The sequence below is a fragment of the Salminus brasiliensis genome, chromosome 1, assembly GCF_030463535.1.
Source record: "Salminus brasiliensis chromosome 1, fSalBra1.hap2, whole genome shotgun sequence".
Lineage (NCBI taxonomy): Eukaryota > Metazoa > Chordata > Actinopteri > Characiformes > Bryconidae > Salminus > Salminus brasiliensis.
The window spans coordinates 32,852,319-32,967,235 of NC_132878.1; the positions used below are offsets into that span (position 1 = coordinate 32,852,319).

At 40.3% G+C, this 114,917-nt stretch overlaps 2 protein-coding genes across 2 annotated transcripts; both read left to right on the plus strand.

Moving 5' to 3' along the window:
• Nucleotides 1-23,055: 23,055 nt before the first annotated feature.
• Nucleotides 23,056-88,938, plus strand: LOC140554718 (tyrosine-protein phosphatase non-receptor type 14-like). Its single transcript, XM_072678015.1, has 20 exons — nucleotides 23,056-23,114; nucleotides 41,378-41,729; nucleotides 50,728-50,897; nucleotides 59,922-60,019; nucleotides 62,250-62,317; nucleotides 64,660-64,730; nucleotides 65,165-65,252; nucleotides 65,511-65,599; nucleotides 67,795-67,882; nucleotides 68,670-68,752; nucleotides 68,889-68,940; nucleotides 71,012-71,081; nucleotides 73,427-74,781; nucleotides 76,256-76,513; nucleotides 78,133-78,276; nucleotides 80,575-80,793; nucleotides 81,685-81,813; nucleotides 82,673-82,907; nucleotides 83,133-83,296; nucleotides 83,976-88,938. The coding sequence occupies exons 2-20, from the start codon at nucleotides 41,556-41,558 to the stop codon at nucleotides 84,102-84,104; spliced, it is 3,684 nt and encodes a 1,227-aa protein (XP_072534116.1). The 5' UTR covers nucleotides 23,056-23,114; nucleotides 41,378-41,555; the 3' UTR covers nucleotides 84,105-88,938.
• A 17,455-nt stretch (nucleotides 88,939-106,393) lies between these two features.
• Nucleotides 106,394-109,968, plus strand: LOC140570993 (E3 ubiquitin/ISG15 ligase TRIM25-like). Its single transcript, XM_072692691.1, has 6 exons — nucleotides 106,394-106,984; nucleotides 107,217-107,312; nucleotides 107,474-107,707; nucleotides 108,569-108,716; nucleotides 109,169-109,228; nucleotides 109,421-109,968. The coding sequence occupies exons 1-6, from the start codon at nucleotides 106,394-106,396 to the stop codon at nucleotides 109,966-109,968; spliced, it is 1,677 nt and encodes a 558-aa protein (XP_072548792.1).
• The last annotated feature ends 4,949 nt before the right edge of the window (nucleotides 109,969-114,917 follow it).

A 114,917-nucleotide genomic window follows, 5' to 3' on the forward strand; every position in this document is an offset into this window, starting at 1 on the left:
TCTTTTCAGAACTTTGTCATTTGTTATACTGTATTGAGCTGAATTGACAACACACTGATGCTAAATGTCCGTGACTGGAGGACAAGCCCAGTACGCAAATATATGGTGGCAAGAGCCAATGGGAAATATATGGCTTTTATTACTGAAATTCTATTGTACAAGCAAACTATACAGGTCAGTGTGTATTATTAACAACCAACAGCAGTGCAGTTTCTGGTTTTGAGTATGCAGTTTTTAAACTGGCATGGGCCAATCTTTGCCAATGATAATAGACTAAACTGTACTATTATCGATTACTCTACTATTCAACCTAAAGATTCCATTTAAATGTTCACTAACTCAGAATAGCTACAGAATGTGTGAAAATATCAGTTGTTGAACATCAGACTATATATATTGAGTTTAAGCAGCTTTTGGGTCAGCTTTTGGGTAACCACATTTCATTCTCCTGATTTGTGAGTTTCCATCACATAGAAGGAAATCTTTGCAGGAACAAGCAAAACAATGTCAGATCAACAGATGTCACCCTGAAATTGTGCCAACAAGAAGCCAACAAGAATTTTAATTGGTTGATTAAGCTTTTGCACATATCTATACAATTACGGTGTCAAAACCTCATACTATACACTTTACTTTTGCTTGCACAACAAAAAACCTTGTTACCAAATTTCCTCAAGTGTTTTCTAGTTTACTCAACTTTTGCATATTCTTACTTATACTGTCTGACATTGTTTTGTCAACACTAACAGAAATGTTTAGTTGGGCCTACATCAGAACATTTGTTGTAAAATGAAATACAACTAACACTGAACAAAGCCCTGAGTTTTACTGACATTTTCTTTGTTTGCCAAACAAAACCTGATGTATTAGGATTTTTTCACTACCTGGATTTGTGTGTCAATCATCAGCCTCACATTTGTAATTGGTGGATTTGTATGTGTGTCTATGGGTTCTTGTGAAATTGACCAATAGAAACGTATCTGCCTCATGCTGTTTCTGTACTATTTTAATTTATACAAGTCACTGCTTTCCTAAAGTAAATGCTCTGCTAAATCCATTTCGAGCTCTTAAACAATTCCACATGAGAAAAAGTATGTCTAACTGTATTACTTAGAATTAAAAAAAATATGACTTCAATGATTCAGGTTTAGGTATCTCTTCACAGTGCTCTAGGTCACATAGGCCACATTATAGAGAGAGCTGAGAGTGTTCTAAATATTGTGACATAAAACATGTGGCTTTCAAGGTGAATTTGAGAAGATATGAAAAAACTGAGACATGCTCTTAGACATCAGATGGGTAACATAATACATTGAGGTAATCAAACAAGAATTTCAGCATTGTGCCACTTTCACTATAAGCCCAAGACAGCTTGTTTAATAGCCACAAATTACTGACAGAGACAAGACAGCATTAACATTGGCTTACATTATAGAACACTTCACAAAACAGAAATACATCCATAGAAGTATAGTCCAGAGAAAAGACTACACACTGATGGTGAGTAAAGGGGGCATGGGGACACACCTAGCATGCAAACATATGATGCCAACAGCCAATAGGAAAAGTTCAGGCACTGCATGTTAGAGCACTGTTCAAAGCGTGTGCTGAGAAGCCCTGTAGCGCTCATCCATGTGCAAAAGCTTAACCAACCAGCACATTGTGTAACACAACCTTGCTTATTCAGGTAGCACAGAGGATCTTGTTGGCACAGGGTGAGATCTGTAGACCTGACAGTAGACCTGGAATGGTTTTGCTTCTTCCAGCAAAGTAATTCAGATTTCCTTTTCTCTGGTATTTCCCCACATTACTCAGCTGTTCTGAGTTGTAGATGAACATTTGAGATCATTTTGTACATTCAAATGAGATCTTTAAGCTAAATCTTTAAGCAACATATAAGAATTACGTTTTGTCTGTTGCCATTGGCAACTGGATAGTGATTATTGCTGAATAATTCATTGTACTTATTTGGGTAATTGCAAGTAGTTACTAAATGAATAGTAGATAATGAGTATTTCATTTCCGAAGTTGAAACAACTGTGAGCGGATGGGAAAAATGTCTGGCAGTGTGCCCACACTGTAAACCCTCAAATAATTAGAGGTAATGTGTTTACATAAATTAATTACTTAATTTTAATGAATTAATTAATTTTCCAAATTCTTTTTTTTTTTTTTTAGTAATTGGTAATACTGTATTAAATTGAATGAATTCATGTGTTAAAGTTTAATGGACAACGCATTGGTACTTATTGTGTCCCTGTAACTTATTACAAGATATTTATACTTATACATTCAAAAATAGAAACTGCACTGCATTCCTTAACAAGTTCAATGTAAGCAGTTCTTACCTGTAGATAAGTATATTTTATTAAGTAGCATGACTGACTTTAATGATTATAAGGTTTACAGTGTGGGCACAGTGCCAGGTAATTTCCCACATACTGACATTGGCCAATGAGCTTTTAGGAACATTCAAACAGTCGATTCCAATTAGGAAGCTAAGTTGGCAGATGAATTTTGAATGAACTCATTAGATATTGTTCATCAAACATTATCTTGAATATATGAAAGGAATGGCAATATAGGTTCAAGAAACTTGTGATGTATTGTTACTCAGACTTGTCACTCAAACTTAGGCACACGGACAAACACCACACCATTGGCTCCTGGCATCACCGATTTGTGTACTGGGTGTGTCCCCACCGCCCTTCACTCACCATCATCATCATCAGTGTGTGGTAGAACTGTGTGAATGGACGAATGCTACTCCCACAAGCAGTTTCTGAAATATGTTTATGTTCTAGGTGTGTCTTACTCCACTTTACTCACCATCAGTGTGTAGTTGTTCTCCTCAGGCTACCTTCTCTTGGGTGTATGTTCAAATTTCTATGTAGAGGATAGAGAGCTGTCCTTTGTTTTAAAGACCTTGAATGTTACCATTTTCTGGGTGATTGTGTTGGGTGTAACACTTTTGTGTTATTGCTGATTGTACTGTCAATGTTTCTGTTACATTTTCAAAGTTAATCAATAGGGGAAGAAGGAACTCCTTCTTCACTCACATGTTTTTTTTTTCTAGGTTATTTGAGTATTTGATTATTATAGAATATTATATTGACACAGCCTATTTTTAGCTGAGTAAACAATTTAAGTTGGCTGAATAAGGTATGTTTAGTTAGGAAAACTCAGAGCTTAGTTCAAGACAAGTTTTACTTCTTATCAAAACAAATGTTCTCATGTCAGCTCAACTAAATGTTTCTGTTAGTATTGAGAAAACAATACCAACCTGAAAACTAATAATTTGCATGATAGGTAAACAAGCATTTTTTCTTGTGCAAGCAATTGTATTTTGACAGTGTAGTATTTACTGAATAATTTGCAATATTTACTGAACACTTTTTTTTCTTAGTCCATATCTGCTGCACCTAAAGCATGTAGTTGATTACCATATACAAAAAGAATCTCAAATGTTTTCTGTACTGTTAGAAGAAAACTTGAAAACTACTTTATGACAGGTGCCAAAATGAACCTTACAGACCAAATACTGGAGTAGTCATTACAGGTTCCAGGATTTTGTGTACTGTAATCTGAGTCACCTTACTTTTGGTGTGTCTAAAAAGAACACCTTATGTTTAGGTTTGTTTAAGTCAAGTGTTTATACACTTATGCATATACAAATAAGGGGTGGTAAACTGATGGCATTCAGATGAGTGAATAGGAAATGCACCAGTGTGGAGTAAATGAGAGGAGCTGATGAAGTGAAAGGAGAGTCAGAAGAGCGGGTGAATGAATGAGTGCAGTGGAAAATGAGTCATCTGTGGAAAGGGAAAGGGGGAGAGAAGGAGAAAAAAAGAAACTCTCGTCTTGCGTCAGAAGGCGAGCAACACATTCATAAAACATTCATCCAGCCAGACCCTCACACCTCACTTTTCACCCTGACACGGTCAGAGGCAGCCGCGGGGGTATGAACAGAGGAGAAGCCTGCTTGTGTATCTGCAGCATGTACAAATTCAGTATCTGGGGTAGATAAATAAGCATAGAAGACCTCGTGTTCACAAAAGGACCTTACCAGTCTTATGAGACTTGAAAATTCTGTGGCTTTTTACTGGTAGGGGGTTGGTTAAGATGATTCTAAGGGCATGTGACTGACAGGGGCCCTGAAAAATGTATTAACTGAGTATATGGGCAGAATAGCTACAGACCCAAAACTATGTAAAGGATGTTGTTATAATAAAGTTACTCTCTAATTCAAATGTATAAAAAAAACCCAAATTATATGAATTGAATACTATAAAGAGCTGAATTCTTGCTCTGATTGGTTCTGCTGGTGTTCTGTTTTTATCCTCTGATTGGTGATGCTGTGCTTCACTATGTTAGGGTGGATTTTGAAGTCTGCAACAAAAGTTTTAAAGTTATGTAAGTGTTCTGTGTGCGTCAATGGTGCAACGCACCTCCTTAAGGGGTTCAGCAAGTCAAGAAAATGCTCTACTCATCCGTTTTCATCATCCACTTCTTCCTGGCCAGGGTTGCAGTGTGTCCGGAATTTCTGAGCACAAGGCAGGAATTCTCCCTGGACAGGATGACAGTCCATTACATTAAAATACTCCACTGGACTCCAAAACATTAACATAGTAGTTAACGTAGTAGTTAATGAGAACAGTCTGAAAAAAAAACCGGAAAAACTGAAAGTGAAGTGCCGTCCTGCTTGAGGTGCATTTTGGGAATTGTAGTTCCCTTAGGAAAAAATAAAGCATTTCCTATGGCAGGCCATACCTATAGCCTGCATCCCAATTTAAAAGAAGTGCAAAATCAATACCAAGAGCTGCATGATCAAAATTGTGGTTCTCATTGCATATGACTGGTGGTCCACCTGAGGACGCCCACCTGTCATATGCTGTCAAAGCATATTGTAATGAATATTCCCCAAATCATTATTGCTTTTAGTGATTTGTAGCCGGCTGACTGGCGAGGAGCTCTCGGGAGAATCCCACAGTAAGGACTGAAATTTGAAGTGCTTCATCAGTTCGTTTCCCAGCATGTGAGAAGTCTGTCTGCTTTGTTTTCTATCTTTGATGGTGAAGATGAAAATAGCTTCAAATCCTTAACCAACTAAATGATGAAAGAAGCCAGTTTGCGGTTGCTCTAAGTCAATTTGGTATTTTCCAGTGTTTTTAGAGTTTCCTTGCGTGGTTTGGTCCAAATTAGCATGCAAGCACCAATGTGTTTCCTCAGAAACAATGTGTCTAAAGCTGAAAGCCCTGCTTTGTGATTTTCATATTCTATTAACTGTACTCATTTTTACCTCCTGCTCATGTTTATTACTGCAGTTATTATTTGGGATTGAATATTGAGGATGAAGCTTTAGCTGTGTGTGTAAAACTACATGTGCCTGTGGGTGTTTATGTTTCAGAGATCAGAAACTGATTAGATGGAGGTTTCGGTCACTCAAGCTATTGTGGTGGTACCTTTTCGATGTCTGTGTTTTTCTATTACATACAGTGCATTGCAATATTTGTGAGTGTGTTTACATATGTGCTTGAATATGTGCATTCATTGAATTGCTGAAGCTGTTGTAGCTGTCAACAAGTGCTCATTCACATTCGAGTACTGCTTGATGAATTCTGGCCCCGCTGAGACACGTGCCACTCGCCTGAAAAGCTGGAAAGAGTATTACAGCAGAACGCCACCTTTGCATTCATTTTTCTATCTCCAGGATGAGTTTTTTTTTTTACATGGCCGAGAACAACCTAGACTCTTAAAAATTGCAAAGAAGGGTTAATGGTTCATTGGAAACCATTTATCCAAAAAAACTGTCAATGGATTTATTCTGAACGTGAATCTGAATTAGTATAGCTGTTATCGCCTCCCTTTTTGGGGCCAGAAATTAAGAAGTTCACCTGCAGGGGTTGGCAGGGAGACGTTTTTGCTACTACTCTGCCACTGAGAGATGTTTCAGTGGCGATTGGTGGCACCCAGCACATCACCCTGCAGCACCGGTGGAGGTGCAACAGTAATGGAATGTAATGGAACAGCAGGTCAACACCTACCTGTGCAATCAATGTGCTTGTTGAGTGACATTCACAGTACAAACATGACACTGTGGTTTCATCTTTCACCATCGAGCAAAGAGCATCCCTAATACTGCCGTCATGACTGCATTTCTAAGAAGCTGCTGGTTTCACACAGCTGGATGTTCATGCCGGTGCAGTGTATCGATTTAGACACCGCTGAGCCTTCACAGTGAATTTATTGGACCAGACTTTTTAATCTGCATTTGTTGTGTTTGTTTACAAAGATGCATCAGGCCTCATTTACCAACAGTTCTTAAGAAAAAATGTCTTCTTAAAACTTGAACTTTTTTCCTCATTCAACAACATTTTCTTATTTCGGTTGGTTTCCGAGAACAATGGGATCCACCATTATAAGAGCAGAGCTGTAAACAATTATGCGGTTTAAAAACACACCAGGAATCTTTAGCAGGGTGTGAACATACCATATCTGGTATCCACATTTAAAGTGCTGCAGTACATTTCAAGTGGTGATACCAATGTCTTGTTGCTATCTAATGTATAAAAAATATCAAACTCATTTCTATTCACTGCAAATAGCAAAATCTGGGGCTGTCAGCCACTCATTGACATTGTGATGAGCCGAATTGATGTTGCCAGTGTAGATATCCTGAATGCATTGCGATGCCATGCCATGCTACGTATGAATGCTCACTTGCTGTTAGTTCACAGTGATGGACATGGCAGCAGCAAGTGTAACAATAATTTGCCCTATTGGACAAATCGCTGTTATGTCACAAGAACAATACATTTAATAGGTATTTGATTGCATAAAAACAGAACACTTTATGTTATTGAGAGTAAATAATGCAAGGCTGGGATAGTGTGTACTGCTAAATATTCACTGTTTAACAAAATAGATAATGTAAATGTTGCTATTGTTTACATTAGCAAAACTTTCACTTCCTTACTGAGTTCAGTACATCACAGAAAAATCTAAAAACCTTACCCATACTGTACTGGGGTACATTTGGCGCTACAGTCATGTAATGTATTTGGATACAACACTATTGTGGCCAGTATTTTGTGGTAGTCTCTGTCCACAAATCTAAACAAGTGCACAGACATGGCTTGCATTTACTGTCTAGTGTTCCTTTACTAGCGCCTCCTGCTGGGTCCGGCAGGGAACAGCCTAAAAACACACTGGATTAGTGTTATCATTAGTGTTTAATCAATATTTAGGTGTTTTTGACGGTGCATTGTATCTTTTCCCACCAGACCTCAGAAAAAATAAATACTGATATGTATTGTGTCAACAAATTATATTCCTGTCATTCCTTCCCAGCTCCTGCCCGTCATTCAATATTCAAACACACGTACAAAACACACGATGAATCACACAGCCCTCAAAGCTGTTCCGATGGCATCAGTATTCTCTGCGTGCAGCAGCGTGTTATGTGGCCGAGACACAGTGTGTGACAGAACATCACAGCTCAGTACAGCTTCTGTCACACTTCAACTGACACAGGAACAAACCACGGAAATGGCCCACCCACCTTCTCCCTCATACACTCTGTCCCTCTGAAGAAAGAGCTCATCCTTCACATTACGCTAATAGACAGAAAGCACTCTGCTCTGCTCTACTCTACTCTGCTCAGAGGAGTCTGAATTCAGCCCTACAGCCTTTAGCATACTGAGAGAGTTTGGACGTTTAGTCTGTTTGTCTTTCAGTAACCTCCAAGTTACTAGTTAGGAGTTTAACACAATGTAATGTTCCTGTATCTGTATTTGGATTTGAACTGGCCAAGGTCAAAACTCAGTGTTTATGTTTTTACATATTGTCACTATATTTTAGTTTTCAAAAAAAGAGGACAATGTGGACATGGGCGCCTTTTGTGGATAGCATGTTGTGACTGTTGGGCTTCAAGTAGGGCTAAGTTGTATGACTGTGGCAGTGTGTGTGTATGTGTATGAAGTTAGGAGGAAACTAATTATCTCTAAAAGCATGGACTATACACATTACCCTTAAAACTAATACTAAAAAAACATATGTATGTAGACATTTCTATGTGAGATCATGTTGAATTGACCAATATCGGCAGTAAGAAGGTGGGATTTTCACAGATGTTTAAAGCTGGAAAAATGCCCACACAGGTATGTGTGGTGACTGTAGAAGCAAATGCTAATGTGAAAACAACAAAAAAAATTCCAGATATGTTAAACAATTTAAAAACCCAGCCAGATACATTTTTCACATCCTCCAAACAAAATCTCAATATATATGTACCTCAAGCAATTCAGAACACTTGGATGCCACAGCTATATTCATTCTGCTTTTATGGAGCTTCTACAAAAGGGATTAACGTCTACAAAAGTGGAAACTTCTGCAGTAACTGTAAGAATTTTACATTCTACTGTGGTTGTGTTTAGGGTTAGGTCAAGTTGAGGTTAAGTTGTGTGTCTGGTTTGTGTCAGTAATTTATGCATGTGTACTATAGTGGATCTGTATTTAATAAACATTGTATGAATCCTGCAATGGTCTTTTAGTAATGTATGTTTAAATAGTAAACATTAAACTCTTAGGTTGTACCGAGATATGTTATTATTTTGGAGCTCAGTGAGGCAGTGTTGATATCAATGCTACTACCCTGAACCGCTGACAGCCTACTACTTTACTGAAATGTCCATTCCTAGATTCTGCCTGATCCACCATATCTCTGTGTTAATGAGAGAAGCTCAGTGATGCTTTCGCTACACTCTCGACCCCACTTCCTGCTGGGAAAGGTCAAAGCTCTCAGCGTCCTGCTCTTTATGGACAGTTCTGTAGTGATGTGGAGATGTTATCTTCATGAAGTGTATAAGCACATACCACTTAACAGTTATGTTTTTTTATGTCATCTTATTTGGAGGAAAATAAAGCTAATGAAGCTTCCAAATGTTTCTTAGAGGGATGCCTACACTGTAAAAAAAAAAAGAAAAAGAAAACATTTTCAAAGAATGAATAACTTTTTGAAAATTTTTTGTTGCTCCAGTTGGTTGAGCAAATAGTCCTGAAAGTCTGAGCAACAATAGATTAGTTTTCTTGAACTTCATTCAAAATTCATCTCTCAACTTGTCATTCTAAGCTGAGTCAAGTTATTTAGTTATTTAATACTGAAACTCTGCTGAGTTTCACAGCCCAGTTTACATGAGTTTTCTTAAGTTAAAACCTTAAGTTAATATTTGTTGATTACATATAGTTTATGTTGACTTGTACTGAACGGTGTACATTAGAAGAACTAACCAAATACTTGAATATTGAGCACATCAAGTATTTTTAAATATTAAACATTTGCTCTTATAACTTACCTAGCCATCAAGACTGCCAACACACTGTCTTGTAAACATGCCTAAGAGCATTTAACCCAGGGGAAACAACAACACAGTGACGGTGAGCATCAGTGACTGGAGAACACACCCAGTATGTACATCTGTGGTGCTTTCTATTAAAAACAGCACAGCTGACACGGTTACAGGAAGTGGTTCAGAAAGGCTTAAATCCAACATCAGTGCAGGTTCTGTTTTTCAATGTACACTTCATAAACTTACAGGGGGCAAGCCAATGGTAACAGACTAAACTCTACTAGTATATAATGACTGTTGAATGTATAAAATGACCACAGATGTTCACCTTACTCTGAAAAGCTGAGTAATGTGTTGGAATGTTACTCAGCTATTCTGAGTTCATTTGTGGTCATTTTGTATATTTAAATGAATTCTGAACAAACATATAATAATTGAGTTTAGTTTGTTGCTGTTATCACTTAGTTATTGTCACTGAGTTAGCTGTACTGTTAATAATACACACTGACCTATAGGATGTTTGTCCAATACAACCTCTGAATATAACATACATCTTTCCCATTGGCACCTCCCACCATCTATTTGCATACAGGGTGTGCCTTCCGGTCACTGACACTCACCGACAATGTGTTGTTGTTTCTACCAGGATACCTTCTCTAAGAAATACATGCTTGCTGGTCATAGTGGTTGAGTATTCATCTGCTGTTCTATGGTTTATTAGAAAATGCTTCTCTTTTTGTGAAAATTAGGTTATAATATGACCTGATTGTGTTGTTTGTTTATGGAAGATTGAGTTTGTGCTTCAAAAAATGTTGTAACAACAACAACAAGTTTTATGGTTAAGTAATTAGCACTGTCAAGTAACAACACTAAAATAAATATTTAGTGGACAAAGAAGTAAAACTAAACTAAACTTTTTTGAGTTTTAACGATGTTATCTTTGTTTAATAAGCAAATAAAATGTAGTCCATGAAACCTAATTTATTAGGATTTTTCATTCCCCTAATTAAACTCACCTTGTTTAACCAAGTTAAATGGTTTTCTCGACTAAAAACATTAAGTTGTGTCAATGTGCCAGCTACACTGCAAGCCTACTAGATTTCCCATCTTTGAATCCATCATTCCTGCAGGCTCAACTCTATTAGACATAGCTGTATAGTATTGTATACTATATAGATTTGGACTGTTGTTTATTTGTAAATTGCTGCATTTGGTGTTTTAAATATTTTAAGATTGTATGGTGAGCTGTGCTCATGAGGCCACTTTATGTGTTTTTGAGTGTAACTGTATAATATGTGTGCTAGTGTTCACTCTTCTGCAGGATTAACCCAACAAGTGAACAACTTTATTTACTCAACAGAATTTAAGATAAGTGAACTCACCTGGCCTTTGATTATATATCAGACTTTAAAAACAAATTATAAGAGCAGCATGAAGTAATGATTTCAGTATAGCCTTGTTTTACAAAATCAGCACAGAGTTACAGACAAAAAACTAAAACTGGCTCTACAGCCTACATTAAAACCGGCCAGACAACCAAATATTGGACAAAAAACATAAACATGCCTAAGTGAAGGTAGCCTGGGGGAAAATAACATGGTGATGGTGAGTGTCAGCAACAGGAGGACAGGTCCAGTGTGCAAATAGATGGTGTCAGAAGCCAATGGGAAAGATGTAAGATTTACTCAGAGGTTGTATTACACAAGCAAACCCTACAGGTCAGTGTGTATTATTAACAGCACAGCTGACTCATTAATAGGAATATGTTCAGAAATGATTCAATTCAACATCAGTGCAGTTTCTGTTTTTCAGTGTACAGTTTTTAAACTTGCATGGGCCGATCACTATCCCGTTGTCAGTGGTAACAGACTAAACTCAATAATTATAAGTTATCAAATTAAAGTCAAATGAAAGATTCCAGAAAAAAATACAAAATGATTACAAATGTTCAGCTATCTCAGAATAGCAGGGTGATGTGCTGGAATATCCAGTTTTATATACAACAGATAGCATTTTGGGGGGATTTTATTGGGGATTCTATGCAGGCTGAGTCCTGTAGTGTTCACCCTTGCACTGCTACTGCTCCTACTCTCAGTGTGTTGGATAGATAGTTAAAGTTAAAGGATCAATGCAACTCTTAAGTTCTTTGTTTGAGACTAGTTGTACTTCTGATTGTAAGAAAGGTTATCATGTTAGCTCAACTAATGTTGACAAACAATCTCAGTCAGTTTAACTAATAGTTTACAAAAGTTGAGTAGACAAAACATTTGAGGAAGTTTTTTGTTTTGTATAATCAAAATGTTTTGATAATGCATACAATCTTAAAAAGTGTTCAGTGATTCTAGACAGTGGTTGTATATAAAACAATGACAGCTCAGGAACCTGGTTAAAGAATTGTTCACACAGGTGAAAAACCTTCTGTAGATAGTTCTATATAGCACCAAAAGCCAGCAAAGAAAATTGTTTGCACTAAAAACACTCAACACTCAACAAGAATTGTTTAGTTAAACTAACATGAGAACATTTGTTCTCAGCCCAAATGACTTGAATTAAAAACTATTTCCCTAATAAACATTGACAGAAACAATACAAGCATGAACACTGCAACAATCAGCGAGCACAACAAAATTCACTTGGACAGAAAATGTAAACTTGTCCCTATAATCATCAACTCCCATGCCAGACGAGCATCCATTAAACAGTATGGCGTTCCTTATAATCTAATGTAGTCCAAAAGGAATGATTACACAGTGGCGGTGAGTGAAGAAGGGGTGGGGACACGCCCATTATGCAAACAGATAATGGCAGGAGCCCATGGGGAAATAAATACATATATATCTATAAATATATAGAGTTAGGTCAACATTGGTGGTCATTTTGTACATTTTTTATGAAATATTTAAGTTGAATTAACAAATAAACGTAGATTTCTAGAGTAGCGACTGGATAGTGATTGGCCCATGGAAGTTTAAAAACTGTACACTGAAAAACAGAACTAGGTGTGTCCTTCATTTACTGACACTTACCATCATTGTTTTCTTTCTCCTGGGCTACTTTCTCTCAGATATACATTTCTGCCTGCTGTAATGGTTGACTGCTTGGCTGCTCTGTTGTAGCTTGTAAAAGTTATGTTAGGTGTACGTCTGCGCTGCTTTTGTGTTGTCTCAAGATCATACTGTCTGTTAAGCCAATTCATGTTAACCTACTAAAGAATGAAGCTGAATTCTCAAAAAAAAAATGCTTTTGCAACAAAAAGAAAATTTCTTGTTTTCTCAATACTAATAGAAACATTTGGTTGAGTTTTTCTGACATTTCTTTTGTTGTTTAACAAACTAACTAAACATAGTTCATATAAACTGATGTGTAAGGATGTTTTCTTTGCCCTTACTAAACTTTGCTTGTCCAACTAAAAGCATTAATTTAATTAATACAAAGTAGCCATGAAATGCTTTATATCCATCAAACAATCCAGCCAATTTGGTCAAACAATATATTTAGCATTGTACCATCTTACCACAGTCAGCAAAAGCACAACCACAGAAAATTGCAATAGATTCTTATAGCTTTCAGCACTAAGGACAGCAACCATCCTCCATGTCTAAGGAAAACATTCAACCAAGAGAAGATAGGCTAGGTGGAATGACTACACACTGACGGTGAGTGAAGGAGGAATGGGGACACACCCAATATGTACATAGATGATAGCAGGATGGCAGATGAGGACACAACCTTTCTTGTTCAGGTTGAAAGACAGTTACAAAAATCAGATACATTAGCAATATATATATATATATATATATATATATATATATATATATATATATATATATATATACAATGTAAATAGAAATCCAACTCTCTGAAGAACAATAATAATTACAGATAATTTCACATGGGGAAACAGAAAAGTATTGCTCATTGTAATGTTAAATTGTTAGCGTGTCTGTGTGAATGTAGTCCTCTGGAAGCTGATTGCTGATTGTAGAGTCTGAAGGCAGCAGGATACGGCTCCTTCACGCACTTGGGGCAAAGCAGCCTGTCTCTAAAGAAGCTGCCCAGTGTAGCCAGAGCCTTATGCATGGGGTCAGAGCTATTCTCCAGCATGGATGCCAGCTTGGCTATCATCCTCCTATCTCCCACCACCTGCGCTGGGTCTAAGAGGCTTCCCAGGACAGAGCTGGCTCTCTTTATAAGTTTGTTCAGTCTTGTTGGCACAGTATCGGGGTGAAATCTGTGGGCCTGACATATTTTGGCTTGTTCCTGCAAAGTAATTCAGGTTTCCTTTTCTTAGTGACTCAAAATCAAACCTCCAAATCAGGAAGATGTGGTTGCTGTTTCTACAGTGCAATAAACCCACAATTTTTTATATATATAAAATAATAATAACAACTGCATTCAGTTTCAGTGATTTGCTCAATGTGATTGTTCAGCCTAGATGATTCACATTTGTTAGGATAAATGATCTATCTATCTTTAGTGTGAAGCGGCCTGCATCATCCACATCAAAGACGTCAAACGAAGGGACTTTGTGCATCATCAACCTCACAATAAGGCTGAATCTCAAATGGCTCACTGTTCCCTAGTGCATTTTGAGTCATGAGACTGCAGATTCTACAACCAAATGGTGAGGTATATGTCCACTATGTATCTGTGCACACACTCCTAACCAGAACACCTCACAAATGCTGCATGTGGCAGGATCAAACATCCCTTTTCTTGCACCCATGTAGAGAGAAAGTGACTTGACCCCACCTTTAGTGGAGTGGGCTGTGGGATCAGTGTGGAATTCTCTCAATTTGGACCAATGAAGCCAGGAGAACATAATCAGATACAGGGCTTTTATTGACAAAATAGCAACTTCATGAACACTACACATCACACATACAATAACTGTTCTCTAGTATAACATCAAGAGACTCAAACTAGATCTTGAAAAACAGGGCAAAACCTCACTACCCTACTGCATCAATGTACATGGAGAGAAATCTGCTAAACACTGATAGAACAACTCTGTGGTGGGGCAAGAGGAAACTCCAGCACCCAGAAAACAGGTTACTGGCACTTATTAACTATAACTCTAAGTCCAAATAATTTCAAGCAATCCACCATTATTTCAAGTATACATGACCACCCAAGAGAAGGTAGAACTGGAACACAACACATGGACAGTGAGTGTCAGTGTTTGACAGGTTGTTAGTTTTGCAGTAGAGCTTTTGGTGTTAGCTCTTAATTGAAGGTGTTTGTAATAAAAGTGTTTCTTTGAAAAAAGAAATATTTGTTGTTTAATTGGTTGTGTGTGACCATAGTTCAGGAAAAAATGTATATGAGTGGTCTACTCGTCAAACAAAGCTAGGAGGACAATGGAGCAACTACTACTTCTAGTTGAAGAAGTGAGGTGGTGCTTTGATGGCAATGTGCAGACAGGCCTGGATTATTGGTAGTGGTATGGAGAGACAATGCTGGTTCATTGGTAGGGGTGCGGGGCTGGGCAGACAGGCCTGGATTATTGGTAGTGGTATGGAGAGACAATGCTGGTTCATTGGTAGGGGTGCGGGGCTGGGCAAACAGGCCTGGATTATTGGTAGTGGTATAGGGAGTTACTCGCTATAACACTAAGCCCAAGCAATCCACCATCACCAAGTATACCTGACCACCCAAGAGTACGTGGCACTGGAAAGATGACAACACATGGACGGTGAGTGTCAGTGACTGGAGGAAAACATATATTTTAAATTGTAGCAGCAGCATTGTCAGAGCATAAGACCTGACCTTGTACAAAGCAATCAAAGGCCCAATATCCAAATGGTTGGTGTCAGGAGCCAATGGGAAATGACAGAACGGAAAGTGCAATGTTTTTGTGCTGCCTGTGCTAATGTTCACTTTTATTCTACCACAGAATTCTTCTATCAGTGTTTGGTAGGTTGTTAGGTATGGCAGGTATGGGGAGACAATGCTGGTTCATTGGTAGGGGTGTGGAGATGGGCAGACAGGCCTGGATTATTGGTAGAGGTATGGGGAGACAATGCTGGTTCATTGGTAGGGGTATGGAGTTGGGCAGACAGGCCTGGATTATTGGTAGTGGTATGGGGAGACAATGCTGGTTCATTGGTAGGGGTGTGGAGATGGGCAGACAGGCCTGGATTATTGGTAGTGGTATGGGGAGACAATGCTGGTTCATTGGTAGGGGTGTGGAGATGGGCAGATAGGCCTGGATTATTGGTAGTGGTATGGGGAGACAATGCTGGTTCATTGGTAGGGGTGTGGAGTTGGGCAGACAGGGCTGGTTCATTGGTAGTGGTAGTGGTTCATTGGTAGTGGTTCATTGGTAGTGGTAAGAGACAGTTCATTGGTAGGGGTGTTAGGTTGGGTAGACGGGGCTGGAAAGCCTGCAGCTGTATCTGCTGTGCCTGGCATCATGATCAGTCAACTCCCATGAACGTCTTAATAAAGGTTTTTCTGCCTTAATGAATGTCAGACAAAAGAGGAGTAAATTGTACAGTCAAAATTCCCTTTTAGGATATTCAGTAACCAGTAAATGCAGTGTTTTACTGTGGACTAAAATAACAGGTTAATTTCCACCAACAAACTACAAACTACATTACACTGTTGGGGCAGTGGTGGTTCAGCGGTTAGAGCGCCGGGCTATCAATAACAGGGTTGTGGGTTCGATTCCCGGGCTCGGCAAGCTGCCACTGTTGGGCCCTTGAGCAAGGCCCTTTACCCTCTCTGCTCCCTGGGTACTGGAGTTGGCTGCCCACCTGTGTGTGTGTGTGTGTGTGTGTGTGTGTGTGTGTGTGTGTGTGTGTGTGTGTGTGTGTGTGTGTGTGCTCACTGCCCCTAACACATGTGTGTGTTCACTACCAGATGGGTTAAATGCAGAGGACACATTTCGCTGTACAGTGACAAATACATGCACCTTTACCTTACACTTATCTTTCTTTGTGAAACAATGTGTGATATACTTTCTTTTTTGTTCTAATATTTGAGGGCCGCTGTCAGCAACAGGCCACTCACCATCTCCCCTTCCATACAGCACCCCTGGTGGTAGCTTCTGTTTATTATGCAGTTGGCTGGCTGACCATAACTCCTTCAGAAGGAGCTGTTGCTGATGCAGAGTCTGGAGTGAGGGGGATGAGGGGTCTTTAAAATGCAAGAGAAATGTCAATTGTGGCTTGAGAGAGTGAGATTAGGGCCAATTTGTCTTGGCTTGTCCATGCTTGACTTTTGTGTCGCATCGTTTTATGAATCTAGGCAAAACTAGAGCACCATATCATAGAAAAGTGAATTTTCCTTTCTTGTGAGTCTGTTTGTTACATATTTTTCTTTTTCTTAAAATATGGTACTGCCATTAAACCCAGCCATTCAAAACTACAATGCTTTAGCAATGCACTAGCAATGTTCCCGACACTAGAAGGGTAAAGACTCAGATACATGCGAAGCTAGCCACCGCCTTTAAAAAAAAAAAAAAAAAGGCCAGATAGCAGACATGCTCAGAGGAAAGCGCTGGGTCTCTAGCTCCACCACACCAGCTAACATACGCCTGTGTCATCTACCCACTTCGAGAGAGCACGGCCAACTGGGGTCTCTCGAACTCCAGCCTCTGTTGGCAAAGTGGCATGGCTCAAGACTTGAGAACTTGGGCCATAGCGGTAGGCCATTAGACCGCTGAGCTGCACTGAGCCCTGCAGTATGTAATGGTCATTCCGTTTAAAATTAACTGTAGGAAAGATGTGGGAATACAGTTGCACTACGTGTTGTTCCTGGCTGTCAGAAGGCAAACAGATTGCTACAGTTTCCTAAAGGATCCATGTGTTTGAAGGAAGCAGCTGATTTTTTTTTTTTTTCACAAAGTCTGTGAGAATTTCAGTCTGAACAGTTTGTTCCAAGCATTGAAGCCCTTCCTTTTAAAACAGAGCACACTGCAGTGCAGCCAGTCAGCACGAAGGTAATTCACAAGTATATTAGTCATGAGGTGCAGTATTTTAAACTGCGGTAACTAAAGACACTGAATCGTGGTCATGCAGATATGAACTAGACGATACCAGGCAATATAAGTGGACTTCACTGACCACTGGCCGTGAACTGCTCTTGCTGAGGTCAGGATGACTGTATGCTGAGCAGTGTTTTCTACATCGAAGCACTAATGTGTATTAGTGTGTGTGTTCCTGTCAGATGTTGTGCAAAGCAACAATCATTTATTAGATCAATTACGCTCACAGAACAGCGCACACATTCACACACACACACACACACACACACACACACACACACACACAAACACTAACTTCTCAGTGGCATCATGGGCAGTGGCAGATGGAACAAGCTAATTTGGTGTTCTTGCTATTTTTAGCTTTTAGTTGGTTGTTTTTAGAATGACGTGGCTGATCTCCCACCTGTACTGGTGTGGGCTTTGGAGTGTGCATTATCACCCCTGTTATAATCAAAATGGAGCACCTGGAACATCTGTCCTCTGCATGATCTCAGTGCCACTGATCTCAGTGCCTTGTAAACTTATCCTACTTATAGCCTACTGTATTATCCAGTGGAGACCAGAGGACAATGGGTTCTTTGTAGGTTTTCCCCTTTGAGTGTTGATTCTTCTCACTGGATCTAGATTTTTTTTTGTTTTAATTGCAGTTAGTATTTCTTCTTCACGCTTTCCAAGAAATTTGCCCTTGGAGTTTTGAGTCCTCTAGGTGACTAGAGCTCCGCATAGGGTTTTTTCTTCATGCTCTTATGAAGAATCTGAGAATTGAGAATCTTGGAATGTCTTACTGAATCTCTACTGAATCTTCTTTGAGTCTTGGCTAGAAGTTTCTTATTGGTGACTTTTCCTTTTTGGTTTTGGATCCTCTTACTGTTTCTTCCATCTACAAGGTTTCTGGAAATGTAAAGAAAAAATCCCTCCAGTTTTGTGAAATATTTTCGTCCACAGAGACAAGAGAGACATGAAAAAACAAAAACACCACAAAAAAGGACGAAAACACAGAGGTGTAGTGTACTATGCAAATGTTGAAATTCAGTGACAGAAAACAGTGATTTTTTTGTGTGTGGACGGCAGGCCAAAAAAGTACAAATATAATTTTAGATAATATTTTCTTCCTTTTTTTTAATGTACAGATACGTGTGGACGAGATTTTGGAGAGTTTTCCTTTTGAGTTTTTGGTTTATATACTCTAAAATCTATCAGTGCTACAAATGATTCTTTGAGCAGGGCCAAAGAAGACTCATTTTTGGCTTCATAACGAACCATATTTGATAAGAGATATGTGAATGTGGAGGTACCATTAACTCTTCTCATTAAACAAAGATTCTTTAAACCTTCAGAATATTCTTCACACTCACATATTTCCTGTACAAACATTGCTCATCTTCCAAAAGAGCTTCTTCTATGGCATCACTCAAAGACTTTGCAGTACTTTCATTTTTAAGAACATATCATTAAGAGGATTTCAATCCCTTAGAGGGTTCCTCAAATTGAGTCTTGATTCCATTCAGTTGTTCTTCCTCATGTTTTAGGCAGTCTTGGCTCTTCTCAATGCTCTATGGCACAACTGAACAATGGCAATGGCAGTATTTTTTTCTTGGCTTTGTCGCCTTTCGCAGTGCTCATTAGGAGCTACTCCGGGACATCAAAACTGCACTGCACAGATATGTTCTAATAAATCTGAACTGAGAAAAAGAAAGCCACAGTGCTCTCTTTCCAGAATTTGTGTCCTTTAATGGAGCCCTTTAATGGAATAATATGACATTCGAGTCATTCTGGTGTAGCAGAGAGCACTGAGTGGAGGGGAGATTGTAGATCCGCCTGTAGCTCATTATAGCAGCCTGAGGCAATGAAATAAATGAACTAAAGAGTGAAGATGACAAATCGGATGACGGAATAGTGCCGAGAGACTTGGACAGGGTCGAATGGATTTCATTAGAGAGAGAGTTAAAGGAAATCGGGAGCTGCCTTTGACATCTAAAAGATTTCACTTTGTACTTGATAGTTTCAATCAGACAGACATTTTTCTTCCTTTTGGCTCTCTGGAGTCTGCATTTGTCCACCCTTCAAGATTTGCATTTGCATTTCTTAATTACCTATAACATTTGGCCAGGCATTTAAAAGGCGTTGCACAGTCATCATATTACTCAGGATATCCAATGCTGCCACCAATTACAGCAGTTTGACCTTTTAACCTTTTGACGTTTTCAATTCCGTGCTGCACTATTACAGAGCTATGTGCTCAAATATGTGACCTAAGAGCAACACTTGGTATTTTAGTAGGTCTTGGTCTTGTTTCGTTTTTTGAGAAGAGGGACGTCTACAACGTCTATTTTTGTCTGTGTTCTGAACTAAATCCCTTACAGTCAAATTCAGCTATGAATTGCAGACTGGGCTTGAGAACTGGTGTCCAGAGGCCTCGGACCATCACCTCACACGTTTTCTTTTTGATACTGAAAGGCCTCTTAATTAAATACTGGGTTACGAAGCTGCTTCTGAGGTTTACCACTAGAGGGCAGAATTTAGCAAAAAATGAAGCAAGGCTGACCATGTCTTCTTGCATGGCAATGCAAATCACATCATTCCCACATTGCTGTTCCTGTCCAGATCAAATGTTATCCAAATAATCTCTGGCTTTAGACACTATAGGAGATTCCATAAAGATAGCCATATTGTTCTTGCATTTATTTATTTTTTCCCTGTAATCCATTTATACAGGTTGGGAGGGTTTACAGTTGCAATCCCCCTTTGCAAATTAGGGTTATTAGCAAATTTTACAATAAACCAATGAATCAAGACTCAACTAATATAGTAGATGCTTTCTCCAAATTTAACACGAAATGCCAGTTTTAATGACTGCAGCTTCACACTTATTCAACCCCTTCATGACAAGCGTCTTTAGCTCTTTTAGTTTAGTTCCTGAAGAATCGTAGCCCATTCCAAATTAGCAATGTCCTCCAGTTCACTAATGTTCTTGGGTTTGCTGCTGCAACCGCCCTCTTCAAATCCCACCAAAGATTTTCTATGGGGTTCAAGTCAAATGACTTTCACAGCTACTCCAGAATTTTCCAGGATGTCTTCTGAATCCAAGTCTTGGTGGACTTTGAGGTTGATTGGGATCATTGTCCTGTTAGAAGATCCAATGACGCCCCAGCTTCATCTTGCGCACAAAAGGCATGAGGTTTTCCTCCTGATTCTTAACTGAATCCATCTTGCTCTGCACACACTGCAGGTTTCCAGTGTCAGAGGAAGCAAAGCAGTGCTTCACTGTAGGCAGGGTGTTCTCATCAGCGTATGCTTCATTCTTCCTCCTCCAGCTGTACCACTGACCCATAGGCCAGAGATTTGTTTCATCGCTCCACAGAACAGAATCCCATAACTTATTTATCTGGCATGGAATCAGTTTTATGAAAGACACCATTCATATACGTGGGTTCATTTTTAAAACTTGTCCGTAAATATCGGAAAAATGGCCTTTACTGCGCAAACTGAGAACTCCACCCAAGCCATCTAACCTTGTTGCAGATCTTTCACAGCGTCAAGGGTTTTTGACCACCTGCCTCCTCAGGAATCTGGTGGCAGCTGGTGCTAGCTTCCTTGCTCTGCCATGTCCAGGCAGTGTAGCCAGTGCTGTTTTGCCACCTGATTTGCATGTGTGCTCTTATAAGTGATTGTGTTCAGGGGGCTGAATAATTGTGAGACTGCAGTGGTCATTAGAAGTATCATATAGCGTAGCATTCTGAGAAAGCACTAGCTTATTAGTTGTGTTTTTTATGTCATTTAAATTGTTCTTGTTTGATTGATTTGTAGGAAACCGCTGAAAGTTTGTAAATGCTGCTAATAAATCTAACCTGCAATGGGTTCTCTAACTCATAACAACATAGTGGAACCATTTAAATGATCAATATAAACAATATCAGACCATTTCCATTTCAAACAGCCATGTAGACATTGTAACTGAGTATGATACTCAGATGTTCTCATGGTTCTATACAGAGCCACTGCCTTTACTAAAGAACTCTTGAAGAAATTCCAGTGTACTCTAAGCTAAATGTATTAAGAACATGAGAAAATTTGACTCACAACAATATTTAAACTCTTTTTGTAGCTGGAACCATTTCTGTATATATAAATAAATAAATAAATAAATAAATAAAACCATCTACAAAAGATTTCCAACCAATCCGAAGAACCTTTTAACAAATCAAATGGTTTGTTAAGTGGTTCTTTGAGTGTTTACTAAGAAACATTCTGAGAACCTCTTTTTAAAAGAGTATGTTCAGTATTTCCAGTATTGTAAGAACAACAAGAATTGACAAATGTCAAACTGTAATTCTCTTCCTATGGTCATTTTTGTCATGTTTATCTTGAAATTTGTTTTGATCTCCACATTTGAAATATTCTATATATATTTTTACTAGAATATCAGTGTTGATGTTCTGCAGCCGGCTTCGAAACATCTGCAGCTCTACTTGCTATTCAGGAGAGCTCTAAAAAAAAAAAACTTGAAAAAAAAAAAAGGAAAACATTGTAAAACTGGAAAACTGTAGGGCAGTGTTAGCATGGCTGTACTTAAGCTTCTCCTGACAACTGACATGAACTACATTAACATGTACAATGTGTTCCAACAAGCCTCTGTTATTATGAAGGACCAGTTTTCATTACATCCTAGAAACCATTACAACCACTGATGCTTGCTGGGAGAAGTCCAGTTGTTCAGTTGTCATAAAAGATTTATGCAAAGGTGTCATGCAGCCTTATAACCGTGTCCCTCAAGTACTTTTATTATTATTATTATTATTATTATTATTATTATTATTAGTTTATTATTAGGGTATTTTGAAGCAGGGCTTGATTGTAGATTGTTAATCTAGATTTAACAGCAACCAATGGTTCTTGGACTCCACAGGGAACATATGGGTCTTTACGGAATCGTATTAAAATTGCTTCTGTAGAGCCACTGAAAAGACTTCAACTGAATGCACCCTACTTAAGTACAGTAGTGAGGGGTACTTGTACTTTGGTACTTGGTGCTTCTCTCTCTCTCTCTCTCTCTCTCTCTCTCTTTCTCGGTCTCTCTCTCTCTCTCTCTCTCTCTCTCTCTCTCTCTCTCTCTTTCTCTGTCTCTCTCTCTCGCTCTTTCTCTCTCTCTCTCTCTGTCTCTCTCTCTCTGCCCCCCCCCCCCCTCTCTCTCTCTCTCTCTCTCTGTCTCTCTCTCCTCCGTTTAGCCTCGCATTCCTGGAATTCCTCGTTCCTTATGTCAGGAGGGCAGGGCCATTAGAGCTGATCCTCAGCTCCTCTATGTCTACGAGAAGTGGGACTATCCTCATTCAGCCCAGGTCGGGGAGGGAAAACCTCGTAGAAACTCAGACAGACTGACCAGTACTAGTGTGTGTGTGTGTGTGTGTGTGTGTGTGCTTCCTAAGTTTGGAGAGTAGAACCCCAGTCTTTCTTCTTTGCCTCGTTCGTGGACAAACCCTGAATCTACCCGAGGAGGAGGAGGAGGATCCGTTGGGGTGCTTTTGCAGTTCTTTTGACTTTGGGAGCTAACGGAGACAAATCGCGTCCTGAGGTGTTTTCACAAAAAGGGGGAGGTTTTGGAGACTTTCCCCCACTCCTCCTCATGGCCACGACGACCGAGCTGTTTTTGAGGATTATCGGGCTGTTGTGAGAGTGTGTTCCGTTATAAGGACCCGCTTTGTTGGACTCGCATCGCCCCCCAGTCGCACAAAAGCAGAGCGCTAACTAAAATGGGCTTGTGAGTTAGCGAAGAAAACCCGGTAAGTCTCTCCGAAGCGGCCCGCTGCGTTCGGCCAGAGAGGAGGACAAACAGCCGCTGCGGGGAAGGCGAGAGTTAGTCTCTCTCTGCTTGGTTTCATTTCTTTCTCTCTGTTCTTTCACCTTCACGAGGACATTCCTGCTTAGGGGGTTGGAGGGGTAACACAACAGGGTCTGGGGCAAGTTGTGACCTGCACCCGCGGGCTGGTTTACATTTCAGTGAGATGCTAGATGTATAGCAAAACACATGACAACCTCTGGACACCGTTCAGTGTATTACAAGTGTGTCCCTTAACTGGACACAGTGGCCATTGCACTGAACTGAGGCATCATCCCTAAACTGGGTAGGGTGGCAATTGCAGTAGGGTTATTCCACCCCAGCTCACCTAGACACTGTCAGATCCCACCATGGATTCACTCAAGAAACCATGCAAAATTTCCATGAAGCAAAACGTCCACAGTAACTCAATTTCCAAGCAGGATTTTTATGAAACAGTTGAAGAAAATGTATTCCATATTCATTCATATATTAAATTTCCAAGATAGACTTTAATAAACACAAGTTGCTGGATTTAATCATATGTTACATTCCCAAGCTGGATTTCCATGAACACAGTTCAAGAAAAAATGAGAATTTATTCATATATGTCCAAGTTAGATTTGTAAAAACACAATTCACTGGATTTATACATATATTAAATTCCCAAGCCTGATTTCCATGAACACAATTCTAACAAATCTTTCAAAACTATTCAAACAACTTCAAAATTTCCAAGCTATATTTCCATAAAAACAGTTCAAGCAAAACCTCAGAATTTATTCAACTGCTGAATTCCCAAGCAGGATCTCCATGAAGACAGTGGAAGAAAACATCCACATTTATTTATATATTACATTTCCAGGCTGGATTTCCATGAACACAGTTCACTGGATTTATACATATATTGAATTCCCAAGCCAGATTTCCATGAACACAATTCTAACAAAACATTCAAATCTATTCAAACCAGTTCAAAATTCAAAGTTAATTTTATGTTTTATTCAAGTAGCTATGAAATCTCAACTCAAATTTCCATGAAATTTCCAACAAATTGAAAAAGTGCACAAGACAGACAATAAAGAAATACAAACTCCAGCAAGTACTTTGAATATGGCAAGTGAAAGTTTTTTCTAGATAAACAAACCAGTATTTTACAAAAGTCAGACTCATCTGCACGGCTCCTACATTCCTATATTGCCCTGCATCAGAATGGGTTCCATAAAAAACTCATGACACGACCGGACAGGGCCTGAGTGAGCTGCCGTGGGATGACCCAATAGTTATGCTCACACTTATTCTGGCATGGATGTTCAGGTTTTCTGAGTCACCGCACTACATTGACGCATTCCCACAGCACTGTGCTGGCAGATGCAGTTGGTAAGTTCCTGCATGTTCTGCCAAATGCATTTGGGCTTGTGTATGTTACAGCAAGGGCTCCCAGCTACTCTGACAAATACAGTGCATGAGTGCATCAGTTCACTACGCCAGTCCGCTGAATGGACATTATTGAAATGTGTGCACCACATTTACAGCTCAAGTTTATGGACTTTCGTGTGCATGACATGTGTCTTAATCAAGGGCTGATGCTGCTCGCTTTTGATTGGGGTCAGCTTAGTGTATATTTTTTAGATTTTCAGGATCCTGTTGTTGCAGATCCAGCAGCTTGCAGCCATGCTGTGAAATGTAGTGCGTTGTTGGTATGAGTTAATGCAACAGCTTAGAATCATTGCGCTAGATGCATTGAAGTTTAGAGGTAACCCATTAAATTTGACTCGGCCTTGCTATTCAGTAATTACATGGGCTACAGTGCAAACCAGCCTGGAATGAAACACACCTTACTATTATTACTCCCTCAGTGTGGATGGGTGGAGCTAACTGCTGGAAAATGCATTGGTTTTCATGACATTGCTAAAACTACGAATTTGAAAACAGGATGTTTCTTTTTTTATGATTCAGTTTCCATATATGGACTCTATGGGCTTGAGGAATGGACCACATTTTGAACATTTTACAGTGTAAACATACCACATCACACTTTTCCATGATATCTGTAAGACCCTTCACTGATATAAGTGAGGAGGCCTGGACCTTCTGGCAGCTTCTGGCCATGGAAAGGGTTAAAAGAATGGTTTGCTGAAAAATCACATGTACATTTGGCACAATTAACCCTTAACCTCAGTGGCTAAATTTTTTTTAGTTTAGCTCAGTAGCAAGACATTGGGTGACAGACATCCATTACATTTTCAAACATGTCTTAGCCGATCAACAGCTTTAGGGTTAAGGTGGGACCTTTTAGGTACTTTTCAGTTTAGCAGCAAACCATTCTTTTAATGTGGCTTAGAAGTATTGTGCTAAATGCATTGTTTTTTTTTGTAGCAGCAAAGAACTATTTTGGCACATGCGGTTGTTAGTACAGGAGTGAACGTGTTTTACCTCCCTAATAGGGTGCGCTCATAACTTTGCTCCGTGCCAAAACACTAAGAAAGACAAGGGAAGGATATCACATGGTGTTTCCAAGCTTAGGCCTGCAAGGCGTTCCACCTGGGATTGAAAGGTTTTGTGACAGAGTTGCACTAGTAGGGCTTTGTGTGGCATTCCGGGTCAAATGTTGTGCTTGTGTGTACGTTTGTTCATGCCATTTGCAGTTGAATAATTAGTGTTGGTATTATAGTGCTACATATTGCAATTGCAAAATGTCCTGTATGCTATTGCAAATGCATCTGTGAATCAGTGGTGTGACATAGGTAAAGGCTCTTATGTCTATTGAAATGACTGCACAAATAAATCTATTCCCAAAGATACACTCCACCTGTTTTAGTCAACGTGGAGAATTATTGCAAATAAAATAAGACTCTCTGGAGCAGATAAGGAATGAGCAGGTATCCCTATAATTTTGTCCATACAGTGTGTGCGTCTATGTGTATATATATATATATATATATATATATATATATATATATATATATATATATATATATATATATATATACATGCATACATAAATTTACATATATATATTATATTACATATAACATATACAGTATAATACATATATAATATTATACAAATAGGTACTAACATATATTATGAACACACACACGTACACACACACACACACACTGGCATGGGCTCATACTTTCCAGGGAGAAAGGCTGTCTGCTTGTGTGTTAAAGATAAGCTCCACAATGAAAGGATGTCCTGAATGACTTGTGATAGGACACTGTTACAACCCTGTCGCCTGTGCGTGCACAAACACTCACATACACTCACACCTACACACACACACACACAAACACAAACACACTCACACAGACACACAATGCTTTATGAAACCTGAAAATCTTTTGTCTTTCTGTTTCACCTGCTTTCTTTCTTTCTGGTGAGATGAGGGCATTGAGCATTTCTGTGTGTGTGTGTGTGTGTGTGTGTGTGTGTGTTTGTTTTAATGTGACTGTGAAGATTTGTGGCATTTCTAAATGTTAGCATTATCTCTCTCTCTCTCTCTCTCTCTCTCTCTCTCTCTCTCTCTCGTGTGAATACTACATGCTACGACTTGCATCTTGCATCACCGCCACAGCAGAGCTGGAAAACATAGCAAAGGCAAATAGAGCATAGTTATGAGGTTGTGGACACAAACACACATACATACACACACACACACACATCTGGATGGAGCTATGAACTCCGCGGCACACCACTCAAAATTATACACCACAGACCATATGACAGAAATACACACACAGTATAGATACACAAACACACATGCAGTGTAGAGGACCCTGTAAAACACCCATATTCACACAGAGGCAAATGTCTGTTGGAGAAAACAACTTAACACAAGTGGGAAGAACACAACGGGAGTGCAGCACAGGAAAATATCAAATGAGAAAGTAGAAATAGCGGCCCAAGCGGGAAACGGGGCAGTAGGTGCTGAAAAGGAGCAAAACTACAAAACTGGGAAATGTGAAAGGGCAGAAAACGTCAGACACCAAACAAACATGTCTTAAGTGACTGATTACATTTGAGGAGAATGTAATCAAATATGGTCAGCCAATCAGGACGTGTTTGGTGATTGAAGTGTGCTTCACTAGTTTTAAACTGGGGCTATGAGGCTAATGTAGGTAACTAGTAATCAAAGCTTAGGTACACCAATTAGCATTGTGCAAAGTGAAAACCTGCACACTGTACTGTACCAAAACAACTAGGACACCCCTAGATTTCAGAGTTCAGATACTGTCACCTCAAACGGTCATCCAGTATTTCAGTACCCATACACCCATACACATTCCTGTTGCCAAATGGTCCTCGACCTGGTCCGTTGGATTTTGTGGCAGTTCTGGTTCAGGTTGAATGTTGTTAAGGTTCTTGCCCCACCCCCAGTTCCCATTGACACAAAGCTCAATTTGCTGGAGGCAGTCACTGATGAGCCTCGGAGAGCTATGCTTACCTATGAACACCTTGTCTGCGTCACAATGCATATGGTTGCTATCATGCAAAAGCCTTAGACCTCTAAAATAACAGGAGAAGGGTAAAACTCTTAACCCATAACTGTCAATGGAAGTCAGTGGAATAATATGTTTACAGAGTGTGGACCACGCTTGACTAATGCAAGGAGGAGTACTCAAGAAATTTGGACTGGAGTTCTGGGGGGCTTCAAGCTGTTGGGACCCGAAGCCAGACCCCCCCTCTTTACTGTGTGACGCCACACATCTTTATTAGCATGTTCTAACTTGTGTTTTCCCTTCTGAAGCTAAGGGCAAAGCTAAAAACAGGCTTTCCACCTGTCAGTCACTGCTAAACTCCAAGTGCATGTGGCTGATTCACCTTTCAGTTATTCCTCAGCCCATCCGCAGTGCTGCCCCTGCAGTGACCCGGGGCACGCTGTTTACAGCACACTGGAATTCAGCCTGTAGAGAAGTCTCCGAGCGCAGGAGTGAAGTGCTGACAAGATCCACCTAATAATGATCCTCCTTTTGTTTGTGACATGCATATGCACAGTATGTGGACTTTGGGGGGTTAGAGATAATAGAGATAGTGTAAATAAGAGTGTGTGCGTGTGTGTGCCTGTTTGCTTTTATAGATTCTTTATACAGTGGACCAGACAGAGTATTTTATTTTATTTTATTATTTTTTTTTTTAATTGAAAGAGCAAATTAATTTTTTTGTTACTGGGGTGGAGATTCCGTGGTTATGTCTAGGATTAAGTCCAGACTATTGTAAATTAAAAAAATGGAGACAGTAATTACAGTGCTGTGCAGACATTTTAGGCACCTGAGCATAAGTTTAAATGTGTTTATCTGAGCAATAAGTGACTATTCTGCTTAAATCCCATTAGAACAGATGTAAATAAACATAAATGCAGTGAAAAGCATAAAACAGCGGCGAAAGCAGCGGATCGAAACACGCAAAAGGTACTAAGTCTCTTCATTATTCATGGTTGTGTTTTGGGCGTGACGTACAATAAACCAATCAGCATCACTCGCCATTCTCTTTAAAAGCCAAGGGCGGCCTGACTTTGGTGGATTGTGATGTTCAGTGGCGCATCGCAGGGTGTATGTGCGTTGGGCATGCACCTGTGTTTTCCGTTCCCAGACAGCAGTACGGCAGAAATTTACCTGAACACACCTCAGTTCAAGATATATATATATACACACACAGACACACATAGAAATATCAGAATATACTCAGTCCTATAAGAGTTTTAAGAGCATCTGCCTAATAGTGGGAATAACCACCCATGCTCGGATGACACTAGCCAGACATTGTGGCATAGACTGTAATAGGTGTCAGGAGTTGTTTATAGAGGTTAGCTGGTCCACAGCGCTAGAGTCGTTGTTCCACTCTGTCATTAGTGGCCTGTTTGGCACCACTGTTTCATGTAATTTAATTTTTTAGTTTATTTGAGGGACAGTTCTTATTAATCAACAGAGGAAGTCTTTACATTGCATGTCCTGCCATGTGACTATTGAGCATGCCCACTTTGTGATGATAATGCTGAAAGAAAATATTGTCAATATAGTTTTGCTGACTATATATTCTACTACCATATATATATATATATATATATATATATATATATGGTAGCAGAACATATATATGTATATATATATATATATATATGTCTGAAGGTATTTCTGTGAGTGTAAAGAGTGATCTGGAATGGAAAGTGTGTGTGTGAGCGCACTGGGGAGTAGGATTAAGGGGGGAAAAAAGAGACATGGGATCATCACATGCTTCTGTGTTTGTGTTCTCCCACACACTCCTCTACCTTTCCATCTGGAATGGACTGATAACACAGACAGAGTGAGAGAGAGAGAGAGTTTCACAAGAGATTTGTTTCCTTTATTTAATCAGGTGGTCACATTTTTTCCGAGGGAGAAGTGAGGACAAGACCAACAAGAGACAAAATTTAAAATCTATTCATTTGAGCGTTATCCTGAACCCAGAAGGAAGATCATTTGTAATTATGAATGTCCAGTAGATTGGGATCAGGACAGATTCAGACAATATAAAAAATATATATGAATAGATTTGAAGCCTGATCTGTGTCTATTCTGGTTTTGCCGCTACGCTGCTGCGTTAGAGGCTGCATAAACTGACTTTACTGCTAAATGCCCAGATAAATAAATAATTTTTACAAAGACAAAATAATTCTTTTGTCTTTGCCGCTGGACTTCATTAAATGACATTATTCACAGTCTGGAGCAGTGAAGCACATTTCCACAAAACAACAGTGGTTTAGCACTGGATATTTTCTACCTTATTTAAAGTAAATGGGTTTGGTTCTGTTGGTCTTTGAGAGGCAGAGTTACAAATGAATTTGTTTGGATATTTACGAAGGAAATGATGAATCAGGACATAAAGAAGAGGGACAGAGGTGCATCCCTGAAAGAAAACAGGAGTCGAGAGGACTATAAATGGAAAGTTGGTTGATGACAATGAACACTGTGACAAAGAGGTTCTATGTGGTATGTTTTTCCATCGTCTGTGGAAAAGTCCGGAAGAACATTTCACTAGAATGAGTTCTGTTCACTGTCAGTGTGCTTTGATCTCGCTCTCCCTTTCTGCAGCTCGGTCAGGTTATCCAGTGCCAAGCATTCTAGGAGTTCAGGTCATTCCAGAAGTTCTACATCATGGAACAGGGGTGATCTGACCATAAAGGAGAACCACCCTTACATGTTCTTGCTTAACACACTGAAACCAAGATCATTAACACAGTGACATTTTCTTCATATGCAACAGTTTCACATATTTGACTTCTATATATTTTCATTGGAGTGACTGGTCACCTTAGTGGTAAAGTGGTAGGAGAGGTGGAAATCTCAGGACTGGGTCTTCTTGACTGTGCCGTTGGTCAGGCAAGGTTTTAAACCCACAACATGCACACACCCAGCTATGTATCATCTGAATCTGAAGAGCTTCTTTTGTTTTTCTGATTCTTTAGGACTTTCTCCGTTTTTCTCCGTTGCTCTCACCCATTTCAGGATGTTCAGCACATTCCCAAAATGATGCACAGGTTTTCAAAAAACGTGGCATATTATCAGCAAAGTGAAACGCACACTCCAAAACCATGGAGGCATTTTAATAATGAAATATTCACATTCACACACAATTCCAGACAGATTATCAGGTGTAGGTGGATGCTCTCAAACTGCGTAAAATGTTTGGCTCTGATTTGGTCTGAGCTCATAGTAGACGCACTAATGCTCTAGCAGGGTCTTACTCCAGTATAGAATCTCCATGGGCCTCAGACAACTGTGTGTGTGGCTGCGTTCGAATTGCCAGGCTGAAGTGGCGGAATTGTTTGCTCTTTTTGATCTAGTTCACAGCCAAATAAGCTCTTTCCCCCACGTGCATTTAAGAGTGCGCTGTGAGTGCTCACTGATAGGTGATGAAACGCCGAGCGAGGAAACCTGGATGAACCAGTCTACTTAATGTGCCTGAAATCAGTCCAAAACACAGACTGTGCTGTGGTGCTTAGCTTGCTAGCTAACTTCTGTAAACCCAGGCACCCGGCTAACTCTTGGTAGCTCAGCAGTTAGTCAGCAGCAGCTGCACTGGGCTATCTGTAGCACTAGCTGAGCTAGTTAAGCAAAGGCTTAGACACTGTTGTTGTCACAAAGCAGCTTTACACAATCAGTAATTAGTAAAAGACAAGAAATCAACAACATAAAAAAGTCATAAAAATCGAAGGCCCTCAGTGAGCAAGCCAGTGGCGACAGTGGCAAGGAAAAACTCCCTCAGAGCTGGAGGAAGAAACCTTGGGAGGAACCAAGACTCACAAGGGGGACCCATCCTCCTCTGGTCAGAACTGTTTATAAATTATTGACACGTGGTTGGACTGGTAGGTGGCAGCTGGTCTGACGCTGGTAGAGGGGTCCCCCAGCGGGCAGTCTTCCAGCAGGTCGGGCTGGATGAGTGGGTGACCATTTACTCTGAGAAGGTAAAGAGTTAGTTCTGAATGGATTTATAGAGAGCAGAGAATGTTGAGCAGTATCAGAGTGTGTCTGACGACTCCGGCAAGTCAGACTATATAAAAGGCTCTTCCCCTCTGCTGAGGTTTTCTGAATTTTGGGAACTACTAAGAAGCCAGCACCCTGAGATCTAAGTGTTCATGATGGTTCATAATATGTAATAAGATCTTGCAGGTACTCAGGAGCGAGGCCATGTAGGGATTTGCATGTTAATCGAAGAATTTTGTATTCAATACTGAATTGAACTGGGAGCCAATGTAGTGCTGATAGAACTGGACCAGGATGAGAGGAAAACGTGTAGGTGCAGTGTGGAGACATTTTGCTGATCCTTGTATGTGTGTCTAAGTGTGTGTGTGTGTCGCTTTGTTTAGGGATGAGTCGCCCAGTTGTCTCCTGTCTGCATCTGAAGCCGGTTTGAGGCTGTCTTAGTTAAACTGGCTGCAGAAAATGTGTGTGATTAGATTAGATCTGAGTAAGCCAGTGTTCTGCTATCAGACAGACTGTATGTGTGTGTTTCTCAAATGATATGAGACGTCCTGCTCAGCATTTAGCCATTACATCTTTATCTGAAGCAAAATATCACAAGGTCTAGTTACAGTTCTTTAAGGCATCTAATTCAGTTTATCTCAAACAAACAGATTTTTTTTTTGCTTTAAAAGGAGTTTGGTGTGAGAACTGTTAAAGCTCCAAAATGAGCCATTTGGCAGTTGGTCCTCTAACAACGTGGCTGACCCCAATATCGGCCTCTTCCGCTCTAGATGTGCAAGATTACAGCGTCGTTTAGCGATGTTCAGAGGTGTCAAGTAACAAAGTACAAATTATTTGTTACCTTACTTAAGTAGTAGCTCCTTACATTTTACAAATAGCCTAGTTATTCCTATTTCATTTTAGTTTGTTTTCATTCCAGCTTGTCATCGTTCAACCACCCACCCCCCCCCCACCCCAAAATAATAATAATAATAAAAAAAAGAAACCTTTCCAGGTAAATCTCGCCATCCGGAAAGTATGACATAGCAGACGTATGTAGCCTAGTATGAAGATGTCCGTGGCAGAGACTCAAGAGAACTAATGTCCCAACTAAAAATGTCCCAACTAAGCCTCACAATTACATTAAAATAAAGCTTATTGATAACATGCCTCTGAAGTTTGACTTTTTGCACCATGACAATACTATAGGCAACTTCTCATCATATTTTCCTTCCATGAAACACATGTTAATGCTCAGTAATACATATAGATGCTCCTTTAATATATTTAATATTACTAAATGCATTCATTTTCATTGAGCAGATATGCAGCTGAAACAGGCAACCTAGTGCATCCCAACATTTTTCAACATTACCATTTTAATAGAACATTATCTGCATTATGGCTTTTAGAATTTTTTTTTTGTGGGAGGTGGGGTAGTGAACTATAGGCCTCTGTGGCGCTACATAGGCCTCTATGTTAAACGAATCAAGACATGTCCCATATAAGGTAGATCATCGTTGTTTATCTAGCTGAGCACAGGGAGCACTATTATAACAAAACTACTTTCTGTACACCATGTAGAAATCACACACACACACGTTTTTTGACAAATTCCTCTGGTCCTCTAATAGACAACAGAGGGAACTGCCATAATCAGAATCAGAATCTGAAATGCTTTATTAATCCCAGAAGGGAAATTGCAGAAAGAACTGCAACGAATAACTAAAGGGACAGGATTTGACACTCAGACTAGGGCCCACTGTCAAAAGTCTATTAAAACAAGAAGAAGAAGAAACCAATTTATGTTAGCCCACCTATGTAATTCTAGTGGTGTGTTAGCATTAAGCTCATCTCCAGAAGGCCTAGAGTGACGTTGTTTCGGACAAACCTGCTCTCACCCTCTGGAAATCGCAACACAATTGGTTAATTGTTCCTTACTGTGTTTTGAAGTGGTATGCCTTCAGTTCTACTATTGAAGCCCTGACCAATGGGAGAGTTTTACAGTTTAAAGCTTGTCTGTAATTGAGTTCATGTTTATAGACAGGTTATGAGGTCCTGGTTGATTGGCTACATTTGGGAATATCGTTTTAAAATTGGTCACTGCACCTTGTTTTGTCTTTCTAGTAATCATGTGTGCCAATCAAGTGGCCGGACAGGCGCTATAATGGCCACAGTGTGGAGGAGGCTCCTTGCCTCCACACACATGCAGACAGATGTGCTGATAAAGGCAGTACAAAGTGGGGAGAGGGACAACACATGACCACACACACACATGCATACATATTTTAACAAACACACAGTGTAGGAGTTCAGACATGAACAGCAGGTGTGACCTCAAGTGAGCCATTGAAGTGTGTGTGTGTGTGTGTGTGTGTGTGTGTGTGCGTGTATGTGTGTGGAAGGGCCTTTGTATCTGTGCCTTCTGTGCTGGTTCTAAAAAAAAATGAAGACAAAATGGCCTCTGTTCTGCAGATGTACTTACAAGACTCCGCATTACCCATCTGGAGGAACAGATTGAGTGTGTGTGTGTGTGTGTGTGTGTGTGGTTGGGTGGGTGGGCATCAGATGTATGTCTTTCTTCCTCTGTCAAAGTTCAGACTTTGACGTTATGGCCTGTAGCAAGTCATCAATAGTGCAGCTGCACATCAGCCCAAATGCTGCTTCTAGAGACTTTAGTCAGTCGTAATCAGAATTTAAAGGGGAATTTTATCCATTTTTCTACATTTTTGCATAATGCAGTGAATCTGAACAAAGTCATTTACAGTGAGTTTGGGGTGCAATGGTTCATCGTGAAGAAACACACAGACTTTACAGTTGTGGTGATAGGAAATAGCTGTCCATTAGTGTGATGCCTGATTCCAAAACCATAGAGCCATTTTATTAATTGTCCAAAAGCATCAGTAAGTCTTCTAAGTTTCATATGTAATGGGGATGATGATGATAATGATGATAATGGTAAAATATTGTCAAATATGAATCTATTTTTTTATCAGGAATTTTGAGTGAGTGAATGAGTTAAACCATGCAAAGAACCGTTCAAGCATGAGTTGTTCTGTATCAAATCACTTACCTTACCTATAAACCTTCCTGTTTTTCCTTTCTGCGTTTCTCCTGGATTTTTCTCCCTTTTCTCCCGCTGTCCTCCCACGAACATTTATTTTCCAGAAATCTTAGATGTTTTTAATCTCTTTTTTAAAATACATTGCTAATGCTGTTATTTATTCACGAAATCCCCTCCAGGAAAGCAGGGGGCAGTACACTGTTTCCTCTAGGATTTTTTTTCAGCAACATGAAAAGGTAGTAATTTAGAAATATGACATGAGATGAAGCACAATAACTAGCACAGAAACTAGACTGCAAAACAAGATTCACTATTCAACTATTTATTTTGATCCATTTATCAATATGGCATCTGCCACCCACCGTGAGCTGGACAGGGCCAGGACAGTAATGTTAGGCGAGATAACCTGGCCTTCGCATTTGTTTATATACCAAAAGTTTACATGGTCTTGATATGGCTTTAATTCAGTGCAGGACCGTTGACATTCTGGGGGTGCGTTTTGTGGCGTACTGAAGAATGCCAGCGGCCGAGTTTGTGCTTGGTACGATGGTATCGTATTTTTAGGTCCGCTCTGACGGGCTCTTTTTTGAAACTGTGAGACCTCTCTAACTGAACGTTAGCTAGTTTAATCGACCTCCCTCTCTTCCCTCCTCTCTCTGTGCTTTATTTCTCCTTTCCTCTTGTCAGGTGTGCAGCGATAGGACGACTGAATTGGGCGTCATCATGTATCTCTGCTTCCTGTTATGTATATGTAATAATAGGCAGCAGAATCACTGCAGTATGCAGAACTTTGGCTGTAAGATTGAACAAGAAATTGTTCAATCTTACAGCGTCCGGCAAAATTAGAAGAAATCCCATTTCCACCAGACCAGAGTAAATGCAGCTCTGTGCTGTCTGGCCAGCAGTACTGCTGTACAAATTACATTTACAGAGTGTTTAATGCAGGTTGCTCAAAAATATGCCTTGGGTCTATTTTTGATCTGTGATTCCGGTGGTTTATAGGCAGAAACAGTGTTGCACCGATACCGGGTGTATTAATGTCGGCAATAGAGAGCACATATACCATAAAGTTTACTGACGCCCTACATTTTTTCCTACATACTTCATGAACGTTTAAACTACCAGTAAAAGCCAGTCATAAATAGTACTTATTATTAAACAGACATTTAATGAAACTTTTACATTTACAGCAGTTTTTCTTTCCGTGTAGTGTTGAAGTTAAGTTTCAGCAGCTTGTTTAAAGGAAACACACTGAAGTTCAGTACCTTTATACATAGAGACGTTTATACATAGAGACTGTTTCTAAAATGCTCTGAAATGTGAATTTTACACCAGTTAAGAGCTGTTTGGTGAAGCTTAGCCAGATTATGCTTCCCTACTTGCACGTGTTTCTGCATTGTGGCAGTTTTTTTCTTAGCTCTGAACCTTTGGGATACGATATAACACAAGTGAAGTACAAGCTATCACTTTAAGTACCAGAGCTCATATATAGCTGTGTTTTACTGCACCGCTGTGAATCGCCACTGTGGTTTCTTAAAAAAAATAAAATAAAATAAAATATATATAAATATAAATATAACCTATATCAGGATTTATAGCTACCTATCCAGTATTTAAGTCAGAATTGATATCGGTATCGGTACTCTGTATCGATAGATACGTGAAAATCTGTATCGGTATTGGAAGGGAAAAAGTGGTATCGGTGCATCCCTAGGCAGAAACAATACAAAATGCACTATTTGCAGTATTATAGATGCAGCATTCTAGCTAAATGAACCATCTAAGTCAATAAACATCTCAATTAACATTCAACAAATTTGTCAAATTTATTTTCAATAAAACACACAGCTAACAAAATCAACATGTAATTTAAAAAGCTCGTCAGATCTAGTCTACATAGCAAAACACAGACAATAAAGACGTTTGTAGCTTTATGCAGCTTGTATTCCCATCACACATCACAGGGCAGGCCAGGGACGCCAGCAGATTTCCCCTATTGTCAAATCCCAATGTTGACAGGTATGCTGTTGACTTTGCTAAAGTACCCTTGAACATTCCTTTTTTTGTCAAGGGTGCAACTCTTAGCACTGGTCACTGGTCAGTCAGCATGCATTCTCTTTCCAGACTTGTCACTGCTGATTGGCTATGTTGTTGTGACACACAGTTATATTGGTATGGAAGACTTATAGCATGTGTCCACACTCAGACCTTATTTAGACGCGTCCATAATTTCCACATAAATCAATAATTTAGCGAGTGCTTTAAAAATCTAGGGTTATGCGTCAATGTCGTGTATGATATTTGTGTGGAAATGATGCCTGATGCAGTAAACATTTTTTTCAGTTATTTACTTTGTTTGTGTGTCTGCTTGTGTGTGTGTTTTTTTTCCTCTCTCTATTTCTCATTCTCTCTTTTCCTACACAATATATTTTCGGAGCCACAAAATTACAAACTCTGCAGTCGCTCTCTGTTTGCGCGTGCTCCAAATAGCTCGGCACTGGAGCGCAGCAGAAGTGCCGGGGCTGTGTTGAGGTGAGGTTGAGCTTGGTGGGGTGTTTTGGTGTGTGTGAGTGTGTGTGTGTGTTTTTTTTTGTCTGTGTGAAAGCGAGGGTGCAGTGCTGTTTCATTGTTTTGCTCGCGTCCGCTGACCACAAGCAAACGAGACCCAGTGAGGACAGCTAAACACAGCACTTACCGCGACTGAGCCTCAGCTAACCTCTTCACCCAACCCTATGTGTGTGTGTGTGCGTGTGTGAAGTGTTTGGAACATGTCGGTTTAGGAAGCAAAGGGCTTTATTGGCTCCAGTTAGGATTCGGTGTAGCTGAATATATATATATTAAAGAACCACAGTGGCGTTTCACAGCGGTGCATTAAAACACAGCTATATATGAGATCTGGAACTTAAAGTCATAGTTCGCCGAAAAGTCAAACATCAACACAGTTCGCACCCTTACCCCAGTTGTCAATCAGCCAGTCATGTTTGGTGTCTGACATTTCCTTCTTTAGTGTCGAGCTACAAGGATCATTTTCGGTAGTTAATTAGCATGTTGCTAACTGCATGCCTAAATGATCACACATTTGCTTCAAACCATGTGGAGTTGTTCAGGAATCTCTAACAGACTTATTGGTGTGGGTCTGACACTGAATGACTCTGTGACATCTATAGGCATGGGGAAAATGTATGGACAAAATCCGGACGTTAAGATGGACCAGCACAGTTTTGTACTAAAATACTGTACTTTTTCACATTTTTATAGAAAAACGGTCTGTGATGTAGTGGATGCATGTAGTAGCTGTTTTTTTCCTTAAATTTAAAGTGGAGTCTGTCATTTTGAGGTTGACTCGCTTGAGTTCTCCTATTTGCGCTCAGACCGTGTCCATATGAGACTCCTATATGGCCTCAGCTAGTTCATGAATAACTTTTTTGTGATGTGCATTGTTGCATGTTGAGTGTTGCATGCAGGACATGTTATTTGTAAAAATAGCAAATAGCATGGTCTTACATTAGCTTTATCTTTCTATACAAACTTGCAAAAGTGGATTATTTATTTTATTTATTTTTTGTCTTTTATGGACATGTTGTTATTAAGGCATTTTACAGCATTGTTTACAGTGTTGCAGTGTGGACATATCGCTGTGAAGGCATCTTACAACATCGTTTACAGAGTGTTGTAGTGAGGACATATCACTGTGAAGGCATTTTACAGCATCGTGTTGCAGTGAGGACATGTCGCTGTGAAGGCATTTTACAGCATTGTTTACAGAGTGTTGCAGTGTGGACATGTCACTGTGAAGGCATTTTACAGCATTGTTTACAGAGTGTTGCAGTGTGGACATGTCACTGTGAAGGCATTTTGCAGCATTGTTTACAGAGTGTTGCAGTGTGGACATGTCGCTGTAAAGACATTTTGCAGCATTGTTTACAGAGTGTTGCAGTGTGGACATGTCGCTGTGAAGGCATTTTACAGCATTGTTTACAGAGTGTTGCAGTGTGGACATGTCGCTGTGAAGGCATTTTACAGCATTGTTTACAGAGTGTTGCAGTGAGGACATGTCGCTGTGAAGGCATTTTACAGCATTGTTTACAGAGTGTTGCAGTGTGGACATGTCGCTGTGAAGGCATTTTACAGCATTGTTTACAGAGTGTTGCAGTGTGGACATGTCGCTGTGAAGGCATTTTACAGCATTGTTTACAGAGTGTTGCAGTGTGGACATGTCACTGTAAAGACATTTTGCAGCATTGTTTACAGAGTGTAGCAGTGAGGACATGTCGCTGTGAAGGCATTTTACAGCATTGTTTACAGAGTGTTGCAGTGTGGACATGTCGCTGTGAAGGCATTTTACAGCATCGTTTACAGAGTGTTGCAGTGAGGACATGTCGCTGTGAAGGCATTTTACAGCATCGTTTACAGTGTGTTGTAACATTTGTTTATTACTATTTTTAGTAGAAATAGTAAACGTCATTTTGCATGTTTATAATGGTCTGTATTTCACAACTGAGTGATTTTAATCAGTTCTGCTGTTACTATCTGTCTGGTTTTCCCTAAACTTTACACACACATACACAGAGGTGCCTGGGGCATTCTTGTGTCAGGTGTGCAGTGTTATGGCTGTAAATGGAGAGAGTGGAATTTGGGCCTGCATCCAGGCCGCCTATCTGCACCCCTCCAGCAGCACCCAGACAAGCGCCGACACATTCCTCTCTTCTTTTTCTCCTCCACTCCTCTTCCTTTCATTACCTCGCTCTTCTTCTGCCCTCATGCTTTCTCTGTCACTCTGTTTTCTCCTGTCCTCTGCAATTATCTCCCTTGGTCTTTATGTGTTGATCTCCTAAAGGCAATACTGATACAGTTTAACTTCACAGGATTTTCCACATCTTACAGTACAACACCAACAGTTGTTATTTAAGGTTGAATGAAAGGAGCTGTCAGCTTACATACTATAATATTACAGTTATTAATATAACAGTTTTTTACATTAAGGGTTCTTAAGCTTTTTGCCGCCACAAACAGAGTAACGGATCGGATCAGCAAAAAAGAAAAAAGGTTGATATATGAAAGCATTTTGTGTTTATGCTTCATTTGTATTAGTGGCTTTTATTTTGACAGTCTGTTTTGACAACATTTGTTTTTTTGCATTAGTGACTCATATTTTGATATTGTCTGTTTGTTCGTTTGCATTATAGACTTATTTTCACACAGTCTGTTTGTCTGCATTAGTGACTCTGTTGTCTGTTTGTTCCTTTTCAGTAGTGCCTTTTATTTTGACATGGTCTGTTTGTTCGTTTGTATTAGCAACTTTTATTTTGACACAGTCTGTTTGTATTAGTGCCTTTTATTTTGACACGGTCTGTTTGTTTGTTTGCATTAGTGACTTTTATTCTGACACGGTCTGTGATGTAGCAGTGTAAGTAGAAGAACTCTTGCTGTCCTACTTACCCAGAGCGTGTCCATATGAGACTCCCACGCCTCACACTAATAGAACTCTGCTCTATTGCTCTATGCACTGCAGATGTGTGGCTTCCAGTCTCTGTGTTTCTGTATGTGCAGCAGCATGCCAACAGTCTCTATACACCCAGTACTGGTACACAGCACATGTGTGTGGAATGTTTACATGATGTAGCTTCTGTGTGTGAGGTATTTTGCATGAAGAGAAAGACGAAAAGGAATGAAGAGAAATGCTGACAGAGAAACAGGAAGCTGAGGAGGGAGGAAGAGAGAGGAAGCATGCGAGAGAGAGAGAGAGAGAGAGAGAGAGAGAGAGAGAGAGAGAGAGAGAGAGAGAGAGACTGAGGGTTGGACTTTCTCCTTTAGAAACAGGATACGTTTGCTCCACTTCAAAGGAACCTTCTGCTTGTCTGTTTTATGTGGTGTCCATCAAAGACAGTGAAGTGTGTGTGTGAGAGGGAGAGAGAGCTAGAGTGGAGAGAGAAGAAGCGATGAGGAGGAGTGAAGGAAAAGAGAGAGCTAGAGTGGAGAGAAAAGAAGCGATGAGGAGGAGTGAAGGAAAAGAGAGAGATTGAGTGGCTGCTTTGACCATCTAGCAATGTCCTAGCAACAGTGTGAGATACTGTAGTAGCAATACCATAGCAATCATTTTTAATTGGAACTGTGTAGCAATATCTAACCAACTATTAGAGATATCATAATAACCACCTTGCAATACCCTAGCAACAATATGAAATACTATAGTAATCAACTAAAATGCCCTAGCAACAATGTGAAATACCATAGTAATCATCTAATAATACCCTAGCAACAATATGAAATACCATAGTAATGATCTAACAATACCCCAGAAACAATGTGAAATACTATGGTAATCAACTAGCAGTACACTAGCAACAATGTGAGCTACTATAGTAACCACCTAGCAACGCCCCAGTAATAACCAACCATTAAAAATATCATACTATATACATCTACATATACTATATACTATACTATATACATCTACATAGCAATACCCTAGCAACATGTGAGATACTCTTGTAACCACCTAGCCATCATCTACAGTACCACTGCAACCATCAAGCAGTACTCAGGCAACACTGAGAGATACTATAGTAATGACCTAGTAATAAAAACACCCCATTAAAGCACCTATTTCTGAGCAGTCATTGTGGGTGGATCAGTGCTACAAATGTTTAATAAATAAAAAAAATTCCCTTTTACATTTGCCTTTTTTAAAACCCCTCTTCTCTCCATGTTTCTTCACAGCTCACAGGACTGCTCCTCTTCCTCATCTCGGAATGGGACTGCTCCGTCCCAGGGTGCACTTCTTCAGTGGGGGGTGTGGCCTTCCCCGGGTGGGGCAGGTGGCCTAATCCCCCCCACCACCCCCCACCAGTCCCCTGACCTTTTGACCCCTGTGACTCCGGTCTGACCTTGTTCAGCCATGCCGTTCAGACTGAGGCTCCGGCGTACGAAGCGCTACAACGTCCTGAGTAAGAATTACTTTGTGACGCGGATCCGTCTGCTGGATAACAACGTGATCGAGTGCACGCTGTCTGTGGAGAGCACAGGCCAGGAGTGTCTGGAGGCGGTGGCCCAGCGTCTCGAACTGCGCGAGGTAACACACTAAATCCGTACGATCAGTGCAGTTCTAATCATCCGTATTCTCAATTATCTAATCAGTTATGCAATTATTAAAATTCTAATAATTCTCCACAAGAGTCTTTCTTTCCTATCCTAATCCTCAGTGAAGTCAGTAGTCTGATTTATTAAACAGCATGCCCTGATTGATGCCCCAGTCCGACCCAAAGGAGCCGATCCAGGTGTGTTTTAATGGATGGGGTATTGGCAACGTTAAGCTTGATCTTGTTCTGCTCCGTTTTTTCCTACATTTATTTCTGTGTGTTCTATGTGAGCTACTCCTCTATATGGTGATGATGTAAACAGGCATCATCCACAACCTACAGCACTGAGGCACTTTTCAGAGGTTATCAAAGAGGTCTAAATGTCTGCAGTCTGGAACTGTTTTATAGTGGAAAACATCTGCTGCACCAGAATTTCTACTGTGGTTCATCTGCTGTGAGCGGCTATTGTACTTAATTTCTGCTTTCTGCTGCTTACCACGTGTGGTGTGTGAAAAATACATTTCCCACCATGTGTTTCATTGCAGGTCATGACCAGTAAAAGTGAAACTAGAATGGGAATGTTATAGGATTTATGCGTGGCACCGTTAACAGGAGCAGCGTGGCGAAAAACAGAGAAGCTGCTACCCATTCATTTTATAGACAAAAGTATTGGGACACCTTTCCTTTCATTGTTTCTTCTGAAATCAAGGGTATTAGTTTATCCTGCTTTTGATGGAGTAACCGTCTCTTCTGTCCAGAAAAGGCTTTCTACTAGATTTTGGAGCACTGCTGTGAGGATTTGATTGCATTCAGTGCTGAAAGCTTTTGTCAAGTTTGAAGGTTGAATAATCACCTCATCCCAAAAGTATTACATGGAGCACCATCATTCCCAAGAACATAGTTCCACTGCTCCACAGCTCTCTTTTGCAGTCAAACTGGGATTTTGATTTACATTTCTATAAAAGCCTACTAAAAGTTTCTTCCACACAATAATTTGACCTCCACCAATCCTGTGAGCTGCCAATTCTTCTTACAATCAATTTTACAAACTTAGACTTGCACGTAAGTTTTACAAACGTAAACTTACGTTTGTATGATGTTCCTTTCCACCACAAAGTGATCAGATCATCCTGTTTTCACTTAACTTCTTACAGTAACAGAAATTGTGTAGACAATTCAAGTCATTATGCATTCATTGCTGTTAATAAGTTCTACAACACCACTAATACATTACAAAATGAGTACTACAATTAACTGCTATGTTGAACACATTTAAAATACAATTATTTCCAATATACAATTACGACTATTTGATTTCAATTTTAATCAATTACTTATTAGTTGAAAGATCACTGTAATTCAAAGACATACAGTAATCTGTGGTATCATCGTTGCACATTCAATAGCCTCTAGTGGTCATCAGCAGTCAGTAGTGTTACAATCAATAATCTTGTCAGTTATGATTAGGGATACACCGATATGGCTTTTTCAGTTCCGATACAGATACATTAACTTTGCATATTTGTTGATACGCGATACCAAACTCATACCGTTGTTAAGTTAATAAACTGTATACCCCACATATTTATTTCTCACTAAAATAATAAACAATTCTGCAGGACTTTGACACAGCATTCAAATTCAAAATAAAATCTATTAAAATAAATTAAATATATTAGCCAAAACAAAAACAAGTAGCTTCACTTTAATAAACACACAAACAATAATCAATCTTATTTTTGAATATTTAGTGTAAACAGTAATTCAAAATAAAATCTAGCAGCTGAACCTGAGAATAAATAAGTAACTTGGCCAAACATACAAGTATTAATCAAACATTGCAGACATGTAAACATTTAGTGCAGTGTCACACCAACCAATAAAAGTAATTGGATCGGTTCCATGGATCGGCCTAATTATTTGATACAGAATCCAGCTCATTTTGTTAATATCGGGACCGATACCCGATCCTAATATCAGATCGGTGCATCCCTAGTTATTATAATTCATGCAGATATTTTCTAATGCACAATCATTACTTTAACTATTTATACAATGTATACAGTATTATTTTGTAACTTTAAATGGTAATGTAACAGGATTGTGTAATGTAACAGTATACTAATGTACAATTACATAGAGTATAATCTAAAATAAACAGTTTAATAACATTATAAGGTAATGTAACAGGGTTGTGTAATGTAACAGTATAATTACATTTGCAAAGTCACTGTAATTATTGACATATATTTTCACCCTTGTGAAAATTATAGCAGCGGAAACAGCTGTTATTTAACAGTCATCCTTGATTAGGCATTATTGTCCAGTGGGTTTAGTAGAATACTTGACCTGCAGGCCGGTTTTCCCCACCAAAGCATGGTGTGATTTTGCACTGGGGGGTTTTGGGAGGCTGTGTTGTGTGAAGAGTCTCGCTGTGTGTTTTACGATTTAGCGATAGCGACTTTGATCATGACATGCCGCTCAGGGCTGGGTGAGCAGGGAAGATCAAGTTCAGGATTTCAGCACCATTGAACGTATGTGGACTGCTGGCCTTTGCGTGCGCGTGTGTGTATGGCTATTAGTGAACTCTGTTGTGCACAAATACTTTAAGGGATTTAGCTTTTCAAACTCTTTTCTTTGTTAAAATTTTAGGAATCAAACCTGTAGCCGCCTGTAGCGGCTGTTCACTGTGTCTGTGTTGTCTGCTAGTGTATTCTCGCCATGTTGAGAAATTTCTCGGCTGCCTGGCAGTCTGTTGCAACCACCTCCAAGACATCACGGGTCGCATGAACTCCTTGTGTCCCCCTCACAAACACATACACGCTCTTATACACAGTCAAGGAACAGCCAAACACTCATTTTAAGGGGCAGGTTCTTTGAGACAGGGTATGCGTAAATATGGATACACACTGATATTGGAATTATCAGCATTGGACCAGCTTTTTGACTGATATTACAGACTGATATTTAATGATGTAGTAGATCAGGGGCAATCCAAGCCATTTTGATAGATCGATTATCAGCTATTTTAAGCCTGATCCCTCTCCGATCCTTGCTTGTTTTTGCCCTCTGTTTACATTGCTGTCATAGAGGTGTCATAAAGTGACACATCCTGGAACGTTTACAGAATGTAACAAAACCCTTTAAAAATCCAGTGGCTCTTGCAGGGTCTCTGCTGCTTAAACCAGCCACCTGATGTGTTGCATGAGTTTAAAATACTTGAGACGAAAGCTGCAGCTACCTCTTCTTACAACAACATCTCAAACGCCTTCCTTTTCTGCACTTAATGCACTAGGTCATACATACATGCTAAATTATAGCTTCTACACCCAAATATGGCCTCAAATATCTATTGAAAATCCATTCAAACACAAATTATTGTTTTAAATATTTTAATTCTTTTTTTTATTTTAAGCTGTTGATGAGCTAGGTGTCCCCAAAATTTTTGGCACGTAATGTAAATAGCAGGCTGACAAAGCAATTCTTTGCAGTGCACAGCGTATGGATGACCATCGCTTAGCTCTATGTTTCCGCTTAAATGTGGCTCTTCTTAGCGCATTTGTTCCGGGCTGCATCTCTAAGCCTATCAGCCGCAGTGGGATGGGAAAGTAGCCAGAGGCTGATGGGAGGCTTTACCCACCTGGGACGTCCCGCAAGGGTCTATGTTCAGTTAAGTGCTAGAAAGAGGGAGAGAGAGAAAGAAAGAGAGAGAGAGGGGGCTTAGTGTATACCCCCCACCCCCCCACACACACACCCAACCACCACCACTGTAAACATGATGGCTTTAGCACGAGGCCTTTGGGAGAAGCTTTCTGGCAGCAGGGGATGGCTCACAGGAGCTACTGTACACACTGCTTTATGACTGCTGCGTTTGCCAGGAAGGGATTATTTTGCTAAGAGAAGTTGCAGCGCTGTGATCAGAAAGCCAGATGTGGACTTTTGCTGTCATTGTCTTTGAAACACAATGTGATGCTCACCACAGAGTAGCCATTGACTACCTCATGACTAGCATTTTGCAAATCGAGCCAGTTTATGAGGAGCCTGGTCACTTTTTTTACTGCTCCCATTATACCAAAATTGCGCCCATTACATCTGAGCAAACCCTTATTAAACGGTGTCTTTCATGCAGGGACTTTCTTACATTTTGGAAAGGATCTACTAGAATGAATTGTTGGTAATAATCTACTTACCAGCACATTTTTAGAATCTTACAATCAACAAGTAATGGGAAGCAGGAGGCTAACATTCTGGATACTAAACGCTGATCAGCTGTTTGAGGTCTAAACTAGATTTTACACAGACCTTAGTGGTTTATAAACAGATCTGGGCAATATGGCGATATTTTATTGTACCATGATAAATGTTGTTATCCTAAAGGCAAAATGCTTTTCTAAGCATATCAGAGAAGTTGTTGCTGCTTAATACACACTGATCATCTGCAGGTTTTCGCTACAGACAGTGTAATTAGACGGTGCGGGAGAGTATCTGAATAGTAGTTTATAAGAATCTGACTCCACTGATGTATTTAGTCTGTGATTACATGTATTGTGATAAATGTCTTTACATATAGTATTTTTACCATTTCGCCCAGCCCTACTTCTAAATTTATATATACATATCAGCCAGCCCTATCTATAGGTATTCAGTGTTATTCAGATCAAATATATTCAGCTACAAGGGATTTGTACAAAGAACTCTCAACTATACTGTACTAAACTCATTAAACAATAAATAATTGAATACATTCCCGGTTAAAAACCAGGCATATGTGATATATATATATATATATATATATCACAACCAGGCCTGTGATATAACTTTTATTATATGAAGCTTTGGCGGAGCTGTCTGTGGCTTTAAATCATTTAACACTAGAACCTAGAAAAAGGAATGTAATGAAGAAAATACAGAGTGATTGTGCAGCTTAAGCATTTACCTTGTGGCTGGCAAATAAAGTATTGCTAGGTGACTGCTATAGTTTAGTGGTTGTTAGAGTGTTGCTGACTGGTTGTTATGGTATGCCTGGTTGTTTTGCAAGGCGATTGCAATGCTAATATAGTCGGGTGTATGTTATGGTGTTGCGAGGCCCTTTTCATGGTATTTGACATTGTTGCTAGGTGGTTGGTCAAGCTTCTCAGATGGTTGCTAAAGTGTTCCGAGGTGGTTGCTTTGGTATCCCAATTTTGTGTGTGCTGTTGTGTTCTGTTGTGCAGCCATCAGCCTGTTTGTTGACTCTACCCTAAAACTCTGGCCGGACCTACGGAGCATTTGTGTGTGTTTCTGATTTTCAGTTTGTTTTTTTGTGTATGCTGGGTGTGCGTGTGTGTGTGTGTGTTTAATCACATCAATTAGATTTAACCCGAGGCAACACTGTAAATCTGGCTTGTGATGACATATGGCACAGGTGTTGCCTACAGGTAACACACACACACACACTCAATATAACACAACACATAAAGTTGTTGTAGCTAATCAAAACCAAGCAGGTTGGAAAATGCAGCAGAATTTGCCACCATGTTGACAGTGGGTGCCAAGAGCTAGCAGTCTTTCGCTCACACTCTCATGTATGATTTTAAAATTAATCACATGTTTAAAACATGGCATGTTTGGTAACCAAAAATATTTTGAACACAGAACGGCTTAATTCACACTAATGTGTATTCTTCAGTAAGGACAGGGACTTCTGTACAAACTGGTGGGGCTTTTCTCTGGTAATAGAAGTTTGTAATAACTGCCAGCAGGTCATAGGCTTTTTCCCTTTAAAGGGTTAAAGGGAAATTTCATTGATTAAACAGAAAAATGCATAATCTGTTAGTAGTAGTTTTATTTTTATTTTTTTTGATTGGTTGATATGATTGAATGAATTTATAGTTTATTCTGAAAGGGATATTTGTGTGTGTGTGTGTGTGTGTGTGTGTGCTCGGTTCAGCATTAACACAGAGCTAAGCGAGGGGCATCCATACGCTGTTCACTGCAACAGTGCAGCAGTGCCTACATTACATGCCAAATGTTCTGGGACACCTAGCTCATCAACAGCTTCAATTAAAATCATTGAACTGGAATAATGAAAAAATTTAATATTTCTCTTGATATTTTAATATTCTCTTTAATCAACTATTAAAAACAAATAGATTGCACTTCAGGTTTTGTGTTTTGTGTCATGGCAACCCTTTACCTGGAATGGAGGATCAATATTTTTAGACTTGGAATGTTTATAACAATTAATCTCTGGGATAACGTGTAGTTGGGGTAATCACTGGCAATTGTATTTGTGCATCAATGTAATGCAAGAACAAGCTGTACCGTTAGCTTAAGCTTTTCTCTCACTCCTACACGATCATTAAAGTCAACAGAAAAAACAAACAGCAGCTTTACCCTACCACAACAGTAGTGATGCAGACATGGCACGATGAAGACACATCACTTACAGTGCTGTTATGCTGCCATGTTGACAAAGAGTACACGTCTATCTACACGCAAAGCTCACAGAGCACCACATTGTCCTAAATACCTCCATTTCTAATGGTGGAGGCCAATTTTTAAGACACTATTGGGTGTATTATTGTGTTGTTTGGGACACAGCCCATGTTTTCAATGGGAGCGACCATTTTTGTGAAGCATCAACACTTGTTATGCAAAACATGTATTCCTATAATTGATGACATTGATTACCGCAGTGGTTTTATATGGGACCATGGAAACCAAACAAGCATTGGATTGCTTGGATAAAATGTTTAAAAATAAAAATGTTTCTACATAGCAACACAAAGAGGTCCCTTTTCAGTACTATATAGTACAATCTTATACCGTATTTGTAATAGCTGTTTATTTGATTTCACATCTTATTTAGGAATTTAAAACGCAAGTTTGACTCATTAAAGAGCAAATCATATTACTAAAAAGTAAGGGCAATATGCAAGTGCTTTTCATACAGGTTGACCTTCAGGCCACTAAAAATTGGCCCAAATATTTGACCATGGGCAAGTGTGAATGTAAAGAAATCGTAATGTAAATGGGCTTGTGATCTGAAAAAAATACAGTACATTTAACAATAAGGGCAGCCCAGCGAGGATGTGCAGGTGCTATAGCTCCTCTCGCCACAGATTTAAAGATCCTGTTTACAGCTGGTCACTTCATGCGTCTTGAGGATCAGGACTATATCTTGATAAGGCCAAGCCACATAAAAAAAGACCTAAACTCAGACTTAAACCATATACAAATCCCATCATTCAAACCACTTGAGGAGGGGCTGAGACCTATCTGTCTAAGTTGACAACCAAACCTCCTGGCACAACTGAAACACCAGTACAAATTGCTGCATAATGATGCATAATGTGCATATTCATCTTACACAGAATTCAGATTAAACTGGACCAGAGACACATTCGACTACCATGGTGAAAATGCATGTGGCTAAAATCTTATCAGGATACAATCCAGCGACAACATAATGTGACCAGGTGTAAATGGGGTCATGGCCTTTGCCAGAGTATCTGAATGAAATAGGAACCACTGTGTAGTTTTGAATGCTAAAGAACTGAAGTGTGGACCCTACAAACCCTCTTAGATTGACACATAGCGAAAGTTTTAACAGCAGCTGCCTATTGTTAGCACGTAGTATTCAGTTCCACCAACTAAACAGTGGAAATTGCAAGAGTAGATGGCTTTCTTATTAGTAATATCCATAAAGCTCAGATATGTCACGCCATGTTAGCGACGTCTTGGTCACGCCCACCCAACAAGAGCGAACATGTCTTGTTTGAGGCCGGTATGGGACATTGCACAACGTAGTTGTTCACCATGTGTATTTACAGGTGTCCTCCAGGAGTACATACAGCTGGTATAATCTCCACAGAAAAGCTTTGCCAATAGAATAAGAGTGGGGTGTGGATTAGCAGGTAGGTGTCCACAAACTTTACAGTGAAGTAGCTCCAGAGGATCAGAGCTGAGAAACTTGACTCTAGGATTCAAGCACAGCTTGGTCCAAATGCTGGGTCAGTTTTTTTATGCTGTGCTTCACCCAATGTTATCACATAAAGATAATGTAAAGTTAAGCACATTGTTCCTTCTGTTATTATGCTTTTATTACTGCTATTATGGGGCTATTATGTGTGTGTGTGTGTGTGTGTTCACTACCACATATGGGTCAAATGTGGAGGACACATTTCGCTGTACATAGTACAGTGACAAATACATGACCTTTACTTTTATTAAAGTACAGTTTCTGACCCATTGCAGTGTATGGCAGGTGGGTGTTTGAGGTGCTGGAGGAAAATTCATTCCTCAGTGCATAACCATCTGTACCTAAAGATACTTAACTGACCAACATGCTAAATACTACAGACTAGATATCTTAATAGTAACCAGGCACACCTCTAAAGCAGGAGCTACCTAAATTAGCTCTGCTCTTCAGGTGATGATTATATGTGTGATTGACAAAATTTATAAAAGTAAAACAACAAAAACAACAAATTCATATCCAAGATACAAGCTTAATGTTTCACTTAAATGAATGTTCATTCAGCTTTTTAATGACTAATTGCTATGGGTAATTGACACAATTCAAATTTATAGATATAAATAGATATAATTACAAAAGTATAATAAACTTTACACACATGTGAATATATTGCCTTTGTCTAGTTTTTGAGTTTGGTAATATGCACTTAAGCCAAATACCTGACACAGAGTGTGTAGTTAGTTCTTATGCTGACTGATGTGACCCATTTTTTAAAGTATGAGTTTATATAGAAACATAATTAAACACTGGTGTGATTGATTAAATATGAATGTAATGGATTAGTTCTGTAACTATTCAGCACTCCATACCTGTGGAATCTCAGCTTATTTCAGTCAGGAGGTACATCTCCAGTGTATTGAACCTCTCCTTCTCTCTCTTTCTTTCTCTCTCTCTCTCTCTCTCTCTCTCTCTCTCTCTCTCTCTCTCTCTCTCTCTCTCTCTCTCTCTCTCTCTCTCTCTCTCTCTCTCAGACGCATTTCTTCGGCCTGTGGTTCCACTCTAAAGCTCAGGTGCCGCGATGGGTGGAGCTAGAGAAGCCACTGAAGAAGCAGTTGGATAAGTTTGGGAATGAGCCACTGTTGTTCTTCGGGGTGATGTTCTACGTGCCCAATGTCTCCAGACTCGAGCAGGAGGTCACAAGGTGTGTGTTGAAGGGGAGTGTGACGGTGTTTGTGGGTGTACACTACTATTTAAAGAAACACGTTGTAACCTCATATGTTATGTTACTTTTTCACTTTCGTACATATTGTGAGAACAACAAGAAATTCAACTGTTTTTGAAATACTACTCATTATATACTATTCTATTCAAGTTTATTATTAAATGTATTATAATAAAAGTTATTATTCAATTGTTTGGATATTCAAATGATAATAGCTTTATTCTGTAGATTAATATTATTACTATAATTAAATATGATATACAGAATTTGATTACTACAAACATTTGTTTTGAATTTTCTTTTTATTAGAACACTGTTCTGGGTAATTATTTGAATTTTATTCTAGACAGACATTTATTATAATATTATTATAATATTATCAGAATTTCATTTTAAGATTAGTTTATTTTTTTAATTCTGGACATATATTAAGCTCATTACTATGGGATATTACTGGATAATATTTTATATCCAGTATTTATATTAATTTTTACATTACATTACATGCATTATATTAGCACATCTTTCTTGATATTATTTTGGAATAGAACCTCATACTTTATACTACTGCTGTTGTAACTTCATGTGTTTGTAAATCTAGTTTTTCGCCATTCGCTATTTTGTTAGTTTGACCGTTCATTGACAAACTACCTTTCAGCAGGAACTCAGAACTCAGAAATCAGCCCTGCTTTCAGAGGTGGAAAATGTCAAAAATGTTCCCAGTTTCTAACAAAAAAAAGAGGTTCCTTTGGTAATAGGAGGACTGTATAGGCTGTCAAAGGGGAGAGGATTGTGGGAATTGTAGGCAGTGTGTGTGAATGTGTGTATTGTAGTTTTTCGGCTGAACCACTGGCAGATTTAATTCTTTTCCTGACTTGTTCTGTATGTGAGAGCTGGGCAATTGGAAAATTTGAGTGTGTATGTTTTAGTGCTAAGTAGACCCAGTATTATTCAAGAAGAGAATTTCTAGCTAGTCCTAATGCTAACTCTGTCCGAGACTCATAGTTGTCCTGTTGCCAGTTCACAGAATCATGCTGAATGTACAATGTGTGTGTGTGTAAGAGTGCAATGTTTCCCCTGGCAGTGTGAGAAGTCAAATGCCGGTCAGGATTCCGTTTTGTAGTTTTTAAGTGTCTGCACTGCAGGCTTAACAGAAGTTGAGGCCCGACGGCTGTTTTATTGTTCAGTTTAGTGATATAGCCAAGATGGTGCAAAACCCAGCGACTGTGCTTGTTAAGCATGTTACCACGCATGGAACGCCTTTCCTCTTAGTCTCAGTATTTCAGACTCAGTCTCCCAGTCTGTCTCTCCGCTAATATCTCACCCAGTATTTCAGTCTCAGTCTCCTAGTCTCAGTCTCCCAGTCTCAGTCTCTCTGTCTCAGTCTCTCTGCTAATATCTCACCCAGTATTTCAGTCTCAGTCTCCCAGTCTCAGTCTCTCTGCTAATATCTCACCCAGTATTTCAGTCTCAGTCTCCCAGTCTCAGTCTCTCTCTGCTAATATCTCACCCAGTATTTCAGTCTCAGTCTCCCAGTCTCAGTCTCTCTGCTAATATCTCACAAGGTATTTCAGTCTCAGTCTCCCAGTCTCAGTCTCTTGCTAATATCTCACCCAGTATTTCAGTCTCAGTCTCCCAGTCTCAGTCTCTCTCTGCTAATATCTCACCTAATATGTCAGTCTCAGTCTCCCAGTCTCAGTCTCTGTGCTAATATCTCACCCAGTATTTCAGTCTCAGTCTCCCAGTCTCAGTCTCTCTCTGCTAATATCTCACCTAATATGTCTCAGTTTCCCAGTCTCAGTTTCCCAGTCTCAGTGTCTCTGTCAATATCTCACCCGGTATTTTAGTCTGTCTCTCTTCCAATATCTCACTCTATCTTCGCCTCAGTATTTCTGTCTCAGTATTTCAGTCTCAGTACTGTGTGTGTGTGTGTGTCTCAGTCTTTCTGTCAGCATCTTACTTAGTATTTCTGTCTCAGTCTGTCAGTCTTATTCTCTCAGTCTCAGTCTCCCAGTCTGATTCTCTTTGTCAACATCTCACCCAGTATGTTAGTCTCAGTATCTCACTTAGTATTTCTGTCTCAGTCTATCAGTCTTGGTCTCCCAGTCACCGTCTTTCTGTCAGCATCTCACTCAGTATTTCTGTCACTGTCCATCAGTCCTAGTTTCTCAGTCTCATTTTCTCAATCTTCCAGTCTCAGTATCTCACTTTCAGTATCTCTGCCTCAGTCTCAGTATTTCTGTTTCAGTATCTCTGCCTCAGTCTCAGTATTTCTGTCTCTGTGTCTCAGTCTCAGTATCTGTTTTGGTCTCTTAGTCTCAGTCTCCCAATCCCTCAGTCTCAGCCTTAGCCTCTCAGTCTCTGCTCATTCTCAATCTGTCTGTGTGAGTCTGTCAGTCTCAGTGTTTCAGTCTCTCAGTGTTAGCCTCTAGGGTCTTGTAACTGTTTCTAGGGTCTGCTAATATCTCACCCAGTATTTCAGTCTCAGTCTCCCAGTCTCAGTCTCTTGCTAATATCTCACCCAGTATTTCAGTCTCAGTTTCCCAGTCTCAGTCTCTCTCTGCTAATATCTCACCCAGTATTTCAGTCTCAGTCTCCTAGTCTCAGTCTCCCAGTCTCAGTCTCTCTGTCTCAGTCTCTCTGCTAATATCTCACCCAGTATTTCAGTCTCAGTCTCCCAGTCTCAGTCTCTCTGCTAATATCTCACCGGTATTTCAGTCTCAGTTTCCCAGTCTCAGTCTCTATCTGCTAATATCTCACCCAGTATTTCTGCTCTGCTCATTCTCAATCTGTCTGTGTGAGTCTGTCAGTCTCAGTGTTTCAGTCTCTCAGTGTTAGCCTCTAGGGTCTTGTAACTGTTTCTTTTAGAAAATGCACTTGCAAATGTGCATATTAGCAATGTATAACTCCAAATATCCAGATTTTATACTGTTGTTATTTGTAACTGTTGTTATTTTGTGTTGTTATACTGTAACGTTATTTGTATAAGGCATCTAACACTTGGACATTCTTGATTTTCACAGTAATAGAATATAGATAGTACAATACACCTCTTTTTAACTTGAAGAATAACCTTGAAAATGTTATCTTGTCCAAAACATTATAATATAATGAACTGATATGTTGCTGTGTGCAAGTGTGCCTGTGTGTGTGTGATTGGTATCCCAGACATCTCTGGGGGTCTGGTAGGCTGTAGGTCGTAGGGCAAGGGGCAGGGGCAGGGGGCTGCAGAAGAACAATGAAGAGTCTGTGTGTGTGTGTGTGTGTTTATATGTGTATGTGTGTGTGTGTGCATGCACATATGTGTGTGTCTGTGTCTATGCTTTCAGGGAATGGGGGGGGGTCTAGTGGGTGCAAAAGAGTGCCAGTCTGTGTGTGTGTGTGTGTGTGGGAAGGGAACACTGCTCTCTGTGTGTTTGGAAGTCTGGCTGCTCTCAGGAGTCACACAGGAATGTTGGCATGGCCCACTGGCGTAGGAGGACCCACATTCCACACACACACACTCACACACACACACACACACACACACACACACACACACACACACTTACACACACATACACAGTCTGTCGGCTGCTTTTTGAGAATAGATGTTTTTTGATGAAGGAGTGAGGAGGGGTCAACAGCACCAACACATTTCTAGCCCCCTGGTCTCTGTGTTCTTTTACCTTCCTGTTCAGTTTAGACATGAAAAGGGTTGTAGTTGCTCTCTGGCTGCTGGATCAATGTTTTGGCTGTAAATTGAATCGTATAGTAGCATCCAATTAGATTCTAATTGAATGGAGAACTATATACACATTGGTAATCATACTTAGTGTGTTGGGGGTTTGTGTTTGTTTTTATATATTTTATTGTAAAACCAGGATCAACAGAATGCTCCTAACTTTGTAAAGTGCTTTACATGGAAAGTTAGTCTTTCAGGTGGGGCATATTAGTACTGCATATCCAGTAACACATCCTACATTGAGCTGTGGAGCAGTGGAACTGTGTTTTCTCCATCCAGTCCTTTTGGGATGAGTTGGGGAGTATGGGATGAGGTGGGGGTGGTGATCAACATCCTGTAGAGTACAGTAGAGACAGTTCCAACAAAAGCAGGATAAACTCCTTTTTTATTCCCCTTGATTACAGAAAATACTGCATGAGCAGGTGTCCCAATACTTTTGTCCATATAGTATGTTATGTATACTTTTGTCCATATAGTATGTATTCACTTGAAAACAAACATATGTGTGTGTTTACATGGGTGTGTTTAAAATAGGAGCATCTAATATATGTTGTAAGATGTTTCCATAAAGGTTTAGTAGACTTCTTTCTCACACCCCTGCACACACACACACACACACATACACACTCTTTCTATTGGTTCCCATGGGAGTCAGTCTGGAGGTGCTGCTTTAGCCGTAGTGTTTAAGCAGTCACCCGTGTCAGAGTGGTAGTTAGCCCTCACAGCACAAAAGGTCAATGTTTCACACACAAACACACACACATACACACACACACACACACCTGTGGGTATGTGCGCAAGCACACTACTCTATACCAGTAGGAGTCATTGGGCAAACACTGCATTCTCATGCAGAATGGGAGCTGTACTAAAGGTAAAGGTGGACAAATACTTTTAAACAATTCAACATGGTCTTCAGCACAGAACTGTAGACACACAGCCAGAAAAACATCCTGTCGCTGTCATGATAAAACCTTGTATCTTTACAGATGTTACAGAAGTTAAAGACTTTCATTGGAAGTCTTGGAAATAAAAACAAATTCTATTGATCCATTCATCATCAAATGTTCACACTACGTCAAAAGAGTAGAAAACAGCACAAATGTACATACAAGGTTTTTACGTGACAGTGACGATCTAAAAACCAGTGGGTCGGGATCTGGGCCAATCCAGGTATATTTGAATGGGTCAGGTATCAGCTGTACAAATCCCAATCCAGTTCTGAGTATTTGTTTTAACCATGGTGTTCAGAGCACCATCTGATCCAGTGATTACTTCAAGGTGCCACTAATGGACATTATTGCCCAGCCGGCAGCAGTACAGACGTTCTCAGAGGGTTGATAGTCTGCTGTGTGGAGTTATTTTACAGTGGAACATGAAAACAGACGATAATATCTGACCCTTTATAAAACTCACTGAAATGCTCTGTTTTACCAGCGGGAGAACCGGAGAACCACTCGCCTTTCTCCCACACACACACACATACACACTAAACAGAAACTGATTCGACCGCAGTGTGTGTAAAAGAGCTGGGAGCTGATTGGTCAGGGAGGAGAGTCAGCCTGGATTATAAGATATTACACACATGATGAAACAGTTCGGATCGATATCAGCTGATACTCAGCATTAAGAGACTCGGATCGGGGGCAAAATAACCTGATTGAGACGTCCCTAGTATGTATATAGTTACTGCCCTGCCGCTGTGTATGTGTGTGTGTGTGTGTGTGTGTGTGTGTGGTTAATGTGTAGGAAAGTAATGGGTGTTTGAAGTGAGGCAGTGAGTGTATCTGATTAATGTGAAATACAATCCGTGGCCAGGGCTATTACTGCAGCTGTGAAAATCTCCTCAGGCTGTGTGTGTCTGTGTGTCTGTGTGTGTGTGTGTGTGGTACTGCAATAACAGTGACTGACTCATTCATTAAGCCAGGTCTGGTAAGTCAATTCTCATGTGGATGGGTTCAATGAGAAATGCTACAGTTCATACACTGGATGATTATTAAACATGTAGGAGCTGTTTAATAAGAGAGGGGTCAGAGCTGCCTGCACCGTCACTGACCTCAACACTAACAACTCAGCAGGGATTACTGTCAGCTTTCTGTTCATAGCTTGAATATGGACAGAATCTCTCTCTTCTCTCTCTTTCCCTTTCCTCTTGCACTCCTTCCCTCTCTCTCTTATTCCTATCTAGTCTATCTCCTCTCGCTCTTTATGCTGTCTCACTTTCCTTACTCTCTCTCTCTCTCATGCGTTTATCTGACTTTCTGTCTCTCTCTCTCTCTCGCTCTTTCTTTCTCTATCCTTTCCTGTGCCATTTCCTCTCTCTCCCTTTCATCTTTTCTTTTCTCTCTTTTTCTCTCTTTCCCCTGTCTCTCTCTCTCTCAGTTGTTTCATCTCTCTCTCTCAACTGTTTCATCTCTCTCTCGCCTGCATTTTTTCTTCTATCGCTTTCTTCCCTTTACTCTCTCTCTCTCTCTCTCTCTCTCTCTCTCTCTCTCTCTCTCTCTCTCTCACACACACACACACATACACACACACACACACATTTCCTCTTGCTTTCTTTTTTCTCTATCTTCTCTAGCTTTTTTATTCTTTACGCTCTCTTGCAGTCTTTCCTCTTGCTTTCTTTGCCCTCTCTCTCTCTCTCTCTCGCTCTCTCGCTCGCTCTCTCCCTCTCAGCCTCTTTTATTTCTATTTCCCTGACCTCTCTTCCTCTTCCCTCTCTCTCTTCCTTTCCTCTCTTTCTCTCTTTCTCACACTCTCTTTTTTCTAGATTCTTTCTTTGTTCTGTTTTGGAAAGTAAACTCCCTTTGGTATCTCTCTCTCTCTCTCTCTCTCTCTCTCTCTCTCTCTCTCTCTCTCACACACACACACATACACACACACACACACATTTCCTCTTGCTTTCTTTTTTCTCTATCTTCTCTAGCTTTTTTATTCTTTACGCTCTCTTGCAGTCTTTCCTCTTGCTTTCTTTGCCCTCTCTCTCTCTCTCTCTCTCTCTCGCTCTCTCGCTCGCTCTCTCCCTCTCAGCCTCTTTTATTTCTATTTCCCTGACCTCTCTTCCTCTTCCCTCTCTCTCTTCCTTTCCTCTCTTTCTCTCTTTCTCACACTCTCTTTTTTCTAGATTCTTTCTTTGTTCTGTTTTGGAAAGTAAACTCCCTTTGGTATCTCTCTCTCTCTCTCTCTCTCTCTCTCTCTCTCTCTCTCTCTCATTCTTTTTTGAGCTGTTGTTTAGTTGGAGGTTGTAATCTATCTCTGCACTGCATCGCTAACCTGTCATTACACGGTGAGAAGGCCATTCCATCGCCACGGCAACCCTTTAATTAGCGAGCCTGGGCCGCCGCCCCTCTGCTGGAGGCGGGGTCTGCGGTCCAGATGGGGCGGGGCATCCGGGCAGCAATGGAGTGGGTTTGTTTCAGAAGACTTACAGAAACGTTGAGAAAATGTTTACGGCACGCGCCGACCACCTAACACTACCAAACAAACAGGACACCTCAGCACTGTCTGCTGACCTCAGCTGACCACACACAACAACACTGGTGGGGAGGGGGGGGGGGGTGATGAGAGACAGGGAGAGGGTGTGTGAGAGAAGGAGAGAGAGAGTGACAGAGTGAACGTGTGGAAAGAGAGGTGCTTTCCAGACTGTATTTATGTTGTGGTCTGGAATAATCGCTGCCAAATTTGTGTGAGAATGTGTGTGTGTGTGTGTGTATGTGTTATAGAGAAAGAGAGAGAGTGTGTGTGTACAAGTTTGTACATAAGTAAAAGCACTAATTGTGGGGGTTAGTGTATCTTGTGTAATATGTGTACCTTTGCGCGTTTTGGTGTTACTCAAGATGCCGGAACATTGCTTTGAGGTAGATTTGATTGCATTCAGCCACGATGATCAGTTCTGTCACTCCAACTCATCCCAATGTATTAGTAAGCGCTCCATCACTCCAGAGAACCCAGTTCCACTGTTCCACACCCCAAAGATGGGGAGCTTTATACCCCTCTAGCTGATGCTTAGCACGGTTGGACACATGCGTACCTGCTCCAGCAATGGGTGCACCTAAAAGCAGCCTAGGGTGTCTGGAAACTTTTGGACGTATAGTAATAGAACTTGAATGCGTGTGTGTGTGTGTGCGGGTGTCAGAAAGTGACTTATATTGTTTAGCTGTGTGAAGACAGTGTGCACGTGTGTGTTTGGAAAAGGAACTTGTGTTTAGTTGTAAGAGCTGGAAACAATCACATGGTAACCATAGCAACAAAGTGGAAAATCCAGCAGCTGAAAGCAGTCAGCTGGAATACTGGAACGCGTTCTGGGAAGACAGAACTCTTTTACCTCCTCTCCTAGGTCTGAGCGTGCTGGGGTAACCTTTCCACAAACCTTTTAACTGTGTGTGATGTTTATAGTCATATAGTCCATGTTCCATGTTCATTAGAGGTGGGTTAGGTAGGGGTGGGGGTTCACACAGTGTATGGACCACCACACGGCCTATTTCAGTTGTTTTCAGTAGGACAGACACAATGTGCTTGCAGCATTGTGGTGTATGTGCCCTTGTTTCTAGTGGTTGGGGGGACAGGGGAGGGGGGTCCTGTCTGAAGGTGTCCTATGGTAGCTGGCACCAAGACATTACAGCTAATTATTGAAGTTGTGAATAGTATCAGTGAGCCTTGGTTGCCCATGACCCTGTCACTGGTTCTTCTTCCTCTGAGCACTTCTGATAGGTACTGACCACAGCAAACTAGGAAACCTGCCTGATCATCACAATTTGCCCCAATTTGCCCCTTGTCAAAGATGCCCAGATCCTTACGCCTGCCCATATCACTTACTGTGACAACAGTTCTTCTGAGAAGCTGAACTGTTCTTGTACACCGACAGACATTCTGACAGACTGACATCGCCATATGCAAGCTTTTCAACTTAGATCTTTTGCTCCCAGCTACCAATTACAAGGTGATATTACTGGTGTGTCACTGGAGTGTTCATGGAAAAGTCATGCTCACAGATACACTATATGGACTAAAATATTGGGACACTGTGTATTCTCAAATCAAGGCTATTAAAAAAGTGCTCATCCTGCTGTCTAGCTGTCTCTACTAGATTTTGGAGCATTGCTTTGAGGATTTGATTGCATTCAGCAACAGGGGTGTTAATGAGGTCAGGATGTCGGATGATCACCCCCCCTAGTGTTAGGGGTCCATGTAATAACACATAAAATTGTAAGCACTGGTGAAAACTGTGACTTCTGAGGTTTAAACATGTTCCTGCCTCTGTGTGTGTGTGTATGTTTTAGGTATCAGTACTACCTGCAGGTAAAGAAGGAGGTCCTTGATGGCCGTCTTCACTGCAGCATGGAGCAGGGCATTAGGCTTGCCGGCCTTGCTGTGCAGGGTGAGTATTTATGCGTGTGAATTTTTCAATGCACAAAGATTCAATTTAGGAACCGATTCAGTGCATGGGGATTCCTCAGATTTCACAGTTAATTTTTTTTTATATTTGCCTGAGAATTTTTGCTTTTGTACCCCTGTTAGTTGGGGCCCACTTTAAATTAAGTGTCACCGCAGCAATACATGTAATAACAGTGTAATGACTGGTATTCACTGTTACATATGGACAGTAGTAACGATTGTGTTTGACTCTTGGTATCACACAACTGTATTTGAGTATCTGGAACAGTGTATTCTCGTTTATGTGGTTATACATGTGTAATAAGATGAGGGTAATTGTATTCATGTATGAATGCATGATGTTCCTGTAACAGCTATTGAGATTGGCACACTGTAATTCCAAGAGTCAAAACTAAAGTTTGATGCATATGTGTAATTACACAACCTGTACTACTGCGATGCACCTGTAACAGTGAATACATCACCAGTAGTTCCAGCACTTTACATGCACTGATAATATGTAACTACACAGTTATTACAGACACTTCATATAAAGTGGGACCATTAGTTCTGATCCTCTTAAGTTACAAGAAGGAGTCTGATACATATTTGGGTAATGACCTCCGAGTAGTTGCTGTGCTGTACTGTAAGACTGCCAGATTTCCAATAATCTAATAATAATAATAATAATTAGGTGTATCACTTTTAACATCCCAAAATCAATACAGTTGAATTTGCCTGATCAAAACAAATCAGCACATGACACATTTTTAAACCCCTATATGCACACGTGTGTGTGTGTGTGTGTGTGTGTGCATGCTCCTGTATCTGTGCATGTGTGTGTTCTTGCTGTGTGCCGGTAGTCCTGCCTAATATGGCAGTGTATTTGGAGGAGACAGAGCAGAGCAGTTATCCACTTCAACCACTATCAGGGTCCTTACACACACACACACACACATATATATCTCCGCCACATTTGGCTTGGGCCAGCAACTCAGGGGAATGTAAACAATGTAAAAAGAGAGAGAGAGAGAGAGAGAGAGAGGAAGAGAGAGAGAGAGAGAGAGAGAGAGAGAGAGAGAGAGCCCAAATATGTTGCTTATGGTCAGCGGTCAGTGTGTCCTGCTGGACAGTGCTTATCTTATCTTGTTGCTCTCTTTGTAAGACATGCACTCAGGGAATCACCCTCACACACCTCATGGGACCAAATCTGAGTTCATCTGTTCACAGTGAGGTGTGAGGGAGTCACAAAGAAAACCGTAAAGATAGAAGACAGAGACCTAACGTAAAAGACAACAATAAAGAAACTATGAGAGCAATATAAAGAGAAAGATACAAGGAAGACAGATGTAATGAAAGAGAGTTTCTCTGAAGATTCGGATCAGATCACAGGTTTTAAATCATGGATCAGATCATTTTTCAGATCAGAAAACTACATGAGAGACAAAAAAACACAAAGAGAGAAATAAGGACAGACAAAGAGAGTGAAGTGGACAGAGACAAGGAGAGAGGTAAGGAGAGAAAGGCAGAGACAAAAAGAGAGAATCTTGAGAAAGACAAAGAGAGGATGACAGAAAGAGAGACAAAGACAGAGAAACAGACAAAGTCAAGGGGAGAGAGAGACATAGAAAACAAGACAAAAAAGCAAGAGACATAAAGACAGAGACATTAGAGAGAAAGACTAAGAGACAAAAAGAGTCATAGAGAAAAAGAATTTTGAGAAAGACGAGAGAGAAACAAAGAAAGATACACAGAGAGAGAGACATTAAGGAGGACATAGACATGAGAGAGACAAAGTAAGAGACAAAGAGAAATAAACATGAAAGAGACAAAGAAAAGGCAGCGAGACATTAAGAGAACAGATACGTGGGAAAGACAAAAAAAGAGAAAGAATGAAATTAACGTGAGAGACAAAGAAAGACAGAGACATAAAGAAAGAGACAACGACAGAGACATGAGAGAGAAAGACATAAAGAAGGACAGTGACATAAAGAGAGAGACAAAATATGAGCAGTTAAACAGATTTCAGTCTTATCTGTTTTCTCATGTGTAAGTATGTGTAAGTACGTGTGTGTGTGTGTGAGTGTGTTTCCTATATCCTTAACAGCACTACAAGGCAAGCAGTGACGCTGTTCTGGATATGCACAGAGTAAAATAGGCCACAGTTGGCTGAGCAGAGTAAATACGTTGTAATTGTGTTTGTTTACATGCCGCTCTCTCCTGTCTCTCTCCAGCGGACTTTGGAGATTTCACTCAGTATCTGTCTCAGGACTTCCTCAGGGAATATGTGCTGTTCCCCGTGGTAAGTCTCATGTTTGTGTGAGGGAGTGAGTGTGTTTGTGTGTGTGTATGTGTGAAGAAGCAGCCTCAGGGTCCGCATTCCTTTTGCTCTGTTATTTCAACATACCTGTGTGTCAGGTAAACACTTTTAGAAAAGAGGGGTTCATTCCACAGAAGGAGAGAGCAAGCAAGGGCGAGACAGATGTGGACAAAGAGAAAGAGAGAAAGCAGGTCTCTTTAAATATAGTCTGACACAAAAAAAGCATAGGCATGATTTATCACTGACCCCCAGACGCAGTCGAGCAGCCAAGACATGTCCGATATCTGAAGTTTGCTTCCCTAGTTTTTAACAGGAGATGCTAGGCTAACGTTGCTAAAAAACGCTGGACTGAGAGTGTCACCAATCTCATCTTCCGCTTTCATGCTGGGTCACTTATGTGTTTATAGACCATATGAACACAGGGGACACCTGCTCATCCATTGTTTCTGCTGCTTTTGTTGGAGTAGCTGTCTCTACTGTCCAGGGAAGGCCTTCTACTAGATTCTGGAGCATTGCTGTGAGAATTTGATTGCATTGAATGACAACAGCGTTGTCTCAATGCTGGGTTTACGTTTATCTGCTCCACAGAGTCCTATTACAAATCTGTGTCAGCAATGTGTGCGGCTTAAGGTAGCTGAATGCATTCATTAGAAGGGGTGTCCACAAACATTTGGACAAGTCATACCGTGTGACAGTCCAGAGTATGTTAGCTTGTTAGCCTAGCATCTCTGGTTCTAAACTAAAGGAGCACATATCAGATACCAAATGCGTCTTGGCTAATCGACTGCATCTGGGCTCAGTAATCCATCATTTATTCCCTCTTTCCCCAAGATGTAATCGATCAGCTAAGACATATTTGGTACCTAAAGTTTACTTTTTTAGTTTTAGACACCAGTACAGCCCAAATCCAGACTTCAGTGTGGCTGCTGCTGCTGTTTTACCTAGCTACACACTGTAGTCCGTGTTTCTACATAACGCTTTAATGTCATACAGTGTCAGAAACCCCATCAGCAAGTCTTTTAGCCTGTGTTTCTCAAATCAGATCTGGTAAGATGACTGACTGCACTTTATTTGCAAGTGATCGGATTTACGCGTCCGGACATTGCAGGCCCTAACAAGCTTCTGTCATACTCAGAAGTAGGAGAGATGGGGGTCACTCTGGATTTGGATGCACAAGACACTTTGAAATCCGATTTGCGTAGTGTCCAAAGTGTCCAGACATTTCAAACCACCTCCAAATGTGGCTTGGGTTCGATTTGCAAAAAATGGATTTCATGTGTTTTTTGGCTGTACAGACTATCAAAAATTTATCTGGATACAATCTAGATCAGATTTGGGCTGTATGTCTGAACATAGCCATAGAGATTACTGAACAGTTGGGTTTGAGGTGAGTGTGGAGGGATTTAGGCATGCAGGTAGCACCATGCTTACTGGTAGGGCATAAACGTCTGTTACTTGTTAGCCTCGTAATTCCAGTGAAACACTAAAGAAGGAAGCATGTCTAAAGGACTACATTTAAGGTAAAGGCAAAATTGTTGTGTTTGGATTTTCTTTAAGAAAGGCTTTTGGAATGTTGTCATTTTAGCTAGATTGTGTTAGTTGTGTAGTCTGCCTGATAACCTGCTTAGTTGCTCACCTTGGTTGTTTCGGGTTGGATCCATGTGAATTGTTGAGGGGGGTAAATTTCCTGGCCATTACTAACAGGACTTAGTTGTGCTTGGATCTTCTCTCTTGGAACTGCTCCTCTGCTTGGGTGTATGTATGATTGAGCACTTTTGGTATTTTGGATAACAAAAAAAGCCTTAAAAAAAATCTAACTTTCAAAAATCTTGAACTGGATTCAACACCCCACCCTCCTGCCCAATTCTGTTTTAAGGGCAATACCACAGTATTTTCAGAATTCTAAATCAGTTATTCAGAGCAGGTTTGGTGTGAAATGGTTCTTTACAGGTTTCTTTACAGTGGTGGATGCTAGGAGCTAGGGGTCACCATGAATACAACACAAATCTAGCCATTTTATGTACTATCCCAACCCACCAGACAGAGTCACAGAGCCTTCAAAGTGGTTGAAATAGTGTGATATCTATAAATGTACCTTGCTGCCACAGCTCTCATCATCTAGAACGAAGCCTCCCACCCCAAACTCACTCTGAATAACTTTGTTTGCAACCATTTAATTATGCAGAGCATTTGACCTGTCAGGGGTGTTTCTCTGTAGGGTTAATCTGACTGGCTGCCTCACAGTCTATTGTTTAGGCATTGTAGATGTTGTTTGTGTTCAGTCTTGACATGTTTAACGCATTTTCACACTGTCTCTTCTGTAGAACTGGCCTCATGTGGACGAGGTGCTGGAGGACTGGACTCAGAAAGTGGCCGAAGAACACAAAAGTCACTAGTAGGCAGTTGTTTACTATGGAATAAAAAATTTCAGATCACTCTCTTTTTTAAAAGATTCACATCATGGAAACTCAATTTTCCGGACAACCTGCATACAACAACAGCAGCTTGTTTTGCTTTCATGGTGAACATAATGACCATGAACACATTTACATACAACCAGCATTTGTGATGTCGCAACCATGAATGTGATTTGAATCAGATTTCTGTATGATTTTAATCTGAACAATTTGTTTCATATATTTTGGAACAGCATATATTTTTAGAAACAGCTGATTTACAGGCACAGTCACAAAACCAGCCTGTTTCATTCTGAGAGTTAAAGAGAGGTTAGAAAATGAATTAGGAGTATTTTCAGTCCATGAAACCACAGAAATCTAATATGTCTTTAGCGTCTCTGTGAGCTAAACCGTCCTGCTGTGTGTGTTCCAGTCGGATGCAGCCAGCAGAAGCGGAGCTGCTCTACATCAAAGAGGCGGAGAAACTGGACGGGTTTGGGCAAGAGAGCTTTGCAGCTAAAGTAAGTACATCCATGAAGATACACACATACATACACAAACACACAGACTAGCATTCAGACATTTGGATTCAGAGTTTTAAGGCATATAAAAGAAACTGATTATAATATGTGCTAAAACATCTAAATTAGCTTTTGAGTTGAGTAAATCTTTTAGCTTTGTATTAAAACTGCATTCTGTTTCCAGTATAGATTTATCTACACGTTTGTGTTTGTGTGAGTGTGTCATTAATAAACATCCTATTGATGTTTTAACTCCAGGACAACTACACTAATGACATCTTCATCGGTGTGTCCTTCATCGGAGTCTTCGTCAAGCACAGGAATGGGAGGTCCATCATGCTGCACCGGTGAGACTGACATGACCACTTATCTCAACTTTCTTAAAGTGTATTATAATTATAATTAGAATTATGTTATTGTTATTGTATTATTATTATTATTATTATTATTTTACATTAATATAACATGTCGGCTATTTAGATGCAAGCTCATAATTATTATTTATACAATTAATTACATTTACATTCAACTTATATTCTTTATTATAGAGTTTTAAGAATAATTCAAGTATTGTGCTAGTTTTAATTAATTGTATGTACTTACATTTTTATGAATGTTACTTACATCATTATTAATGAAAGTAACAGCAAAAATCACACAAAACAATTATAGTATAATTTATATATCATTAATAATTATATAATTTATATGATATTATGATAGAATTTATATCATAAATTTGCTGATTAAGAGAAAAGAAACCCTATAAAAATCAGTACCTTCACTCCAAAAACAACTCCTTATACACTATATTGTGAACCCCTCCTATTGCATGCATTCCGCTACTTTCAGTTGCTCCCATTGCTGACACAGATGTACAAATGCACACACACAGCATGTCTGTGTACTGCCAATAAAATAGTAGTCTCTGGATCAGATAAACATAAATCTATTGCCATCATGCCTAATACCAGGCAATAGAGCGGTCTAAAGCCCCCAGCGTTGGGCTGTGGAGCAGTGGAACTGTTTTCACTGCAATGATGGTTGGTGCTCCATGCAATACTTTTGGAATGAGTTGGGGAGTTGGGGATAAGGTGAGCTTGTTGCTGAATGCCATCAAACACTCACAGGAAAATCTAGTAGGACGTCTTCCCTGGACAATAGAGACAGTTACTCCAACAAAAACAGGATAAACATTTTAATACCCTTGATTCTGAAAGAAACAATGAATGAGCAGGCGTCCCAATACTTTAGTGTAACGTATTGTCGGGTAATGCTAATAACACTGGCGAGAAAAGCTAATTACTGAAGCCTGTTTCCGTTATAGCTGGTAATAGCTGTAGTCAAAGGTTAAAGTGTGCTACAGCTGTACTAGATGAAACGGTTGGCTCAAGGACACCTGTAGGCTTCTTGTGTGAGCTTTGGAACTGGGATTCAAACCAGCAGCCATATGGACTCAGTTTGCTTCACAAGCTCCATGTGGCCAAGATTTCTGACCTTTGACTTCTACAGGGGGGTCTTCACCTCTTGACTTCAATATGTGTTGTTTGGTTCTTGAGAAGTAACAATTGAATATCCTGCTTCACTCAAGCTGAATAATTTTAACTGTGAAGGGCTCTTGAAAAAAAAGAGAAGCTCTGCTTGTACTGACTGGTTTACATCACCGAGACGCCACCATCAACGGCCACCTAGCTTAGCAAAGCATAGCTTTTAACACTGTAAGAAAAACAAATAATTTTTTGTAATTATTCCTGAGTCTTACCAGATTGCTTCGCTGTCCTCTCTAGGTTCACTTGGTGTAGTGAGCCTGGTCGGTTGTTCCCCCATCTCTGGTTGACCTTGCATTAGCTTTTAGTCTTTTAGCCACAAGACATGATCCCTCATCTTCCATGCATGGAGACCTGCAGTGATGTTGGCTCCAGCTGGTCTTAGCCTCATGAAGCAGTCATGCTTTTAGCCTTCATTAGCCTGATTTCACTAGTGGGCTGTATTTAGGTTAAAGTCTGGGGCCAAAATAAAATGAGCTAAAACACTGTAATTGGCCCATGTTACACCTCTGTTTTGGTTCTGCTGCAGTGAAAAAGCATTTGAGGTTCACGGTTTTCCACTTTTATGTACCAAACTCTCATTATTCAACATTATTCAACCAATATAAATACAGTTTGACATTTTAGGGCATAAAGTAGTATATCAGCTGCTCCTTTAGTTTTGCTGTAATTCTAATGTAGCCATGGAAGCTCACACCCCACCAATTAACACAATCACAACCATGTGGACATGTTCAGTAAAGTCCAATGGACTTGCTTATGTGGTTGCTGACACTCTATGGTGTACAGGTATCTACAAACATGGACAAAAGTACAGATAACATTCAAGCCTCTTGATGGCTGCTGCTGCTGGTTTCAGCTTTGTGATGTACTTTTGCCCATCGTTGTAGATAACGGTCCCAGTCCTAATCGTCAGTAGCACGCTCAAGGCTGTGCATCCAATCTCAGATTTGGAAGGTCATGCCGACCAACACGTCTCACTTCCTCTGTTGCAGATGGAAGGACATCGGCACCATCGGGCACAACAAGTCGGCCATCACTGTGGAGATAACCAGCAAAGACGACACCATCATGTTCCACACGGTGAGTGTTTAGACTGCATGCTCGCCAAGGTCGTCCCACGGGAAGCGTCGGGCTTCAGAAGCCTCTGATCTGAAAAACAAGCCCAGGGGGGACTGCTAGCTGCATTCTTTCTGTGCGGAAGAATGGATTACAACTTAGAAAAGGGACCAAAGCACTAATGACCAACCTACTTTTAATATGCTTGTAATTTCTCATTATTTTCACATTCATAGTTGGGTATATATTTAGAATTGTTACATTCATGGAATGTTACATGGGATCAGTTTCAAGCTTTGCCTAGGCATGTTCATATGCAACATTGAAGGTTTTGGAAAGAGTTTTCATTCTATTCAAAGGTTAAAATAATTAGCTAACACCTGTCCATCTTGTCCACTGTGTTGGACTGTAGTGTTGGATCCCATCACCAAGTTCTCCGGCTGTCCCCATTGGAGAGATCAAGCCCACACCTCAGTTTAAAAAATAGAAAACTGCAGACTTATTGGCTGTCAGCTATGGATGTCAACTACAAACAATTTTTTAAAAATATTTACAAATTAGCATGTTTTAGGTACACAATACCAGATAACAGTGCATGTGTAAAATATTCCAGTACTGCCATATGTCTGCCACACCTCAGTTCATATGCTAATTAAACCTTAGAGGAAGGGTCATAAAGCTCTCTGTTTTAACTATGTTCTTGATTGAAGTTGGATTTGTTGAGAATAGACATCAGCGAGCTACACAGTCTCGGGTTCCTGAGTGGAGGCTTAAATTTCAAAGCTGTTGTCGTTTCTCTTTTTGTCATCAGGAGGACATGGAGATGGCCAAATACATCGCCCGCCTTTTCACTGCCAGACACAAGTTCTACAAGCAAAACAAAATCTGCTCAGAGTGAGTCCACTTCAAACCCTACACTCTCCTGCCCACCTCTCCCTCGCTCAAACTCTGTAAACACTGTTGTCTCCAGAGTCTGCATAGTGGATCTGCTTAGAATGATGGCCTTGTGTTCTGTTCTTGTTTCCTGCAGGCCGAACCAATCTCCAGTCACCATAAGAAGAAGACCTACCTGGAACAGGCTGGTATGCGCCCTTACCTCAGATCAGTCCTGTGTTTTTGACAGAGACAGAATCAGTTGCAACACTTCACAAATAGCAGCATGTTTCATGTAGCATAATTCACTTTCATTACTTAGTTACGTTAAGTGATAAACTCAGTGTATGTTACTCAGCATCAAGAACTCTCAGGTGATACTTTTTAAACTTAAGCCCACAATTAGACATGTCCAGTAGAATAGCTGAGGAGCATTCATGTTGGACAGTCCTGAGCTTAGGGCCCAAGTTATCTGGCTAACTGAGAAATCACATTTTTAGGACATTTTTCATGTAAATCAGTGATACACTGAGAGCACCCTCTCACCATCTGTTTTATATAATTTCAATCAAAACAATAATGCATTGTTTCATTTGCTGGTAGCCAGGTACCAGCTATCTAGTGTGCTAGCTAGCAGACCATGTAATGTTAACCTACTGTGCAAATTATGCAGCTTAGCTGCTAATCTAGCTAAACTAGCAAAATAAGCAAACATGGGGCGTTGACTTTAATCACTTGATTTGCTTCATATTACTGTTTTAGGCTTTACAGAAATGATGTTCCATAAGTCTCTCAACCTTCAACTTGAAAAGCAGCCTTAGATTTGTGCCATAGTTAAACATTCAGCTTCCAAGCACACCATTGTTCAAGCTTTGAGAACAGCACACAATATGCATTTCTCTTCATGGTCATTTTTAGCCGCTGGCCATTCAAAGCCTAGCATTATTGAGTGGCCCTTTGGAATTTCCATGTCCACCCCACTCTTGGCACTTGGTTAGACTTTTAAGACTTATCTGAAGCCTGTGCCTAAACACCAGTTTTATTTATTCATTTACTTTAGTTAGTTAGTTAGTTAGCTGAAGGACCAATTTGGTGCTAACATTGCTTACAATGAATAAAGGCAAACGTCTGCAGATATGCATTATGGACATCCTGCTTAATGGTAGACCGGTCTGAGGGCCGTGTTGAAATCCCAGTTCTTTTTTATTCATTCACTTCTTTAGGTACCTTGGTTGGTTGTGTAGTAAGGACCAGACAAAACACTAACTATTGCTAGCTGCAACAGATTATCCTTAAGAAAATGACATCATGCTAACTGGTGACCAATAGCTTCTGCACATTGTTACCCTAATTAGCTTGTTAGGTTGGCAGTTTCTTTTAACTGCCAGTGTACACCAATCAGCCGCAACATTAGTCACTTCATCTTCATCTACAGTGGCCTCTGTCCTTGGTGGATATATTAGGCAGCAAGTGAACAGTCAGTTGGTGATGTGTGTGTGTGTGTTTGTGTGGCAGGAAAGTCTTGTGGGGTTTTTCTGGTATGCAGTGGTCAGTACCTACCACAAGTGCTCCAAGAAAGGTCAACTGGTGAACCGGCAATAGGGTCATGGGGACTTAAGGCTCATTGATGCGATCCATGAAGGCCCCCCTCACAACTTATAGGACTGAAAGGATCTGCTTGTCAGGCAGTTGGTGCTAATTTGATGGCTGATTGGTGTAAAATAAACACAATCTTAACAATAAACAACAAGGTAAACATGTTAATTTGAACATGAATAGGATCATTTGTTACAGAATTGCATTTGTTTTTTCTGTTGGTATCAGCCCAGGATCAATACTGGGGATGGAACCAGTGCAGTAATGGTAAGGAGTGTAAGGGAAAATGTAAAAGGCCTGAGATCAGTGGCTCTGGGCAGTCAGAACTGGAGGGACTTTGGTAAAGCTCTATATAAAGCACACTCTTTTTCCTTCCCTGTGCTTCCAACAATGCAGCTAAAACAGGCACAATGGCCCTCAGTGCAAACGGCCGTTATGGCCCTCCTTAGGGCCACCAGTATACACTGGGGACGCTTTAACATTAAGTGTGTGTATGTATGTGAGTGTGGGTGGATGGTGCTGTTTTCAAAGGACGTTTTCAGAGCAAATTAAACTAATTATGAAAATATTTCAGTACATAAAATAAAAATAATTATATGTATTATAATTATATGTGTAGAATGAACCTTTCTCTTTTTCCCCTGTTGTTTTTCCTCACTCCCTAATTTCTTCTCCGTCCCTCAGCCCAGGCCGCAGTCGTGTATTCTGCACTCCCAGTACGCCGATCACTATCAGGACACGCAGAGTTCACAAGGTAACATAACACACCCCCATACATACTCGTAAACATTGCTACAGGAGCTGTCTCCACATGTGTACACTGGTACACACTCACCATAACGTCTGAAACCACTTCCTGCTGGCATTTTGCCACTTGACGTGATTGTGAATTCTGTAGTCCTGAGACATGTGTGGACAGTTTACCACAGATGAGCCAAATCATTATGTCCACTGCAGATGATGCAAATAGTGTTCATTATGTCGTAGTCACACAAATGTTTAATGGTGGTTACGGGAGGAATGAGTCAGAACACAGTGCTGATGCATATAGAGGGGTTGCATAGCGGCAGACTGGTCAGAGTCTTGTTTTCATGTTGACTTTACAGATACCATCTTCAGAACTTATAAGGGGAAGCTGTTTTGGTCTTGCCCATTCCTGGTCTCAGTCTTCACTTTGTCTTGCCTGTTTCTGCTCTCTAGTCTTGCTTCTTCCTAGTCTTGGCCTTGCCCATTCTTGGTCTCAGTTCTGACTTCGTCTTATGTGTTTGTGGTCCCAGCGCAGTGTTCACTTGGTTCATTGTCTTAGTCTTGATCTGATCTTTCCTGTCCCTGGTCTTGGTCTTGACTCGGTCTTACCCATTCCTGGTCTCAGTTTTTTGTGACCTCAGTCTTTACTTGGTCTTGCATGTTTATGGTATCAGTTTTCATTTTGTTATACCCGTTCTTGGTCTCAGTCTATACTTGGTCTTGCCTGTTCCTGGTCCTGGGCTTCACTTGGTCTTGCCCATTCCTGGTCTCAGTCTATACTTGGTCTTGCCCGTTCCTGGTCTCAGTCTATAATTGGTCTTGCCTGTTCCTGGTCTTGGGCTTCACTTGGTCTTGCCCATTCCTGGTCTTGGGCTTCACTTGGTCTTGCCCGTTCCTGGTCTCAGTCTATACTTGGTCTTGCCCGTTCCTGGTCTCAGTCTATACTTGGTCTTGCCCGTTCCTGGTCTTGGGCTTCACTTGGTCTTGCCCATTCCTGGTCTCAGTCTATACTTGGTCTTGCCTGTTCCTGGTCTCAGTCTATACTTGGTCTTGCCCGTTCCTGGTCTTGGGCTTCACTTGGTCTTTCCTGTTCCTGGTTTTGGGCTTCACTTGGTCTTGCCCGTTCCTGGTCTCAGTCTATACTTGGTCTTGCCTGTTCCTGGTCTCAGTCTATACTTGGTCTTGCCCATTCCTGGTCTTGGGCTTCACTTGGTCTTTCCTGTTCCTGGTTTTGGGCTCCACTTGGTCTTGCCCGTTCCTGGTCTTGGGCATCACTTGGTCTTGCCCATTGCCCCTGGTCTTAGTATTGACCTGGTCTTGGTCCCAGTTTTATTTCTGTGTCACCTTCATAGGTCTTGACTACATACACACATACTGTGGTCACTGACTCACAGCACAGGGCTGTGTTTCTCGTAGCTGGTTGAGACTAGTCTGAGTCAGATACATCTCTCAGTTCTTACTGCACTTACTGCACATAGTGTGTTCCCTTACATAACCCCCAAACACACACACACTCACACACACACACACACACACACACAATTTTCTTACACCTTGAAGTCAGCTCTGTAATTATTTTGTTTTTGAACTGTCTGTTGCTGAAGGCAATTAACCCACATACATGCGCACGCACACACACTTCTTGCTATTTAAAATGACAAGGCAAGTAATGTTTCACAGGCAAATGAATGAGGTTTGAAGCTGACTGGAAGTCAAGATCTGAGGAAATGTGTGTGTGTGCCAAAGCCTTTTATTTATATAATGTGGTTTGCACTACTGTACAGTACTATACTGTCTTTTTTTGATGTGTGGCTTTATTAATTTATTCATTCTTAGCCCTGCATGCATGTACAATTGCACTTACACTGTAATTCAGCCATCAGTTTCAAATCTGTTTAAGAGGATGCAATAAGAATGTCTGGCTTCTCTAAAGATTGATGAGCATGTTTGGTGAGCATGTGTGTGTGTGTGTGTGTGTGCATGATTTGCAAGCACTGTTATCAAAGGGCACATATCACAGAAAATGTACATTTTCTTGCTTTGTAAACATGTCAGGTTGTTAGATTGCGTGCCCAGTCCATGCAGCCCATAAATGGAAACTAAGCTGCAAGAACAGCCCATTCTTCATAGCTCTGTCAACCTCCACCCTCCACCCATTCACGCTACAGTTGTAGGCAGTGTCAGCCTGGATTGTTTTTTCAGACAATCAGAGCAGAGCTTAGCTGAAAAATGGCCATATACAAATGTAATAGTATATGTTTGACATTTGGCATCTTTAAAAATGCAACATGACCATATATAGAACAGGCAACAACGTAGCGTCTTTTTCTCTTTGTCTCTCACCACCTACAGATAGCATCTTCCACGATGACCCATACTATAAGTCTGAGACGAGCCTGGTGGAGTTTGGCTTCCGGAATGGTCCGATGCCCAATGGCAGTATGTGCAGCAGTCCGAGCGTGAGCTCCCTGAACCGCTCTCAAACGTTCATCCACTCTTCCCCTATGTCGTCCAACTTAAGCATTCCTGGCAGCGAACTGATGCGTCCTGACTACATCCCCAGCCACCGGCACTCCGCCATCATTGCCCCGTCCTACCGGCCCACTCCGGAATACGATGCTGTGATGCGACAAAAACGACGCTTACTGCCTGCCACGCCCTCCTCAGACTGCCACAGCCAGTCACTGCGCAGCCTCAACATAAGCAATGCCTATGCGTACCGGCAGCCTGAGGCTCTGGTGTACAGCCAGCCAGAAATGAGGGAACGAGGAGTGTACCCTGGGCTTTATGGGGGAGGAGGAGGAGGCGGTCCTCAGCCTGGGTATGGACCTCCTTCAGGGCCTTCTCCCTCCCACCCCGGACCTGGGGTCATCCGGCCTGCCACGGGTCAGCCAGCTACAGCCGGAAACGGCATCTCTCACACAGTTAGCACACCTGAGCTTGCCAACACCAAGCAGCAGGCGGTCAATGGAAGAGCCAACGACCAGTCTTATGCCGCCCATATGCTGAGAAACCACCTTTCCAGACCACCGCCCCCTTATCCAGCCTCCTTCAGGCCGGCCACAAGCACCCCGGACCTGGCCAGCAGCCATCGACAGCGCTGCATGGGGGGCTCCAGCCCAGAACTTGTCACACGCAAGGTTCAGCTGTCCGTCAAGACCTTTCAGCCAGACAGCTCAGCCGTGGTGGATCTGCAGTCACTGCAGGAGGTCAGCGAGCCGCTGACCGCAGCCAAGCGTCGTGCCGCATTGGCCAAGCGCCACAGCATGGAGGTTGTGGGAGGCATGCGGGCCATGGAGGCTTTAGTCATGAAGGGAGCTAACGTAGTTCTGCCTCGCAGAAACACGCTTAGAGAGCAAGCCCCACCTTCAGCCACGCCCCCACAGTCCCAGGCCCCACCTCCTCCTCCTCAGCCGCCCCAGCTGTCCGAGGTGACTGTGCAGAAGTCTGAGCACCAGGCGCAATCAGCGGCTTACCAGCACCAGAAAACATTATCCAATGTCACCATGCTGATCCACAGCAGTGAGAGCGAGGAAGACGAGGAGGAGGAAGAGGCCCCTGAACTGGACGTTCAGATTCCCGGGCTAAACGAGGACATCAGCGCTCAGCTACAAGCAGCACTGGCCAACATCCCGAGCAAACCTCCTCCTGAGTACCCTGGCCCTCGCTCTAGCAGCAGCAACATCGCCCTCAGACACCACAACCAGGTGCCCACTTCATTACACCTTATTAGTGGTTATTACTGGAGTTTGCCTGGTAATTCATTTTTATTGTATTGTCTATTGTCACAGGGGTATTGTAACAGGGATATCAGAAGAAGGCAATAATATTGTTAACATTGTATGGAAGTAAATGTAAAATAAGAATTTACAGTCATTTCTACTGGTATATTCATCCAGAATAGACCAATAGCGCACAGAGCAGCTACAGTCTTCAAACCATAGAGAAAACTAAAAACAAGACAAAAATAGAGATACATGTTTTTCATTGGATTTGCACCCATAACCCAACCATATACATAGACCATAGAGATTTTCATAAAAAATAAACCTTTAAGCAGGCAAATAACCATTCAAGCATTAATATTATCTTTGGGTTATCATGGTTTCACCTCCAAGTACACATATATAACCATGGTAATTCAGAGAACCATTTGAATATTGAAAAGTGTTATATCCACCTTTTCAGACCTATATAGCAGTGGTTCCGATTCCTGGTGCTGGAGGATACAATACACACTACTTTCATCTCAGAAAGGGCTTGTTAATGATAAGGCATGTAGAAAGCAGGGTAACCACTGAAATGTGCAGGACAGGGGGTCCTCCAGGACTGCTATAGAGAACCCTTGTGTAGATGTATTCCTAGTTTAACAACTGCGCTATAGCTGTCAGTGCGTTGTGACTATGGTTTTGTCATAGTAGAACCTTTTTTGGTGCTATTTAGAACAAGGGCGTAAAATTGGGTAAGGACAATAGGGACATGTCCCTACCATGTCCCTAGCTCATCAGTGTCTAGTAAGTGTATTGCGGTTAACAGGTCTCTTTCCCTACCACGAGTCCCGCCTCCCCGACCCACAACGCTAACACGACTGACTTTGGAGTTTCTTGCTAACGTGTGAGAGGCTGTGGTTGTAAGAAGTGCCAAAAGCTCTTTCAACTAGATGTGCACGTAAGCTGAGTGAGAGACACCATCCAACAATTGTGTGGCATAAGAATGTGTCTCGTCTTGATTCAGTAAGGGACAGTGCATTTATTTTTAAATGAGGAATGATTTTGTAGGCTGTTATAGCTACAGAACTGGTGGCCACCCTACTGTTTGGCAATTAGCCATATCTATAAAAAAGTCTTTAGATGCTGCGAAGCTGTGATTAGAGGTCTAGGTCTCCCATAAGGGCCCCCTGTGGACCACTTTTATGTCCCTACCAATGTCAAAATCAAACCCTTTAAGCCTTTAATGTTGACTCATTCTTGAAAGGTTGAATTATAATGATAACAATAGAAAAAGCATATACTATATATAAATATAAATATATATAGATATATTTTAAATAATTTAAAATGTCCATAGTTCAATACAGGACCATTTCTTTTATAAATAATTTTTTAATTGTTTACTTTTGTGTGCTACTTCATTTAATGCATTACAAGTAACAGTTGCAATAACAGTTCTCTGTTGACGCAGGACCGCAGCCGTGATTCTCCAGAAGCAGTCCAGGGGCAGGCTTATGTTGAAGCACAAGCAGGAGGGCTCCGAGCTGGGCAGAACGCAGCCAGCGGCCCCCAGGTCGGCCTAAACGGAGCTACTCTGGGGCCTTCCATCTCCGAGCCTGACCTGACCAGTGTGAAGGAGAGAGTGAGGAAAGAGCCGGTGAAGGAAAGGCCAGTGTCTGAAATGTTCTCTATCGAGGACAGCATCGTGGAGAGGGAGATCAGACAAAGGGTGAGGGGGACTATCAGTGTTTGTCAGTGTGTGTCAGTGTGTGAGAGAGAGAGGTTCCACCGTGTAGAAATCTTCATTTATGGATTAGATTTACTTGTTTTCAGAAATTGAGATTTTTTGAGCGATGAGATTTCATGACACCTAACATCTGCTTGATGTTAGTTCGTTTTTTTAACAACACTGCATATTAACAATATTCCTTTCCAGTTAAGGTTACATAAAGGTTATAGTGAATAATACAATTGTATCTCTTGTTTAATTGTATCTATGTTTAAACCATCTTTGAGCTGACAAATCTGTCAAATCATCGCTGTTCTTCGTACCAAGGACGACATTCTGAATTACATGTAGCTGAGTGCTGAATGTGTTGTTAGTATTAGCACACTTTTTAACATTATTTCCTACTTAATTGAAAAGTTACAGTGAGTAAATTCAGTTACAAAAGACGTTTGGGGGGTGTCCACAAATGGAGCACATTCCACCAATGAATGATTATCTGTGTCTTTTCCTTGCTTTGCTTGAATTCAACACACAGATCTGCTTAATGTGTGAGTGTGTGTGTGTGTGTGTGTGTGTGTCTATAAGCCCTTGTTGCTCTGTAAGGTTAGAATTATTCCAGTTGTGTTTTTTCATTTTATTATAACATTTATTCTAGATATTACAGTATTTTTTTTAAATATGTAAAATATCTTATTTCAATAGTAATTCCTCCGTAGTTAATCATCTTCCATAGTGTTTATCATTCTGGACACTAATCTACATGCTTCTTGCTGATGTTTTAAAGCATTTAATTGTACACCATGAGCGTATTAGAATGTAATCTTGTTTGCAACCATATCCATGGTTTTTTTTTTTTTCTGTAAACAGGAATTCTAAAGAATCTAAGCATTGGAGCACTAGGGTGTACGTGTGTATGTGTGTGTCTATTATTATTGTTGCACATTGCTTTGAAACTGTATTTCATGTTCAGACCTGTCTGTGTTTTTGACGCTCCCATCATTGGAGCTTCTGTCACTTTATTGTGTGTCCACACCACACCTATGCATGGTATCTTCATCACCATTCAGGACAGTGTATGGGGTGTGCAGTTGTGTGTTTTTGTGTGTGTGTGCATGCGCTGGTCAGTGCCTAGCGGTGTTGTTTTGGCAAGTAAAGGACAAGAGCTTAAAATTAGCCGAGATTAGGAACTATAATCCTACAGACAGGCTCGCAGAAATGAGGTCAGAGTATAGTGAGAGAAAGAAGGATAGAGGCAAAGAGAGAGAGAGAGAGAGAGAGAGAGAGAGAGAGAGAGAGAGAGAGAGAGAGAATCAGCTCAGAAGGTGCCTCACCTCATTTTGCAGCCAAACTCTGAAGCACCTGCTATTCTTATGCCTTTGAGAGAGCGAGAGCGAGAGACAAAGAAAAGGGCAAGAGAGAGAGACTGAAAGAGAGAAATTTAGAGATCTAGCGAGAAAGAGAAGCAGAGAGAGAGCCTCTGCATGGGAGAGAAAGAGAGACAGAGTGAAGGGAGAAGAGAAACAGAGAAAGTGTTAATAAGGTTTAATAAGCTGTTAGTGTGTGTGTATGTGTTGTTGATGTGTGTGATAATGACAGCTGGTTTCTCCTCTTTGATGAAGACCCTGGAAAGGCAGAAGCTTTCGGCCGACTCAATGAAGAGGCCTCTGATGATGGCCGCTTTGAACGGACTGTACGTGGCCCGCATGCCTGTACCGGAAAACCCTCACGAAGACGCCTCCAGTAAGGCCATCACGGACGAACGGGTAAGACAGACACCACACACACAAAATTAAAATGTAGGACAAATGAGGACAAATGCCTACAGCCACAGGTCCCAATCGTTAGGAGTTAAGATAATTAGTCCACAGCACAGGAGTCAATTAGCATTAAACCACTGAGATCAGGTTGCTTTCATTCATGCTTTCAATAAGATACATTTTATTATGATTTATATGTACATGTTCATTAATGTTCTTCTAATATACAGTATGCAGTACAGTACAGTATGTCATATAACCATAAAAATCTCTCCCTATCAACAAATCCTGATTGGTAGCATAGCCATTGTAAATAAATAAATAAAGACTATAGGAGATATATATATAGTGTTTGTGAATTCTGTGTATTTTATTTTTATTACGTATCAGGACATAGAAAGCATCTGTCCTTAGCAAGTTAAAATTAGGTGAAAAACAAACACACAACAGATTCCATTGTGTCATTATGTATTTAACAAAAACTAGGCAAAACCGAAACGCCATGTGTGAAAACGTAGTACATCCCACAAGTCAAACCACCTTCAGCGCCAATAGCTAGAAGTAAACGTTTTTTTGTCTGACTTTATCAGTCTCTCACAAAATGAAGACTGAAGTTTGTGGGCATTCATTTATGCGGTTGGGTTGGATTAGGTTGGGTCTAAACTTTGACTGGGCTGTTGCAATTTCCTGGTGTGTTTGGGATCTTGTTGCATGGCCCAATGTTGGCCAAGCTTTAGTCGTTGGTCTCACATTTGACATACAATCACCCCTCAATTTGTAGTTGGGAATAGGCTAAACTATGATGTGGTTAGGATACAGCTAGAATTGTTTATTTTATATGGTTATTTTATCTTTATTCAACACAAAAAGGATACCAGAGACAAGAGCCTAGCCTGATAGAAAGCTGCTAGCTTGTTATTATTTTCCACTGCATCATTTTAGGACAGTTAGCGAAGTCATATGACTGTAATGTGATACTGGGCTTTCTAGAACTAATGTTCGTTATTTGGCTTGCCGAGTGGCATCATCTAATTAGACAGACAGCCTGTCCTCAAGTAGCTGCCCCAAAGTATTTAAACTTTAGTCTCAACTTCAACATGCCTTTTCAGAAGTGGATCTAGCCAGACCATGGAATCTCACGCTAGTGACTACTGTGTCAACATCAGAGGTTATTTTGTCCTTTTAAGGTAAACTAGGTCAGGCCCATCTCAAGGACAGTCAAATGTATGTTTTCTGCCATTTTTATAGGATCCTTCATCGTTACTGCAGTAATTCTGCCTAGTTTCAAAGTATTTTTCACATTCAGTTTTACAGTAAATACTTCAGCGAGTGAGTAAGGGAACAGGAGAAGAAGTTGATGAGGGAGTGAGTTAGCGAGCGGGCATGCAAGATTGTGTTTGAGTTCATGTGGGATGCCTGCGTCTCTGGGCCATCGAGTGTTTGGTATGTACGGAATGTTTCTGCAGAGAAATGAGAAATCCCCTGTTGGCAGGGAAACCCTTAATCCATTAGAAAACCCTAAAATCACCCAGAAAAAGCCTCAAATCCCTCAGAAAACCCTCTATGTGGGCATTACAGCATGTGAGGGCTTCACACAAAGGGGTCGAGCAGGGGAATAGAAGACCGTCTCTCTTCAAAGGTGCTCTATGTGAACAGTTTCCTGTTTGAAAGTCTAAAAAAAGACGTCAATCCAAAGGAAGAAGAGGTCAGATAGATGTTTTTGCACTGAACGTGCAAACGTACAAGCAGGTCCAGTAGACCTGTAAGTTATGTTCAGAGGCAAGTGTACAATGGTGTGTAGGAAAGATCTAGTGACATGTATAGAGACAGAAACACTGCATTAGACACCACTGGGGGCACTCACTGTGTGTGTGTACTCACTGCCCCTAGCTCACTAGTGTGTGTGTGAGTGTGTGTTCACTACCACAGATGGGTTAAATGCGGAGGACACATTTCGCTGTACAGTGACAAATACGTGCACCTTTACCTTTAGCCATGTCATCCCTATCCGTGGGTCATTGGGTGGAGTTTGATCCCAAGGTAATCCAAAGGATCATAATAGAATCAATGCAGTGATAGACGTCTGTTAGCTGATGTCACAGAAATGGCAGGAAGGGTTCTCCTTCAAGCGTGTTGAACTTTCAAATAACTTTGCTGGTGTCACAGCGAGTGTTAGCTAGTGAAAAAAAGACATGTGGGCAAGAATACTGGGTGATTTTTAGGGAGTGGGTCATGTTGATGTGCTGTTGGTTTTACATGTTAAAAGAAAATTAAGCTCTCTCTCTCTCTTTCACTCTCTCTTAGTGTAAGCACCTGGAGCTGAGGTTGGAGGAAGAGCGTCTCTTCACTGAGTACGAGCAGATTCTGAAAAAACGAGCAGAGTGTACCCTCAGCACAGCCGTGATGCCTGAGAACTCTGAGCGCAATCGCTTCCGAGACGTGGTCCCATACGAGGACAACCGCGTGGAGCTGGTTCCAAACAAAGAGAACAACACAGGCTACATTAACGCCTCGCACATCAAGGTGGGTTTTAGAATATCATTTAGAGTCTTTCATATAGCTTAAAGAACGTCTGTTAGATCGTTTTCTGAGGTTGGAAAAAGTAATGACCACTTGTGATAGCAGAGTGAGTGCAAAAGTCACAATATGCCTCCAGAATTTTAGTCCTGATAGGCACAGTTAACTGAAAAGGACTGAGGGGCTAGTTGTAAAAGTCATAAAAATATGTAATAAACTGATGGAAACACAGGTGAATCAAATGCATTAAAATAAATATAATTTGTTTTTATTGTAATAATCAAACACACTCATGATGAGAAAAGCTACTGTATCGCACAAATATCATCTCATCTTCCTGGTGACTGTGGAGAAATTTGCAGATGGTGTTGCTATGGGACCACGAGAAGATGACTAAGAGCATGTTCTATTTAAGTACATAAAAGCTTTGTTGAATATTGAATTATTATTATATTGTTTTGCTCTCTACTATTAAAGCTATTGTTTACTATAAACCACAATACTGAGAAGCAAAAAAAAAGACCCAGACCATTATAAAAGTCTCTACTCAAAGTCACTCTACAGCTTCACAAACTGCAAGTGTCTTTTGAAATCATGCCCCAAATGCTGCCATTCCTCTACTAGCATTAAACAAGTTAGCCTTTAACTATAATATGACATTAATAAGGAATAAATTACCAAGTATATGGGAATGACACATAACACCTATGACATTAGAAATATTTATGGCAGGCTACACTAGTTTACTTTGAGCAAGGTGTAAAGCCACAGGTCCACACTGAGCAGTGTGTAGAGCACACTGATTACTAGAGGTTTGGTGAGATGAGGCTGCCCTCTAGTGGTTATTAAGGGAAGCTCCATTCCTATGTGTGTTTTTCTGTATTTTTGTGTTTGCAGATGATGATCAGAGGCGAGGAGTGGCACTACATTGCCACACAGGGGCCTCTTCCCAATACTTCCCATGATTTCTGGCAAATGGTCTGGGAGCAGGGGGTCAATGTCATTGCCATGGTTACAGCAGAGGAGGTATGATATGTGTGTGTGTGTGTGTGTGTGTGTGTATGTGTGTAAAAGTGCCATGCATACACCCCTTACCCTTAGGCCTGTAAGAATGCATTTATTTTTTTGTTTTATTTATCACTGTTGCACAAAAACCTTGTATCTCTAAAATGCCATCTTTAGAGAAGCAAGACAAAGCATTCAATGGAAGCATATTTAAAACCGTTTTATTCCAAGTCATTGTGGATCATTTCTATTGGTGCATTTGTCAGGAAATCTCACATAATGTAAGTAAAAACTGACAGATTCTCAAAAAACAGCACAATAAGAGATACAAAGATTTTACTGACTGTAATGTGTCTTTGTTAATGTATGTAGTTCCACGTGTACATTAGCACACATACATACAGCCCCACTATCTTACTGTGTAATGCAATAAACCACTGTATACTCGGTGGCCACTTTATTAAAAAACCCTAGACTGTAGCCCATCTGATGATGTTTGTGTTATCCTCTGGCACTTCATCAATAATCAGTGGCATGTTGGACAAGTTGGTCAAGAATTTGCTGTCCATCACCACAAATGATATGTATTGATTAGAAGTAAGGCAGATGTTTCTAATAAAGTGGCCAGTGAGTGGAAGCACAAAGTAGTTTCTCTAAAACAGGCCACTGTGAGTGACATGGTACCATTATAGTTTAGTTTATTCCACCTTGTTACAACTTTTTGTTACTTTTTATTTATTTATGTATATAACATTGTATGTAAAATATTATATATATATATATATATATATATATATATATATATATATATATATATATATATATATATATATATTATTTTATTATATTTTTTTTACTTTTGTTGTACTTTATTTTGCAGGAGGGAGGTCGCTCTAAGAGTCACAGGTACTGGCCTAAACTAGGCTCCAAACATAACTCTGCTACACACGGCAAGTTCAAGGTGACCACCAAGTTCCGCACAGACTCAGGTTGCTATGCAACAACAGGGTTGAAGGTTAAGCACCTGCTCTCCGGTCAGGAGCGGACCGTGTGGCATCTGCAGTACACGGATTGGCCTGAGCACGGCTGCCCAGAATATGTACAGGGCTTTCTCTGTGAGTTCATTCATTCATTCATTCATTCATTTATTTATTTATTTATTTGAAATGAAAGCAGTGGGATCTTATACCCACCCACTTAGCATGCTGCTGGGTCATCACACACTCACTTAAAATCTGTATGGACATGTTAAGTAATTCCTAATGGACAAAATTTAGGCTTAATGCCAGTTCTGACCATTGTCCCCTCCTGACTGTTGTCCCCTATTTTTTTCTCCTCAGCATACCTGGAGGAGATCCAGTCTGTGCGTCGGCACACGAACAGCATGCTCGACACGTCAAAAAGTCCAAACCCACCGGTGGTGGTCCACTGCAGTGCAGGCGTTGGCCGCACCGGTGTGGTCATTCTCACTGAACTCATGATTAGTTGCCTAGAGCACAACGAGGTAAGACCACTCCCAGCCGACATTCTCAGTTCAGTCTTTGCTTCGACCTCTACATTATCATCCATTGTCCATCCGTAGAGATGCTCTAGAGTACAGTACAGTAGTTCCAAGTGTTTAGTTTCATGGTCATGCTGTGTTTTATAAACATGTCAATACTGGTAATTAGTATTAGTAGTGGCTCATTTAGCTCACTTAGTTCTTAACTATTAATAGCTTGGCGTGTAAATCATAATGTAACACATGGATCACATCTGAAAGTTAAAGTAGCTGACTATCTAATTAACACTGGCTGCCTGGTAAATGTGTAATGCTAGCAAAAGACTTGAGTTTTTTTATTTGAACACTTTATCAGCTAACATGTCCATGTGGGGCCTGTATGGGTAGCCCAACTAGAAACCAAAAAAGTTTGTCCTCAGGTTCCATATTGGCCCCACATATGGATGGCCCCCAGGGTCAGTGATGGGACCAGGAGGGGTTAAACATGGGCCCTATCTGGTTTGTACACTGCATACAGGGTTTAGAAGGGAGCCATGTGAGTGTATGGTGGGTTGTAGCGATGGGGTCCATGAAAGATTTTGGTCTGATACTGATGCTGGGCAAAGAAACAGTGCCATGTGTAGCTACTGGTTATTCATTGTCTCTTTCTGTCTGTCTCTCTCTCTTTTTCTCTCTCTCTCAGAGAGTGGAGGTGCCTGTAATGCTGAGCCGGTTGAGGCAGCAGAGAATGCTGATGGTCCAGACAGTCTCTCAGTACAAGTTTGTGTATCAGGTTCTGATCCAGTTCCTCAAGAGCTCCAGACTCATCTGAGTCAGACTGCATGTGTGTATATGTGTATATGTGTGTGTGCACCATCCTGACCCAGCTTCTACTGCTGGTGTCATCTAGCCCACATTGCCTTTGGCTTAAGGCCTGGCCTGAACATTCATAGTTGACTTTGGAGTGCCTGGAAAATGGACCAACATCTTGAACAGATACAATCATAATGGAAAAGCATCCCTAAAAAATCCAACCACTATGAACAATTGTCTCTTGCCGGCCAGATGTCTGCATCAGTTTGAGATGCTTTTCTAGAACGTTGTCATCGGATACATTTCTGGAAGTTCCCGAAGCCGAGATTTTCTAATACACTAGGAGCTCATATGGAGGTTCTCCCGAAGCCGTCACTAGCAAAGCTAGAGAATCTGAAGAGGCTATTTTATTATGTATTATTTTGCAAATTAATGCAAATATGTGATTTTCTCAGTAATCAAAAAGTAACCTGCGAAAAGCGGAAGTGTACATTTCTTTAAAATTTGCTAACTTCAAGAAGTCCATAAGGTCCATCATTGTGCCGGAACAATGACAAAGCATACTTTTATTTTAATAATTCTGGTTTAATTTATTTGTATTACATTCTTTATATATATATATTTTAGGAGAATATACAAGGATGATTTCTACATAAAATATGTATGAACTCCAGCATATTGATAGATCTCCCCAAATATTATAAACAAGATAATCAAGAGGCAGAGAAATGTAATCGCTGTTGTAAACAGCAGAAGACCGGCCACTGTAAGGCCACCATCACAATGTGTGTGTTTTTGTGATTCTGAGGCGGTTTCGGTGGAATCCATGATAAGCAGAGGTCGTCAGACCAGTTTAGGGTCCACTGAAATTATTTGAGTTGTGTTATTCACACCAAAACACAATCTTTGGACTGTCTTTTCTAAAATATCTGTAAGCAGACAGTATGGCCAAGCTGTACATAGCAGTTCATGGAAGCATTTTAATAATGAATGCTTCAAATTGTTGTAATTTTTTCACTTTAATTTATTATACGCCTTTTGTGTGCGTCTCTCTCTATAGGTCTCTTTTATTCACTCTGTGTCAAGTAAATAATTTGCATTCACAGGGGCCAAAGTGCAGGACATATTATGCCTTTTTTTTTTTTTTTTTAATTCCCTTTACGCATTTCAATTTAAGCTGCCGCAGATAGAGTAAACGTTTTTTTAAGCTCTTCTGCATCTCTTCGTCACATTACCACAAACAACAGTGTTAACAGATTTACACGTAAAAAAGCACAAAATATTTGATTCTCTCAAAACACACTTAATTTAGAAGCCAAAGGAAAACCACTTCAGCAGTTGTCCATTGGTGTCTACTGCAAGTGTGTTTTGAGTAGAGATGCACCAACATAGATTTATTGGGGATAAGGGGACAGGACCAATGTTCGCAAGAACTCTGCGTATTCCGAGTCAGCCCTCGGAAATGCATGTTAAAAGCTTGTTCTTGAGGGGTGGCTAAAAAGCACAAATTACACTTCCTGGCTGTAGGGGAGCCCAGGAGCAAAAAACACCAGTTCTCAGGTCATGTTTGTTTGTTGTGCCCTTAATACTGATGTAAGAGAAAGAAGCTCTGCTTTTATTGGCTGCCCTATATTCAAGAAGCACCGAGCTGAAAGACGGCTCAGAACTGCAGTATGAGTGGGTATGGCTAAACTGTGGTAGGCTGAATAGGCGGAGACATGTTAATAAGTTGGTTGTTGTGACAAAAAAGAAACAGTGAATTCAGACTGTTTTGCAGCAGTTTCCATATATGGACATTATTTAGTAATTACTTCATAATTAAGACTTCCATAAAGTGAGGGAACTTTTCTGTGATAGGTTCTCTTTATCGCCTTTCTGTGACTGGCACCAAAATCGTAAACTGATTGTTGTATTTATTTTAATTTAAAAAAGAGTTATGTAAAAAGCTAAGGGCTGCACAGTTACGACTTGTCGCAACATTCAGTATATTGAAAGAAGAAATGTGAGAGGAAAATTATCAAACAGATAAAAACGTAATTAAACAATAATCAATCTCAAACGTTTATTTAACTGACCCTCATTTTAACTGCTGAACAGCAGTCCAAATTAAATCTTACAATACGTCTGATGATGATAAACTCACTAACAAAATGATCTCACATGAAATCATAATGTAATGCAAAATTATTTTCAAAATAAAATTATAATTCATAATCAAACTAATAACAATAACTTTTTTCCACTCATCAGAAATTTCATTGGCCACAGATATACCATGCATCCCTATAATTTTTCTGTTGGAATTATTGTCTGTGGTAAGATAACTACACAACAGTAGATGTGGCTGATTGAGATTAGTCTTATAATTCTGAATGTTTAAATTGTGCATGCTCCCAAGGAATACATGTTCTTTTTTATTCATGTTGTAAATTAACAAATATATTGTAATACTCCACTCATTCCATGCTGTGGTCACTTTTGTAGCATGGTACGGTAGCTAAGAATGGACAAGAAATGGGATGATGTTAAAAGGCCAGCTGGTTGTGTATAAGGCCAAACATGTTCCTTAATTGTATGCTCAATATGGTCAAATGTTGGACCGTGCACTGTAGGCTCCAGTGTGCACTTACTCACAAGCTGAAAGCTTGGAAGCAGCGGTAGCTTTGTAAAAAGTATATTTGTATCTCATTCAAATGATAATAAACAGTCATATCCTAGCATAGCTTATAGCGTAGAACAGAGAGTGGACTAAGTGCGTGCAGTAATTGATATATTGATATTGAGCTGAGCTCTTGCTGAGTTTCATTGCAGCTCTAATCAGATCCCCCGATTCCTTCTGAGCGCTTTACCTATCTAATCTACGAGTGTGTTACACTAGATTAAGTTAAGATTAAATGGAATACTTAAAAAAAGTTAAAAAGTAAAACAAAATTACTCACTGAAGTAAAAGACAAAAGTCATATGAAAAATATATTGTGTTATTTTTCTTTTTTACATTTATTGTTAAATCTTGTTAAAATAATCACTGCTTGCTTCCATGCTTTTGGCCTGATGTGTGTGCAGCTCTATAGAAGTAAGACATTCATAGTAAACCACTAATGTGAACACTAGGGGGCCAGATTAAACTCTGAAGTCCTACACCTCAGAGACAGGGCAACTCCAAGAACCATGTCTAATAAACACTGCACCTAGACTGCCATTAATCAGACTGTTTAGTTTTGTCTTCACAGCTAAAGTAAGTTGTCCCATGTTCTCAACCACATTGATTTGCCTGCGCAAAAAAAAACAACAGAAAGATCTGGATATGTTATAAGCAAGTCTAGAGAGGTTTTATGGGTGTATATTTACAGTGATTAGATTGGTGACAGTCTAAGCCCAGTGTTTGTTAGCAACGTTAGTCTAGAACAGTGCTGCTCAATCCTGGTCCTGGTGATCCACCACCCTGAAGAGTTCAGATCCAGCCCCAGCTGACTCTAATGTTCAGTTGCTCCTGGAGGCCTTCATTATCTGGATCATCATGGTGTGTTAGATTCGGGGTGGAGCTAAACTGCAGGGTGGTAGATCTCCAGGACCAGGATTGAGCAACCCTGGTCTAGATCCTCCTGTTCTACACTGGAAAGCAAATTTCAGACACCAAACATGTCTTGGCTGATGTCTGGAATCAGGGGGAAATTATGTTTGAAATTAGCCTTTTATATCAGGCATGTGTACGTGGAACTCACCTGTAACTCCTTTATTTTAAAAAAGTGAGGGACGTTTTGGGTGATAGATGCTCTTTAACACCTTACCGATAGCATAAACTGCTGTTGTATTTTTCAAGAAAGCCAAGCTAGTCGTAACTGCAGCTGTAATATTTGTCTGTCATCTAATGTCTGAAAACTGTAGATTAAATTACTAAATTACTAAATCCCATGGAGCCCCACACAACATGTAAGGCAAAGGAACAAGATCCTAAGTCATGGCCATGATTAAGTAAGACAAGATCTTGTAGCTACTACTTAATTATCTTGTTCCCACACCTTACCAAGTTGTGGCTATGACTTAATTATTTTGTTTCCAAGCCTTACTAAGTTATGGCCAGGAATATTTGTCTCATTCCCATATCTTACTAAGCCTTTGACTTAATTATCTTGTTCCTGTGCCTTACTTTTATCTTGTTCTCACATTTTACTAAGTCATGGTTATGGCTTAATTATCTCGTTTCCACACCCTTACTTAAATATACCATTCACACACTTTACTTAGTCATGGCTATGACCTAATTATCTTGTTTCCACACCCTACTAAGTTGTGTCCCTGACTTCTTTGTCTTGTTTCCACACCTTACTAAGTCGTGATAATGACTTGAATGAATTATCTTGTTCTCTCAAAAGTCTTGGCTATGACTTAATAATTTTTATGTGGGAAGTCACCACGGGGCTCTGTAAAATCCACAGTGGCATCATAATAATACATTTATCATCCAGCTCAATCAGGTGGGATTTTTTGCAAGGTGTGGTCCTGTCATTATTTGCTAATGGCTAACAGAAGTAGTGCCACACATGATGTAAACAAATGTGCCATATTTTCCATACATCCTTAAATGGCATTTTGACAGACAAACCAACGTGATTCTGAGTCTTCTGCTAAGGTACATGACAAAATCATGCAGTCTGAGACGCAGCTATTTAATTTGATACCATTCAGAATAAGTGGAATGAGTTTTCCAGACTATGTGGACCATATTCATATGTTAATGTAGACGGTAACTGATCTGAACACACAGGCCATATATTTGTCAATGCATTTTCAATGTCTTTTCTTTTCTCTGTTTTATTGCTGTAAAAACCTGTGTGTGTGTGTGTGTGTGTGAGTGTGTGTTGGGGGGATGGGGGTGGGGGTGGGGTGATTAAAGTAACTCCTATGAGCCACATTCCAAATAATTGTGCTCCCTTTGCAGTGCACTAGTTAAGTGCCCTATTTAGTAAGCCAGTGTATTAGTGCCTTAATGTCCATAAATAGCGAAGGTGTCCGAAAATGATGTCAAAGCAATGCCATAGCAGAACCTCCTTGGGTTCCCCAAACTACATTTCCTTACATGGTTCTTTAAAGGAAAAGGCTGACTTACAGACACATCCGTGTGTATTTCGACCTAATCTCTACTTGCTGCATCTGTAGTAATAGAGTCAATTTTAAAGACAATAGTTGCAATGCTTTTCCGCTTACTTGGAAAACAACAGAAAGACCATTGACTCTGAACGCTCTTATAATAGAAGTCAATGGGCAGCTGCTTGAGCTCTGAGTCAGTGAGCTATCTATTGTTTCTAAGTACAGTGTATTCAGTATTGTCAATGTTCAGTGACCATATGATGCCATCCATTTAAAGCAGGGCTGCTTAATCCTGGTCCTGGAGATCTACCCCCATGCAGAGTTTAGCTCCACCCCGAATCTAACACACCTGATCCAGAAAATGAAGGCCTTCAGGAGCAACTGAACATTAGAGTCAGCTGTGCTGGATCTGAACTCTTCAGGGTGGTAGATCTCCAGGACCAGGATTGAGCAGCCCTGATTTAAAGGTTCTCTTTGGATCCAGAAGTGGTTCTTCTGTGGCAGCACTCCAACCTTTAAATTCAAGAGTTCAAAGCGAAGCTGGATTGACCCACTCTGTTCATCCACATAAATTTGACTCCTCAGTAGAGCAAACCTGAACCTTTTCTATATCTCGCAGAACCAAAGAGTGGGTTCCTGTGTACTTTTGAGTCTATATTTTTCAGATTCCTCTTTATGTTAAGAGAAAGTTATGCAAAGTAAGCTAAGTCTGTGTAGTGTTGCAGTGTAAACAGACAAGCTTAATTTGAGATGAATGTTTCTTGCCATTTGTTTTGACTTGGTACCTTCACATACCATAAATAAAAGAAAACTATGCATGCATTTTATACTTACTTGTATATAAGTATACTCATGGACAATATAAGCTTCTGCTAGCTGTTGTATTCATTATAAGTATGTTTTAATGGCAGTTTTTCTGTGACGACAGTATTTTATTTGATATTGTCTTTTGCTAAGTGCCGCATTCCATTCTTTATCTGCAGGTATCTGCTCTCGGGCTTATGCATTCCTTCATGTTACCAAATTACATTTCCAAATTTCTACTTCATTCTGTACATACTACTATACTGTACATGTATCAATCTGTATATGCTTTGCAAGCACATTGTCTATTTTTCTCCAGCAAAAAAAAAAAAAACGAAGCTGTCACACTTGCCTTTTATGCAATAAAGCATTATTTTCTCAATGCTGCCTGCTCAGACTTTGAATACCTTAAATTAACTTAAATATACATTAAAACCACTGACATAAAGTGAAGTGCATAACACTGATTATCTGGCTACAGTGGCATCTGGAAGCTACATATTAGCAGCATGTGAACAGTCCGTTCTTGAAGGTGATGTGTTTGCTGGAAAATGGCGTAAGAATGTGAGCCACTTTGACAAGAGTTCAGTTGTGATGGCCAGATGACTTGGTCAGAACACATCCAGAACAGCAGGCCTTGGGGGTTCATGTTAGGCAGTGGCCAGTACCTATTAAAACTGCTTCAAGAAAGGACTTAGTATTTGAATGGAAGTAGCTGAATGTTTCTTACATCTGTTTAATTGCTGTCAAATTGGCAGTGGACATTGTTATGTGAAACGAGTACATTAGATTGTATTGTCTTGTTTCAGCATCACCGAATGAAGATGCTTTGAAGTGCGGCATATTTGTCTTCTCCATGACCAAACCTCTGAATATCACACCCTAATGCCTTTCTTCACCTGCAACGTTTGACGTGTCTTCAAACTGCCGTCCAGCAGAGGGCAGAGTTTAAGCTAAAACAGAGCTAAGTGAAGTTGGCTGTAGTAAGAAAAAAAAAACACAATACAAATTCTGAGAAGACAGTAATTAGAAACATTACTGATGATCAAATTGTTTCCCTACCCTTCAGAACCTTTCAGTGATTCTCTCAAATAGGAATGCACCAATCCGGCTTTTCCGATATCGATACTGATACATAAACTTTGCATATCGGTCGATACCTGATTCCAGTCCGATACCATTGCTGAATTAATAAACCGTATACCTCACCATGTGGGAGAGACTTGAGGAATCAGGATTGACATATACATTACTAACTTTGTAAAACAAAATATAACAAATAACCACGTATAAATGTACTAAATTGCTATTTATTTGTCACTAAAATAATAAACAATTGTGCAGGACCTTGAGACAGCATTCAAATTCACAAAAACACAAAAATAAAATCTAGCAGTTGAACCTAAGAATAAATAAGTAACTTAGCTAAACATTACAAGCAGTAATCGAACATTGCAGACATGTAAACATTTAGTGCAGTCTCACACCAACAAGTTAAAGTGAAAGGATTGGTTCCATGAATCAGTCTAATTATCCGATACCCGATCCAGCTTAATATGGGGACCGATGTCTGATCCTAATATCGGATCGGTTCATCTCTACTTTTAAGTTAGCATGTGTAGGCTTGGGCGATAGCATAAATTTAGAATTATCATGGTTAACAATATTATCATGACTTAGGCACTTCCACTATGATTTGAGGTTCGCTGGTTCAAATCCCGGGTCATGCTGCTTGTAATCAGCATCCAGAGTCTGAGAGAGCACAATTGGCCTTGCTCTCTCAGGGGTGGTTTAATGGCACTTCCTCCTCAGTGTGATGTTGGTCAGCACAGGTGTCTGTTAGCTGTTGTATCGGAGCTGAGGAGCCGCCTTCTTTTCCTCTCGTGCTGGCTGCCTGGCGAAGCTGCATTAGCGGCAGTTCGAGTAGAGGCAGTGGCTGACTTCATGTGTCAGAGAAGATGTGCTAGTCTTCACCCTCCTAGTTTGGGGCCAATGCTAGTGCTAGTGACAGGGATTCCAAATTGGGTTGGAAATATTTAAAAATTAGAAGTAAATGATATATATAAAAAAACAACAATACTATCATGATACATTTACATCATATGATGCATCCTTGATCTGCTGTTTTTTTACAGAAAGAAAATAAATTATAATTATAATTCGATTTATATGTATAGTATAGTTATGTATGGTATTTATATGTAATGTATAGTTCCTTGTAGTTTAAATTAAAAGTACTAAGCAACACAGACTAGTTCAAACACAAACAAGGTGAGTAAGTTCCTAGTAAAAATAGGATTATAATGATGATCTCAGGCTTTTACAGTATACATCATCATTAGGGTCTCACAACTGAGGATTATAATGATGATCTCAGGCTTTTACAGTATACATCATCATTAGGGTATCACAACTGAGGATTATAATGATGATCTCAGGCTTTTATAGTATATATCATGTTTAGGCTATTAAAGCTGTAAAGTACATAATGATGACATTAAGCTTTTACAGTATATTTTATCTTTAGGCTAAGAAACCAAAGTCTTTATGTTATCCTAACTGAAATATATAATGATAACCTCAGGCTTTTACAGTATATATCACATTTATGCCAACCTAACTGAAGAGTATAATGATGTCCACGTCTGATAAAAATCTGCAACAACTCATAAGGTGTAAAACTTAAATAGGAGATCACTGATCTAAAGAAGAGACACACTAAGCTGGAGTAGCTTTCACTCACAGTATTACTTTATTTGGAGTGGTCCTTTGTAGATGGACAACATATAAGCAATTTTAAAGTTTTAAATTAAACTCCTTAATTGAATGCAATTGGTCATTCACTAGCTTAAAGAAACTATATTTTGAAAGGATAGTTAAACAATTGGCTAAACATTTGTAAAGCTGTCGAAATGTTATTAAACCATTCAAATTTTCTATGTTTCTGCATAAATTAATTAGATTCAAACATTTCAAAACTTCATTCGATTTTCACACGAGTCCTAAACATAGATAATGAGAACCAAATCAAACAAATAAGATTCAGCTATTAGACTTCATTTATTTATTGAGAATAAATGATCCAATATTACTAAATCTGCAGCAAGACAACTACCCTAAGCACACTATTCATTCTACCAAAGAATAAAGAAGAATAAAGCTAACGTTTTAGAATGGCCAGGTTAAAGTCCTCACCTTAATCCAATAGAAATGTTGTAGAAGGACCTGAAGCAAGTAGGTCATGGGAGGAAACCCACCAACATAAGAATGGAAGCTTTTTTCAGAAATGTTTAATTGCAGTTATTGCTGTAGATAACACCAGACACTTGCAGATCTGTAGTATTGGATCATTTTCATCAGTAAACTAATGACCAGGTCTAATATTTGTGTCTCATTTGTTCGGTTTGGTTCTTTTTATCTACATTTAGGACTAAATCTGGTGAAGCTTTGGGTCAGATTTATGCAGAAATATTAAAGTGTGTAGAAGAAAAAGAGAGGTCATGGGTCTTCATATTGGACAATAACCCAAAAGATACTTCAAATGAGAGAGAGCAAGATCTCTAAACAGTAGTCGGGTGAAGGCACCTGGAGCAAAATTCCAGTACAACAGATGGAACATAATATTAAATTGAGGGTACCAATAATTTTGTTCTCTCTCTCTCTCTCTCTCTCTCTCTCTCTCTGTTGTTCCAATTCAAACAAAAGAAATAAAAATGTGAATACCAAAGAATTTGTAACTGCAACAGTAGTGCATTTTGCATTTTCTGAAGGAAGTGTCAATATGTTTGGTTATGACCGTAAAAGAATGTCTTTTTAAATCCCTAAAAATATGCTGACTGTAATATGTGTCCTGGGTGGTCTGATCATGAGTGACCAGCACAAAATACAGGTTAGAAAGGAATACAATGCATCTCGAGCATGCATTGTAATCCAATCACGCAAATCTCATAGGTGGTCAGTAATGCATAGGATTTCTAGTAGTGTGAACGGCAAAGCGCCTTGATGCGTCCCAACAGCCAAGCACCACCCGCATCAACCGCATCACTGTCCCAGCCTGAAAATACATAAATCTTCTACTGTTCATTTATAAGTTGGTCTACTAGACAACAAGATCAAAAATGGGAACAGAACCCTAAAGTTATGAGCTAAAGCCTCTTACCTCTTGATTTAACTGTCATGAAGACAAACTAAGATTTAACATGAACTGGAAAGTCCTAAATTTTCTACCTGAGGGTAAGAGCTAACCATGGGTCGAGTCAGACATGGTGATCTCTGCCAATTTCATCACTGACTTCTTATACTTTATCTTCAAAGAGAGATTATTACTGAAATATAGGAGATCCTCCTACACAAGGAGATCATTAGACCAGAGGCTGTATTAGACCAGCTATGAGGAAACTGCATGTTCTACTAAAGGACTGTAAAAGTAAAAGAGCACCTAGAAACTGGATACGAGGGATAGACTTTTAAACAGCTGTGCTGGCTTCTCTTTTCATTCTGAACCAGACTTACTGAAATGCTTTGAGTCATTGTCATGTTGTATAGTCCACCTCCTGGTTTAGTGGTAATGTAGAGTACTGCATTATTACTCTGCTATTTAAAATGAACACACATTCCACCATCTCTGGGACTTAAATAAGATAGAAATAAGGTTTTGCTCTGTGAAAGTATTGGTGGATGTAATAAAGGTTCCAATTCAGCACATATGTAATACTATTTAGACTAAATAGTAATTAATTCTATCCTATTTTGGGTCTGGATCACCTGTTTATATGATTGTGTTATCATTAATATTATAGTTAAAGGTTTGATTAAGTTAAAGGTGCAAGAAGAGGTCTTAACAGATTTGAATTAAATCCCCAATTTATACTTTGAGAGACATTTAAGACATTCAGGATAATTTACTTTTTAATTTTTTTATGTGTTGGTTAACCTTTTTTTACCTATTATTGCTGTTGAACTGTACTATGTGTGTGTGTGATTGCAAGTAAGTGAGCACCATCTAAAATCTCCTGGTCAGAAGAATAGATGATGACCAGTCCCAGATTGAGCTGCAATTTTAATTGCAACCTCCACAGGATACTCAGCATACCGCTAAACAGTGCTGAGATCCAAAGGAGGGTGGATTAGAAAACAGATTTCAACAGAGGGCACTCTAAGCACACACCACAAGGTCAAATGCAGCATCCTTCGAAAGACGCGGTCAACAAAGGCCGGCACGAAATGATTCTCGGGATATGTTGGCTGGTGAAGGATCCAATCGTCTCATGCAGCGTAGTTGCGCTACTGTGACGTAATCAGCTTTTAAATACAGCCTCTGAAGGATGCAGCCCCTGAATGGGACGCACTAGATGTGTGGGGTTATATTATTATAATATTAGTATAATATTATTCTAAACAATATTTTTTAGGTTAAATGCAACAGTGAGGCAATCAATGGGAATCTGTTCATAATCTGTTAATAAAATAATTTACATAATTTAATATAATCATGAATGTAATAATAAAAAAATTACAAAATTAGTATAGGAGAAGTATAGGAGGACATGGTTTATATAGTAACATACCCACAAAGTTAGTTCCCACTGTTGACTCTAACTGTAGTTTATTACAGTACAACAGTTACCAAAGTCAAAATCCATGAAACTGGAATCCCCCCCCCCTTTATTTCACCAATAAAAACATGAGATGTTTGAGATGGCATGTTTGTACTGAGGTACTTTGTACAGGGCATTCTGGGTGCTGTCATTCTTAAAAGCCTGTTCTACAGAAAGCAAGGGGTTTAACCTGCAGTTACTGGTCAGAGTGAGCCTCCAATGATGACAAGCTTAGTTTTTTTCAGTAAGGGAGATGCTGCCCCACACCATCACACTGCCTCCACCAAAAGATGTTAATCTATTGGTACAGCAATCAGCATAGCGTTCTCCATGTGTTCTCCACAGTTTTCAAAAGAAACAGCAAAATATGCTGTTTAGCAATGGCGGAGAAATTTGGCAATTTTTTCATTGCCGGAACCCACATACTCAGCTCTGCTGCGCATCCCACAAATACATGTTCATGGAACATGGAATGTACTGCCACACATAAAGACCCCAAGCCAAAACTTTTAGAAGACAATAACAACAACAGTACTGGTAGACAAAGGTAAAAATGAAATTGTGATATTTCAACGTCCTACGTCCATATATTTACTACACGTTACTAGTAAATGACCAAGTGTTGTGTCACTTAATGAAAGTAAAAACAAATCGAACAGAACTGCTGGGAACTGGCATAATGCTATAGCCTGTTGAAAGTTCGCTAATTTGCAGGTAACTTTAAGGACTATCAGCTAAACTAAAACTTTCAGCGGTGTGATATTTGGAAAATTTATGACGACAAGAGGAGCCGCCTCACAGGAGAACATGCAGATTTCCTGCACGACAACATGCCTTTCTAAAACTGGGAGCACTGAGAACTTTCAGTAAAACATGGGTAGAGTGAGAAACACTCAGGGACTGCAACAGAGTTCAAATTAAAGCACGTTCCTTTTCATATTGTTCTGTAATGTTTACATAATTTCCTTCACTTAAAATGAGGGGTTTGCTGATGTGTTATTTGCACTAAAAGAGATTTTTGATGCTGCTAAGTTAATTGCACTAAAACGTAAGTTTTTTTTCCACAGTTGGTTACTTGAGGACTTTGTTTTATATAATAATGCAGAAAGTCAGGGCCGGCCCAAGCCCTAATGGGGCCCTAAGCAGATTTTCATTTGGGACCCCCATACCACCACCTCAGCACCAGGTGCTTCATCATTTCATAGGCAGAGAGATATTGTGCAATACGTTGAAGTGGCCAGGCCTCTATCGACCACCCGGCTCTGCAGAAAGTTGTTTTTATATTTTTTTGTTTAACAATTTTTTATATATTTAAGGTGGTTCAAGTCAGTGTTCAATAAATGATGATGTTCAGTTCAGAAATGTTGTGTCTTTATTTGTCTTTATTAGTGTGACACATGGCCATTGTAGAACGACTCAAGCATCAGAGACTCTTAGGCAGGACGTGAGAGCTTCTGATGATGTTTATGAAAGATTTCAAGCAAACATTAACTACAACGAAATTGCAACCAAGTATAAGTGATGTTTTTGTTGAATATATATTTTTTAATTACTTAAAATGAGAGGCCATGTATTTAAATAGTTGTTGGGTTATTGGCTCATAACAAATCAGTTTATTTACTTCATGCAAACAAACTGTCCTTAATGTTCATAATAATGGGAGGAGGTGTCATGGCATGTACCAACCTTTTCACAAAACGCCCCCCAGACCGAGGCATCTTATACAATGTCCTCCGGAATCCTGAAATTCCAGAGAACATGGTCTACCAAGGCTTGAGTTACTGACAGAAATGCAAAGAATTGTACACAACAAACCCCCCAAGAAAACTATCTATTGTCTATTGTCTATCACGATCATCACCACCGTGTTCCCCTCTGACTTCGGAAGGTCAGTCAATTGCCAGGTGAGACCAGGTGCGCTCAGGCACAGGTAACAGCATGAGTTTGCCCTGAGGGCAGTGTTCTAGGGGCCTTGCACTGCACACACACACTATATGATGCTACCACTTGGTGGATGTCCACCCGCATCCTTTCCCACCAGTACTTGGGTGCCAGAAGGTGGTAAGTGCGGGTCTCATCTGGGTGACCGGAAGCTGGGGACGAATGAGCCCAGGCAATGAGATGCTCCCATAGCAAAGCCGGGGCATAGACCTTGCCTGGGGGGCAAGGTGGTGTGCGAGAGAGCTTGGTTAATCTCTGTGTCTAGGTCCCACTGTATTGTCTGAAAGCTATCGCCGGGGATAGGATGAGTGCTGGGTCGGACTCTTCCTTATCCCCCAACTGGTGGATGCAAGCATTGGTGCAAGCATGGCTGATACATAATTGAGAAGCGGAACCTAGCAAAGAATAGGGAACACCAAGCTTGCTGGGGGTTCAGACACTTTGCCTGGCATACAGTGAGTCCAAGAAGTATTTGATCCCTTGCTGATTTTCTTTGTTTGCCCACTAATAAAGACACTATCCTTCTGCACTTTTAATGGTAGATATATTCTAACATGGAGAGACAGAATATCAAGACAAAAATCCAGAATATAATTTTAAAGAATATATTTTAATTAATTTGTATTTCAATGAGGAAAATAAGTATTTGATCCCTCTTGCCAAACACACTCAATACTTAGTGGCAAAGCCTTTGTTTGCAAGCACAGCGGTGAGACGTTTGTTGTAGTTAACCACAAGTTTAGCACACACACCAGGGGGAATTTTGGCCCACTCTTCTTTGCAGATCCTCTCTAAATCATGAAGGTTGGTGGGCTGTCGCTTGGCAACTCTGACCTTCAGCTCCCTCCATAGATTTTCGATCGGATTGAGGTCTGGCGACTGGCTGGGCCACTCCATGACCTTAATGTGATTTTTCTTGAGCCAATCCTTTGTTGCCTTTGCTGTATGTTTAGGGTCGTTATCATGTTGGAAGACCCAACCACGGCCCATTTTCAGATCCCTGGCAGAGGGGAGGAGGTTGTCCCTCAGGATTGTGCGGTACATGGCTCCATCCATCTTCCCAGTGATGCGGTGAAGTAGCCCTGTACCCTTGGCAGAGAAACACCCCCAAAACATTATGCTTCCACCTCCATGCTTGACGGTGGGCACAGTGTTCTTGGGGTCATAGGCAGCATTTTTCTTCCTCCACACATGGCGGGTGGAGTTGAGGCCAAAAAGTTCAATTTTGGTCTCGTCTGACCACAAAACCTTCTCCCAATAACTTGGTTCATCTTTCAAATGATCATTGGCATACTTGAGGCGCGCCTCCACATGTGCTCTCTTCAGCAGGGGTACCTTTCGGGCACTGCAGGATGTGAATCCATTGTTGCGCAAAGTGTTGCCAATTGTTTCCTTGCAAACTGTGGTCCCAGCTGCCTTCAGGTCATTTGCTAACTCCTGCCGAGTGGTTGCAGGACGATTTCTGACTGTTCTCAGCATCATTGCCACCCCACGAGGCGAAATCTTCTTTGGAGCACCGGGCCGAGGTCTGTTGATTGTCATGTTATACTCTTTAAACTTTCTGATAATTGCACCAATAGTTGTTACTTTCACATCCAACACCTTACTAATCTTTTTGTAGCCCATTCCAGCTTTGTGAAGGTCAACAATTCTGACTCTGAGGTCCTGTGACAGCTCTTTGGTTTTACCCATGTTGGAGACTTGAAATCTGTGTGATCTGTCTGATTCTGTGGACAGGTGTTTTTCACACAAGTGATTAGTGAGAACAGGTGGCTTCAGGTCAGGTAACAAGTTGATTGGGAGTGTCTAACTGGTCTGTAAAAGCCAGAACTGCTAATGAATACTAAGGGATCAAATACTTATTTCACTCCATGAAATACAAATCAATTAATATATATTCCTTAGATTTATTTTCTGGATTTTCTTTTTAATATTCTGTCTCTCATGTAAGAATACATCTACCATTAAAAGTATAGAATGATCATGTCTTTATTAGTGGGCCAACGAAGAAAATCAGCAAGGGATCAAATACTTCTTGGACTCACTGTAGGTACTCTAGATTTTTGTGCTCCGTGAGCACTAAAAACAGGCAGATAGTGTCCTCTAGCCAATAGTGCCACTCTGCTAATGCCATTCTTATGGCGAGGAGCTCACGATTTCCTACCCCATAATTGCATTTGGCCCCGGTGAGCATTTTTGAATAAAAGGCTACAGTATGAAGTTTGTCGCCCTTCTCGTGTCGTTGGAAGAGAACAGTCCCCAAGGCATCCACCTCAACCATGAACGCCCTTAGGGCTCAGGGTGGCGAAGCAACAGGGACGACGTGAATGCGTGTTTTAGCACATGGAAAGACTCTGCATGCGGAGTCCACACGATGCGCCAGGGAGCTCTTTTGGGCAAGGATATGATGGGTGCTGCCAAACTGCTAAAATCTCAAATAAGCCATTGATAAAAGTTTGCGAACCCCAGAAACCGCTGAACCTCCTTTACAGAGCCAGGAGAAGGCCAGTCTTAGACAGGTCCATCTGAACCCCCTGCTCACTGATGATGTACCCTAGAAATGGGATCTCTAAAATGTGAAATACGCACTTCTCTAGTTTAGCGAAGAGCTGGTGGGCCCTAAGCTTTGCCAGGATTAGACAGACCTGGTGCACATGTGCAACTGTTCGAGGGTGGACGGGACCAGGGGCATAGGGTATGGGTAGCGCTTTGTTATCGCATTCAAGGCACGATAATCAATACAAGGACATAGCCCCCCTCCTTTCGTTTGAATAAAAAATAACCCAGAGGCTACCGGAGACTTGGAAGGGGTGATATAACCCTGAGCTAGGGCTTCCACTATGTACTCCTCCATTGCCCGCTCCTCTTTCCCCGTAAGGGGGTAGATCGAGCCTTGGGCAATGTGGAGCCTTCCACATACAGTGAGGAAAATAAGTATTTGAACACCCTGCAACTTTGCAAGTTCTCCCACTTAGAAATCATGGAGGGGTCTGAAATTTTCATCTTAGGTGCATGTCCACTGTGAGAGACATAATCTAAAAAAAATCCGGAAATCACAATGTATGATTTTTAAATAAATTATTTGTGTGTTACTGCTGCAAATAAGTATTTGAACACCTGCCAATCAGCAAAAATTCTGGCCCTCAAAGACCTGTTAGTCCACCTCCATTCCACTTATTATTCTAAATTAGAAGCACCTGTTTAAGGTCGTTAGCTACATACAGACACCAGTTCACCCCACACAATCAGTAAGACTCCAACTACTAACATGGCTAAGACCAAAGAGCTGTCCAAAGACACCAGAAACAAAATTGTAGACCTCCACAAGGCTGGAAAGGGCTACGGGGCAATTGCCAAGCAGCTTAATGAAAAAAGATCAACTGTTGGAGCAATTATTAGAAAAGAAGAAGCTAAACATGACTGTCAATCTCCCTCGGACTGGGGCTCCATGCAAGATCTCACGTCGTGGCGTATCAATGATCCTAAGAAAGGTGAGGAATCAGCCCAGAATTACACGGGAGGAGCTGGTCAATGACCTGAAGAGAGCTGGCACCACTCCAAGGTTCCAAGGTTACTGTGGGTAATACACTAAGACGTCAGGCCCAGGCCCGTCTTAAGTTTGCCCATGACCATTTGGATGATCCAGAGGAGTCATGGGAGAAAGTTCTGTGGTCAGATGAGACCAAAATAGAACTTTTTGGTCTTAATTCCACTCGTCGTGTTTGGAGGACGAAGAATGATGAGTACCATCCCAAAAACACCATCCCTACTGTGAAGCATGGGGGTGGAAGCATCATGCTTTGGGGAGCTCAAACTCCGTGTTTCTCAGCGACAGCCCAGAAACCTGGCTGGTCTGGAGAAGATCTGTATGGAGGAATGAGCCAAAATCCCTGCTGCAGTATGTGCAAACATGGTGAAAAACTACAGGAAACGTTTGACCTCGGTAATTGCAAACAAAGGCTACTGTACCAAATATTAACATTGATTTTCACAGGTGTTCAAATACTTATTTGCAGCAGTAACACAAATAAATTATAAAAAAATTATACATTGTGATTTCTGGATTTTTTTTTTAGATTATGTCTCTCACAGTGGACATGCACCTAAGATGAAAATTTCAGACCCCTCCATGATTTCTAAGTGGGAGAACTTGCAAAGTCGCAGGGTGTTCAAATACTTATTTTCCTCACTATAGGTCTATGGCCCAATCATATGGGCGATGGGGTGGAAGCTTAGTAGCCTGGGTCTTACTAAAGACATCCTGCATATCTACATACTCGTGGGGCAGGAATACCTGAACTTTGGGTTTGGGGCTCTCTACGGTAGTGGACATGAGAGGGCGGCTAGGTCCAAAACTCACTCACAGAGATGGAACCAAGCAAGATAATTTATTAAATACAAAAAGAGTACAAACAAGGTGCAACGAAAAACAATGTGCAGCAAACTAATGGCCAGAACGGGAAACCAAACAGAAATAGACAAACTAAACGGCGAAAACAACAAACCTGGGACTGGGAGGAGCTGGGAGTGACAGGGGATGAGCAGGATACAACAAAGAGGTAAACTGAGGAAGGGGACAAATGAAAGCCTAGCTTGGGGTACAGGGGTAAATAGAACAGAGAACCAGAGCAGTGCTCTGTGAAAACAAAAGGGGTAGCTGGAGAGCCAGCTGCCTGACTAGATAAGGAGGAAGGCCAACCTAAGTATGCCGTGACTGCACAGCAAGAAGCGACACAACACACTTGCCTCTAGAACCAGACTTAGATATCTCTTGAATCAGATTAGAACACTTGCCAACATTAACACGCCAACGACGCGTGGAGAATTAGTTGGCAGATAAGTCATCAGCCAGCTCCTTAAATGCTCAATACCAGATACAACACATGAACATGAATCAAACACAAATGAACAGGAAACAAGGTGGACGTCCTTATATGGGCCTGTGGGCAGCGGCCCAGGATTGCCTTGGGGGAGGGCATGATAACGAGGGCCTGACAGGAGGAAGAGTCAGAATATTTAGAAATCCTGTTCATCCAGCTTTGTTGTAAGGGAGGCATGGGATGAAATTCCTTTTACATTACTCCAATTTTATTCTTCGTTTTTTATAGTCGAGAGGAGCTTTTACTTTGTTTTTCACAACATTCTCAATATGGACAACCAATGTTGGAAGGAAGAGGGACTGAAATTCAGAAGCATCAGCCACTAAGTGATGAACAAGAAATAAATCTAATCTAAAATGTGCAATACATTTTACACTGTAAAGTTTTCAGCCTGTTGGACAGCTTGTTTCTTGGTTTTCCTTGCGTCATACCAGCTGTCACCCACCATACTGACCACCAGGCTCCCCTGCCCAACCATGCTACCCACCAGACTGACAACTAGGCGCCCCTGCCACCCGTGTCAGACTATCTGCCCACCCTCCTGCCACTGCTACCTTCCTAATGACTGTGTTACAGTCATTTACATGATTATTATGATTATTATATTAAGATGTACACCTGTTGTTGCACACCTGAGCAGTAGAAGAGTCTTGGGGTGGTACAGTAATTTTAATCAATAATTTAGTTCTGACCAGAGGATGGGTCCCCTGAGTCTTGTTTCCTTCAAAGTTTCCACCTCCAGAGTTTATCCTTGCCGTTTATCCTTCGGCTTGCTCATTGTCTTCCTGATCTCTTGTTCTCTTACTGTTTCTGTAAAGCTGCTTTGTGACAGTGCCAGTTGCAAAAAGCGCTGTACCAATAAAATGGATTTGATTTGGTGAGACAAATATCTGGTAGTACAAAATGTTACATTGTGTTCATACATCCTTTGGGATGTGTTTTAATTATTATGATGTACCATGTTTTTGTGACAATTTTATAATGAGCAAAAGATTTGAAACACTGATTCCAATCTGTACATATAATATATTCTGAACATAGAACAGAGACAAACTAACAGAAGGAAGTGACTATTCTATATATTTATATTTCATACAAACTTAAAATACATTTATGTTACAATAAAGTCAAATAAACAAACAGTACACTGTAAATGATCCATACAGTGTACTTCTAACCTACATTTCAATAACTTTACTGACCAACATATTCTTACCACTTGTGTAAATGTGTTTATTATGTTTATTATGTGTTTATGCTGAGATACACAGGTTATAGTAATTTTTTTAGCTATCTAAGACTTTTACACTGTGTTGTTTGTTTAGATAATAAATGGAACAAAATAAATAAATTAGTACAGTGTTTATATTGAAGATGAGATGATTTTTGGCATACTTTGCCTTCTGTTCAATTACAAATTGTTTTCTATTCCCTTTCATTTCATAATGAGAATGAAATTTGGTCAGACAACTGAATGAGAACAGAACATGACAGTGATATGACAGATGTGTGATCAGCTATTATCTCCTTTGAGATTACATTCCACTAACCCACACAACCACAAAAGCTCATGAGTAATAGCTTTGGATGGGGAATTTTTTATTTAAGAGCACTGTATACCATCAAGTGGTATAATCAGAGAGGAGAATGATGTATTGATCATTGGTAACCCCTGGTGTTGAGAGAAAGCTGAGCTGTGCAGGCTGTGATTTCCAAAGTGAATTCCATTGGTAAGCAGGACAGTGCTGACACATTTTCCACATCAGCAGCCACAATGTGAAAGCTCTAGCTAGAAATTATCTGAATTTCTGCATTGATTGCTAATAAAATGTGGTGTGATTGTTATCTAAGTCACAGTTAGAGAAGAACACAGTCTAACAAAACGGATAACACAAACAGGTGTACCTTTAATGTCCTTAATTGAGAACAATGTAAGCTAAGAAAGTAAGCAACCTTTGTGTTAATGACTTTTTCAAGATGTAATGACCAAAATGTGTTTTAGTTAAGGAGACAAAATTAGAAGTGTGGCTTTTACAGTAATTTACAGTACATTTAGGACTGTTAGTACTTTTCTAAGTACTTAGCATCCTGTTAAGATCACCCTAAATGCACACAAAAACCACTGTGGGTTGTCTCAAGTTTGCCCACAGTCACCTGAATGATCCATAATGCTTCTGACCAATGAGTGAACATTTCCAGCACAAATGCACAATGCTGTTTGTGGGGAAAAAAAGAAAACACTACATACCTACACCAAAACCTCTTCTCAACTGTGAAGCATGGTGGAGTGAGCATCATGCATTTCTGCCTCATGGACTGGGTGCCTTGTGATTAAAAAAAGGAACTAAATTACCTAAAATTAAACAACAATCATTGCACAATCTAAGGCACTTCAATAGTTCATAAATAGGGGTAAAGCCTAAAGATTGGTAGAGGTAAAAAGGGGTCTGCTTCCAAAGCTCCATTCACTGAAGGGTCATCTTCACTTGAAAACTATAGAAATATAGCTCTTGTACATAAATCTTTTCAACTATCTAAACACAAATTTATCAATCACTGGATTAAATCAACAGTTTTCTGTTATGTTTCAGTAATTTGTTGCAATGAGTAGATTTTGTGCTCTTTTGACAAAATATAGACCAAAAACAGCAACCAACGGCATCCCTACAGAAGCAAACTTTAAACTGCATTTATATTACATTTATATCATAATGTCGACGTACGTTAAATTTTGTCAAAAGTATTTACTCACCTGCCTTTGCACGCATATGAGCTTGAGTGACATCCCATTCTTAATCCATAGGATTTAATTTTGATGTTGGGTCAACCTTTACAGCTATAAAAGCTTCAACTCTTCTGGGAAGGCTTTCCACAAGGTTTAGGATGTATAGAAGAATTGTTTGACCAATTTTCCAGAAGCATATTTGTGAGGTCAGACACTGATGTTGGACAAGAAGACCTGGCTAGCAGTCTCCGCTCTATTTCATACCAAAGGTCTTCTGTTGGGTTGAGTTCGGGTTGAGGTGCAGGCCAATCAAGTTCTTCTACACCTACAACTCGCTTATCCATGTCTTTATGGACCTTAATTTGTGCACTGGTGCGCAGTCGTGTTGGAACAGGAAGGACTCAAGTTGGTAGCATGAAATTTACCAAAATCTCTTGGCATGCTGAAGCATTAAGAGTTCCTTTCACTGGAACAAAGGGGCACAATGCAGTCAATCTATTTGATTGCCAGGTGGAGAAGCGTGATTCCACACTCCAGAGAACATGTCTCCACCGCTCTAGAGTCCAGTGTCGGTGTGCTTTACACCACTGCATCCAGCGCTTTGCATTGCGCTTGTTGACGTAAGGCTTGGATATAGCTGCACGGTCAATGGAAACTCATTTCACAAAGTTCTCTATGCACTGTTCTTAAGCTAATCTGAAGCCCACATGAAGTTGGAGGTCTGTAGCGATTGACTCTGCAGAAATTCTTCGCACAATGCGCCTCAGCCTCCACTGACCCCTCTCACTTTACATGGCTTACCACTTCTTGGCTGAGTTGCTGTTGTTCCCAATCACTTCCACTTTGTTATAATACCACTGACAGTTGACTGTGGAATATTTAGAAATAAGGAGATTTCACAACCGGACTTGTTACACAGGTGACCTCCTATCATTGGAATTCACTGAACTCCTGAGAGCGACCCATTCTTTCACAAAGGTTTGTAGAAGCAGTCTGCATGCCTAGGTGCTTGGTTTTGTACACCTGTGGCCATGGATTTTATTGGAACACCTGAATTCAATTATTAAGATGGGTGAGTGAATACTTATTATACTTGGCAATATACTTTTTTGTACCTACAGACATTAAACTTTTAGCTCTACAGTGTTTTTTGAGAGCTTTGATCAATCCACCTCTTCCACACATAGCCACGCCCACTCTGCCTCCTCATTTAAGAGAAAACGAGAGAAAACTCTTGCTATCTCACTCTCTCTCAGTCTGCAAGGGCAGGAAAATGGCAGAGGCCAGTATTTCAGTAGATCAGGACCAGTTCACCTGTCCAGTCTGTCTGGATCTGTTGAAGGATCCAGTGACCACTCCCTGTGGACACTGCTTCTGTGTGGTGTGCATTAATGGTCACTGGGATCATGAGGATCAGAGGAGGGTCTACAGCTGCCCCCAGTGCAGAGAGACGTTCATTCCGAGGCCTGTTCTACGCAGAAACAACATGCTGGTTGAAGTGGTGGAGAAACTGAAGAAGACTAATCTCCAGTCTGCTTCTGCTGCTCAGTGTTACGCTGGACCTGGAGATGTGGAGTGTGATTTCTGCACTGGGAGAAAACTCAAAGCCTCAAAGTCCTGTTTGGTGTGTCTGGCTTCTTACTGTGAGACTCATCTACAACCTCACTATCAGTCTCCTGCCTTCAAGAAGCACAAGCTGGTCAAAGCCTCCACACAGCTACAAGAGAAGATCTGCTCTCAGCATGATAAACTGATGGAGATCTACTGTCGCACTGACCAGCAGTTTATCTGTTATTTGTGTACGATGGATAAACACATGGGTCACAGAACAGTTGCAGTTGTAGCAGAAAGGAATGAGAAGCAGGTGAGAATAGAAACTCTTTATAATCAGAATGACTGTATTTAAGGAGATGTTGTATTGGGGGTTGGGTAAGAAAGTAATAAGATAACCTGAAATTACTTCCTTTTAAGTAAAAAACAAGTCATACAATTCAGCACCACAGTCAGCAAACCAGAGTTCAATTTTTTTCAGCTTTAATTTAAACCTTAATTAAACCTTAATTACCGAATTAAGAGTTCAAATGCTTTCTCCTCAGAGTCAGCTAAAGGGAATACAGAAGAAAGTTCAGCAGAGAATCCGTGAGAAACAGAAGAAGCTGCAGGAGGTCAAACAGGCTGTAAAAACTCTTAAGGTGAGTAGTAAACAGAGAGTGACAATGACAAGCTCAGTGTCGAAGCTCTTACTCTAAGATTTTTTAGTGATGAAGTGGACAAAACAATAGGGTTACATAGGGCATGGTAAAACAGGCATGGTTTGTCCAGAGTCACCTCTAGCTTGTGTGTGTCCTAACAGCGCTCTGCACAGGCAGCAGTGGAGGAAAGTGAGGAAATCTTTAATGAGCTGATCCTCTTAATTGAGAAAAAGCGCTCTGAGGTAACAGAGCTGATCAGAGCTCAGGAGAAGACTGAAATGAGTGGCGATGAAGAACTCCTGGAGCAGCTGGAGCAGGAGATCACTGATCTAAAGAGGAGACACACTGAGCTGGAGCAGCTTTCACACACAGAGGATCACATCCAGTTCCTCCAGGTAACAACCACCCTAACCTATTCAAATTTGACATTCATGGGAAATCTGATTATGAATTTAAAATTCTAAGGACTGTGCATTTGCAGCTAAGAGGTCATTCAAACAAGGTCAACATCCAGGGACTCCACAAACTTTTGCGGCCATGTCAAAATAAAGGGAAGCACAAATTAAAATAAATTAAAAGTGTATAGCAATTTACTTTTGCTGGGGAGAAATAGACATTGCAAATCAGTCTCAGCCAAGTCTATGGTATGTGGATTGGAGGCGTGGCCACAGCTATTACTCCACTGAATGATATTCGGTAATTTTTTTCAAAGAAAATAATGAAACTTAAGATATCCTCATTTATCTCTAAACACTAACTGGGGTATAAACTAGTCCAGTGAGATGAGTTCTATGCAGATTTATTGTTATGACAAAACCTGACCATTAGAAAATGTTTCACTACACAAGCAAAAAGCTGACTAAGGGGAATTAATTTCACTTTGTCAGTGAAATTGTTAATAATGGTAAACAAGGCGGAAGTCCTTATATGGGCCTTTGGGCGGCAGCCCGGGATCACCCCGGGGGAGGGCGCGATAATGAGGGCCTGACAGAAAAATGATGAGAATGCTGCTGCATGAATTTGATTGACACAAAGGGAACAAGCATTTCCTGTGCATGTGCCCTGTGTTCTGATGGGTGAAATTTGTTGGATACTTTAAAGCAGAATTGGGACGCACTTCTATTCATGTCCCTTCATCTGTACATGAGACTGCTGCTTAAAGACAAAATACCATATTATATACCAAATACCAATATTAATTAAGGTTGATTCATGTTCATAAGGCATCTATCTGCATTACATTGTTCCCTCTGTAGAGTTTCCAGTCTGCGTGTGTTTCTTCTGAATGTGAGGACTCACCCAGCATCACTGTCCATCAACGCCTCTTATTTGATGATATGAGGAAATCTCTCGCTGATCTGAACAAGCAACTGAAGCAATTCATAGAGGAGGGTACTTCACAGGGTAAGAGGACTTTTTTATATGTATAGGTTGAGGTCTGATTTTTACATGCCCAGAAATGTTCAGCTCCTAGTAATATGCTTTATCTGTTCTAATAGGTTACTATGTTTTAATGTTCATCTTCAGCAGCACTGCTGTGTTTGATGCACTCGTACCAGTGCTACACACACCAAAACACAACCACCATGTCAGTGTCACTGCAGTGCTAAGAAATGAACCACCACCCAAATTATACCTGTCCTGTGGTGGTCCTGTGGGGTCATGGTCATTGAAGAACAGGGTAAAAGGAGACTAACAAAGTATGTAGAGAAACAGATGGACCACAGACTACAGTGGAGCCAATAAAATAGACAGTGAAGAAACAGGGAGGTGGTGTTAATGAAGTGGCAGGTCAGTGTATGTATGCATTTAATCTAATCTAAATTAATGTATTCTGTTGGATTCTTTTTCAATAGTTGCAGCAAATTGGATGGTTCTACACTCAGAGCCAAGGACCAGAAACGATTTTCTGCAGTGTATGTATAACACACAAACACACTCACACACACACACTTTATAGTGAAGCATGTGCCCATTTTTTTCTTAAAATGCAACTTTTAAAAATGTCAAAACACAACAGTTATTTGTCCATTTTGTTTTCTAAACATAAACATATTATATGAATAAAACACTAATAATTTGTTTTATACATTAATTGTTTTGTTTAGATTTTCATCGGCTGACTCTGGATCCCAACACAGTAAATTATGCCCTCAGTCTTTTTGAAGAAAATAGAGTAGTAAGCTTTGCTTATAATTCCACTCCCTATCCTGACCATCCAGAGAGATTTGACTTCAACTTCCAGGTGTTGAGTAAGGAAAGTGTGAGTGGACGCTGTTACTGGGAGGTTGAGTTGAGCAATAATTGCCAATGTGACATATTGATTGCAGTTTCATATAAAGGAATCAAAAGAAAAGGAGAGGATGATACGAGTCATTTTGGAGAAAATGATCAGTCCTGGTGTCTGAGATGGTATAACTCTTTCTTTTTCTCGCACAACAAAATTATGACTGAGCTTTCAGCTCCTCCATCCTGCAGAATAGGAGTGTACGTGGATCACAGTGCAGGAATCCTGTCCTTCTACAGCATCTCTGACACAATGACCCTCATCCACACAGTTCACACCACATTTACTCAGCCACTCTATGCTGGATTTTCGCTCTATGGAGGTGTAACTGTTAGGTTTTGTGATTCTGAAATTATGCCTCTGCTGTAAACTGTAATTATCTTATATTATATATTGGTATTGTGTTATTAATAATGGTATAAAAGTCATGCGGTAACCGTTCTGAATTGAAATCAAAACAAAATTGATTTGTGAAGGATTGTTCTGTAAAGTGTCAAATGCTGGCAGATGTAAAATAAGAATGAGGCTCTACTGGAATAAGAACAATCCAAGTTTGCGGACGATAAACAAGCCAAGGTCAGTTCCAAAAGACAGATGAAAGACAAATGCACAAACATCACACAGTGATGTTGAAAAACACGAAAAAAGGTCATACAAGGAAAATATACATATATACATACAAAAAATGGGATTCAACACCTCACAATTAGTCAATTACTCTAAAGCCCGGGCTTAAATACTTTGCTAAGATAATCATCTGATCAAATACACAGGTGTCTGCCTTTAGAGTTCCTGAGAATGTGAACGTGAGTAATATCCGGATGAGTCCGTATATAATGAGGCACTCGGCAGATGCGTGACATGTTCCGTCATATGTTGTGGTTAAGATAATATGTTAAAGATTTTTTGAGACCACTTAAGGTCCTGGAGCTTTTTAAGAGTAACTGTTTCAGATGACAATTAGATACAGGATTACAATCAGACACTCATGTGGCCATTATCTTCATTGACTGAATTTAGTCAGCCATACTGAGCCTTGTTTCATGAGTTTATTTTAATGTCGCTTCATCATAACTGCCTTTTGCTAGGCCATGAGGAATCAGTAGCTGTTTATCCAGTACACAGATAATTTATCCAAATTTTTGTAACTGAGTGTCTTGCTATCCCTTTCTGCTGTTACACTGGGAATTTCCCCACTGCGGGACTAATAAAGGACTATCTTATCTTATCTTATCTTATCTTATCTCTTGTATAGATGCATAACTGTTTGGTCCAATCAATATTATTGTTTTGTCTAATCTTTTTCTATTTGGTTTAATGTGTGTGTGTATGTGTGGCATTTTAAGTTTTTTTGTTTTTGTTTTTGTTCTTTGGTCCAATTTTAGTTTTATATACATACTTTGGTTTTAAATTCCACTTTGTGGCCTGTGCGCTGGTTTCTCAGTGTATCTAAGTGTTTGTTGATATACAACCATAATGCAAAAACATGGTTATTATTCATGGGTATTTTTCATTTTTTTGTATCATTTATCTTCAAAATATACTCATGCTGTGGTAAACTACCTAACAGATTAAAGAAAAGAAAAATCAGCGGAGAGAGGAAAACCCATTAGAATGGGGATTTAAACATGGTGATGTGAATTGTCAAAAGGCCTGATAGCAAGGCCCTTTACCCTCTCTGCTCCCCGGGCGCTGGAGTTGGCTGCCCACCGCTCTGGGTGTGTGTGTGTACTCACTGCCCCTAACACATGTGTGTGTGTGAGTGTGTGTTCACTACCAGATGGGTTAAATGCGGAGGACACATTTCGCTGTACAGTGTACACTGTACAGTGACAAATACGTGCATTTACCTTTACCTTTACCTTTACCTTTACCAGAGGGATGGGACATTCCATTTTTGAAGTTAGCTTGAATCTGAACAGATGTAATTTATTGATAATACAGTTGTGTGTGTTATTTTAACTTATACTGTGTCATACATTATATAACAGAGAATTTCATTCACATGGAAGTTAAATTGCACACACTAATGTACATTCAATAAAGGCTTTTTTTAATGTATGCTTTCACCAGCGAATGGCAACTGCAAGAGCAGCAGAATGCCAATTCAAGACCTGCTACAGTGTTGTTTTGATTAATATGATTAATTTTAAAGCTGAAGATGTTAGTGATTATCTATAGATTGGTAATTGAAAGTAAAACAATAAAAATATTTAAAAAGTTGAATGTGATTTAACATATTTATATACATGTACACATAGAACAGGGAAGCAACTAATGATACTGTGGCGATAAGGAGGCAACACCACCCTACACTGCCCTGATTTCATTCACCTGTGGCTGTTCAGTCTAACGAGCCCAGGTGAACGCCATAAAAGGGCCGGCTCAGTCACACACGAGGAAAGCGATCATGGACTGAGCTGCCAAAGACTAGACAGACTGTGCATGGGTGTAAAGATTATTAAAGCCCCACTTGGGCTATTTTGTTTTCTTAGGTTTTGTTTGGGTGTGGTGGAGGCCAAGTTAAATAAAGGTTTATGAGTCACTTGAACCATGTGTTTGTGTTCTCTCTGAGCCTTACTGCCTAGCAGGTCACGGTGGCCACGTCCCATACATATTTAAGAGAAAAGTAGTCATATAACTTATATCACTTATAACATAGTCTTATAACTTATAACATATAACTTCAGCAATAAAGTCATAACAAGCAATGCTTTGATTCATTTTAACAATTTGATTTAAACTGAATAAACCTGGTTAAATTGCTTAAATTTTTGAGGTTGTTACCATGTGAAAAGGATTAGAAAAGTCAAGCATCTTGGATCATGTTAAAAAGATCTGAAAATGATATACCTTATGTAACAGTCATTATATTAAGCACTGGATGTAGCTCTGATATAGATTTTGTATAAACAGTTATGGACAGATACATCCAACACAGGGGGGCTCTACCATCTAGAAACAGAAACACTTGTTCAAATGTGACGCTCCCCATGGCTAAACCATAAAAGCCACCTCAAGTTTTCATTCTGACGTTGAATTGGAGTAGGATAAAACAAATGGGAATGAAATTCCACATTAAATGTTCAAAACATCAGCATAATCTGGATCACTGAAATACTTTAGCCAGGCCTCAGTCTTCAACCCAGAGACAATATTGCATGCATCTATAAAGCTTTTTCCTGCTTTCCTTCAAGTTATGGCAGCATGGTATGGTATAATTCATTAGTTTATTCTTACTTATATACATCTATTCTTTACACTGTAAATATTGACATTTCTCAATTATTTTATATTTTGTAGGTTCATTTCAGCTCTTTCATATGTGCCCTACATTACTCCTTTTACCAACAGCTTTATTATTAAACTGGAATTGTGTGTCTGACCTTTGTCAGAAGACCTAGTAAAGCACAGAAAATGATTACCACTTCTATTTTCACCTAATGTCATCTTGGAGTTAACTATCAACTATTAAGTGTAACCTAGTTTTTTGTTATGTTGTGCGGGTTCATTGCTTTTTATAATAATTATTAGTAGTAGTAAAACTGTACAAATAGTAGACAATTTCTGCAATGTCACCATTTATTGAAAATGCTCCATGAATGTCTCCATGAATGATAAAATACTCAGTTAAAACATTAGTTGGGGTTTGTTTAAATCTCCTAGGTAGTGGATAGGTGGTTCTAGGTGGTAAGCAGTGAAATCTTCGACTGTGCCGAGATTTAAACAATGACCATTGGCCACAATATGCCATTTTAAAGACTGTAACCAGTCTAAACCGTTGAATGTTCATATTTTGTGAATGTAGTGTTTAAATTAAGAATTTCTCAGTCTAAATATGGCATAACAAGCTTTGCTGTCCATTTGCTATCTAATCCATTTTTTGGTGGTCTGACATCAACTGTGAAATTATCAGATCTTGTGCATCTTTGCTTATATGCAAAAGTTATGAGTAAGAAGCTCGGTGCTCATTCCTTGATTGATGTGCTGATTCACATGTAGTTTGAATTGCAGCTTCATTTCTTTATAAATCAGGTGTATTCACTACAGACGTACTGTAAATTGTAACTTTATTTGTATTGTACTTGAAGATTTTTAAGCTTTTCAATTCCTGTCCACACTTCTGACAGCAGCCGGAGGTGCAGACACCAAAGCAGACACCGTAATTCCAGTAACCTCATTTACCCATCTTGTTCTGGTGACTGGGGGACTCTGGAATTGCCAGTCTGCAGTGCAGAAGGCAGATTTCATTTCAGCTTTTGCATCTGCTCAGTCTCTAAACCTCCTGGCTCTGACAGAGACATGGATAACCCCAGTGAACTCAGCCGCCTTGTCGTCTGCCTTTGCATTTTCCCACTCTCCACGAAGGACTGGCAGAGGTGGCGGCGCAGGCTTGCTCCTCTTTCCTCTGTGGTGCTTCACCTTGCTCTCTCTTATTCTAATCTTGACATTTCCTCTTTTGAATACCATGCTGGTACTGTCTCTCCTCCCACTCTCCTCATTGTTCTCTATCGTCCTCCTGGGAAATTCTGTTGATGAACTGGACGATCTCTTGAGTGGACTCCTTGTTGACTCCTCACTTATTCTACTTGGTGACTTCAACCTTCCATCAGAGAAACTCCTGTCATTGTTACGGTGTGGTGTGGGGTTTGGACTCAAGTGCAGTTAAAGTTTGTTTTATTATTGTCAAATGAGACAACTCCTTTTGTGGTGTGTGCTTGGTGACTGTTGGGCTTGAACTCCCAACCTTGGTAATGGGAGCCCAGTGTATTTCCACTGGGCCACCACAGCTGTTGGGGGTGGCAGTATAAGCACTGATCGTAAGCAACACAAAAAGGCGGGAAAACAAACAAAGGAAAACCAAACTCAAGACAACTCAAATTCTTTTCTCTTTTTTCGCTTTTCTCTTCACAGCTGTTCACTTTTCTCTTTTCTGTTCACAGCTTGAACTTCTTTTCTTTTTCAACAGCTGTTCACTTTTCTCTTTTCTGTTCACAGCTTAAACTTCACTTTTCTCTTTTCAACATAAACCCACTGTTACCGTTCGCCCCTCTACAAAGGTGCGACGGGGAAGTGTGTTTGGCTAGGTGTATTTATACCGTGCCACACAGGTGGGTCTGGTTAGCGTTGATTATCGCTGGGAATTCTGGGGCTTGGAGTTCTTTGCTCCAACCCCACCAGCTTTCCTACTTTGCTGGCTGGGCCCCCTGCTGGCAGCTGGCGGTACATGCTGCCTGCTCACAGTACCCCCCCCCTAGGGACGGCACCCGACGGCCCCAAACCAGCTGCACGATCACGCCTGAAATCCCTGATCAGCG

Excerpts from the sequence above, each read along its gene's own strand:
- LOC140570993 (XM_072692691.1), top strand. The coding sequence starts at position 106,394 with ATGGCAGAGGCCAGTATTTCAGTAGATCAGGACCAGTTCACCTGTCCA. Across the intron at positions 107,313-107,473 it reads AGGCTGTAAAAACTCTTAAG|CGCTCTGCACAGGCAGCAGT; the intron begins GTGAGTAGTAAA and ends GTGTCCTAACAG. Across the intron at positions 109,229-109,420 it reads CAGAAACGATTTTCTGCAGT|ATTTTCATCGGCTGACTCTG; the intron begins GTATGTATAACA and ends TGTTTTGTTTAG.
- LOC140554718 (XM_072678015.1), top strand. The coding sequence starts at position 41,556 with ATGCCGTTCAGACTGAGGCTCCGGCGTACGAAGCGCTACAACGTCCTG. Across the intron at positions 74,782-76,255 it reads CCCTCAGACACCACAACCAG|GACCGCAGCCGTGATTCTCC; the intron begins GTGCCCACTTCA and ends CTGTTGACGCAG. Across the intron at positions 83,297-83,975 it reads GTTGCCTAGAGCACAACGAG|AGAGTGGAGGTGCCTGTAAT; the intron begins GTAAGACCACTC and ends TCTCTCTCTCAG.